We start from the raw sequence: 135,735 nt of genomic DNA on the forward strand, positions 1-135,735 counted from the left end.
ATGTTTTGCAGAGGGGTCAAATACTTATTTCCCTCATTAAAATGCTAATCATTTTATAACATTTCTGACATGCGTTTTTCTGGATTTTTTTGTTGTTATTCTGTCTCTCACTGTTCAAATAAACCTACTATTAAAATGATAGACTGATCATTTCTTTGTAAGTGGGCAAACGCACAAAATCAGCAGGGGATCAAATACTTTTTTCCCCCACTGTATGTAAACGGTGTCAATTGTTTTAGTAGTGACCATTTTTGGATGGTTTAAAAAAAAATATTTGGGATTTAGCTAGCATGGCTGGCTATCTTTCATTTTGACAGATGTACATCCCAATAAACCTATACGTTAGTCCCAAAACCATACTTGACATATTTCTTTATATTAGATGTTTGATAGGGACACGTCTTAAAAATGATTTAGATTTACAAATTTACTCACTCATTTAAAAAATATGCATTTTAAGGTCTTTTAAATTGTGTGCTTCGGGAGAGACATAAAAAGTGGGGACAGCATTTTTCAGAGAAAGATGTTTGAAAATAAGCATAACTATATATATTATATAAATTGCTTTATTTTCAAAAATTAAGTTTAGGAGTCAGGGTTCTCAGAAGAAATAAGCATAAAAACAATGACTGTACTATATTAATGTAACAATATGTTTGTTATTGCCTTGGATTGAATTAGAACATATTATGACGTAAATAAATGTCCTAACTTTGGAGACATAACTCTTTTTTTTTTTTTTTTTGGGGGGGGTGGGACAGCAATTTATACCACTTCTGCAGAATCCCCCATATAAGGCAGAAGTGCACAACATTTGGCGCACATGCCAAATGCCAGAGTGTCTCATGTCAGAGTGTCTCTGCAAGACCAATGGCAGTGGGTGTCTCTTGAGAGTCTGGGTCACTTTGACTCATAACACACATCACTCAGACTCAAGTTGCCTATAATTGTAGAAGAGCAGGACTTTATGCCTTCGATCAAGAACAGAGGCTAGACTGACCTCTTCATAACCACCTTGGCTCCACTGAATAAGTTTGGAATTCACAATGTGAATACTAACGATACGTTCTCCATCTCAACTCCTTGTATGTGGTGGCGTCACTGGCTGGAGCACCCTTGTGTAATGTATGTATTTAAAAAAATGGTCTAATAAATTCAATTCTTCAAGCCTTAAAGAGCCACCACTGTAGCAGGGGCTCGGGACATCGTGCTACGAATACTTCCATCAAGACGACTTGCCACGTTTATTAGAATGACGTAAAAGGTAGGATCTCCTTAGTTCAGTCAGTGGTTGGTTCCTACATTTTTAATGCTATGACTCGCCCCAAACCTTTGCTGTGGCCAACCCGATACACAAGGATTCCAAGAATGTGGAATCTAACCGTAACCCAGGAACAATGAGCCAGAGGCTATCCACAACCCACTAGTAGGCCCCAAACCACTACATGGGAGAAACAGTCCTAGTTGGATTGAGACATGTTTTCTGTCTGCATGGTGCCTGTCTGCATTACCCACCTTCACTGTTCAATGTTTTTTCCTAGTTTCCCCCTAGTATTTTCCTATGGTTTTCCTCATGTATTCACCTGAAATGGCTATCATTTCTTTTAAAGAAAATCATTCCTATTTGAACACCACAAGCAGCTTTTATGATATTACCTTTGTTCTAACCATTAACTTTTTTAATGTACTATTGTGGATTATGAAATATATTTTCTTTGTTCTCTCTCCCTTTCCCATCTTTCCTTGCAGTGTTGTGCAGTAAAGAGAAAATAGAGACAAACTGCTACAAATTCAAAACAAAACCTGTCTCTTGTCACTCTTCAAAGGAATTTCTTTAGTTTTATAAATCCCTGGACCAAAGAAGTAGAATACATAGTGTCGACCTATACAGTCATATTTTAAGTCTCCATCTTTTGCTCCTCTTAAGGAACGTCACTGATCTTACTGTACCAGAATCTGACTGTTGCTGTAGTTTTCGTGACAGTATGTGTGTAATTCAACCTTTTCTCCAAACTTTACCCCCAAACTCTTTTCTCGTGTGTCCAGATTCTCTCACATCTCTTGCAGTGACCACAGTCAAACAGGCAGATCTGTTGACAAATCAGACCGGCCAAGTCATTCTAGCCAAATAGACCTTACCTGTTGCTAATGAATGTTTCTCCTTCTTGATGGCGTCAAGAAGTCTCTTTTCATCATCCCTGGGACAATGATTTTTAGTACCATGATCTACGCTGGAAGCATCGGGACCCAGATCCCTAATGAGCTGCTGGACTACAACAGGTGGGGCGACGGCTTGGTTTAGCCTATCAGTGTTGACAGACGTGGCTGATTAACAAGGGGGATGTAGAGAGACGAATATAGCCTGTATGGATATTGATGCCATTGGATGCCCATCAACTTGTGGAGTGGATGTGTATAAGGAATAGCAGCCTGTGAAGGAATAGCCATAGAACTGGGTCATAGTTCATTGGGGTGCATTGGGGTGCAACGTTCCGATTTAAATATTTTATTTAGAACCGGCATGCTTCTCTGTAATGTAGGTAATCGTTTCAACTCATGTCAGTGCATGGTACCCTAGTGTCAATCCTGGTGAAGCTTTTCACTCACTGCAATAAGCTGTCAAAAGCCCCCTCAAAAACACTCATGAGAAGTTGCAGGTGTGAATTTTGATCAAATCAAATCCATTTGTATTTGTCACATGCGCCGAATATAACAGGTGAACACCTTACAGTGAAATGTTTACTTACAAGCCCTTAACCAACAATACTTTAAGAAGTTAAGAACAAAAAAGTGTTAAGTAAAAAATAATTAAAACAGCAGCAGATAACAAGCGAGGCTTGTACAGGGGGGTACCAGAACAGAGTCAGTGTGCGGGGGTGCAGGTTATTCGAGGTAATTGAGGTAATATGTACATGTAGGTAGAGTTTAAACAGAGAGTAGCAGCAGCGTAAAAGATAGGTCTGGGTAGCCCTTTGATTAGGTGTTCAGGAGTCTTACGGCCTGGGGGTAGAAGCTGTTAAGAAGTCTTTGGACCTCGATTTGGCGCTCCGGTACCGCTTGCCGTGCGGTAGCAGAGACAACAGTCTATGACTAGGGTGGCTGGAGTCTATGACCATTTTTAGGGCCTTCCTCTGACAAGGCCCGATATAGAGGTCCTGGATGGCAGGAAGCTTGGCCCCAATGATGTACTGGGCCCTACGCAGTACCCTCTGTAGTGCCTTGCGGTCGGAGGCTGAGCAGTTGCCATACCAGGCAGTGATGCAACCAGTCAGAATGCTCTCGATGGTGCAGCTGTAGAACCTTTCGAGGATCTGAGGACCCATGCCAAATCTTTTCAGTCTCCTGAGGGGGAATAAGCTTTGTGGTGCCCTCTTCACGACTGATGGGGGTGGGGCCCACAAAAAATCTGAACTCATCATGAGGGGCCGCAGTGGCTCGCGGGTCCCCACATCCTTACCCACACCCACAGATGCAGCCACTGAACATTTGTTGGGGGGCCCCACCACCCTGGGAGCAAAACATTTTAGCTTGACAGTGGAGAGAAAAATGTCAGTTTTATAGATAATTTCCTGCAATTCTACACAAGCCATGTAGTGTAGAGAAAATGTTGCAGTTTTAAAGCAAGTTTGCTGCAATTTTACACATTTTGCCATGGGCCAGACAGAGTAGTTGGCAATTGTATAACTAATTTCATGTAATTCTACTCATTTTATCATAGGGTGGAGAGAAATATTGGCACTTTTTGATATGATATCTGAGTGAGAGTGACTAACAACATCATTGGAAGCCCCCGGGTCTGTAATTTGACCATGATTACTACAAGTTTAGATATCTGGTTAGACTAACTTACCATTCTAACAAAATGTAGCTGACATGGGCTAATTGAGTGACTGTCAGTAACTAACATAATAAGTGTGATGCACACCTACATTTCAAAATTGCACCTTACTATTCTAACTCTCAATGGTAAGTTGAAACGCCAACTGAGTTCAGATATGTATTTATTTTGGGAAATTGATCCACAGGCCTACAAAAGGGGTATGCCAGTTTTCCGTCCCTGAAGTAGTTTCCGTTTGGCATTGTAGCCACTGTAACAATTCAAAGCAGTAACAAACCTCAGAAATGCCTGAGGTGTGTGTGATTTTGAGTTTGGTACCCATGACCGTTTGGCCCCTGAAAGGTTGAATTTGACGGCTAGGGGTTTACCCTCGCACGTAATTATGACTATGCAGTCGGCGAGTGTGTTCTCTGCGAGAGGGTTGTATACATATACTGTAAGTGGCACGCGTTCGGGTGTTGGTGCCAGGTTCCTTCTTTTCAGAGCTCTTTGGTGGACATTTTGATGTTCTTGCAGGAAAATCTTGAGCATGGCCTTTCTTTTTCCACACTGAAGGTTTATATGGCAGCTATCTCAGCGTGTCATGTAAGGACTGACGGTTCTACCCCAGCGTCTCATCCTGTGATGGTGCGCTTCCTGAAAGGCCTGTGTCGGCTCAGACCAGTGCAGACCAGTGTCTAAGCCTATGGCATTGACCTGCGACCTGATTTGTTCTTTGACGCTCTGTGTGAGCCTCTGTTTGAACCATTGGACTCTGTGGAACTGAAACTCCTTTCCTACAAGACTGCCCTGCTCATGGCATTGGCGTTGGCCAAGCCTGTTGGGGATCTCCATGCACTATCAGTACACCTTCCTGTTTGGAATTCTCGCCTGGTGACGCCAAAGTGATGTTATGTCCTAATGCAGCTTTTGCTCCCAAGGTTATGCCTATTTCTTACAAGTCCCTGGCTTTCTCACCTCCTCCACTTGCTTCCAGTGAACAACGGAGATTGCATGTCCTGTGTCCGGTGCGTGCTTTACACTCGTATATGGGTAGGACCAAGGATAATCCGTTTTTAGACCAGCCTTTGGTCTTTTTCTAATCCAGCTCAGTGTAGGGTGCTTTCTAAACAGCGTCTTTCTCATTGGTTTGTGGAGGCTCCCTGGCAAATGACAGCAAAGTACAAGGGTTGCCAAGCAGTGTGTGTGCTCACTCCACTTGGGGTGTGACGACTGCCTGTTCAGGCCAACAGGCTTCCTAGTTTTGTACCCTCTGAGCCTGCTTTGGGTGTGATTTTATGTAACAGTATGTTATACTGAGTGACCGACTGAAAGGGAACGTACAGTTATGAAGAAAACAACTGTTCCCTGAAGGACGGAACGAGGTATAACATATTTTGGCCCTTGCGCTGTCTGGGGATTTGGGCTCGCTGAAGAACGGTACTGAATTGAGGAAATGTATGCGAGCCTCTATTATAGCCAGGTAGTTGGGGCTTTCGAAAGCGGACTCAGCATCCATTTCCCCGATAGGCATTATTTCAGCTTTCTTCAGGTGAATATGATTAGTTGTTGACTCCCCAAAGTATTTTATACCTTGTTTCTTCCTTCAGGGAACAGTAGTTATATTCATAACTGGACATTCTGAAGAACACTGTTTCTTTCACTACACTTTTGCTTGAATACTGATGGGCTTATACTAGAGGGAGGAATCGATCCCACAAGGACCCCCACTGCCTGTGTGTGTCTGAAGTGCCATGTGACATTGTTGCACGGACAAAAAAACTGCCTCTGTTTATTTGATACCTCAATCAATCAATCAAATGTATTTATAAAGCCCTTTTTACATCAGCAGATGTCAAAAAGTGCTTATACGGAAACCCAGCCTAAAACCCCAAATTGCAAGCAATGCAGATGTAGAAGCACAGTGGCTAGGAAACACTCCCTAGAAAGGCAGGAACCTATGAAGAAACCTAGAGAGGAACCAGGCTCTGAGGGGTGGAGATTATAAGAGAACATGGCCGTTAAGGCCAGATTGTTCTTCAAGCTGTTCAAATGTTCATAGATGACCAGCAGGGTCAAATAATAATCACAGTGGTTGTAGAAGGTGCAACAGGTCAGTACCTCAGGAGTAAATGTCAGTTGGCTTTTCATAGCCGAGCATTCAGAGGTCGAGACAGCAGGTGCGGTAGAGAGAGAGCGAGAGCGAGAGAAAGAGAGAGAGAGAGTCAAAAACAGCAGGTCCGGGACAAGGTAGCATGTCCGGTGAACAAGTCATAGGCTCAGATATATTTATAAAGCCCTTTTTACATCATCCAATGTCACAAAGTACTATACAGAAACCCAACCTAAAACCCCAAACAGCAAGCAATGCAGGTGTAGATCACGTCAGTGACTAAATCCACCAGTGACGCACCCCTTCTAGGGATGACATGGAAGAGCACTAGTAAGCCAGTGACTCAGCCCCCGTAATACGGTAAGAGGCTGGGCTGGGTCGTCGCTCCAGTGCCTTGCCATTCACTTTCGCACCCCTGGGCCAGACTACACTCAATCATAGGACCTACTGAAGAGATGAGTCTTCAGTAAAGACTGAAAGGTCAAGACCGAGTCTGCATCTTTCACACAGATCGGCAAAGCCCTGCCCATATACGTATGTTTGCTTAGAAATTCTAGGGACAATAAGGAGGCTTGCGTCTTGAGACTGTAGCGTACGTGTAGGTATGTACGGCAGGACCAAATTGTAGAGATAGGTAGGAGCAAGTCCATGTAGTGCTTTGTAAGTTAGCAGTAAAACATTGAAATCAGTCCTAGCCTTAACAGGAAGCCAGTGTATAGAGGCTAGCACTGGAGTAATAAGATCACATTTTTTGGTTCTAGTCAAAATTCCAGCAGACATGTTTAGCACTAACTGATATTTATTTAGTGCTTTATCCGGGTAGCCAGAAAGTAGGGCATTGCAGTAGTCTAATCTAGAAGTGACAAAAGCATGGATTAATTTTTCTGCATAATTTTTTTGCCAAAAGTTTCTGATTTTTGCAATCAGAAGAGATCAGGGTCCAGAGTAACAAGAGGGTTCTTCACAGTTTTATTTGACACGAATGTACAACCATCAAGATTAATTGTCAAATCCAACAGCAGATTTCTTTGTTTCTTGGGACCTAGAACTAGCATCTCCGAGTTTAAAAGGAAAGAATTTGTCGCCATCCACTTCCTGAGACGTATATTACGTAAACTCACAAACCGTAAATCTCACCTCACTTCTCAACACATTGAATAGAAGGGCATTTTCCCTAACGACTGTTTATTGAATCATGGGATCAATCGGAGATGTCACACGATGTTGCCACTTGCACATCAAATCCAGCCAATCACGAGCATGATCAGAGATTATGGCACAGACAGTAGAGCCTTATTCAACACAGCTCATTCTCAACAAGCAAACAAACCGTGAGGTGTGAAAACATGTGCCATAAATACAGGTTGGTCCTAAGAAAGACAAAAGAGAACTGTTTTAGATTTAAAGATTCGTTTTTACTAAATTAATTGTACTGTTTTTGTGAATGCCCTGAATTGAGACTGTTAAAGTGTGAGTTTGTACAGTAGGCCTAAAGCCCACCTTATTGTTGTTGTGTGGTGGCATTGAGTGGAAGTGAAATACTCTTCTGTGCTTCGGTTCGAGTCAACCTCCATTGCTCCTGTCCCAGTTTAAAATATCAAATCTTATCCATGGTAGATTTTTAGATTTCATATTTTTATCCTTTCCTTTTCTGTCCTGCTCAGCTATCACATTGCATGCAGCTTTTGTATGCTTTTAGTTGTTTGTTTTTCAACTTTTTGGGGGGTAATGATCGGACTAAGGTGTTTTTTTGCCTTTAAGACAGACAGGTGTGTGTAAGTGTGTGAATAAGTAGCCTAACCATTAACCATAAAGTGTTATCTGTGAATTGATAAGACCACTGGTAGTCTAGCCACACATAAAAATGTATTTGGGATCGGTATCCCTTCCACGAGACGGGTGAGCTAACATATGCTAATCGAATTAGCCTGAGGTTGTAAGTAACAAGAACATTTCCCAGGACATAGACATATCTGATATTGGCAGAAAGCTTAAATTATTGTTCATCTAACTGCACTGTCCAATTTACAGTAGCGATTACAGTGAAAGAATACCATGCTATTGTTTGAGGAGAGTGCATCATTTTGAACATGGAAAGTTATTAATAAACATATTGGGCACATTTTGGCAGTCTTGATATAACATTTTAACAGAAATGCAGTGGTTCATTGAATCAGTCTAAAACTGTGCACATGCACTGCTGCCATCTAGTGGACACAATCTAAATTGCACCTGGGCTGGAATAATACATTATTGCCTTTCTCTTGCATTTCAAATATGATGGTACAAAAAAAATACAAAATAACGTTTTTTTTTTCTTTTACCAGATCTATTCTGTTATATTCTCCTATACTCCTTACACATTTCCACAAAGTGTGTCCTTTCAAATCGTACCATGAATATGCATATCCTTGCTTCAGGGCTTGAGCTACAGGCAGTTAGATTTGGGTATGTCATTTTAGGCAAAAATTGAGGGGAAAAGGGGCGTGTCCTTAAGAGGAATTAAGCAAGGCCATTTACAATAGCTGTGGGCTCTGAGAAGCGCTATTTGATAGGAAGGGAGGCTAGTCAGTAACACATTCACAGTGACACATTCATCTACAGCTTCACATTCACCCTTGTCTGTTTTTATATATATATATATATATATATATATCTGTTTTGTTTGTTTTATTGGTGGGCTTATTATGAGGCACTTAAATGTTCATGGCATTATTGCTGCTTCAACAGTTCTGGTTTGTAGCAGAGAAGACATCTCTCCAAGCTGTCTTGTGAAAAAGGTTTTTAATAAACATTAATTTCCTTTTACTACAGTTGTGTTTTGGTACACATGCACACGTGCACACTATATATGAAATCAATGTTGTTGTTGTTTCCTGTCTGTACAAATGTACTCTTTCAATCCATAGACTTACTTCGTCAACTTGCCTGTAAGGCTAAAAACTAGGTCACTCATCACTACAGCTGCTTTTTGGGTAATTACTTTTATCTCAACCTCACTCCTTCCCACTCCTCCTTTTTGCCTCTCTACTAGAGGGATTACATTTCCCTAATTTCTCAAATGTGATGATAGGGCACTGGTAAGTGTGATTAAGTGTGCCCAGGGTAAGCTGGGATAGTCCCGTATTCATAAAGCACCTCATGACGAATAAAATGACATAGACGGGAGGGACCTGATCCTAGATCAGCGCTACTACTCTAAGATGCTTTGTGAATACAGGCCCAGGTGTATATATAAAGTCGGCACTGTAGAGGATCCATTCTGTTGAGGATGGGACAAGCTGCCTCTCTACCCTGCAGGAGAGGAACCACCTATGTCACAGAGCTCTATGAGTGGTTAAGGTAAGACTTGTATCTCATTTGATCTACATTCAAAATATCAATTTGTGTTTTAAAGATCTTAATTGATTGTTATTGTAAAGACTTCTGAAGTTAAATATTGATTTTGTCTGGTTCATGAATGATGGCAATCAACTATAGACGGGTTGGTTGTTTAGCAAAAAAACTGACGCGTGCTCAACTACAGGGCAACACAGACACGGTTGGTTTAGATTGTTGACAACATGTAAACTATATTTTGTCTCCAATGTTTATTGAAAACATAAATAAATGTGCACAATGAGCACTTGTTGTCTCTCAAATACATTGTACAGTTGTTTATTTTAGCTAGCCAGCAAATGTTTTGCCATGTTAGCATAGACTTAATCAGTCAAAACAGCTAAAAACAAGACATGGTATCAAGAACAACATAAAACGAGCTACCTACGATTCTCCACATGGCAGCTTCTTGTCATTGTTGCTAGCTATCGGGCCATCCAGAATTACAACATCACACAGACTTCTGCCCCATTGAAGTGTTCGCATCGTTAATAGATAACCACTTAGAAAAGTGACCATAAAAACCAAAGCCCATTCAACTAAAGGCAAGAAAAGTAATCTACTGTATTACACATTGAACCTCATGTAGATTTAGAAATCCATTGAACAGTTTTAGGACAAAAGTATTTAAAATGATAAGTCTTCAGAAAATGACAGTGAAAATGCAAATTGTACACTTCTGTTAAAAGTCTCAAATAGCTACAATTGTTTGCAATTTTCCATCAATTTTTTGCTGGAAGGCTTAAATAGAAGTGTCCTGAAATGGCTTCCCACTGGGCACACACTGGTTGAATCAACGTTGTTTCTACGTCATTACAATGACATGAGTTTGAACCAACGTGAAATAGACGCTGAATTTATGTCTGTGCCCAGTGGGTTATCAGTGATAGTTTAGCCTAATTACCCTAACACTCACCTGCCAGGATGTAAAGAAGCTTTCAGCCATATTAAACCACTCCAGGTTATTAAAGAGCCACTGTTGAAGCTGTTTTTTTTGACTCAGCTGTCTAAGGCACTGCATCTCAGTGCAAGAGGCGTCACTATAGTACCTGGTTTGAATCCAGGCTGCATCACATCCGGCCGTGATTGGGAGTCCCATAGGGCGGCGCACAATTGTCCCAGCGTCGTCCGGGTTTGGCCGGGGTAGGCCATCATTATAAATAATAATTTGGGAACTGACTTGCCTAGTTAAATAAATAAATAATAATAAATGTAAATCCATTATTAACAATACAGCTGAATCTATATCATTTTACACTGTTGATTGATGAGATATACTTTTATAATTAAGAGGAGTAAATCTTTTCGTTTTAAAACACTTCTGTCTGTGTTGTTTCTTTGGTTGTGTTTATTTGTGATAGAACATTTATGAATGAGTGCCCTAGTGGACTGATCACTCTGCATGAGTTCCGGAGACACTTCTGTAAGGGTACTGTGGGCAATGAGTCAGCTGAGTATGCGGAGCAGATATTCCGCACCTTGGATAATAATGGGGTAGGCACCAAAAACAAACTTTTCTCATCTTTAAGTCTTTACATTTACATTTCTGATCTTTTAGTCCTTTCCGTCTTAAATCTGAAAAGCGTTAGCCATCCTTAAAACAGACTGCACATCAGCTCTGTATAGGTGTACTGTTATTGACATATTTCTTTCCAAAATCCTGGAAATAATTTACATTGTGTACCTGTGTAGTATCACGCTAACTATTCTATACCAACATTGTATTAATATGTTGCTAGTAAGTTAGAAATGTACTGCAAATCATTTCCTGGCAATTGCATAGTAGTGGAATTAAACATTATTTGGTTATTACACAAGTGGAATACATTTTACATTTTAGTCAGGATAGGGAACAGGCGTTACCACTCAGGCATAAGAGAAACTTAATGTAAAGTGTTACTGGAATGCTTAACACTGTGTGTGAAACTGAGGTTCTGTGGTTATCCACAGGATGGGGTTGTTGACTTCCGGGAGTATGTGAAAGCCATCAGTATGCTGATTGAAGGTACCCCAGTGGAGAAACTACGCTGGTCCTTTAAGCTCTACGATAAAGACAAAGATGGAGCCATATCACGCAGGGAGATGCTGGAGATCATGCAGGTAGGTCCTAACCATAGATATACGAAAAAATACATTATATTTCATTATGTGGTTCCAACTGGAAGGTGCAATGCTAGGACACAGTGAGAGGATGCAAATTGAACAATGTTACTGTTCTTTACCTTTACTCAAATAATCTTTGCTCAAGTTCAGATCACCTCTCAGGATAATTCATTACTGGAATTTGTGTGGCTGCTGTGGGAGCCTACTGGCACTGCATTGCACTGGCAGTGGCACTTGCCCTAGCTGCATTCATAGCAGACATAACTGTGCTTGTTGTTATTCACTAGATGGCGCTAGATGTCGAATTTCACAACAATGTGTATGGTCTCTGTTTACAGGCTGTGTACAAGATGAGCGTGGCAGCCTCACTCACCAAGCCTAACCCGCTTACAGCTGAGGAGTGCACCAACAGGATATTTGCAAGATTGGATAAAGACAACAATGGTGAGGACAGCACAGAAACCATTCCAAAACATACATAATCCTAATTTAAGGTTATAAAACCTATAGCATCCTCAGCTGGTTACCTATTGCTGCAGTTATTCTGCTTCTACTGTAATCATCCAGCCCTGCTTTGAACTCTATGTTCTGGGACTTGTGATTGTATCTTAGTCTTGTGAGTGTGCCGCCAATACAAGGCTGTAAACAACATTTTTATTATTCTATTCTGTTCAGCCATCATCAGCCTGAAGGAGTTCATCGATGGGGCCCTGGGTGATGAGTGGATAAGGGAGATGCTGGAGTGTGACCCCAACACTGTGAAGGTTGAGAGGCCCCCCAAGGGCCACATCTTGCTTGAGTAAGGACAGACAGAGAGGTGCTGTGGATCCAGAGTTTAATTTCGTTCTACCTTGGATGTCAGCTGATGAACTGAACTGGGCTGAGACAATATATGTAATCTAGCTATATTTGTAATGCTTCAACTGTTTCCAAAAGCCAAAACTGCATCAGTGTTTACATGGTGTTACAGGTCTTGAGCGCATTTCTATAGCCTACTCCCATTTCTGAACAAAATGCCATTCTATTAATTAGGTCTAAGATGTTTTTTTCTTACTTTGTGTAAGCGATACATATTTATTAGATTTTGTTTGCCGTTTTATTCTGTCCTCACACTATTTAAAAAAGCTGATGAGTGTTTTCTAGCTGACATTTCTTTCACATTATATAGTTTTACTCTGTCCTCTTGTATAACAACACTTATTTTAGCAGTGTCTGAGTCTGAGACATAATACTAGCCAAATAAAATGTGTGGGAAATGGCATCTTAGTTATCCCTTATATTTATGAGCAGAAAGAAGGACGATAAAACACTGAAACTTGTAAAGTAATGATGAAATACATTTACAGACAATTTCACTTAGGCTACTTCTGTGCCCTCTTCAGACGACATGGGAACATCTTGCTTTTCCAAAGTTGATTGGCAGGCACCTCCCAAACACGGAAAAGATCCCAGAGAAATGACTCTTCCCAAACCAATCCAATCCGGAGCGGGGCGGGATGTACATGCAATGACGTTTCCACTTTCCAACTTTCCACTCCGCTCCCATTTTCGACATGGCGTAGGGAAGAGGCAACGCAGCGGGCAGGCATTGGAGCGGGAAAACCGTGATCAGTTGATAAAGTAGAGGAATTTCTATGTTTTTATTTCAGTAGGTTGATATACATTTGCAAGTTGTAACAAAGAGTCAAGCAAAGTTTAGGTAAGTGCGATATTTATGCAGTTTTGTATCCATCTAACTCTGTCTTATTGCGTAGCGTCTGCTGTGATTCAACGCAGAAGTTGGCAACAACGTTGATAGACCTTGTAATGTTACTTTTATCCAGCTCATTCTAATCTTTGCCATTTTAATCATGACATTGTTGCAATATTATCTTTGCACGTTGATTTATTTGCCAGGGAACCTGTCTAAATCATTTTCGAGTAATTGCTTCTACAGTTATTTGCCTTCAGACAGCATTTATTTTGATCCAGTGAATGCATTTAGCCTACGTCAAAGGAGTTTGTTCCAGTGAAAAGTTATAATAATTAAAACCTAAGATACAATGTAGTCAGCAACGTGGCTTGTCCCTACATTGTATTTGTTAGGTTTGAAGTATTATAACATTTCACTACAAACAGCTTTGAGATGCTGTCTAACACTTGCTGCCATTCATCAATAGCATGTTAACGATTTCGCAACACAGACAGCAGTGTTTTTACAGATTGCCACGAATCACCCAGATTCAGCTTGATAAATAGTTTTCTCTAACCTTACAGGGAGAGTTTACAGACCTAGACACTGAATCTCAGCTGTAACGAATGCTTTTCGTGGTTTGTTTTGGTTGATTGCTCCAATCCAGACAGTAGTCAAGTCAACTGTGATATTGACATTTTCTATTCTATTCTGTTATATTTTTTTTAACATCTGTTAGTTAATATTTCTGCATTGGCTTTTCAGGGAGAGAATGCATCTCTAAAGGAGGCTACTGCAGCTAATAGCCAACTAGTCAAAGACAACACATTTTGTTGTTGTCACTCACAGATGTTGGGCAAATTGAGGTAATGATTAGTTTGCCCCTTGTTCAGAGCACTGGTCTCCTCCTGTCTTTTTCCACAGATGTTTAACCCTGGTTCAAAAGTCAGGGAACCCCTTGAGCCCTTCTTGTCAGAGCTTGTTCTCCTCTACACTGCACAATAGCAAATAGAAGTCGATGGTAAAATCAATCAGTTCAATGGCGTCATTGGTATGTTCTCTTCTTATCAGGAATAGGTTACTTGGCTTTTGAGTTTGACCTGTTCTAGAGAGGGCCAAATTGGAATGCTATTTTTATTCCAAACTTGAACAACTGCTGAGTAATATTAAAATAATGTCATTCATGCTACCTAAAAGAGTAGCTATAAGTCCTCCAACCAACTGAACAAGGCATGCATGTGGCGAAACATAGACACTTCAGAACTCTGTTAAAAAAACGTATTCAGATGCTTGTCATCACATTCAAACTATTTATTTTAGCTCACAGCTGCCTCTGATTTTCTCTGAAACTTCATATTTTTTTGTTGTAGCTCTTGTCCTGCACCATGTGCACATAAAAAATGCCATAGAAATGCAGTATTTTTACAGTAAACTAAGCTATATATAGACATAGGGGAAGGCCCCTTTGGTCTTTAGCTTTTAACCATTCATATAGTTGTGTGGGGTATAAAATGTGATATATTTTGCCCCCTCACCCAGACCAGGTTTGAAATAGCTGGGAGTTTATTTCAGATCAGCCAGCGTCCTAGAGGCTGCCTGCCCTGGATGTCTCAAATGCATCTGCTGCCTGTGGAGAATAGGAATGCCATGATCACATGCAGGTGGGAATAACTCTGGACAGCTCTGAACTTGAGGACATCACATCACAGGTGTAAATAGCAACTTGTTGCCATACTGGCACGTACATTGACATATATAAATGGGGCATTTACAATAGAGAAATATACTAAAGAAAATCACATGTTGATTGATTGGGGAACCAAGTGTACAGTAAAGACACAGCTAGACCACAGCTAATACTGCATACTAAAATAAGGTGCTGAATAGCAAGAGCATGGCATGAAGTGAAAAAAACAACTTTTCTGATAGTCAAGATCCAGGTAACCTTTAGTGCGCTGTCAAGTAATATCGTGATTAACTTCTCTGTCATTCATCCTCAGTACAGCAGTCTGTCTTTGCTATTTCCTGTGCTGGGGAGTATGTTCCTTTGAGCTAAGAGGAGAAGATCATAGGGTAAGAAAGCTAGGCTCAGCGTGGGCCAAGCAGACTCAGTTCTCTGTTGTAAATGGGGCATAACCCATGAGGTTGAAAAGGGGTTTAGTCAAGGCATATGACTCAAGAAATGAAATCCTATGAGGAAAAGTCAAGCGTGTCTATGAGGAACGTCTTTGGTGGATCAGATGTTTATGATTGAGTATCGTTAGATTTTCTATTATTTTACCATTGACAGGATAAACAGTACTCTCCCTCCCTCCCTCCCTGGCTGTCTGGCAGAATACTGCGCTGCACGCATGGGGATCGGTGCCAAGATCGTAAATTCCTCTCTCCCATGCGGAGCTCTTTATTGCCAGAGAAACAACACATAGCAATGCATTTCAGCTTAGTCTCTTGGGATTCAGAGCCAGCTCCCAGAGTTGCATGGCTGCCATTAATGCTTATTTTCTTCCCAGACGAGTGGCCCTCAGGCTGGTGTTTTTCTGAAGCATGTGCCAAGAGAGGGTTTTCTCTCTGTTAGTCAGGCAGGCAGAGTTCAGCATAGGACGGGTTTGTATGCTGTGCTCATCAGGGGAAAACGTTTTAAAACGCTTCGCAACTGAAATGAAAATGAGCGTTTCTTATTGTCCAGGTTGTCCCTTCTTGTTTTAGTCCATTTTCTTCCTTTTGGTGCCGAATGAATATGACCCAGGATGAGCTTGGTGCTCTGTGGTGTGCAGAGGATGGGTTGTGATGCTTTCTCAGCCTAAAGGGCCCAAAGCTGCTGGATCTGAAAAGCCATTAGTGAGAGGATTACATGCCTGAAGTTGCTTCTTGAGTACAATAGTGTTTGTGAGTGACTGTTGAGCAATGTTTTTACTCAGTACAGTAGGTCTGAAAAGCATATTCAATCAGACAACTGCCATTACTGTGCAGTGTTGTGGCTTGGTATTGTCATTGTGATTTCTTTGCCTCCCTACAGTCTTTCTGTGTTTGACAGTTCAAACCCCCTTCAGCATCAACAACAGCTGATCGTGTGTCTTGCACTTAGTAGTTATGGAACACACTAGGTGTTTCTCAATATGCATGCTACCGTGCACCACACTCTCATGCTCCTAGTGCATTCTCCGAGGATGTTCTCTTGAGTACGTTCATGTGGAGAACGCATAAAACATTACATTTGAGAAGCACTCGCACTCCTCCTACTGTATTACCTCACTCTGCTCCTCCCCATTCACTGGGTCGCTAGATAGCAATTCTTTGTAGCTAGCCAGCCAGCCCTATTGACTTGCTATGGACTTACCCATTCACTGAACATTCTTCCAGCCAGGACAATGGCAACAATAGTCAAAATAAGGTATACACAAAGCAAATGTTTTACTTCACAACTATCAGCTAGCTATATGTGAATCGTAATAAAGTAGCTAACCAGATAGTTTAACAGGAAAAAATGACCTAAAACTAATGTTATGCAAGGTAGATGTCAATTCTTTGTGGGTAGTTAGCCACAAATAATTGTTAGTTAGCTATCTGGCCAGCTAATAGTAGTAGCTAGCCAGTTAGCCCTATTGACTTACTATGGGCTTGCGATCTACGCACACTACGGTGGGTATTGTAGGCAGGTAAAGATGTCAAAATTTGTCTGTCTCGCTTAAGCTCAAATAATGTCTGCCATTGATTTCAAGAAATGTTGCGTAAATCTTTGTGGTTGGGTCATATTTCTGGGCATACTTTCAGTTGAAGCTTGCATTGATGCGTGCTTCAAAATATGTACACACTGAGTACGCATTCGAGAAGTGCCCGCCGTGTGCCGTTTCGCATACTTTCATTTGGACCCTCCCGTGCTCCACTTTGCGTGTTTGGAGAATGGTAGTATGCATTTTGAGAAACACCTGCTGATTCTTGATATGGTTGGCTACTGAACTCATCTTTTCAGACATCCTTTTGAACGTTCCGGTTTGATATAAAGATGCGTTACCTCAATACCTTACAGAGGCCTAGACGACTTTAAAAGGATTTCAAATAGTATTTGAACCCATGTCTTGTAAAGGCCGGCTGCAGACAGTTGTTAATGAGCGATGAGTGGAACATAGCTGCAGAGTAAGCATTACCGCCATTTAAGCACGCTTTGTTAGGAAGTCTTGTCGAATTTGTAGAGCTGTTGCGTACACAGCACTAACACATTGAATGCATAGAGGCCTTGGAGGATGATTTAATGTCAGAACCGCTCAGATGAAAGTGTTCAGACATGATTCCTGAACTTGTGAACTTAAAGTGGATGACAAGTGGGCAGCAGGCTTCAGAGCAGTGAGCACATCTGGTGTGGAGATGCCTGTCTGTTTGAAGTGTTTGGCAGGTGTCAGCTAGGCAGGCCACTTTGTCTTCAGGGATGTGCTGAAATAGGGGTTTTGAGTTGGGCTACATCACAGATGGTCTTTGACTTTGATTGAATAGCATCATGAGACATTGTAAACAAATTGCTCCCGCAGAAAGGATGCAGGACATGTGCAGTCTTAACTGTGGATTGTTACGGATGTTGGTTCTGTTATGTTGTGGCTAATTAGTTCTTAGCCTTACTGTTAATTGTCCTGATTCTAGTTTTTCCATGGTTCCTCCAATGCACAGTGAGAGCACTGCTATCACTAATAGCATATTTGCCTCAACCTTTCATGGTCTTTCTGGATTGTGCTGAGTCGAGTGCAGTCTACCATCTAATTTTGTTTGTCTGACATGTGAAGAGACAAAATAAAAGCAGACTTGTGGACAAATTCCACCTTGAGACAAGTCAAGTTAATTCTCCACTTGCTCTCTGTGATCTCTGAAGCTTTGAATGTCTGCAGCTTAGGCTACATCAGTGAAGATGCAACTTCTTACAAATAAACAGGACTGACTTTTGTTTTATGCTTTATGGACAGTTTGTGTCTCTGATGTTGTCTTTGGCTCTGTGATATGATTTAGTCCTATTTTTGGCCACCTGAGTTTTGGATTATTGTTTTTGAAATTACTTCAACCATGGGCCTAATACAAATCCAAACTATTTAGAAATGCGTATGCTTCTGAAAGTTAATCATTTTAGAGTTGCCAGAAACTCTGGAATTACATTTCAGGGGGAGATTAAAGGGTTTTAGGCTCTAGGAAGTATTTAAAGTCATTCAAAGGATTTCTGTCAAACTTGCTGATTAGCCCCAAATTACAGTGGCTTCAGAATTATTCACACCCCTTGACATTTATCACATTTTGTAAGAGCCTGAATTTAAAATTGATTAAATTGAGATTTTCTGTCACTGACCTACACACAATACCCCATCCATATCAAAGTGGAATTATGTTTAGATTTTTTAAAATTTTATTAAAAACTGAACTCTTGCATCAATAAGTATTCAACCACTTTATGGCAAGCCTACAGTGCATTCGGAAAGTATTCACCTTTGGCAGTGATTACAGCCGCAAGTCTTTTTGGGTATGGTGCTACAAACTTGGCACACCTTGTCCCGAAGCCACTCATGCGTTGTCTTGGCTGTGTGCTTAGGGTCGTTGTCCTATTGGAAGGTGAGCCTTCGCCGCCAGTCTGAGAACCTGCTCCAGAACACTCAGGACTTCATCAAGGATCTCTCTTTACTTTCCCTCGATCCTGACTAGTCTCCCAGTCACTGCCGCTGAAACATCCCCACAGCATGATGCTGCCACCACCATGCTGCACCGAAGGGATGACGGCAGTTTTCCTCCAGACGTAATGCTTGGCATTCAGGCTAAAGAGTTCAATCTGGGTTTCATAAGGCCAGAGAATCTTGTTTCTCATGGTCTGAGAGTCCTTTAGGTGCCTTGTGGCAAACTCCAAGCGGGCTGTCATGTGCCTTTTACTGAGGAGTGGCTTCAGTCTGGCCACTCAACCATTAAGGCCTGATTGGTGGAGTCCTGCGGAGATGGTTGTCCTTCTGGAAGGTTCTGTCATCTCCACAGAGGAACTCTGGAGATCTGTCAGAGTGAACATCGGGTTTTTGGTCACCTCCCCGACCAAGGCTGTTCTCCCCCGAATGGTCAGTTTGGCCAGGAGGCCAGCTCTAGGAAGAGTCTAGGTGGTTCCAAACTACTTCAATTTAAGAATGAAGGAGGGCACTGTTCTTGGGGACCTTTGATGCTGCAGACATTGTTTGGTACCCTTCCCTAGATCTGTGCCTTGACACAATCTAGTCTCGGAGGTCTACGGACAATTCTTTCGATTTCATGGCTTGGTTTTTGCTCTGACATGCACGGTCAGCTGTGGGACCTTGTTGTTGTTGTTATTATTATTATTATTCTACTACTATGTAGAAAATAGTAAAAAATAATAATAAACCTTGAAATGAATAGGTGTGTCCAAACTTTTGACTGGTACTGTGTATATTTGACTACTAGCCTGAAACTATTGGATTGGTTGCCTTCAACTAATGGCAGGTTTGTATCTGCAACTGCATGTGTAAGATCACCCACAATACCCTATACTATTCCAGTCTATCAGTCATATTGGATCTACACAATACATTTCCATTCTCCTGAATGTCCATTGCCCCAGGTGTACAAAATCAAGTCAAATCAATTAACACGTTTTATTTTGTACATACAGTTGAAGTCGAAAGTTTACATACACTTAGGTTGGAGTCATTAACTTGTTTTTCAACCACTCCACAAATTTCTTGTTAACAAACTGTGGTTTTGGCAAGTCGGTTAGGACATCTACTTTGTGCATGACACAAGTAATTTTTCCAACAATTGTTTACAGACAGACTATTTCACTTATAATTCACTGTATCACAATTCCAGTGGGTCAGAGGTTTACATGCACTAAGTTGACTGTCTTTAAACAGCTTGGAAAATGTCATGGCTTTAGAAGCTTCTGATAGGCTAATTGACATCATTTGAGTCAATTGGAGGTGTACCTGTGGATGTATTTCAAAGCCTACCTTCAAACTCAGTGCCTCTGCTTGACATCATGGGAAAATCAAAAGAAATCAGCCAAGACCTCAGAAAAAAAATTGTAGACCTCCACAAGTCTGGTTCATTCTTGGGAGCAATTTCCAAACGCCTGAAGGTACCACGTTCATCTGTACAAACAATACTACGCAAGTGTAAACACCATTGGACCATGCAGCCGCCATACCACTCAGGAAGGAGACGCGTTCTGTCTCCTAGAGATGAACGTACTTTGGTGCGAAAAGTGCAAATCAATCCCAGAACGACAGCAAAGGACCTTGTGAAGATGCTGGAGGAAACAGCTGCAAAAGTATCTATATCCACAGTAAAACGAGTCCTATATCGACATAACCTGAAAGGCCGCTCAGCAAGGAAGAAGCCACTGCTCCAAAACTGGCATATAAAAGCCAGACTACGTTTTGCAACTGCACATGGCAACAAAGATCGTACTTTTTGGAGAAATGTTCTCTGGTCTGATGACACAAAAATAGAACTGTTTGGCCATAATGACCATTTATGTTTGGAGGAAAAAGGGGGAGGCTTGCAAGCCAAAGAACACCATCACAACAGTTAAGCATGGGGGTGGCAGCATCATGTTGTGGGGGTGCTTTGCTGCAGGAGGGACTGGTGCACTTCACAAAATAGATGGCATCATGAGGAAAGAAAATGATGTGGATATATTGAAGCAACATCTCAAGACATCAGCTTGGAAGTTAAAGCTTGGTCGCAAATGGGTCTTCTAAATGGACAATGACCCCCAAGCGTACTTCCAAAGTTGTTGCAAAATGGCCTGACAACAAAGTCAAAGTATTGGAGTGGCCATCACAAGGCCCTGACCTCAATTCTATAGAAGATTTGTGGGCAGAACTGAAAAAGTGTGTGTGAGCAAGGAGGCCTACAAACCTGACTCAGTTACACCAGCTCTGTCAGGAGGAATGGGCCAAAATTCACCCAACTTATTGTGGGAAGCTTGTGGAAGGCTACCCGGAACATTTGACCCAAGTTAAACAATAATTCTCTCTAATAATATTCTTACATTTCACATTCTTAAAATAAAGTTGTGATCCTAACTGACCTACAACAGGGAATTTTTACTAGGATTAATTGTCAGGAATTGTGAAACTGAGTTTAAATGTATTTGGCTACGGTGTATGTACACTTCCGACTCCAACTGTAATTATAAATAAGTTGACGCTCAACTACTGCATGACTCTTTCAACATGCCACTGAAAAGGTTGAAAGTTGCAATTAATTTTATTACACCTGACAATACTGCAGAGTCATTTAAAGCCATTTGCAAATAATAAGTTGGATGCTTTACAAAAACAACTTTGGATATCCGTCTGAGGGTAAGTGTTCTTGTTTCAAAGACATACTGTACCATCTTTGAAGGGATAGTTTATTAATAATACAAACTAACATGATATTCCACCAACCTCGGCTGTAATTGATTCAAGAAGGCAGTTTTGTGATATTTAGTTTCTTTTCGACACTTAGACATTTTTTTTTGTTACTGTTAGCATTCTCAGTAAAACTTAACATTAATCTGTTCTTGTGCATGTTACAATACTTTGCTAATTGTATTTTAATACCATAGTAATGAGCTGAGAGTTGTTACTACTGTACATGAGTAATAGTGACTTTTTTATACCACTTATGTAATAACTCCATTATACAATTATAAAGCAATTTCCGACATCTTATGTAACAACAATGTTGAAATTGTAATAATCACCAAGTTACAACACCTGTAAGAACTAGATGTCAAGTGTTACTGTATTTCCTGATGTCTCACTCATGAAAATATATTAGTTAGTAATTTGGAAGCTGCCTAAGTGGTCTACTCTAATGTTGAGGTGATTCCATGTCCCTCATGTATTTAATTCTAGGCTATTGGCTATATTAAGATTTATATCTAAGGGCCCTCCAAACCATGTGCTTATGATCATATATTTAGACTAATTTAATTGACTTGTTTTTGGTTTTCCATCAAATATTTGGCGGCCGTCAAATACATATTTGTTCGATTTCAAATAACTTGCATATATTCAAATACCTTCAAATATTATTTATTTTTCGAGACTTGTATTTGAATATTAAAGAAAAAAAGTTGCCTTTTAGTTGAAACTCTATATAAACTATATTTGACTACCTCAAGTGTTTGAAAAGTTTGTATTTTTCAAATAAACTACAACTTTTTTCTGCCCAGGTCTGGTGCCAAGTAGTCGGACGAGTATCGTAACGGATATGAGCAATTGTCCTGATACGATTATGATCAGAGTATTTCTTTTATTATCCTTGATCAGGAACGCCTCTGGGTGACGGCAAACTTGTCTGCCCACTGCAAATTGAGGACACCGACACACACACCCCTCTGCGCGCTGTTAGTAATCTGCAGCTTGTTTAAATCTATAAACATGCAGGGAGAATATTTTGCCAACCTCCTATTTAGGCATATTAAAACACTTCAGTGTTTTACGATCACGAGTATCATCCGATCCAACTATCAACTGTCATTACGGATACAATTACGAATATGAGTATGGCCAGGTCGACACACCCCTAGTAAGGCAACAGCCGGCAAAGGAAAGCTCTCGGGAGTGTGTGACTCAGGAGTGGAATTTCACAGGCTCTGGAGAACACTGCACTGTGTGAGTGGGTCAGTGGGATGATTGAAGTGGACACTGCGCTGTGTGAGTGGGTCAGTGGGTTGATTGAAGTGGACACTGCACAGTGTGTGTGGGTCAGTGAGATGATTGAAGTGGGCACTGCACTGTGTCAGTGGGATGACTGAAGTGGGCAGGACCACATCGACTCAAATCGTAAAACAGTGTCCTAACATGCTGGACAGTTGAACTGATGGACTGATTCATTTTGAATGTAATTTTGACATAGGAAAGGCCTGTATTGTTACTTGCCTTGTTGATTGTCAGTGCTGATATCGTGTGTGTGTGTGTGTGGCCTTTTGATCGGGAAGCTAGACTGAAAGAATGGCCCTGCTGTGCTTTTTTGGCATTTGTCCAATCTACGGCCCAGAAGATGTTTCCTCACTGGTCTCCAAAACAAAGTGTCCAGTGTCCATAGCGGCAGCTCACTCAGTGTCAATAAGTAGGGTAAATGTCTTAGTTCTTATTCTAAATGTATCCAATGACCCACACCTGACAGGGTTAACCAGTGAACACAGGAAGGGCTGAACTTTGGCCAACATTTCACCCCAAGCACAACAAGGAAATCATATTTCTCATTTGGATGTGAATATGAACCCTACCTACTGCCTGTATTAAAACAACTGTGTCAGTGTTTGAATAGAAGCAACCACTATAAGAGTGGGGAGAAAAGAAAAGGGGCTACTTGTGATGCTGCCTCACATTTACAATTTTTGTTAAATCCTCCTTATGTGAGGGTCTTGCTCCAGCCAAAACGGTGTGTGAGTTTTCGTTTTCTTTTTTATTAATAATGAGTCTTAAACATGTGCACCTGTGGGGAAAAAAAACCCTCCCTATTACTGATTGTTGTGCAGTCTAATTCAACCTGGAGTACTTCTCACAACACTACATGTCTTCTCTTCCTTGCCAAACCCTCTAACAGCTAAATGTATAATAAAATAGGTGGAAAATGTGTTATTTGAGGGTGTTTTCTCCTTTCATCCACTGAAGAATTTCCATCCCATTGCCTCTGTGCAGGCTGGGCGTAATTCCTGGGTGGATAGCTTATGAAATGACAGGCTTGTCAACAGAGCTGCTCATTGAGGTGTACAGTAGGGAGCTGCTGCGTTGCCGCTGAGGCTTTGGGTTAAGACTGCTCTGGATTTGCTACATTGCTGCTGAAAAGTTGTTTAAAAGTTTGCTACTGAATCAAAATATTTCAGGCTATTTGTTTTTACCAACAGAGGAACATTGCCGATGCACATCTTCAAAACCTCACCATGATTCTGGTCCAGTAAAGCGTACACTTACAGCGCCTTCAAAGTATTCAGACCTCTTGACTTTTTCCACATTTTGTTAGGTTACAGCCTTATTCTTGAATTGATTAAATAGTTTTTTTCCCCCATTAATGTACAGACAATACCCCATAATGACAAAGCAAAAACAGGTTTTTAAATGTTTTTTGCTCATTTATAAAAAAAAATTAACTGAAATATGACATTTACATAAGTATTCAGACCCTTTACTCAGTACATTATTGAAGCACCTTTGGCAGCGATTACAGACTTGAGTCTTCTTTGGTATGACCCTACAAGCTTGGCACACCTGTATTTGGGGGGTTTCTCCCATTCTGCAGATCCTCTCAAGCTATGTCAGGTTGGATGGGGAGCGTTGCTGCACAGCTATTTCCAGGTCTCTCCAGAAATGTTCAATCAGGTTCAAGTCCGAGCTCTGGCTGGACCACTCAAGGACATTCAGAGACTTGTCCCGAAGCCACTTCTGCGTTGTCTTGGCTGTGTGCTTAGGGTCGTTGTCCTGTTGGAAGGTGAACCTTTGCCCCAGTCTGAGGTCCTGAGTACTCTGGAGCATGTTTACATCAAGGATCTCGCTGTACTTTGTTCCATTCATTTTTGCCTCAATCCTGACTAGTCTCCCTGCAGCTGAAAAATATCCCCATAACATGATGCTGCCATCACCATGCTTCACCATAGGGATGGTGCCAGGTTTCCTCCAGACGTGACGCTTGGCATTCAGGCCAAAGAGTTCAATCTTGGTTTCATCAGACCAGAGAATCTTGTTTTTAATGGTCCGAGTCTTTAGGTGCCTTTTGGCAAAATCCAAGCGGACTATCATGTTTCTTTTACTGAGGAGTGGCTTCCTTCTTGTCACCACCATAAAGGCCTGGTTTGGTGGAGTGCTGCAGAAATGGTTGCCCTTCTGGAAGGTTATTCCATCTCCACAGAGGAACTTTGGAGATCTGTCAGTGACCATCAGGTTCTTGGTCACCTCATTGACCAAGACCCTTCTCTGATTGCTCAGTTTGGCCGGGCGGCCAGCTCTAGGAACAGTCTTGGTGGTTCCAAACTTCTTACATTTAAGAACGATGGAGGCCACTGTGTTCTTGGGGACCTTCAATGCTGCAGAAAGGTTTTGATACCCTTCCCCAGATCTGTGCCTTGACACAATCCTGTCTCGGCGCTCTACGGACAATTCATTCGACCTCATTGCTTGGTTTTTGTTCTAACAATTTCTAATTCACTGCAATCATGAATGTATCAATTGTAGTGCTGAGCGATTGGTGCTTTTTGAAGTCGGTTCGGTTTCGATTAGATTTTTACAAAATAATCAATTTTTCTGTCCCTGTCAATCATGCATTCTTCTCTCTCCGTGTCTGCCCCATACAGACTAGACAAGTAGGCATGCAATGGATTATGGTTATTGTACTTAATTACCATGTTTTCTGCGCTAAACAATGTAGAATATTGGCTGGTTGGAAACTACAACCCCCTTCACATTGCACATTTCGGGCTTGATCTGATTTATCTCTAGAGAAACTGCATATTGAGATCACAGAAAAAAACAGAAGGAAATGTAATTCAAATAATTGAACCGACGTTGGTCAGTTTTAAAAAATGACCACAATTTTGGTTAATCGCTCAGCGCTAATCAATTGTCATTTCCTTCTTTTGTCCATTTTACTTGACGTTGTTTTTCTGCCCTTGTATACGCTCAGCGCCACTGTATTACTCTTGGGACACTGTAATGTCCATGGAGAATGAGAGCACCACCTCCCAGCTGCCCACTGCACTGAGGCTAGGAAACACTGTCACTACCGATAAATCCACAGTAATTGAGAATTTCTATAAGCATTTTTCTACGGCAGGCCATGCTTTCCACCTGGCTACCCCTACCCCGGTCAACAGCCCTGCACCCCCCACAGCAACTTGCCCAAACCTCCCCCACTTCTCTTTCACCTAAATCCAGATAGCTGATGGTCTGAAAGAGCTGCAAAATCTGGACCCCTACAAATCAGCCGGGCTAGACAATCTGGACCCTCTCTTTATAAAATTATCTGCTGAAATTGTTGCAACCCCTATTACTAGCCTGTTCAACCTCTTTCGTATCGTCTGAGATTCCCATAGATTAGAAAGCTGCTGCGGTCATCCCCCTCTTCAAAGGGGAGACACTCTAGACCCAAACTGCTACAGACCTATATCTATTCTACCCTGCCTTTCTAAGGTCTTTGAAAGCCAAGTTAATAAACAGATTACCGACCATTTCGAATCTCACCGTACCTTCTCCGCTATGCAATCTGGTTTCCAAGCTGGTCATGGGTGCACCTCAGCCACGCTCAAGGTTCTAAATGATATCATAACCGCCATCGATAAGAGACGTTACTGTGCAGCTGTATTCATTGACCTGGCTAAAGCTTTCGACTCTGTCAAACACAACATTCTTATTGGCAGACTCAACAGTCTTGGTTTCTCAAATGATTGCCTCGCTTGGTTCACCAACAACTTCTCCGATAGAGTTCAGTATGTCAAATCGGAGGGCCTGTTGTCCGGACCTCTGGCAGTCTCTATGGGGGTGCCACAGGGTTCAATTCTCGGGCCGACTCTTCTCTGTATACATCAGTGATGTCGCTTTCGCTGCTGGTGATTCTTTGATCCACCTCTATGCAGACGACACCATTCTGTATACCTCTGGCCCTTCTTCGGACACTGTGTGAACTAACCTCCAGATGAGCTTCAATGCCAAACAACTCTCCGTCCGTGCCCTCCAACTGCTCTGAAATGCAAGTAAAACTAAATGCAAGCTCTTCAACCGTTCGCTGCCTGCACCTGCCCACCCATCCAGCATCACTACTCTGGACGGCTCTGACTTAGAATATGTGGACAACTACAAATACCTAGGTGTCTGGTTAGACTGTAAACTTCCCTTCCAGACTCACTTTAAACATCTCCAATCCAAAATGAAATCTAGAATCGGCTTCCTATTTCGCAACAAAGCATCTTTCACTCATGCTGCCAAACATAGCCTCGTATAACTGACCATCCTACCGGTCCTCGACTTTGGCGATGTCATTTACAAAATAGCCTCCAACACTCTACTCAGCAAATTGCCATCCGTTTTGTCACCAAAGCCCCATATACTACCCACCACTGCGACCTGTATGCTCTAGTTGGCTGGCCCTCGCTTCATATTCGTCGCCAAACCCACTGGCTCCAGGTCATCTACAAGTCTCTGCTAGGTAAAGCCCCGCCTTATCGCAGCTCACTGGTCACCATAGCAGCACCCACCCGTAGCACGCGCTCCTGCAGGTATATCTCACTGGTCACCCCCAAAGCCAATTCCTCCTTTGGCCGCCTTTCTTTCCAGTTCTCTGCTGCCAATGACTGGAACGAACTGCAAAGCACCAGCTGTCAGAGCAGCTCACAGATCACTGCACCTGTACATAGCTCATCTGTAAATAGCCCATCCGATCTACCTCATCCCCATACTGTATTTTTTTTTTATCTTGCTCCTTTGCACCCCAGTATCTCTACTTGCACATTCATCTTCTGCACACCCTACCATTCCAGTGTTTAATTGCTATATTGTAATTACTTCGCCACCATGGCCTATTTATTGCCTTTCCTCTCTTATCCTACCTCATTTGCACATGCTGTATATAGATTTTTCTACTGTATTATTGATTGTATGTCTGTTTATTCCGTGTCTACCTCTGTGTTGTATGTGTCGAACTGCTTTGCTTTATCTTGGCCAGGTCGCAGTTGCAAATGAGAACTTATTCTCAACTAGCCTACCTGGTTAAATAAAGGTAAACATTTAAAAAAAATAATGTCCAGCTAGATTTCTTGGCTAGGTTTTGGCTGTGTCCTTGCATATTCTGGCTCTTGGCGATCTCATATAATGGCTTTTGTGTCAGCAAGCCAGTAATGAGATTTTCCTGTGAAACACTGAGCCGACTGTTGATAAGAAAGCGTCACATTTTTATGCGGGGGTTTCCTCCACTCACTTCCTACCCTTTTAGACTCTAGCTTAGCCTCCCCCGGGTTTGTTTTCATTTCATGATTTTATCTTTTGCTTTAAAATACTTATCTCTTTAAATGCTCTAGTGATGTAGTGATTTCATTTTTAAAGTAAGTAGGTGTAAGTAGGCCTACGAGCCTATACTTATGACCAGCAGTTTTTTTCAGGCCACAGCTCAGTTGATGAGAGCATGACAGAGCAATGCCCCGGTCATGGGTTCCATTCCCACAGGGATCACACAAATACAAAACATTTATGCACTCACTGCAACGTAAGTAAATAGTGGCTTGTATTACATAACCCTAGTGGGAAAACTCCTATCCCTAATTTATATGCATTTTAAAGGCATCCGCATGTTTCCCATCCAAAACATTTTTTGCATATATGACATTTTGTGACATTTTGGTCTTTGGCAAGGTTTTTTCTCGAGGCAAGCCGAAGTTCGGAGACGACGGCTACACCCCTTCGTTGGCCATTGGTCAACAGATTCTTCAATTAAGTGTTTGTCATTCAAAAATAGACGATTCATTTTCATGCACATTCTTTCTTGAGAAATACTGCACCAAACATACTGTTGGTCATGTAGTGTATGTGGACACCTGCTCGTCACACATCTCATTCCAAAATCACAGGCATTAATATGGAGTTGGTTCCCCCTTTGATGCTATACCAGCCTCCACTCTTCTGGTAAGGCTTTCCACTAGATGTTGAAACATTGCTGTGGGGACTTGCGTCCATTCAGCCATGAGCATTATTGAGGTCGGGCATTGATGTTTGGCAATGAGGCCTGGCATGCAGTCGGCGTACCAATTCATCCCAAAGGTATTAGATGGGGTCAAGTTCTTCCACACCGATCTCAACAAACCATTTCTATATGGACCTCATTCTGTGCACAGGGGCATTGACATGCTGAAACAGGAAAGGGCCTTCCCAAAACTGTTGCCACTAAGTTGGAAGCACAGAATCGTCTAGAATGTCATTGTATGCTGTAGCTTTAAGAGTTCCCTTCACTGGAACTAAGGGGCCCAAACCATGAAAAACAGCCTCAGACCGTTATTCCTTCTCGACTAAACTTTACAAGTGGCACTATGCATTGGGGCAGGTAGCGTTTTCCTGGCATCCGCCAAACCCTAATTCGTCCGTCAGACTGCCAGATGGTGAAGCATGATTCATCACTCCAGAGAAGGTGTTTCCACTGCTCCAGAATCCAATGGCGGCGAGATTTACACCACTCCAGCCGACGCTTGGCATTGCGCATGGTGATCTTGGTGTGCGGCTGCTCGGCCATGGAAACCCATTTCACGAAGCTCCCGACGAACACTTCTTGTGCTGACATTGCTTCTAGAGGCAGTTTGGAACTCTGTAGTGAGTGGTGCATCCGAGGACAGAAGATTTTTACGCGGCATGCGCTTCAGCAATCAGCGGTCCCGTTCTGTGAGCTTGTGTGGCCTACCACTTTGCGGCTGAGCTGTTGTAGCTCCTAGACTTTTCCACTTCACAATAACAGCACTTCAAGTTGACCGGGGAAGAAAATTGACGAACTGACTTGTTGGAAAGGTGGTATCCTTTGACGGTGCCACGTTGAAAGTCACTAAGCCCTTCAGTAAGGCCATTCTACTGCCAATGTTTGTGTATAGAGATTGCATAGCTGTGTGCTTGATTTTATACACCTATCAGCAACGGGTGTGGCTGAAAAAGCCAAATCAACTAATTTGAAGTGGGGTCCACATACTTTTGTATACAGTATGAGTCAAGTTTGGACACACCTACTCATTCAAGGGTTTTTCTTTATTTTCCTATTTTCTACATTCTAGAATAATAGTGAAGACATCCAAACTATGAAATAACACATATGGAATCATGTAGTGACCAAAAGGTCTTACCCTTTGTCCTTTGTCTTGATGACAGCTTTGCACACTCTTGGCATTCTCTCAACCAGCTTCACCTGGAAGGCTTTTCCAACAGTCTTGAAGGATTTCCCATGTATGCTGAGGACTTGTTGGCACTTTTTCTTCACTGCGGTCCAACTCATCCCAAACCATATCAATTTGGTTGAGGTCGGGGGATTGTGGAGGCCAGGTCATCTGATGCAGCATTCATCACTCTCCTTCTTGGTCAGATAGCCCTTACACAGCCTGGAGGTGTGTTGGGTCATTGTCCTGTTGAAAAACAAATGATAGTCCCACTAAGCGCAAACCAGATGGGATGGCATATCGCTGCAGAATGCTGTGGTAGCCATGCTGGTTAAGTGTGCCTTGAATTAAAAAATTAATCTGACAGTATCACCAGCAAAGCACACCATCACACCTCCTCCATGCCGCATGTGTGGTTCCCACTGTGAAGGGATCCGTTCACCTACTCTGTGTCTCACAAAGAAACGCCGGTTGGAATCAAAAATCTAACATTTGGAGTCATCAGACTAAACGACAGATTTCCACCGGTCTAATGTCCATTGCTCGTGTTTCTTGGCCTAAGCAAGTCTCCTCTTCTTATTGTTGATCACTTGTTGATGTGCGTGTTACGTGAACTCTGAAGCATTTATTTTTAGCTGCAATTTCTGAGGCTGGTAACTCTAAGGAACTTATCCTCTGCAGCAGAGTTAACTTTGGATCTTCCTTTCCTGTGGCGGTCCTCATGAGAGCCAGTTTTATCATAGTGTTTGATGGTTTTTGAGACTGCACCTGAAGAAACTTTCAAAGTTCTTGAAATGTTCCTTGATTGACTGACCTTCATGTCTTAAAGTAATGGACTGTCATTTATTTGTTTATTTGAGCTGTTCTTGCCATAATATGGACTTGATCTTTTACCAAATGGGAATATCTTTTGTATACCACCCCTAACTTGTCACACGCATTAAGAAGGAAAGAAATTCTACAAATTAACTTTTTGCATGGCAGACCTGTTAATTGAAATGCATTCCAGGTAACCACCTCATGAAGCTGGTTGATTGAATGCCAACAGTGTGCGAAGCTGTAATCAAGGCAAAGGATAGGTCATTTCAAATATAAAATATATTTTGATTTGTTTAACAATTTTTGGTTTACTACATGATTCCATATTATCTCATAGTTTCGATGTCTTCACTATTATTCTACAATGTAGAAAATAGTAAAAATAAAGAAAAACCCTTGAATGAGTAGGTGTGTCCAAACTTTTGACTGGTACTGTGTAGTCAGATGTAAAATTGTGTGACTAAGATCTCCTTGTCAAAATATTAATTTCTTAGACGATTTCTGACTATTTTGAGGAGGTGCATACTGGCTACAGCATCTTAAGATGGACAAACAGTACTATAGTTCCTTTCTCAGAATGTTCATTGAAGGTCTTGTAAGGGGGTATGCGATCACACTTGTTCGTGAAGCCGAACCTAACCCGAAGCATATGGAACACTTAATGGTTCATTGTCCCTTTCTCTTTCTCTCCCAGGGTGCCCACTAAGTGTTGAAGATGATGTCTGATGCCAGTGACATGTTGGCAGCAGCTTTGGAGCAGATGGATGGGATAATAGCAGGTAAGGGTCTCTTTTTTGCATTGACATGAGGAAGAACATGGAGTGATCTCGCAGCGTCACATTCACTGGCTCCACATTATCAGTCAGTAAGACTTGGGACTGTATTCACAGAGTGAGTAATTTTTTACTTCTAGGTCATAATAAGCTCATGGGCAGGGGGGTACCTGATCCTCTCTAGATCAGCACTCCTTCGCTGAGACGCTTGATTAATACGGTAATTAATTTACAGTAAAATATGCGTCTTAATGCTCATTGATGGCTTGTTGGTCCTATCTGGCCAAATCAGAATAGCTCTACAACACATATTTCAACATGAGGACGAACATTTTTAGACTGAAAAATTAACCTTTTCACGCATGAGTTCCAAATATCTCTAACGGCCAGCTTGAGTTTTTTTAAAGCACGTGATGTCACAATAGACTCACTGTTCCAAAATGTGACCGTTACGCCACAGGACAGTTAACCCGCACTGCCCTCAAGCCAAGGCACGTTGCCTGCTAATTATCTATAGGCTATGTTTCAACTTCTCAATTTCAACTTATTTTCTAACAATTTAAAGTTTTTAACAACAGTTTGAATTAAGATGTTTTCCGCCTCATTCATTTACATAGAAGTAGCCCGTTTCACTGTTGTGGACAATTTCTGTTTGAGGCTTTTCTGACCCATACAAACTTCTCTCTTCAACGAGAGCCCAAGCACATCCCCAATGTTTTCCCCGATCAAGTATGCAGACATTTGCGCATCTACAGGTTCTGTTCGGACAGAACCTGCGCAAACTTTTTCTCCCTGGCACATTTTCCTGCTGGCACCCGCATGCCTTTGTTTTCCTTACTACTAATAACTTTGGACATGTGTGTGTTCCTATCAAAGTAAGTGCCTTATTATGTTGTCATTATAGTTTCTGTATATCGTGTCGTCGTTTCTACTCTAGCACACTGTATGTACAGTGTATTCAGTACAGTGTATTCAGAAAGTATTCAGACCACTTGACTTTTTCCACATTGTTACGTTACAGCCTTATTCTAAAATGAAGTAGATAAATACAAAATCCTCAATCTACACACAATACCCCATAATGACAAAGCGAGAACAGGTTTGTAGACATGTATTAAAGATACCTTATTTACATAAATATGCAGACCCTTTGCTATGAGATTTGAAATTAAGCTCAGGGGCATCCTGTTTCCATTGATCATCCTTGTGATGTTTCTACAACTTGATTGGAGTCCACCTGTGGTAAATTCAATTGATTGGACATGATTTCCAAAGGTACACACCTGTGTATATACAGTCGTGGCCAAAAGTTTTGAGAATGACACACATTAATTTTCCCAAAGTCTGCTGCCTCAGTGTCTTTAGATATTTTTGTCAGATATTACTATGGAATACTGAAGTATAATTACAAGCATTTCATAAGTGTCAAAGGCTTTTATTGACAATTACATGAAGTTGTTGCAAAGAGTCAATATTTGCAGTGTTGACCCTTTTTTTTCAAGACCTCTGCAATCTGCCCTGGCATGCTGTCAATTAACTTCTGGGCCACATCCTGACTGATGGCAGCCCATTCTTGCATAATCAATGCTTGGAGTTTGTCAGAATTTGTGGGTTTTTGTTTTTCCACCCACCCGCCTCTTGAGGATTGACCACAAGTTCTCAATGGGATTAAGGTCTGGGGAGTTTCCTGGCCATGGACCCAAAATATCGATGTTTTGTTCCCTGAGCCACTTAGTTAACACTTTTGCCTTATGGCAAGGTGCTCCATCATGCTGGAAAAGGCATTGTTCGTCACCAAACTGTTCCTGGATGGTTGGGAGAAGTTGCTCTCGGAGGATGTGTTGGTACCATTCTTTATTCATGGCTGTGTTCTTAGGCAAAATTGTGAGTGAGCCCACTCTGTTGGCTGAGAAGCAACCCCGCACATGAATGATCTCAGGATGCTTTACTTTTGGCATGACACAGGACTGATGGTAGCACTCACCTTGTCTTCTCTGGACAAGCTTTTTTTCCGGATGCCCCAAACAATCGGAAAGGGGATTCATCAGAGAAAAATGACTTTACCCCAGTCCTCAGCAGTCCAATCCCTGTACCTTTTGCAGAATATCAGTCTGTCCCTGATGTTTTTCCTGGAGAGAAGTGGCTTCTTTGCTGCCCTTCTTGATACCAGGCCATCCTCCAAAAGTCTTCGCCTCACTGTGCGTGCAGATGCACTCTCACCTGCCTGCTGCCGTTCCTGAGCAAGCTCTGTACTGGTGGTGCCCCGATCCCGCAGCTGAATCAACTTTAGGAGACGGTCCTGGCGCTTGCTGGACTTTCTTGGGCGTCCTGAAGCCTTCTTCACAACAATTGAACCGCTCTCCTTGAAGTTCTTGATGATCCGATAAATGGTTGATTTAGGTGCAATCTTACTGGCAGCAATATCCTTGCCCGTGAAGCCCTTATTGTGCAAAGCAATGATGACGGCATGTGTTTCCTTGCAGGTAACCATATTTGACAGAGGAAGAACAATGATTCCAAGCACCACCCTCCTTTTGAAGCTTCCAGTCTGTTATTTTAACTCAATCAGCATGACAGAGTGATCTCCAGCCTTGTCCTTGTCAACACTCACACCTGTGTTAACGAGAGAATCACTGACATGATGTCAGCTGGTCCTTTTGTGGCAGGGCTGAAATGCAGTGGAAATGTTTTTGGGGGATTCAGTTCATTTGCATGGCAAAGAGGGACTTTGCAATTAATTGCAATTCATCTGATCACTCTTCATAACATTCTGGAGTATATTAAAATTGCCATCATACAAACTGAGGCAGCAGACTTTGTGAAAATTAATATTTGTGTCATTCTCAAAACTTTTGGCCACGACTGTATAAGGTCCCACAGTTGACAGTGCATGTCAGAGCAAAAACCAAGCCATGAGTTTTGAAGGAATTGTGTCGAGGCACAGATTTGGGGAAGGGTACCCAAAAATGTCTGCAGCATTGAAGTTCCCCAAGAACACAGTGGCCATCATTGTTAAATGGAAGACGTTTGGCACCACCCAGACTGTTCCTAGAGCTGGCTGCCCGGCCAAACTGAGCAATTGGGGAAGAAGGACCTTGGTCAGGGAGGTGATTGGTCATTCTGACAGAGCTCCAGAGTTCCTCTGTGGAGATGGGAGAACCTTCCAAAACGAAAACCTTCTCTGCATCACTCCACCAATCAGGCTTTTATGGTAGAGTGACCAGACGGAAGCCACTCCTCAGTAAAAGCCACATGACAGGACTCTCAGACCATGAGAAAGATTCTCTTGTCTGATGAAACCAGGATTGAACTCTTTGTCCTGAATGAAAAGCGTCATGTCTGGAGGAAACCTAGCACTATCCCTACGGTGAAGCATGTTGGTGGCAGCAACATGCTGTGGGCATGTTTTTCAGAGGCAGGGACTGGAGACAAGTCACGATTGAGGTAAAGATGAACGGAGCAAAGAACAGAGGTACGACTCCCTTCACAGAACAGCGCAAACTGGCTCTAACCAGAATAGACAGAGGAGTGGGAGGCCCGGTGAACAACTGAGCAAGAGGACAAGTACAATAGTGTCTCGTTTGAGAAACGGATGCCTCCCAAGTCCTCAACTGGCAGCTTCATTAAATAGTACCTGCAAAACACCAGTCTCAAAGTCAACTAGGAAGAGGAGACTCTGGGATGCTGGCCTTCTAGCCAAAGTTCCTCTGTCCAGTGTCTGTTCTTTTGCCTATCTTTATCATTTCTTTTTATTGGCCAGTCTGAGATATGGGTTTTTCTTTGCAACTCTGCCTAGAAGGCCAGGTAGCCCTGTCACGGCCGAATCGATCACAAAATTGTACTGAACAACGCTGCCTCGTGTCGAAATAGGACTTATATTGCTAGCTAGATAGCAACTACAAAACAACTTAGTTGTTTGTCATTTGCACTCCTGGTCCAGTTGGTCTTAGAAGGGTGCTGGAGATGTTTACAACCTCTATTTGTCGAAACAGATGGTCTTCCACGCACATGATCCATGGGGTCTGCATTGACCGTCTCCAGTAAGAACTGTCTGTGGTTTGAATTTGTTGCATTACAGACATTCCTCGTCGGTCTACATGGCTGGACGGCCCACCAGTCGGTTTCTAACCATGGCTCCCCCAGGAGCGGTGGCGGCTGCAGCAGCCGCTGCTTGCTGGTCTCGCAATAATTTTTCTCGCTGTCTCAACTTCTCAATATATTCCGGATCAATTAAATAAGGCTGTGTGTTCCTATGTAAAAGAACATAGAAAGAGGAAGCAGCCATTGTAATTATTTAGCAATCTCGGATAGACAGTGCACAGTAACATAGCTCCCATGAACCTGTATAAACTAGTATTTCCCCCATTTTGAAAAGCCCGCCTTCGAGGGTGGGAACACAATTGAACAAGGAAAAGGGCTCCCGTCAGGCTGTAGTATTTACAAAGCCAGGGAAAATGAGTCATCCTAGATATCCTGCAATATCCTGGCAGATAGGAACATCATTGAGACAAGTCCAATGGCTCTATTGAACAAGGACAGCCATATCTACTCCATTCATGTTTAGATCAGACAGCAGGCTCAATCAACCGATGACATCATTGGTTGAACTCCCGCTGTGCGACCCAAAAAAGTTGACTGGAGAAACACCCCAAATAGTGTGTAGCTGTGAAGTTTCCCTTTAACTCTTTTTGATGATTATCATGTTTTCAGGCCAGAACTGTTGTCGGGCTAATTCCATAAAGGTTTTTCTTCAGGAAGTGGACATTTCTTCGGTTTCATACATTTAGTAGCTGATAAGAGTGAATCTATTTAAAGCCCATTTCAGTACTGCTGTATGATTGTTTTAGTCTAATGTTAATGCCCAGAGTCAGCGTGGACCTATTTTTCTGCATTGGGTTAATTATAGGTCTGACATTTTGTTAACTTTCCGATCACATGATGTCCAGGTCCACGTTTCCCATGTAACTCTTTCTACTGTCCTCATTCAAGTTTTCTCTCTTTCTCACTATCTCTTTCTCTCTTTCGATCTCTCGGTCTCCTGTAGCTGTTTTCCTATAGTCTCTCGTGTAAAGCGATTTGGCATTAAGTAGCTAGATTTCCTCACTTGTCATGTTGGCTAATTCTTGTAACAGTGAGCATGATTTAATGGTCTATCCAAGAGTTACTTTCCTGGTGTTTGGCCTGTGCTTCGTGCATTGATTAGAAATGCATGGCTGGCGTGCACCCATTATATGTACCATACACTGCAGAATGATTGCACAGAATTTCCTCTTTCTTTGGCTAAAATAAACTCCCCATTGTTATGTGGGTATAACATCGATATTGGACACAAATAATCAATTGATTAACTTATACCATTAATCTACAGTAGACCTTATGAAAGACTGAACCATTGTCCCTCTTTCATGGGTAGGCTAGTTGTAAATGGAGAAAGATGCTCAGTCTTTAAACTATGGAAACTATCTAATTGAGTGCCCCCCCCCACCCCAGGCTCCAAGTCCATGGACTACTCCAACGGCATGTTTGACTGCCAGTCACCAACCTCTCCCTTCTTGGGAAGCCTGCGGGCGCTACACCTGCTGGAGGACCTCCGGGGCGTGCTGGAGCTAATGGACACCGAGGAGAGGGAGGGCCTGCGCTGCCAGATCCCTGACGCCACCGCAGACAGCCTGGTGGACTGGCTGCAGCAGGGACACCTGATGGTAAGACCAGTCAAAAGTAGTGCACTATATAATCCATAATGGGTCTGCGGTCAAACGACCACCCCTCATCACTGTCAAACGCTCCCTAAAACACTTCAGCGAGCAGGCCTTTCTAATCGACCTGGCCCGGGTATCCTGGAAGGATATTGACCTCATTCCATCAGTAGAGGATGCCTGGTTATTCTTTAAAAGTGTTTTCCTCACAATCTTAAATAAGCATGCTCCATTAAAAAAAGAATTGAACCAGGAACAGATATAGCCCTTTGTTCACTCCAGACCTGACTGCCCTTGACCAGCACAAAAACATTCTGTGGCGTTCTGCATTAGCATCGAATAGCCCCCGCGATATGCAACTTTTCAGGGAAGTTAGGAACCAATATACACAGGCAGTTAGGAAAGCGAAGGCTAGCTTTTTCAAACAGAAATTTGCATCCTGTAGCACAAACTCCAAACAGTTCTGGAACACGGTAAAGTCCATGGAGAATAAGAGCACCTCCTCCCAGCTGCCCACTGCACTGAGGCTAGGAAACACTGTTACCACTGATAAATCCATGATAATTGACAATTTCAATAAGCATTTTTCTACAGCTGGCCATGCTTTCCACCTGGTTACCCCTACCCTGGTCAACAGCCCTGCACCCTTCACAGCAACTTGCCCAAGCCTCCACCATTTCTCCTTCACTCAAATCCAGATAACTGATGTTCTGAAAGAGCTGCAATATCTGGACCCCTACAAATCAGCCAGGCTAGACAATCTGGATCCTCTCTTTCTAAAATTATCTGCCGAAATTGTTGCAACCCTTATTACTAGCTTGTTCAACCTCTCTTTCCTATCGTCTGAGATCCCCAAAGATTGGAAAGCTGCCACTGTCATCCCCTCTTCAAAGTGGGAGACACTCTAGACCAAAACTGATACAGACTTATATCTATCCTACCCTGCCTTTCTAAGGTCTTCGAAAGCCAAGTTAACAAACAGATCACCAACCATTTCGAATCCCACCGTACCTTCTCCGCTATGCAATCTGGATTCCGAGCTGGTCATGGGTGCACCTCAGCCATGCTCAAGGTCCTAAACGATATCATAACCGCCATCGATAAGAGACAATACTGTGCAGCTGTATTCATCGATCTGGCCAAGGCTTTCGACTCTGTCAATCACCACATTCTTATCGGCAGACTCAACAGCCTTGGTTTCTCAAATGACTGCCTCGCCTGGTTCACCAACTACTTCTCAGACAGAGTTCAGTGTGTCAAATCGGAGGGCCTGTTGTCCGGACCTTTGGCACTCTATGGGGGTACCACAGGTTTCAATTCTCGGGCCGACTCTTTTCTCTGTATACATCAATGATGTTGCTCTTGCTGCTGGTGACTCTCTGATCCACCTCTTCGCAGATGACACCATTCTGTATACTTCTGGCCCTTCTTTGGACACTGTGTTAACTAACCTCCAGACAAGCTTCAATGCCATACAACCCTCCCTCCGTGGCCTCCAACTGCTCTTAAATACAAGTTAAACTAAATGCATGCCCTTCAACCGATCGCTGCCCACACCTGCCTGCCGGTCCAGCATCACTACTCTGGACGGTTCTGACTTAGAATATGTGGACAACTACAAATACCAAGGTGTTTGGTTAGACTGTAAACTCTCCTTCCAGACTCACATTAACTCTCCAGACTCACGCATCTCCAATCCAAAATTAAATCTAGAATCGCCTTCCTATTTCGCAACAAAGCATCCTTCACTCATGCTGCCAAACATACCCTCGTAAAACTGACTATCCTACCGATCCTTGACTTCGGCGATGTCATTTGCAAAATAGCCTCCAGCACTTTACTCAGCAAATTGGATGCAGTCTATCACAGTGCCATCCGTTTTGTCACCAAAGCCCCATATACTACCCACCACTGCGACCTGTATGCTCTCCTTGGCTGGCCCTTGCTTCATATTCGTCACCAAACCCACTGGCTCCAGGTCATCTAAGTCTTTGCTAGGTAATGCCCTGCCTTATCTCAGCTCACTGGTCACCATAGCAGCATCCACCCGTAGCACCCGCTCCAGCAGGTATATTTCACTGGTCACCCCCAAAGCCAATTCCTCGTTTGCCCGCCTTTCCTTCCAGTTCTCTGCTGCCAATGACTGGAACGAACTGCATAAATAACTGATTCTGGAGACTCATATCTCCCTCACTAACTTTAATCACCAGCTGTCAGAGCAGCTCACAGATCACTGCACCTGTACATAGCCCATCCAACTACCTCATCCCCATACTGTTATTTATTTTGCTCCTTTGCACCCCAGTATCTCTACTTGCACACTCATCTTCTGCACGTCTATCACGCCAGTTTAATTGCTATATTGTAATTATTTCGCCACTATGGCCTATTTATTGCCTTACCTCCCTTATCCTACCTCATTTGCACACACTGTATATAGACTTTTCTATTTTATTATTGACTGTATGTTTGTTAATTCCATGTGTAACTCTGTGTTGTTTGTGTTGCACTGCTTTACTTTGTTTTAAATGAGAACTTGTTCTCAACTAGCCTACCTGGTTAAAAAAATATAGGGAATATGTTGCTGTTTCAAGTACATCCACATGATCATAATGATAATCTAAGTGGGTCAATGAGGTTTAATTTATCGCATTGTGAGGACTGCAAAGTCTATCTGGTTTCATTGGTCAACTAACATTTACTTTGATATATTTAGCACCTACTATAAGCCATGTGTATTAACTTTAAATCCCTTGTCATACCTGATGTGAGACAGACACACACACACACACACACACACACACACACACACACACACACAAACGAGGACTAGGAGAATGTCATAAAGACAGATGTACTGTACACAGACATGGGAGACGAATGTTACTATCCGTTAAAGTTGATGTTCAGCTCTGATTTCATCCCTCTTGTCACATCAGTCTCCACAGCGGTGTCTCGTTACGGCTGGTGTTTGTCCAGATATGTCATAGCGTGTATAAATATAGGCATGCTGTTGCTGTGTCCTGATTTAGGTTGAGAAAAGGTTAGAACCACACGGGACATCTTTTTGTTGTGGCGTCTGAGTTATTCCCTCCGGTGTCACTACAGACAACCTGTCAGACTGTGTCGTGGGGAATCTGGGATGGTATGTTGATGAGTTCTGCTGCTATTTAAAGGATACGTATGGTATGAGGTGCTGCATTATCACCGACATTTGCTGGTCAGTTTTAGCAGCAGAGTAGTAATGTAGAAACCCTCTACCTATTGGTTAGAGGCAATGTTGGTTGGGGTTGAAGGGGCGGCAGGTACCCTAGTGGTTAGAGCGTTGAGCCAGTAACAAAGACCTTTCTTCTGGAACTTGTCAGTCTATTCTTGTTCTGAGAAGTGAAGGCTATTCCATGTGTGAAATTGCTTGGGGGTTGAAGCTGTTGAGAAGCCTTTTTGTCCTAGACTTGGCTCTCCGGTACCAGTTGCCATGCGGTAGCAGAGAGAACAGTCTATGACTGGGATGGCTGGGGTCTTTTAGGGCCTTCCTCTGACACTGCCTGGTGTAGAGGTTCTGGATGGCAGGCAGCTTAGCCCCAGTGATGTACTGGGCCATACACGCTACCCTCTGTAGTGCCTTGCGGTCGGAGGCCGAGCAGTTGCCGTACCAGGCAGTGATGCAGCCAGTCAGGATGCTCACGATGTTGCAGCTGTTAAACCTTTTGAGGATCTGAGGACCCATGCCAAATATTTTGTCTCCTGAGGGGGAATAGGTTTTGTCGTGCCCTCTTCACGACTGTCTTGGTGTGTTTGGACCATTCTAGTTTGTTGATGGGGACACCAAGGATCTTCGGCTCTCAACCTGCTCCACTACAGCCCCGTCAATGAGAATGGGGGCGTGCTCGGTCCTCCTTTTCCTGTAGTCCACAATCATCTCCTTTGTCTTGATCATGTTGAGGGATAGGTTGTTATTCTGGCACCACCCGGCCAGGTCTCTGACCCTCCTCCCTATAGGCTGTCTCATCGTTGTCGGTGATCAGGCCTACCACTGTTGTCGTCTGCATACTAAATGATGGTGTTGGAGTTGTGCCTGGCCATGCAGTCGTGGGTGAACAGGGAGTACAGGAGGGGACTGAGCACGTACCGCTGAGGGGCTCCAGTGTTTAGGATCAGCGTGGCAGATGTGTTGCTACCTACCCTCACCATCTGGGGGCGGCATTTCAGAAAGTCCAGGATCCAGTTGCAAAGGGAGCTGTTTAGTCCCAGGATCCTTAGCTTAGTGATAAGCTTTGAGGGCGCTATGGTGTAAACGCTGAACTGTAGTCAATGAATAGCATTCTCATGTCAGTGTTCCTTTTGTCCAGGTGGGAAAGGGCAGTGTGGAGTGCAATAGAGATTGCATTATCTGTGGATCTGTTTGAGCAGTATGAAAATTGGAGTGGGTCTAAGGTTTCTGGGATGATGGTGTTGATGTGAGCCATTACCAGCCTTTCAAAGCACTTCATGGCTACGAACGTGAGTGCTACGGGTCTGTATTCATTTAGGCAGGTTACCTTAGTGCTCGTGGGCACAGAGACTATGGTGGTCTGCTTGAAGCATGTTGGTATTACAGCCTCAATCAGGGACATGTTGAAAATGTCAGTGAAGACATCTGCCAGTTGGTCAGCACATGCCCGGAGCACACGTCCTGGTAATCCGTCTGGCCCAGCGGCCTTGTGAATGTTGACCTGTTTAAAGGTCTTACTCACATCGACTACGGAGAGCGTGATCACACAGTCGTCCGGACTAGCTGATGCTCTCATGCATATCTGTGTTGCTTCCCTCGAAGCGAGCATAGAAGTGATTTAGCTCGTCTGGTATGCTCGTGTCACTGGGGAGCTCGCGGCTGTGCTTCCCTTTGTAGTCTGTAATAGTTTGCAGGCCCTGCCACATCCGACGAGCGTCAGAGCCGGTGTAGAACGATTCAATCTTAGTCCTGTATTGGCGCTTTGCCTGTTTTGATGGTTCGTCTGAGGGCATAGCGGGATTTCTTTATAAACTTTTGGGTTAGAGTCCCGCACCTTGAAAGCGGCAGCTCTAACCTTTAGCGCAGTGTGAATGTTGCCTTAATCCATGGATTCTGGTTGGGGTACAGTCAATGTGGGGATGACGTCCTTGATGCACTTATTGATAAAGCCAGTGACTGATATGCGGTACTCCTCAATGCCATCGGAAGAATCCCGTAACATATTCCAGTCTGTGCTACCAAAACAGGCCTGTAGTTTAGCATCTGCTTCATCTTGCCACTTTTTTTTATAGACATTCACTGGTGCTTCCTGCTTACATTTTTGCTTGTCATCAAGAATCAGGAGGATAGAATTATGGTCAGATTTGCCAAATGGAAGGCGAAGGAGAGCTTTGTACGTGTCTCTGTGTGTGGAGTAAAGGTGATCTAGAATTTTCTTTTCCCTCTGGATGCGCTTTTAACATGCTGATAGAAATGAGGTAAAACTGATTTCAGTTTCCCTGCATTAAAGTCCCCGGCCACTAGGAGCGCCGTGAGTGGTTCCTCTTTTGCTTATTTCCTTATACAGCTAACTCAGTGCCAGCGTCTGTCTGGTGGTAAATTAACAGCCACAAAATGTTTTATGAAAGCTCTCTTGGCAAATATTGTGGTCTACAGCTTATGAGATACTCTACTTCAGGCGAGCAAAATCTAGAGAATTCCTTAGATTTCGTGCATCAGCTGTTGTTTACAAATATACACAGACCACCCCCCTCGTCTTACCGGAGTGTGCTGTTCTGTCTAGCCGGTGCAGTGTATATCCTGCTAGCTGACTGTTTTCCATGTCGCCATCCTGCCACAATTCGGTGTAACATAAGATGTTTGTTTTTTATGTCCCGTTGGTAGGATATTCGTGTTCGTACCTCGTGTAATTTATTCTCCAATGATTGTACATTAGCAAGTAATATTGATGGTGAGGGCAGATTTCCCATGCTAAGGGAAGATTTTAGTCTTGGTTCAAACAAACTAGTTGAAGCCCATCTTTGTACATCCTCAGCCTGCTCGCAGTTCTTCAGCCTGTCCTCACTTTGAATGTTTCAAAAACACCTCTATCAGGCTCCATTGTCCAAGAACCGTATCTCTGAATGTACAAAGCAAATATCTCCCTGAACTCTTACAGTATGCTATAGTTAGTATTCCCCTGGAAATGTGAGATACAACCCAGGTCTTGTCACAGACTGCTGTGAGAAACAACCCACTGATGTGTTGGGATTGAGAACCAACAGCATGCTGTGGAGAGAGCACTGAGATTTAGGCTCTGGGCCAGGGAAATGCCAGTGCTCTGTGTAATGCTGTAACTCTCTGTGTGTACACTAGTCTCTGGAAATTGTTCTCTCTTTGACCATTTAAGGTGTTGCTGGCAAAGCAAAGGGCAAATGCAACATCAATCATGCTAGCTGTCACTCGAAGACTCATGTGTGATTGTTGTCTGATAGTTGTCCGTGTTCAAGGTACTTAAAATATGCCCTGTTCACCCTTAAAATACTCCAGTGCCACAACACAATTCTTTAGGTTTATCTGACTTTATCTTGATACATTAGTGACAATATGTTACTTTTTGGGCGACCTGACCAAATTCATATAAGAATGTGAGTTATTGATCTATCATTCTACTTGAAAGCAAGTCTAACGATAGATGTGCTATACTCTATTCCTATGCTTCCCGTTTTTATGTTTTTACTTTCGGCTTTGTACGCCAGCTGGAACAGTATTTTTCGTTATGGAATATATATTTCACAGCGGTTTAGATGGTACAATGATTCTCTACATTTTACCTTTTTTTGTCACATAAACTGAAATTAGTCGAACTTTTAGGCGAGAGTTTTAGCAACCAGGAAATTTCCAACCAGAGCGATTTCTGCATAGTGCAACTTTAAGATCTGAGCATGTCACCAGCCTTACCAGTGTAGTAGAGGCTTAATCTTAGAACCCATAACCAATATTGCATCCACCATGGCTAGCTACTCATAACTTGATTAACATTTGTTAAGTCTGTCACTAGGGACAATTGGAGTCTCTATGTTAACACTCAGACCAATCCCATGTGTCAGTCTCTGACTCCATGTTGTCTTCTCTATGCCTGCCTGCAGTCCAATGGCCACCACATCTCCATGGGTGGTGACCTCTACCAGGAGAGACTGTCTCGGCTGGAGGGTGACAAGGAATCCCTGGTGCTTCAGGTACTGTACAATACACAACAACATGCCGTAGCTAGTAGCTATCTTACCCAGGCAACTTTAATGGCTCATTTAAAGGTTACAATAGTATTGATTTAGTCTAGGCTGCCACGGTCAGTTGATCTAGGAGGTTCTGAACGTCTCCAGCACCCCTCTATCCGTGCATTGATGGTCTGTCATACAAGATCCATGGGGTCTGCAGTGACCCTCTTCAGTAACAACTGTCCGCAATCAAATGCTAAGTGGCCTTTTTAGTGCAATGAAGTGTAATGAATGTAGCCTGGTCCCAGATCTGTTTTGTGTTATATAGCCAACTCACAACATTGTTTGGGAATGACAACCACCATAGGAGTTGGCTATAAGGCACAAATAGATCTGGGACGGGGCTATATAATAAACTTGGTGTAATAACAAAACAAAAACTCAATCAACTCCATTACTTTGCAAATACAAAGCACTATGCACCATAATTATGTTAATGTTACATTTGTAATGACAGAGTAACTACACAGGTATGAGTTACTTAGTGTTACCCTTGTGTACCTGTGCAGGTGAGTGTGTTGACAGACCAGGTGGAGGCGCAGGGGGAGAAGATAAGGGACTTGGACATGTGTCTGGATGAACACCGGGAGAAACTGAACGCCACTGAGGAGATGCTACAACAGGTCAGTTTGGACGAGACGGCCCCTGAAAATGGGTCTTTGTTGAAGTTATATTGTCAAAGCTGCTGAACAACAAAACCCAGCAAGCATGCTGTGTGTGTGTGTGTGTGTGTGTGTGTGTGTGTGTGTGTGTGTGTGTGTGTGTGTGTGTGTGTGTGTGTGTGTGTGTGTGTGTGTGTGTGTGTTTATATTTAGCGTGTTTTGTTATTTCGCAGGAGCTCCTGTGCAGAACAACTCTAGAGACTCAGAAACTGGACCTAATGGCTGAGGTGTCCAACTTGAAACTGAAGCTAAACTCATTTGAGAAGGACATACTGCACTTTGACTTCAGGGACAGTGAGGTATGGGATGGGAGGCCTCTGTTTAACCTCTCTGGGGTATGTGGGACGGTAGCGTCCCACTCGCCAACAGCCAGTGAAATAGCACAGCGCCAAATTCAAAACAACAAAAATCTCATAATTCAAATTTCTCATACATACAAGTATTATACACCATTTTAAAGATAAACTTCTCGTTAATCCAACCATAGTGTCTGATTTCAAAAAGGCATTACGGTGAAAGCATAGCATTAGATTATGTTAGGACAGCACCTAGACAAGAAAAACCACACAGCCATTTTGCAAGGAGAGGCGTCACAAAAAACAGAAATAGAGCTAAAATGAATCACTAACCTTTGATGATCTACATCAGATGGCACTCATAGGACTTCATGTTACACAATACATGTATGTTTTGCTCGATGAAGTTCATATTTATATCCAAAAAACCCATTTTACATTCGCGTGCAATGTTGAGAAATGTTTTGCCTCCAAAACTTCCGGTGAATGAGCACATCAATTTACAGAAATACTCATCATAAACGTTGATAAAATATACAACTGTTATGCATAGAATTAAAGATACACTTCTCCTTAATGCAACCGCTGTGTCAGATTTCAAAAAAGCTTTACGGTGAAAGCACACTTTGCAATAATCTGAGTACAGCGCTCAGTCACCAAAACAAGCCATACAGATACCCGCCATGTTGTAGAGTCAACAAAAGTCAGAAATAGCATTATAAATATTCACTTACCTTTGATCTTCATCGGAATGCACTCCCAGGACTCCCAGTTCCACAGTAAATGTTCATTTTGTTCGATAAAGTTAATCTCTATGTCCAAATACCTCCATTTTGTTTGCGCGTTAGGTTCACTATTCCAAATGCAGAAGGCGCGCGCACTTAAGTCCAGACGAAAAGTCAAAAAGTTCTATTACAGTTTGTAAAAACATGTCAAACGATGTGTAGAATCAATCTTTAGGATGTTTTTATCATAAATCTTCAAAAATATTCCAACCGGACAATTGCTTTGTCTTCATAAAGGAAAGAGAACTGAGCTCGTGAGCGTAACTAAAATAATGGCCGACTGCCAGACACCTGACTGAAACAGCTCTTATTCGCTCCCCAAAGCCTGAAACAACGTTCTAAAGACTGTTGACATCTAGTTGAAGCCTTAGGAAGTGCAATATGACCCCATAGACACTGTATATTAGATAGGCAATCACTTGAAAAACTACAGACCTCAGATTTCCACACTTCCTGCTTGGCTTTTTCTCAGGTTTCTGCCTGCCATATGAGTTCTGTTATACTCACAGACATCATTCAAACAGTTTTAGAAACTTCAGAGTGTTGTCTATCCAGATCTACTAATTATATGCATATTCTAGCTTTTGGGCCTGAGTAGCAGGCAGTTTACTCTGGGCACGCTTTTCATCCGGATGTAAAAATACTGCCCCCTTACCCCGATGAAGTTAAGGACTGATTCTTCTTAGTCTTTCTCTTTCTGACACGCTGACACTTACCCTTTCATGCTGCCTGACACCTGTTTGGGGGAGGGAAGGCTTGCATCATCATGTGCTCAAAACCGTAGTGTGTTGGGGCAATAGAGACCATTCACTTCCAAGGGAATGTCAGCCTTGCCATGGCCAGAGGCACTGTAATTGTGTTATGTTTGAAGGTATGAATGAGTTGCTCTTACATGAATGTGAAGCTTCAGTGTTTTGATAATAGGAAATAGGGAGATGTATTTTTCCTCTGGTTGTATGGTTGCAAACAATGAACAAAAGGTGATGTTCATATCTTGTTTATGTGGAAGTTTGGAGAAAAGGAGAACAGAGGGGGTGTGTATTTGGACTCCAATTAACTGTGGTGGATTCTTGGACAGCTCTCAAACACGTCATGTTGTTGTGGCACAGCCGTCTCTTCCAGTCCACTGGAACAGTGGGCTGCTGTCCAGTATGTTCCGCTTCACAGCCTATCTGGGAGAGCAGAGCACAGAGGCACTCCCCACCGGAGGCACTTTCCTGTCACATCTCTTAACCTGCTCTGGGATTTCTACTGTCTCTGCAAAGCAGTCCCTCCAGAACAGATATGGTCTCCATGGGGATCAGTTGTAGGCCTTGGACTATGTAGGAGAAAACTATAATATGATTCCCCTGTATAGGCTTCTTTCGATTAAAAAAAAAATGAATGAAGTTATCATTTGGCTCCGATGCAATACGTTTAATCAACCGTTTAATAAACCGTTTTGACACCTTAGCTGCCTTCATCAGGGTCCAAAATACTTTTTTAAATAAAAATGAAAACCAAGGCCAAGTTTTGGAACTGATATGCTCCAATCAACCTACAACATTGTTTTACATGTCGATGTTCGGTAACCTTGTTGAACGTGATGTTATGAAATGCTTTTAGAACATATTAGATGTTTTTTGAGCGCCTAGTACAAGTTTAGAGAGATGTTGCCGCAGCCATATTGAAACAACGTCATGGTAATGGTAGAGCGTCCGCACACCTACTTTACTCATGGCTTTTTAATTAAGATTGATCAAGAAGTTAATAAACTTAAAGCTAAAATGACCAATTTGAGATGGAAAAACAATAAAATACAAACAATAATGTTAACAAGCCTGTATAGTCAGGTCAAAAATCCACTTGCATACGCGTTTGAGCTCATTCAGCTGTAGGTTACATTACAGTGATTTTCACATGGGCAGGGGCATCAGATCGAACGTTAACTGTTACCCGAAATTAACATTAGCAAGCTAGCTGAATTCATGACGTCCAGAATAACAAAGCATGTAGCTAGCGTCATCAATCCTGTATAGTCCAGTCAAAGCCCACTTGCATATGTTTTTGTGTTCATTTAGCGAGCAAGGTCTAGCTGTTAAACATTACAGTAGTTTTGACCTGGGCATCGGATCGTGCTTTGTTAGCCAGCAAGCTAGCTAGCTAACAAGGTTACTAAGTTAGCTAACTGCATGGTAATGCCAACAATAATAGTCACTTTTGTAGGCAGATATTGTGTACACTACATAAAACGGTATTCAATATGGTTTGCGGTGAGGGACTTCAAATGTGCCAAATTAGGAAAGGCTATCTAGCTTGCTGGGCTAGAAACAGCTGCTAAAAAAACGAGTTTTCAGTCAATGCAAGCTAGCTAGCTAAGTGTTATGAAAGAGTTAGCTACAGACCGGTAGGGATGTTAAGTGTCCCCTCTTATTAAATCAATTGCAGCTAGTTGTGAGACATCAAATGATGCTGCCAATGTCCATAGTGAAATTCATAATCCATTGTAAAATCCTGCACTGTAGCAAGCTGTTCTGCTAACGTCACTACAGTAGCTAGCAAAATATTCATCAATGATAGCAGTTTGCTGTGTTTTTGAACTAGTTGGCTAGATATGATAGCTGACCTTGCATAGCACAGTATAAGTGTTTTTGTCAATTTAGCGTTCATGTCATGTTACATGTTACTCTAACAGGATAGCCTTTTACAAAATAACTTATTTTCATATTTGTTGTTGTCAAAATAAAGACATTCCCAGTAAGGCTGCTAACATGCCTTGTAATCTGGGATGCCTTTCAGATTAACCATTCAAGTGATGTCATTGATGACATGTTATCAAGGTTACTCCTGAGGTGCTGACCTGTTACACCCTCTACAACTACTGTGATTATTATTTGACACTGCTGGTCATCTATGAACGTTTGAACATCTTGGCCATGTACTGTCATAATCTCAACCTGGCACAGCCAGAAGAGGACTGGCCACCCCTCAGAGCCTGGTTCCTCTCTAGGTTTCTTCCTAGGTTCCTGCCTTTCTAGGGAGTTTTTCCTAGCCAATGTGCTTTTACATCTGCATTGCTTGCTGTTTGGGGTTTTAGGCTGGGTTTCTGTATAGCACTTTGACATTGGCTGATATAAAAAGGGCTTTATAAGTAAATGTAATTGATTGATCAAGATGACGGCATGCAGTAGTCGGATGAGGCTATTTTCTAAAGTTTTTACATGAGTTTTTCAGTAAGGCTAGGAACATACTACTTTATCACATTTGGTTATCTAAATCACCTTAACTTACATTAAAGACGAACTGAAACACTTTAGTATGTTACATTGCTTGTTCCTCTGGGATCATGTGCTATCTTACTGATTTATCAAGCCATCAGGGTGACTGTTGCTCTTTGACTCCTTTTACTTCTGAGAAATTCTCTGATTTAACAAGCATGTATATAGCTTCCCTCCTTCCCCAGTGTAAGGCAGTCTTTCTCTCCCCTCTCAGGACATGGGTATGGAGATTAATGAGTTGAGGTACAAAGTGACTGAGATGGAGAGTGAAAGACTACAGTATGAGAAGAAACTGAAATCCACTAAGGTTAGTTATCATGAGTTAGGGTTGGCTACCTACACTGCAGTACGTAAGCATAATTCTGCAGATAATTATCTACATCCAAAAGGAAAACTTTTCACTAGCCATTTATTCTTTACATGTATATCCTTTTCTTTTGACTATTTGTCAACTCTTGGGTATCCCCTCCTCCTTTTTGGCATCTCTTCTCTTATGACATCTCTCTTTTTCTCTTTTTCCTTGGCTTACCTCCCTCTCCACTGCTACTAGTCGCTAATGGCCAAGCTTTCTAGCCTGAAAATCAAAGTGGGCCAGATGCAGTATGAGAAACAGAGGAACGAGCACAAACTGCAGGCACTGAAGGTTGGCTTCTCCCAGGGTTTCTGCTTGTTGCCATCTGTCTTTCTACTTTTTACTTTGGTTTGGTTTTTGAGCAAGATTGTTTCAACTGCTGTTTTTTGTGTTTTTGTTTTTACATATTTCTAGGTTAAATTAAAGGGGTGTGTTATCAGAAAAATAATCTAAAACACACTGATCCAAATTATTTAAATTCATTATTTTTTTGGTGCCAGTGAAAGCCTAAAATACACCTTCCTTTAGGCGACACCCACAAGGCACCAGTTTAAGCATATACTGTAGCACGTGTAAACCACTTTACATGTGCTTTTTGGCTTTCTTTGCCCTCATTTGTTTCTTTCTTTCCTCCCTCCCTTCTTCTCATGGATGAAATGCCATCTGAAAGATTGATTAATTTCTGTTTGCCTTTTAGTTTGTTTTGAAAGAATCCATGTTTGATGTTCTATCCCATGACCTTTTGACACTAGCCTTGTCCCAGATCTGTTTGTGCTGTTTTGCCAACACCTGTTGTCATTGTCACGTCAATTGAGTTGGCAAGACAGCACAAACAGGATTGGGACCAGGCCAACCACCCCAGACTCCTGCACTGACCCCTACATCCCCACCTCCCCCTCTTAAACACATACATCCAGAGCAGGTGTGACCATTGTCTCTGCCTGCCAAGTCAGCATCTGAATGGTTGTTGTGGTTTGTTTGTGGTGATGGGTGTTGGGTATGAAAGGGGGTAAAATAGGGAGGGGGGTGGGGGGTGATAAGTCAGTGGCCACATTCCCGGCTGACTACGTTGCAGACGCCTGCCAGATCTCACAACGCCTGCATAGGTGGCTAACATATCAGTTAACCGCACCATACGATATAGTAATCTGATGCTCTACTGCACAGTCGATGACGTGGCACACAGCCATTGGCAATGCAACGTCTGCAATTTAGTCGGTCTGGAATGCAGCCAGTGTTTTTGAGAGGATGTCCCTGACTAACTGTTGTGTGTTGACAGGAGGAGCTGGCGACGCTGAGGAGGCAGCTGGAGGGAAGGGACAGAGAGGTGAGGAGGTTACACGGCGAGACTGGGTTCAGAGCCATCACCCCGGGTGGCATGGACAGTGGAGACAGAGGTAAGATCATGGACCATATTCACTGTTTCTCTGTGTCTTTACTCTATGGGGTGGTTTTCCGGACACAGATTAAGCCTAGTCCTAGACTAAAAGCATGAAGTGCGGCAGGTAGTCTAGCGGATAAGAGCGTTCGGCCAGTAACCAAAAGGTTGCTGGTTCAAATCCCGAACCGACTAGGTGAAAAATATGTCTGTGCTCTTGAACAAGGCACTTAACCATAATTGCCCCAGGGTCGCTCGCCGTCGACAATGGTTGATCCCAGGCAGTGACCCCACTCTCCGAGGGTGTTTTATGTAGTGGGATATGCAAAAAAATTTAATATTTTCCAATAGGACAAATGTAAGCACCCACCTAATTATTATAATACTGTATTATTATTATGTCTTTCAAATGTGGTTCTTTGTCCAAGACTAGCCCAAATATGTGTCTGGGAAACCAACCCTATAAGACAAGCATGTTCCATTAAGCCCAGATGATAACATTTTGGTTAAGCTTTACTTAAAGCCGACAGTTATAATGCATTATAACGTGTTCTAAGCATGTATGAGCATTTATGTCTTATTATGCTTAAAAAATATTATCTCAAATGTCTGTCGTATTTTGTGACCAATCAACATGATTTAAAAGAATCCAGTCTTGACAGAAGTCATGATGGACAGTCTTCAGAATCTGGAGCCAGTTTTTGTTTCATACAGTAATTTTGTGTCCTGTTTAGTCTCTCACCCAGATGAAACTCTTAAAAAGAGGCTGAAAGAGAAACGTAAGGTTATGGGTTTTATCAATGCTTGTATTTATTATTATTTGCTCTTGCACAACTGTCACTGTTGCATGAATGACCCATCTGAACCTTGCTCCTCCATAACCCATTGGAAAGCTATTTAATACAATGTATTCTCTGAGAAATTGTATTTTAGAACTCAAAGAAGTGAATGAAAAGATGATATCAGTGGTTTATATTGCAGAAAGATTGGCCTTTATGTACTTTAAGAATGGTAAAGTAAGTTGACTTAATGGAAAGATCTTAAAGATGAAATCTGTTAGTTTTTTGTTCTCCCTGGCAGCCAGATGAAGTTCAAATGCAAATAGTGTGAAACGCAACCTGCACACAACAACAAGAAATATATGCTGTTCAAATGAACTCACCTGCGCCTCTTTGGTATTGTGGTTTCTACAGCCTCAAAAACGTTCTACACAACATATTGATTACAATGGGAATCAAACTTACGGATTGTGCTTTAAGACTGCCCTAGGGAATAAGAAAGACACTCCCCTACGTATTATTTGGAAATAAAACTTTACATTTTTCTCTATACGCCATCATTTGGGATTTTAGATCAAATGTTTTGAGGCGACAGTACAGAATTTCACCTTTTATTTGAGCCTATTTTCATACATACAGTGCATTCGGAAAGTATTCAGACCCCTTTTCCACATTTTGTTACTAAAATGTATTAAGTAATTTTTTTCCCTCATCAGTCTACACACAATACCCCATAATGACAAAGTGAAAACCGGTTTTTAGAAAGTTTTCCAAATGTATTACAATTTAAAAAAGGGTACCTTATTTACATATAAGTATTCAGACCCTTTGCAATGAGACTCGAAATTGACCTCTGGTGCATCCTCTCCATTGATTGGAGTCCACCTGTGGTAAATTCAATTAATTGGACATGATTTGGAAAGGCACACACCTGTCTGTGTAAGGTCACACACTTGACACCGCATGTCAGAGAAAAAACCAAGCAATGAGGTTGAAGGAATTGGCCGTAGAGACAGGATTGTGTCGAGGCACAGATCTGGGGAAGGGTACCAAAAAATGTCTGCAGCATTGAAGGTCCCCAAGAACACAGTGGCCTCCATCATTCTTAAATGGAGGAAGTTTGGAACCACCAAGACTCTTCCAAGAGCTGGCCGCCCGGCCAAACTCAACAATCAAGGGAGAAGGGCCTTGGTCACGGAGGTGACCAAGAACACGATGGTCACTCTGACAGAGCACCAGAGTTCCTCTGTGGAGATGGAATAACCTTCCGGAAGGACAACCATCTCTGCAGCACTCCACCAATTAAGCCGTTACGGTGGAGTGGCCAGATGGAAGCCACTGCTCAGTAAAAGGCACATGACAGCCCGCTTGGAGTTTGCCAAAAGGCACCTAAAGGACTCTCAGACCATGAGAAACAAGATTGTCTGGTTTGATGAAACCCAGATTGAACTCTTTTGCCTGAATGCCAAGCGTCACGTCTGGAGGAAACCTGGCACCATCCCTCGGGTGAAGCATGGTGGTGGCACATCTCTGGAGAGACCTGAAAATAGCTGTGCAGCGACGCTCCCCATCCAACCCGACAGTGCTTGAGACGATCTGCAGAGAAGAATGGGAGAAACTCCCCAAATGCAGGTGTGCCAAGCTTGTAGCGTCATACCCAAGAAGACTTGAGGCTGTAATAGCTGCCAAAGGTGCTTCAACAACGTACTTAGTAAAGGGTCTGAATACTTGTGTGATCTTTCAGTTTGTTTTTTTGTTGCAAAAAAACAAACAAAAACAATTGCTTTGTCATTATGGGTTATTGTTTGTAAAACAATGTCATCAATTTTAGAATAAGGCTGCAATGTAGCAAAATGTGTAAAAAGTCAAAGGGTCTGAATACTTTCCGAATGCACTGTATCTATTTTACCGTTCAGAAATGAAAGCACAATGCATGTGGAGCGGCAGGTAGCCTAGTGGTTAGAGCATTGAGCCAGTAACATAAAGGTTGCTGGTTTGAATAACTGAGCTGACAAGGTGAAAAATCTGTCTGTCCCCTTGAGCAAAGCACTTAACTCTAATTTGCTCAAGGGGCACAGTACTAATATGTCTGATTCACTTGGTAGTGTATAAATTCATGGTAAATAAGGTATTGTGTCATTTTGGAGTCACTTTTTTATTTGAAATAACAATAGAATATGTACTTGAACACTTCTACATTCATGTGGATGCTACCATGATTACGGATAATCATGAATCAATCGTAAATACCGATTTAGTGAGAAAGTTAGTGGCATAAATATCACAAACAACTGCAAATTCATCAAACAAGTTTGTAGATTCACAAGCTTAATCTAGTCATTGTGTGCTAGAAATACAATACCAGTCAAAGGTTTGGACACACCTACTCATTCAAGGGTTTTTCTTTATTTTACTGTTTTATATTGTAGAATAATAGTGAATACATCAGAACTATGAAATAACACATGGAATCATGTAGTAAGCAAAAAAGTTTGAAACAAATTAAAATATATTTTATGAGATTCTTCAAAGTAGCCAACCTTTGCCTTGATGACAGCTTTGCACACTCTTGGCATTCTCTCAACCAGCTTCACCTGGAATGCTTTTCCAACATTCTTGAAGGAGTTGTGCTTAGCACTTGTTGGCTCATTTACCTTCACTCTGTGGGACTATCATTTGTTTTTCAACAGGACAATGACCCAACACACCTCCAGGCTGTGTAAGGACTATTTGACCAAGAAGGAGAGTGATGGAGTGCTGCATCAGATGACCTGGCCTCCACAATCACCCGACCTCAACCCAATTAAGATGAGTTGGACCACAGAGTGAAGGAAAAGGAGCCAACAAGTGCTAAGCACAACTCCTTCAAGACTGTTGAAAAAGCCTTCCAGGTGAAGCTGGTTGAGAGAATGCCAAGCGTGTGCAAAGCTGTCATCAAGGCAAAGGGTGGCTACTTTTAAGAATCTAAAATATATTTTGATTTGTTTAACACTTTTTTGGTTACTACATGATTCCATATGTGGTATTTCATAGTTTTGATGTCTTCACTATTATTCTACAATGTAGAAAATAGTAAAAATAAAGAAAAACCCTTGAATGAGTAGGTGTGTCCAAACTGTTGACTTGTACTGTGTGTATATATAGGACCAAATGCTAAACTTTTGACAAAATGTATTAAATTATTAATGAATTTGTCCAAATACTTAATACACCTTCAAATGGGGTGACTAGATACATACAGTGCGTTCATTTCTAAACGGTAAAACAGATATGTATAAAAATACCCTTTATTGAAAGGTGACACTACTTGTCTCATATACAACATTTGATCTCAAATCTAAAATGCTGGAGCATAGAGCCAAATGAAACGTTTTAGCTTCACTGTCCAAATAAATACGTAGGGGAGTGTGTATAAGATTATAGCCTGTCTACATGTAAAAAAAAAAAAAAAAACTTTTCTGCCACCTGTCATGTCATGGATGCGAGCTCACTGTTCAGTCTGTGCTTCTATCCTGCTTTCGCCTACAAACAACAATAATCACCTTTTAACACAGGCCTCTCCTCATCCTTTCCTTACCCCCGTCTTCTCTCACCACTTGCTCCCACCATCAACACCCAGTGTGCTGTCTGCTAACCTTCATCATAATCATTCTTGTCCTCCTCACAATGTCTCCTCTCATTATGTCTTTATTGTGACAGAACAGCACATTGACATGGCTGTACCCACCAAGTCCAAATCATCCACCTCAAGGTTCCATCAACTGTGTTAGATGGTGTGCTTATCTTACTGTGAGACTAGGAAGTGGTTAGACTAGATGGACAGGGAGCACTAATGTCCCTCAGGAGCATTCCCTGTCCGTTTAGTACTGTTGTATAATGATGTATATTGACAACGGACAGAGACACCACTCTGAATAGATATATACTGTTGTACCATGGATCACAATGGATGAGTCAGTCAGAGGACCCCAGACATACCTTTGCCCAGAATTGACCATGGTTGACTGCTGTATATTCACTTGCTGAAATCCAGTTCTTTACCCTCCAGATGTGGAAGTGCAGAGAATGAAAAAAGCGGTGGAGTCACTGATGGCAGCCAATGAGGAGAAGGTACAGTGAACTACAGTTGACCCTCGCAACCCATATCATTACTCTCGGATAGTTTGTCTTGTCAAGTTTAATGTGACACGCCAAAGAAGAGGTTACAACCTCTGAACCCCTGTTCAAAAAAATTATCTCTCTGTATCTTGTCACCTGGCTTGTACTTTGACCTTTCTGTGACCCCTCTGCACCTGTAGGATCGTAAGATTGAGGAGTTGAGGCAGTCGCTGCAGCGCTACAAGAAGGTCCAGGACATGATGTCAGTGCAAGAGAAGAAAGGTTTGAGAAGCCATGTTCTATTTCTAAAACCATGTCCTATCACCTTGACATGTATCAAATGTTATTAGTCACATGCGCCGAATACAACAGGTGTAGTCCTTACAGTGAAATGCTTACTTACGAGCCCCTAACCAACAATGCAGTTTAAAAAAATACAGATAAGAATAAGAGATAAGTAACAAGTATTTAAAGAGTAGCAGTGAAATAACAATGGCGAGACTGTATACAGGGGGTACCGATACAGAGTCAATGTGCGGAGGCACTGGTTATTTGAGGTAGTATGTACATGTAGGTAGAGTTATTAAAGTGACTATGCATACAGTTGAAGTTGGAAGTTTACATACACTTAGGTTGGAGTCATTAAAACTCGTTTTTTAACCACTCCACAAATTTCTTGTTAACTATACTTTTGGCAAGTTGGTTATGACATCTACTTTGTGCATGACAAGAAATTTTTCCAACAATTGTTTACTGACAGATTATTTCACTTATAATTCACTGTATCACAATTCTAGTGGGTCAGAAGTTTACATACACTAAGTTGACTGTGCTTTTAAACAGCTTGGAAATTTCCAGAAAATGTCATGGCTTTAGAAGCTTCTAATAGGCTAATTGACATCGTTTGAGTCAATTGGAGGTGTACCTGTGGATGTATTTCAAGGCCTACCTTCAAACTCAGTGCCGCTTTGCTTGACATCATGGGAAAATCAAAAGAAATCAGCCAAGACCTCAGGAAAAAAAATTGTAGACCTCCACAAGTCTGGTTCATCCTTGGGAGCATTTTCCAAACGCCTGAAGGTACCACATTCATCTGTACAAACAATAGTACCAAGTATAAACACCATGGGACCACGCAGCCCTCATACCGCTCAGGAAGGAGATGCGTTCTGTCTCCTAGAGATGAACGTACTTTGGTGCAAAAAGTGCAAATCAATCCCAGAACAACAGCAAAGGACCTAATGAAGATGCTGGAGGAAACAGGTGAAAATAGTCTGGGTAACCATTTGACTTGATGTTCAGCAGTCTTATGGCTGGGGGGTGGAAACTGTTTAGAAGCCTCTTGGACCTAGACTTGGCGCTCCAGTACCGCTTGCTGTGCGGTAGCAGAGAGAACAGTCTATGACTAGGGTGGCTGGAGTCTTTGACAATTTGTAGGGCCTTCCTCTGACACCGCCTAGTATAGAGGTCTTGGATGGCAGGAGGCTTGGCACCAGTGATGTACTGGGCCGTTCGCACTTGCCATACCAGTCAGTGATGCAACCAGTCAGGATGCTCTCAATGGTGCAGCTGTAGAACCTTTTGAGGATCTGAGGACCCATGCCAAATCTTTTGTCTCCTGGGGGGGAATAGGTTGTGTCGTGCCCTCTTCACGACATATCTTGGTGTGCTTAGTTCGTTGGTAATGTGGACGCCAAGGAACTTGAAGCTCTCGACCTGCTCCATTACAGCCCCATCAATGAGAATTGGGGCATGCTCGGTCCTCCTTTTCCTATAGTCCACAATAATTTCCGTTGTCTTGATCACATTGAGGGAGAGGTTGTTGTCCAGGCACCACACGGCCAGGTCTCTGACCTCCTCCCTATAGGCTGTCTCATCGTTGTCGGTGATCAGACCTACCACTGTTGTGTCATCGGCAAATTTAATGATGGTGTTGGAGTCGTGCCTAGCCGTGCAGTCATCAGTGAACAGGGAGTACAGGAGGGGACTGAGCATGCACCCCTGAGGGGCCCCTGTGTTGAGGATCAGTGTGGCGGATGTGTTGTTACCTACCCTTGCCACCTGGGAGCGACCCATCAGGAAGTCCAGGATCCATTTGCAGAGGGAGGTGTTTAGTCCCAGGGTCCTTAGCTTATTGATGAGCTTTGAGGACATTATGCTGTTGAACGCTGAGCTCTAGTCAATGAATAGCATTCTCACATAGGTGTTCCTTTTGTCCAGGTGGGAAAGGGTGTTGTGGAGTGCAATGGATATTGCATCATCTGTGGATCTGTTGGGGCGGTATGCAAAGTGGGTCTAGGGTTTCTGGGATGATGGTGTTGATGTGAGCCATGACCAACCTTTCAAGGCACTTCATGGCTACATACTTGAGTGCTATGGGTCGGTATTTGTTTAGGCAGGTTACCTTAGTGTTCTTGGGCACAGGGACTATGGTGGTCTGCTTAAAACATGTTGGTATTACAGACTCGGACAGGGAGAGGTTGAAAATGTCAGTGAAGACACTTGCCAGTTGGTTAGCGCATGCTTGCAGTACACGTCCTGGTGATCCGTCTGGCCCTGTGGCCCTGTGAATGTTGACTTGTTTTAAGGTCTTACTCACATCGGCTGTGGAGAGCGTGATCACACAGTCGTCCGGAACAGCTGGTGCTCTCATGCATGTTTCAGTGTTGTTTGCTTCAAAGTGAGCATAGAAGTTGTTTAGCTTGTCTGGTAGGCTGGTGTCACTGGGCAGCTCTCGGCTGTGCTTCCCCTTGTAGTCTGTAATGGTTTGCAAGCCCTGCCACATCCGACGAGTGTCAGAGCCGGTGTAGTACGATTCAGACCTTGTGAATGACCTCAGATGCAGTTTAAGTAGTGATATAGAAGTGATTTGTAAGAGCAGATTGACTTCAAGAACATTTCTATCTTTAAACTTCAAAGCTTCACATTTCTGGCATTGGGCTCCAATAGAATGGCCAACTCTGAACTCTCTCTCTCTCTCTCTCTAGGCTACATACAAATCTGACTGCTAAAAATAATTCATCTTCCATTCCAGACAAAACCAAAGATGGTGAGAGTGACGAGAGTAACAGCGACAACTCCCTCTCTGTGATGTCAACGACAACCACCCCGGTTGCCCTGGAGTCGGAGAGGCACGCGCTAGCTGGAGTCGAGGAAGTAGCAGGGAAGAGCCCAGACGAGGTACAGGATTACGTGATGATTTATAGATTGACTAAACAGGCTAAGGCCCTCGGATCAAAGAACAGAATATATTTCTATGAATTAATGTGTCACCCTCATCAGACCTTCTCAAAAAGCCTTGAGATGTCCTCCAACCAATGAAACAGTCAATAAGGACACATGCTGTCCTTAGATTTCACACTTCTGAACGAGGTGTTGAGTCGCTGTCACTTTGCCAAATTAGTCTGATAACATTCAATGTAACTTTGCAGTGACACTTGTCTTTTTGAATTATGACAACACCATTAACTGCTCGTTACCCATAGTCTACTAAATCGTGAAAACACCTTGACACGACAGAGAAAAGTAACATCTGACTTTGATGGCGGTTGTATTTTACAAAATGTTTTTTCCCGTTTTGGTCCTCTGCCTCAATGCATAGCTGGGGACGCACTATGGAGCTACTGAAGTGCCTTCGCCAACAACCAGCCCTACAGTCCAGTCAGCCTGCGCTCTACAGAGCGTGCCAGAGCTTGGCCAAGCTGAACCTGAGAGGTGAGCTGAACTAGATGCTTATCTATAATCTTTGTAACGGGCTTCAGCTAAACCTGTGGGACAATTTCCACATTTCTTCCAGAACAACATCTGCATTTCTTCAAGAACAACGTTAGTGTTTGGCTTTGGGTGTCTGTCCAGTGCTGTTCTTTTTAATGGGAACCAAACGGGACAAAGCGGGAACGGACCTACCTGAATTTCCCCAATAGACACACTTGTTTACATTGTAAAACATTTTGTTACTGTGTGCACTCCTGTTGATGAACAAAGTACCTTAGTTTGAACCTTAGATGAACAAAGTACCTATGTACCTTAGTTTGCCCATGAGCAGAGTGAGCTGACTAGGAAAGAGAGATGTCTTGAATGGTGTGTAGACCTAGTTCCTCAAATGAGACCCGGCTATGGAAAAGGTCAACACCTAGGCAAGATCTCATGCCTCATCTTGCCTTAGCGTGGTAAATGGGGCATAATTCATGATATTTGGACACCACGAGGTCCAAGGTGTCCCATCCGCTTGACTGACAAATGAGTCTTCCTACGACAAATATCGATAGCCTCCACACCCAGGTTTGACAGTGTACAGTATAGCGTGCAGCAGGCAGCTCACAGCTTGTTTGTGTTAGCGTCCCAACACTGCAGTGAGGCAGGGTATCAGGAAGGGTCACAGGAGGCCGCCCTATCATGTGATACTCCACAGTGAGTATGCCCATGGTGTGAAGCCACATGTCATCCTTTTGCTTAAAGCTTCCGCTGTCTGTCAGATTGCCTTCCTGCCAAAGGCCAGTGGTTCAGTACCGCACTTTGACCGCACCACTTTCACTTTGGCACATTGACTAGATCAAAGTCTTGTAGTGTTCACTGTGATGAGCTTTGTCATTTCAGGACCCTGCATGTCCTGAAGTCAGCGAGTCAGGAAAACGTGTATGTCAGCAACAGTGAAAAGGTAAAGATATTTCTGAGTTCCCTTGAAGGGCAGGTCATCATCTCTCAGTTCTAAAGTCATCATTATCATGATTTGATTTCATCATTGAATTTCATCATTAACACTCCATCCCATGTCATCATATCATATCACCTGTGACAGATTACATTGGCGATTGACGAAAAGCCAACAGAGGTGAGTCTGTTCTCAACAGTCTTCTTTCCATATTTCGGGGTCAGACACTTTATTTTTTGCTTATCCTCTCTTTATCATTCTTTAAATAGTTTTCCTCTTTGGCCTCATCCGTCTTGTTAAAAGGCTGATAACCTATTCCTTATGAGGTTAGCATCCTCAGTAAAGTGAGTGAGTGTCACCTTGGTTTCATAGCATGCGTTTGATTGCCTTTTATCATATTCAATTGAAATTGCTCAATCCTTTACACTTAAAGCCAACTCTACACTGTCAGTCATTTTCAAATTCAACTTCTTAAAGATGGTTTTATTTATTACTACATGTGTGCGAAATGACATGCTTTGGCATTGTGTGAACTGATTTTGCAGATAGCGGCGATTTTGAAGGAGGTTTTTACTTGCAATGACTGTGATATGTTTATTTTTACCTACCGTGCCTTAGTTGAATGCGCTGATTGTAAGTCACTCTGGATAAGAGCGTCCGCTAAATGACTAAAATGTAAAATTGACGTGTCAATTCTGTATTTTGTTACTGTTCAGAATAAGGCGGTGGAGGAAATCCGTAAGATCAGCGAGCGCCCGCCCAAGTCTCCCTCTTCATCTCGCCCAGAGGACGACAGCTTCGGTACCAAGAAGGCTCGCTCCTCCTTTGGCCGAGGCTTCTTCAAGATCAAGGGGGGCAAGAGGACAGCCAGCGCCCCTAACCTGGGTAAGACAGGGTGGATGGATGGCCTAGTGTGCGTGAATGGGCTGTGGGTCTCAGGTGGAAGCTTTGTGGGGACAGGTCCCATATTCACAAAGCAACTTTGAGTAGGAGTGCTGATCTAGGATCAGGTCCTCCCTGTCCATACAACTTTGTTCATTATGAACTTAAAGGCAAAACTGATCCTAGAGCAGCAGTCTTACTCTGAGATGCTTTTTTAAATAAGGGCCCAGATATAACCCTGCTACTCAATGGTTTTTGACAGTTATTTTGCTTCTTTTGTGCTCTTTTGACTTGAACTGTTAATGACATGATTAGTAAGATTGTAGTCTGTTATTCTTTGCTTTTAATTATATGTGCAGTGTATATACAACAAAATGTCTTTCTCTGAGCAATTGTATTAGTATAAAATATCCAAATTTTTTGGAGCATAGTATTTTTAATTATTTATTTTATACAGCCATTCCTCATCTTTATCAAGGGTGTCAATAAATTCATACCCCACGTGTTTGACACTTAATTCAGACAGTAAGGAAATTAGAGGGTTAGAGGAGAACCAATGGAAAGGGTTTACACAGGGAGTCATATCTGACATGCAGGGGAGTGGTACCACACCGGCTCTGCACAGTCTTTGTTTTATTCTGAAGACTGAGCGGTTCTTTCCAAAGAGCTTAGTTTTTCGATGTAGCTTTCTTAACATTTTTGTTCCCTAAACCACACCCATAGTTTCAATACATACAAACAGCATAATTATTAGTCCCACAAACTGTTCTCCCTGTCTGATTATGAAAATGTAGCCTAGTGTGTGTGCTTTGTATATATGTATTATCTGCCTCCTGCCCCTACCATCATACTATGAATATCCCTTGTTGTTTTTTCCCTTCAGTAACCTTTGGCCTCTTTGTGCTTTGTGTAACGCATTGAGAAGACCGCAGCTGGATTGCAAGTGCCCCTATGCTAGGTACAGAATAATGGAACCATTATGTCTTCAGGGCAAGGCGGGCTGCAGTAAGGCCTCTCTGGAGGAATGACCAGTACTGGATATGACCCCTGACCTCATTCCCCCCACCCCCTTCCTTCCCAAACCCACTCAGCCAACTGTTGCCTTTCTACTTTCTCCTAACTCACAAACTTGTGTAAGCCGAAGTGTCCTTTTGTAATTGAATTTCTCCCAACACTTAGAAATGCATTCTAGGTTTTGAACTCTCTTGGGTGCCCACTTTATATGGAATATGAGTTGAGGGTGACTTCTATATTCCAAGACGTATTGGTAGACATGTTGGTAGAAAGTAAGGGTAGGAATTTCTATTCTTTGTAATTCAATTTCAGAACTCATGATTCACCCAAGTCTTAAAAATCTTGGTGGTGACCTTTTTATTCCAAGACTTAATAAAACATGCTCATGTTGATATAACTTGGGAGTTCATGGATAGAGAAGAAAGGGTTTGAATTTCCACTCTAGACATTTGAATAGAGGTTACTCTCAGGCTACCATGAACCCATGGCAAGGCCTTGTTGTGGCTCCTATTGTTGGCGTCCATTTAGTATATAATTCTACAGTAGCTACACTAGACTTCCTTTTATACAACCACACCCATGTTACCAGCGGTTGTTCCTCGCCAAACTGCTTTTTATGAGCACCAGTGCTGGATAGCATCAAAGCTGAGGGACAGCGTTTTGTATGTTAGTTCTGTACATCTCCAAACTCTGCATGTATATGTGCTCTTTTCTATTTCTGTTCAAACTCCCCTCGCACCAAACCATATCTGGGTCTTATTACCAGATGATGTCATCTGCAATGATGCCACCCGATAGGAATTGAACTGCCAATATTCATATAGCCTTTTCCTTAAACGCACTAACCACGGTCAGATCCTGAATGTTGTTCTTTCTAAAGTTAGACCACCTCACTCTCCCATGTACACGCTCAGTGAGGTGAGTCTCATTTAGGAATGTGTGTTTGCACGAATTATCCTCTGTTTAAGTCTAATAATGAAATGGGAATTGTATGCATTTCCGTCCTGTTTTGTCTTTACACCAGTGCATAACTAGTCTTTGAATTATGTAAGGCCTACAACTAAAGTTCTCTTTAGTGCTTTTATAGTCTCCACTCCATTGCATGCATTAAGGAGGGGTTCTACTAACCTAACATATGGAATTGTTTTAAGCTGGTTATACCGTAGATCATTTAGCAACTTGATTTAGAATTTTAGATTGAATTTGGCCTTTACTGCTGTAGCCCAAAGAAACACATTGAATAACATTTATAAATGGCACAAAATAAATCATAAGGAATAAGGTTTTAGAGTGTCTGTCCTATATCTAGGAGATATAAGAATGCTAGATGGGGTGGGGACACGACTTCCATACTTCCATTTAGTGATGCACCAATATGACATTTTTGGTCGATACTGATATTTTCCTTGCCAAAGAAAAAAACGCATTTTAGCGGCCTTTTAAGCATTCACGTACAGTTAAATAGTTTACTCACACACATGGACGCAGCGGTCTAAGGTACTGCATCTCAGTGCAAGAGGCGTCACTACAGTCCCTGGTTCGAATCCAGGCTGTATCACATCCGGCCGTGATTGGGAGGCCCATAGGGCGATGCACAATTGGCCCAGCGTCGTCCTGTTTTGGCCAGGGTAGGCCATCATTGTGAATAAGAATTTGTTCTTAACTGACTTGCCTAGTTAAAGGTTACACACACACACACACACACACACACACACACACACACACACACACACACACACACACACACACACACACAAACTGACCAAAAAGTTATTTACCAGTAAAACATAATCAAAACCTATATCTTTCATTTACTTGCTGTGCTGTTTCGTTGTTCAGTCGTTTCATTCTCAACCAGGATTTCTCATACTATGGAACCCCGTTTGGGTCTTCGCGTGTCAAAAAAGATGCCTGTCAAATAAAAATGTTTGACCTGTCAAATAACGCTGTTTTACTTGTCTCTGTCCCAGCTATTTGACCAATCAGGACCTTAATATGACTGCACGTGACATAATTTAACAAGTTCAATTCATTTTTTACGTAGTTATTACACATTGATTACACGATCACTCGTATCTCATATGTCACAATGATTCATCGATACGTATGCTATGATGCTAGTAAAGTTATCTCGCGCACCAACCATGCTGGTCATTAAAAAAAAATCTTGCTAGCTCATGGACGCAAACAATGTTCTTCCCCAAAAACATAGCAAAACGATAATCTGTTTCAGTAGCTATACTTAGCTAACTGTATAGATAGGTGTCATCTAAAATAACCCTAATTTATAAGAGTTCTTATTTGATTAATGGTAGTCGGAACCATCTATGTGAATAGTGGACTTTGCGGTTTGCCTTCAAAATAAAAGTATGTCTTTATCAGTGATGCAAATTAATACAAATAGTGGAATGCCATAATGGAATAGATCATGCTAAACGAGTTTGGAATGTTATGATAAAAATGACAAAAGATTTGTTAATTTGACAAAAATCTGTTGAAATCACACTGGATGTATTATACTTTAGAATTGCATTGGGGGCATACTTATTTCACTGTACAGCCTTACCTATGGATTGTGGATCAATGACATGGGGTATCAGTCTACTCGGTGACACCCAGAGAACATTAGCATCGTAGCTCTTATTGCGGGACTCTGAAACAGCTGTGAATTGAGCCACATTTATTGTCAACCTATGTGTATTGAACACAATTCCAGAGGAAAAACAATACTGCGTGGATGTTTTGGAGTCTGATAACTCTGAGGAGGACGTTGGGAAAAATTATATTGGGTATTGAGTAGACTGATACCCCATTTCATTGATCCTCAATTCTTAGGTAAAGCTGTACAGTGCAATATGAATGTCAATACACACAATAGGCTGACTGTGGAGGTGTTTTCACACAGTCCCACCATAAGAGTTAGTGCTAATATTTGCGTAAACTCTTCACAGTTGTGTTCTGTGGGTGTCACTGAGTAGACTGATACCCCATTTCATTGCTTCACATTCCAACCTTGTTTAACATTATCTAGTCTAAATATGGCACAATTGCACCAATTATAACCTTCTGCATCACTTTCAAAGAGGTACTTTTATTTTAAAGGCAAACCGCAAATTACGCTATTGTGCCTAATCCTTATTGTGGCTAGCTTCACAACACAACCCGGTCCAGTCGAGCGTTACTAGCCAGATGAAGCTCGCTGGCTGCTTATAACGTTAGCTTCTGGCAACAGGGTTAAGTAGCTGGCTAGATATTTATTTTCATGAACTAAAGTTCAATTTCAATAAGCAAACAACACGTGGCTACCAAGCTAATACTTACTCACAAGGACTCCTAAATCATTGCTAAGAATAATGAAAATGACTGCAGTTTCTACTGGTCATTGTTTTCAGGCTGGTTATATTGTTGCTAGCTAGGTACCAAGCTAAAGCTAGCTACCCCAGAAGTTGTGGTCAAACAAATAATGCTTTATTACCAACCAACAGCAGGGGAGAAGATGGAAGTTTTAAGTTCCTCGGCGTACACATCACAGACAAACTGAAATGGTCCACTCACACAGACAATCTGGTCAAGAAGGCGCAATAGCGCCTCTTCAACCTCAGGAGGCTGAAGAAATTTGGCTTGTCACCCAAAACCCTGACAAACTATTACAGATGCACAATCGAGAGCATCCTGTCGGGCTGTATCACAGCTTGGTACGGCAACTGCACCGCCCTCAACCGCAAGGCTCTCCCAGAGGGTGGTGCGGTCTGCACAACGCATCACCAGGGGCAAACTACCTGCCCTCCATGACACCTACAGCACCCAATGTCACAGGAAGGCCAAAAAGATCATCAAGGACATCAACCACCCAAGCCCACTGCCTGTTCACACCGCTACCATCCAGAAGGCGAGGTCAGTACAGGTGCATCAAAGCTGGGACCGAGATACTGAAAAACAGCTTCTATCTCAAGGCCATCAGACTGCTAAACAGCAATCACTAACTCAGAGAGGCTGCTGCCTACATTGAGACCCAATCACTGGCCACTTTAATAAATTGATCACTAGTTATTTTATACAATGCACTCTAAATAATGCCACTTTAATTAATAATGTTTACGAATCTTACATTACTCATATCACATGTATATACTGTATTTTATACCATCTATTGCACTTTGCCTATGAAGCTCGGCCATCGCTCATCCATATACTTACATGTACAAATTCTCATTCACCCCTTTAGATTTGTGTGTATTAGGTAGTTGTTGGGGAATTGTTAGGTTACTTGTTAGATATTAATACACTGTCGGAACTAGAAGCACAAGCATTTCGCCACTCTCGCATTAACATCTGCCAACCATGTAACAAATACATTTTGATTTGTAAACACATCGTTGGTGCCGGTGTTTGCTTGTTTGAAGACTTTTGTACAGCTTTGACAGTGCTACTGATAGTAGTGGTGGCGCTTGGCTACCACGTGCAAATTCAGCACTCACAACATTCTATAACAGAACTGTGTTATTTGACATGTCAAATTCAAGCTTATTTGACGTGTATCTTTTTTGACACCCAAAGACCCAAACAGCATTGCATTGTATGCTGTGAAGCTATTACTGTGTAACACCGGTAGGGCAACATCTGAAAAATAGCGCACTTCACTTGGTAGTGTGTAACGGTGCTCGACCAGTCGGCGAAAGCCAACATCACCCACGACAGAGAACGGTTTTGCACATTGGCGTTAAACTAGACATCGGGCCGTTACCGATGTTGGCATATTTAGCTAATATCGTCCGATTCCGATATGTTCACTGATTTATCGTGCATCCCTACTTCCATTAATTGTTTTTAACCAGTAGCGGGTTACCTTCAGTCGAGTCCCGTGGGGCTTGTGGGGGTCGTAGAACAAAACGGAGAACACCGTCGTGTTCGTGAGAGCCTCATCTTCCCACAGTGCAGACCAAACTGTTCAGAATTTTAGAAAATATTTATTAACTTTATTTTTAAAGAAGTATATCCAATATACCCAATAGCAGTAGTGTAAATGAATGACTATTATAAACAATAGTTTTTAATCCTTGACTCCATCTTCTCCCTTCTTCAACATGCTCCCTTTGATGCTGTAACGTTTGCGTGATCTGTATCTGTAGCCTAGTATGCATACTTCTCTGGCTATACATTTTATCCGGTTTACAAAGATACAAAAATGATGCTAAAAGCCATCATCTCTGCTGAAATTAAGTACCAAATGTCATTCTTGGTGAGCTGCACTTCTGCAACTGCTTGATAGTGATTGGGAGTTGACTCCATAATAATCGATTCCTTGCCCGTCGACTCGCATTTCTCCGCTAGGAATCGACTCCTAAGATTCAGTATTTTTGCAACAGAGGAAACTATTTGCCCTAGTCTACTTCGAGAACACAAACTCTCGCATCTTTCACAGCAAAGAAAGAGCGAGGGAGAGAGCGATGTGAGAGGCACAGCCAGGTATAGGTAGGCATGTCGGCCACCAGGTAGACAGACATGGGAGTCAACGGGCAAGGAGTCGAGGAATCGATTATTTTGGAGAATAGAGGAGGAAACCAGAGTGCCTTAATTTTGCTATTTGAACGGTTATACCAGTGACCGTCGACGTTTGCCTGACAAGTAACTGTTACTGGAAATTACGTAACTGTCACTGCCCTATCAGACGCTACAGATGTTTTTGTGAGATGTCTCCTGGTCTTGCAAACAGCGCTGTAGCTCTGCCACTTTCCACCGCAGATGCGGAAGGCCGACATCGGGTAGCCCATGCAAAGAATAGATCTCTAGCTTAAACAGACAGATTTTTATGGGGATTTAAAACATTTTTAATTAGCGGGTTATAACAGACCAGACTGTCAGGGTATTAGTGTTGATGCCATCCCCATGATCTCGCTGTCTGGGAGTTGCCTCTGACCCTGGGAAGCAGATATCTGTGCATGGTTTTGTCTGAAATGGCACCCTATTCCCTATACGGTGTACTACTAACCAGAGCCCTGGACAAATGTAATGCACTACATAGGAAATAGGGTGCAATTTTGGACACACCCCATGGCTGTCACCTCAGTCAGCATGGTAGCACGGCGGTGCTAATGCCTTGTTTGTACAGCTGAGACCGTGCGAGAGGGGGGCACTGACCATCTGGACCTGGCAGGGCTACCCCAGAGGTCAGCCATCAGCGACAGCACCAACACACTGACCAGTGTGACCTCCACTACCTCTCCCGAGGGCAAGAAGAAGTCCAGGGGAATCAAGGCACTCTTTGGAAAGTGAGTGTTAAAGATCATTGGTACAGAACTCTTGATGACACTGGCCTAAACATCAAGATTGAGTTTGGAATGCGTGGGTCATATTTAAGAGGCACCAAACGGAAGGAAACTAACTGAAAGGGAGTGATTACTTGAATTTGTCCAATGCAAAATGCTTGTTTTCATTTTCTGTTCCAAAACAATTTGCTACGGTGTGCGCTAATGAATACAACCCTGGTTAATCTTAATCTGATTTCGCTTGCAATATACAGTTGAAGTCAGAAGTTTACATACACTTTAGCCAAATACTTTTAAACTCAGTTTTTCACAATTCCTGACATTTAATCCTAGTAAAAATTCCCTGTTTTAGGTCAGTTAGGATCACCACTTTATTTTAAGAATGTGAAATGTCAGAATAATAGTAGAGAGAAATTATTTATTTTAGCTTTTATTTCTTTCATCACATTCCCAGTGGGTCAGCAGTTTACATACACTCAATTAGTATTTGGTAGCATTGCCTTTTAAATTGTTTAACTTGGGTCAAACGTTTTGGGTAGCCATCCACAAGCTTCCCACAATAAGTTGGTTGAATTTTGGCCCATTCCTCCTGACAGAGCTGGTGTAACTGAGTCAGGTTTGTAGGCCTCCTTGCTCGCACACGCTTTTTCAGTTCTGCCCACACATTTTCTACAGGATTGAGGTCAGAGCTTTGTGATGGCCACTCCAATACCTTGACTTTGTTGTCCTTAAGCCATTTTGCTACAACTTTGGAAGTATGCTTGGAGTCATTGTCCATTTGGAAGACCCATTTGCGACCAAGCTTTAACTTCTTGACTGATGTCTTGAGATGTTGCTTTAATATATCCACATAATTTTCCATCCTCATTTTGTGGAGTGCGCCAGTCCCTCCTGCAGCAAAGCATCCCCACAACATGATGCTGCCACCCCTGTGCTTCACGGTTGGGATGGTGTTCTTCTGCTTGCAAGCAGCCTCCTTTTTCCTCCAAACATAACAATGGTCATTATGGCCAAACAGTTCTATTTTTGGTTCATCAGACCAGAGGACATTTCTCCAAAAAGTACGATCTTTGTCCCCATGTGCAGTTGCAAACCGTAGTCTGGCTTTTTTATGGCGGTTTTGGAGCAGTGGCTTCTTCCTTGCTGAGCGGCCTTTCAGGTTATGTCGATATAGGACTCGTTTTACTGTGGATATAGATACTTTTGCAGCTGTTTCCTCCAGCATCTTCACAAGGTCTTTTGCTGTTGTTCTGGGATTCATTTGCACCAAAGTACGTTCATCTCTAGGCGACAGAACGCGTCTCCTTCCTGAGCGGTATGACGGCTGCGTTGTCCCATGGTGTTTATACTTGCATACTATTGTTTGTACAGATGAACGTGGTACCTTCAGGCATTTGGAAATTGCTCCCAAGGATGAACCAGACCTGTGGTCTACAATTTTTTTTCTGAGGTCTTGGCTGATTTCTTTTGATTTTCCCATGTTGTCAAGCAAAGAGGCACTGAGTTTGAAGGTAGGCCTTGAAATACATTCACATGTACACCTCCAATTGACTCAAATGATGTCAGTTAGCCTATCAGAAGCTTCTAAAGCTGTGACATAATTTTCTGAAAATGTCCAAGCTGTTTAGACACACACTAAGTTGACTGTGTAAACTTCTGACCCACTGGAATTGTGATACAGTGAATTATATGTAAAAATGTAAATAATCTGTCTAAACAATTGTTGGAAAAATTAGTTGTGTCATGCACAAAGTAGATGTTCTAACCGACTTGCCAAATCTATAGTTTGTTAACAAGAAATTTGTGGAGTGGTTGAAAAACGAGTTTGAATGACTCCAACCTAAGTGTATGTAAACTTCCCACTTCAACTGTAAGTAACAGAAACATGTTTTGGAGATATTATTTTATAAAAAATTGCTTTCTGCAGTGGTTACTCAACCATGACCAGACTTCATTTATATATATTTATTTATTTATTTTAAGGCTGAGGAGAAGTCAGTCGACCACGTTCAACCTGGATGACAACCTATCAGAGCCGGTCGAGTTCAAGAGAGGCGGAGTCCGGGCCACAGCAGGACCCAGACTGGGATGGTCCCGGGACCTACAGCAATCACACAACACGTTAGTGTGCATGTGCACTCACCTTGAGTTAATTTGAAACAACAAGTTAGTGTGCACAGTACACTCCCCTTGAATAATGAAGGAAGTTACATCTAAACTAGTTGGATGTAGAGCACTACAATGGTCAAGTCATTCAGAAATATAAGCCAGTGTGTCCTACTGTAATTCTCTCGCTTGTAGTGACTTGGACACCCCGTTTGCCCGCTGGTCCAAGGAGCAGGTGTGTGACTGGCTGCAGGAGCAGGGACTGGGGCTCTACCTGAACATGGCCCACGTGTGGATCTCTTCTGGACAGACACTGCTGCAGGCCTCACAGCAGGATCTAGAGAGGGTGAGTACTGAGCAGGAGAGATTGTATCTCAATGAGACTGACCTGTATGAATAAAGGTTAAATGGAACGAAAAAACACCTGTACACCGCAGTACAGCCATATGTTATTTGTTATTATAAACTGGGTGGTTCGAGCCGTGAATGCTGATTGGCTGACAGCCGTGATATGTCAGACCGTATAATCTAGAGGCGAAAGAAACGCACACCTATTTAAGTGAGGCTGGCTACATAAGGTGCTGGCTACATAAGCCTACAAACAGTTACAATAGCAAAAATCACAATAATTGCTTCAGATCAGTGTTCGTTGAGACCGAAGGGAGCAAGGGTCTTTAAATTAAAGATCCAGGCAGCCTCTTGTTTTAACAATAAATTGTTGAGGTTACCCCCTCTCCTAGGGAGAGTGACATGTTCGATGCCAATATAACGTAGAGACGAAATCGAGTGGTTTTCTTCCAGAAAGTGGGCCGCAACTGGGTAAGTCAGGTTTTTGCACCTAATGGTCCTACGATGCTCTGAGATACGTACTTTTAATTCACGCTTTGTTTTACCCACAGAATTTTTACCACAAGGACAAGTTCTAAGATAAATAACTGCCTTAGTAGAGCACGTGATAACACCTTTGATTGGGATCGATTTCCCTGTTGCCATGGCTGTGCCATTGCATTGAGCACAGCCATTACACTTGTAGTTTCCATCCAGTAGGGGCGCAAATACACGTTGTGCAGGGATATCTTGGGCTGGTAAATTAGTTTTCCAATTGATCTCTGTTTCTGCCCCGTGAGAATACGACCAAGGGAAGGTCTGAAAACACATTACCGAGACTATCATCGGATTTGAACGATTCCCTTAATTTGTTCAGAGCACTTTGAATAGCGGGTAGTTAGAACACAAGAATGCTTATTTTTGCGAGACTGACCTTGAAAAAGGTCATGTTTTGTTTAGAATTTTCTCAATGGCATTATTAATCTGACCATTTTTGGTACCCCCTCTCCTTGAATTTTCTTTGCGTCTCAGCCATATTTCTGTCGAAATCTGATTGCATTTTACAAATTCTTTTGATTTGACAGAATTGGCTGTCGGGCAAACTGTTTCTCAAGGGAAGTGGGTGACAACTATCAGTGTATAGAACATTATCTTCACACAAGATCAGAAGATCAAGAAAACTGATTTGACATGTATCAGATGGCATAGTAAATCTCAGATGCTCAGAACAGGAGTTAAGAAAAGCATGGAACGCCTGGAGCTGTTTTGCGTCACCCCGCCATAGAACAAAAATATCATTATACTGTTTCCAAATAATGATCTTAGGCAAGAAAACATTTTTGAGAGGATTGAAAAAAGACTGTTTCTCCATGTAACCCACATCTATATTAGCATAGTTAGGAGCCGTGGGGGATCCCATAGCAGTACCCTTCGTCTGAATAAAGAAATCATTTAGAAACATGAAGTAGTTGTTTGTAAGTACTATTTCAGTCAATGTTCTAATGCATACACTGGAAGGCAGTTCATTGGGGTCACGTTGCGGAAGAAAATGTTCCACAGCTTCAATACTGCCCTCGTGTGGAGTATTGGTGTATAACGACTCAACATCAAAAGTATCTGACAAGGTATTGTCAGGGAGAGGATCAAGAGATTCAATAATAGAGATCATACTGCTGGTGTCCTTTACAAAGGAGGTGAGCTGTTCTGAGATCATACTGCTGGTGTCCTTTACAAAGGAGGTGAGCTGTTCTGAGATCATACTGCTGGTGTCCTTTACAAAGGAGGGGAGCTGTTCTGAGATCATACTGCTGGTGTCCTTTACAAAGGAGGGGAGCTGTTCTGAGATCATACTGCTGGTGTCCTTTACAAAGGAGGGGAGCTGTTCTGCGATCATACTGCTGGTGTCCTTTACAAAGGAGGGGAGCTGTTCTGCGAGTGGTCTAATAAAAAAGTAAACAAAAGTTGATCGAGGGGCCGTTACTGCATCAATGCCCGCTACAATAGGGGCCGTTACTGCATCAATGCCTCTACAATAGGGGCCGTTACTGCGTCAATGCCCGCTACAATAGGGGCCGTTACTGCATCAATGCCCGCTACAATAGGGGCTGTTACTGCATCAATGCCTCTACAATAGGGGCCGTTACTGCATCAATGCCTCTACAATAGGGGCCGTTACTGCGTCAATGCCCGCTACAATAGGGGCCGTTACTGCATCAATGCCTCTACAATAGGGGCCGTTACTGCGTCAATGCCCTCTACAATAGGGGCCGTTACTGCATCAATGCCCTCTACAATAGGGGCCGTTACTGCATCAATGCCCTCTACAATAGGGGCCGTTACTGCATCAATGCCTCTACAATAGGGGCCGTTACTGCATCAATGCCTCTACAATAGGGGCCGTTACTGCGTCAATGCCCGCTACAATAGGGGCCGTTACTGCATCAATGCCTCTACAATAGGGGCCGTTACTGCATCAATGCCTCTACAATAGGGGCCGTTACTGCGTCAATGCCCTCTACAATAGGGGCCGTTACTGCATCAATGCCCTCTACAATAGGGGCCGTTACTGCATCAATGCCCTCTACAATAGGGGCCGTTACTGCATCAATGCCCTCTACAATAGGGGCCGTTACTGCATCAATGCCCGCTACAATAGGGGCCGTTACTGCGTCAATGCCTCTACAATAGGGGCCGTTACTGCATCAATGCCCGCTACAATAGGGGCCGTTACTGCATCAATGCCTCTACAATAGGGGCCGTTACTGCATCAATGCCCTCTACAATAGGGGCCGTTACTGCATCAATGCCTCTACAATAGGGGCCGTTACTGCATCAATGCCTCTACAATAGGGGCCGTTACTGCATCAATGCCTCTACAATAGGGGCCGTTACTGCATCAATGCCTCTACAATAGGGGCCGTTACTGCATCAATGCCCGCTACAATAGGGGCCGTTACTGCATCAATGCCTCTACAATAGGGGCCGTTACTGCATCAATGCCTCTACAATAGGGGCCGTTACTGCATCAATGCCTCTACAATAGGGGCCGTTACTGCATCAATGCCTCTACAATAGGGGCCGTTACTGCATCAATGCCCTCTACAATAGGGGCTGTTACTGCATCAATGCCTCTACAATAGGGGCCGTTACTGCGTCAATGCCCTCTACAATAGGGGCCGTTACTGCGTCAATGCCCGCTACAATAGGGCACCCTGGAGGATTTGTAACATTCTTGTGTAATTTCGGGAAGTATAAAAAGTGTCAATTTTAAGGTGTTGAATAGCCAAAAAGTCATGTTCTTTTTTGGTTATCTGACCAGAACGTAAATAACCATCTAGGACAGTAAAGATCATGTTCTGAAATTAGGCAGTGGGGTCACTTCTGAGTTTCTTGTAAAAGGTGTTCTCTATGACACTCATTTACATAAGCTGTCCTAGCCATGAGTACAACCGACCCACCCTTATCAGCAGGACGAATAAGGACTGACGTATCAGATTGTAAATCAAGCAAAGCTTGTTTTTCATCCTTAGGTAAATGATGGAAAGATATGTACTCCTGTTTGTTCTTAAGGAGATGAACAACATCTTTTTCAACAAGTCTGCAATATGTCTCCATAGATTGATTGCGATTGGCTGGAGGTACAAAATAACTCTTACTTCTAAAAGGAGTTGGAGTATGTACAGGTGAGCAACCTACATGTTCAGTAGAAATACCACGATTAGGGGAGCTAAAGTATTCCCTTAAAACTGATGTTTCTAAAAAAAACTTAAACATGTCTACCTTAACATCAAAATTGTTGCACTGAGTTGTAGGCACAAAAGATCACCCTTTATTAAGCAAGGAGACATGGGCAGGGCTCAAAATCTTGCTTGATAAATTAAAAAACACTCAGTCCCGTGGGTTCTGGGAACGTGTGAACGGTCCCCTCTGCCTCTGGTAGTCGTTTCTTCTTACCCTGCCGGGTGCGGCATCTCGTCGGTGCGCGTGCCCGCGGCCACCTCCGCCCTTCCGTCGGCCCAGTCTCTCATTGGATAAAAAACTGCCACTGGAAGCAGATGAGGCGCTGGTTGTAGAGCGTTGGTGAGACGGGGGTGGATAGAAGTAAGCGGCAACCCTCCTGTGTCTGTCTTGGAGAGGAGGAGCAGGACCTCTTTTGTCAGGGTTTCTCCAGAAGTAGACTTTATCCTCGGCCTTGTCTTTTTTGTCTTGGTTGAATTTCTTGATTTTAAGTTCCTTTATTTCTGTAGACAACTTGTTCTGGAGCGCTTGGTTAGTTTTCATCAGTTCATTGAATATGACATCATCATTAACAGCTCCTTGCAGCGCTGTGCGTTTCTCTTCAATCGTGTTATCCATTTCAATAAAATCCTTTTTCACCTGATCACCAATTAATGTCATTAAATCAATCAAGCATTTGTTCAGGATGGCACACCAGCGCTCACAGAAAGCATCTGTGCGCTGTCCCCGTGGAATAATGTCTTGATGCACATAATCACTAAGAGTGACTATATGTAGATGCGTTCTCGTCTGGCGCTTAGATAAATATAACAGTTCTTTCGAGAGGTCAGAATTACCCCCCGGCATGTCAAAAAGAGACTCATACAATTATCTTATCACGTTCCCTTTGGCTGTATTCAAAGTAATCTTGTTTGGGTCTTTGACCAGTGTCTGGAAAATAATTATAATTCGGCATCGTTTTAGAGATTTTTGTCGGTAGGGTGCTGTTTACTGGGCAACAGAATCATCTATAGGCGAAAGAACGCACACCATATACCACGGGTATGACAAAACTTTTATTTTTACTGCTATAATTACATTGGTAACCAGTTTATAATAGCAATAAGACACCTTGGGGGTTTGTGATATATGGCCAATATACCACGGCTAAGGGTTGTCGTGCTTAAGAACCACGGCTAAGGGTTGTCGTGCTTAAGCCGTGGTATATTGGCCATATACCACATCTCCTCTGGCCTTATTGCTTAATTGATCCCCTATGAGGCATTTTCACCCCATTAGGCTCAGGGTTGAAGCAACCTATTGATGAAGTCAAAGCCAGAGGCTATGTATTATTGTACCGTACTTAAGGACCTTAAAAATCAGACAAGTGATCCTGTAAGGCTGCGATTCTCAACTGGTGGGTAAGAACCCAAATTTGGGCCGCGGTACGTTTTGAATGGGTCGTGGGTGTTTGAGTAACAAGTATGAGTATTAAAAGAATATTCCAGTCTGAATTTAGAGTAAACAACTTAAACCAGTTAAAAAGAGATTACATTATTTAATCTATCAACAATTTTTCTTCAATCACAGTATTTTCAATTTACGCTGAGTGTATAAAACATTAGGAACTCCTTCCTAATATTGAGTTGCACCCCCTTTTGCTCAAGGTGTCAAGTGTTCCACGGGGACTCTGGCCCATGTTTTCTCCGATGCTTCCCACAGTTGTGTCAAGTTGGCTCGATGTCCTTTGGGTGGTGGACCAATCTTGATACACACAGGAAACTGTTCAGCGTGAAAAACCTAGGAGCGTTGCAGTTCTTGATACAAACCAGTGCGCCTGGCACCTACTACCATACCCGATTCAAAGGCACTTGAATCTTCAGTCTTGCCCATTCACCCTCTGAATGGCACACACACACAATCCATGTCTCAAGGCTTAAAAATAATTTTTTCCTTTCTACACTGATTGAAGTGGATTTAACAAGTGACATCCAATAAGGGATCATAGCTGTCATATGGTCAGTCTGTCATGGAAAGAGCAGATGTTTTTAATGTTTTGTATACTCGGTGTAATTCATTTATTCATATAAAAGTATTCTATATTATGGCAGAATTGTTGAAGCCCGGTGCATCTCAGCATCAGATTTCAGATGTTCAGATCCCATATATTCCATCAAATATTCACAGCACTTTATTTTGAACCTGCCTCTTTTTGTACTCTGTAGCCACTCTGGCCAAACATACTGTACTTTGTAAGCAGTTCATCAAATGGATGGAAGTAATCCTTGTTGTCAGGCTAACTGTGTCTCTGTTCTGCCCTGGGGGTGTGGCATATAATACACTGACTTTGGGTGGTTATCTCTGTGTGCGCATTTTCACGTGTGTGTTTAGGAGCTGGGCGTCAAACACCCGCTGCACAGGAAGAAGCTCCAACTGGCCCTGCAGGCTCTGGGCTCTGAGGAGGAGGACAATAAGGGCAAACTGGACTACAACTGGGTGACCAGTGAGTAGATGAACTGCCAGTATGAGGGTCAAGGTTTTATACTGGGGTTTTACTATGCCTTACGTCATCTCATGTTGTCTAAATGATATGGTGGGCGTTTTGAATGAATTGTAATCCAATTAACTAGTTATACATTTGATTCAAGTGCTCTCAAAATGCAAGTTTGATTGTTTGATTTCTGATGGCGAAATTGACTGGCAGGTTGGCAAATCTCTCTTTCTCCCCCTCTCTTGCCTTTTCTCCCCTCTCTCGCCTTCTCTCCCCCTCTCTCGTCTCCTTCCTCAGGGTGGCTGGATGACATTGGCCTGCCTCAGTATAAGACCCAGTTCGATGAGGGGAGGGTGGACGGCCGGATGCTGCACTATATGACAGTAGTGAGTCAGACAGACTGATGCTCGCACACGCACACACTCTGATCAGACATGCATGGGTCTGATCAGAGCCACAGATAGAGATGTATACCGTATGTCTCTGGGCATAATGATCACACTGCTAGATCACATTAAGCTGAACAGACTGAACAGCGTGGATTAGTAACACTGGAGAAGGCATAGTCTTACCCTCTGTGGACACAATCACTACACAATGGCTTGATATAAGACCGCTCACAAAAACACTTGCCATGCACCACACTACTATTAGTTTTTTTCCATTGCTTTCGTGCAATTTTCACAAGTACAGTGCCTTCGGGAAGTATTCAGACCCCTTGACTTTTTCCACATTTTGTTACGTTACAGCCTTATCCTAAAAGTGATTAAATACATTTTTAAAATCCTCAGCAATCTATACCCAATACCCCATAATGACAAAGAGAAAACAGGTTTCAATGAGACTGAAAATTGAGCTCAGGAGCATCCTGTTTCCATTGATCATCCTTGAGATGCTTCTACAACTTGATTGGAGTCCACCTGTGGTAAATTCGATTGATTGGACATGATTTGGAAAGGCACACACCTGTCTATATAAAGTCCCACAGTTGACAGTGCATGTCAGAGCAAAAACCAAGCCATGAGGTTGAAGGAATTGTCTATAGAGCTCCGAGACAGGATTGTGTTGAGGCACAGATCTGGCGAAGGGTACCAAAACCTTTCTGCAGCATTGAAGGTCCCCAAGAACACAGTGGCCTCCATCATTCTTAAATGGAAGAAGTTTGTGTATTACTTTGTTAGTTACAGCGTGCAAGGTCATCCAGCACCGTCGATAATAGTTAACGAGTTTTAATGTTATTCCACCATTGCCACACATATGCCACAGGTCTCATAAGAGTGTCGTAAACCATCACTCAGAACCCCATCAATACATTTTCCTTTATTTTCCCATATATGTATGTGTGTGTGTGTGTGTGTTTTCTTTTTTTATACAAACATATACATTTCATCAACAAGCAATGTCAATGAACAAATATCAATTCATCTCCGTTTAGAAATAGTCAATCATGAACATATCAAAACAAACCCCAATAACTCAATGAGTCAGTCTTTGGTCCATTAAACATCACCTCTGAATATTCAGTCTTTCTGGATGCCTGCTGGCCCTCTCAGACCTGCACGCAGGGTCTGAGGCACTGTGTCCGAAGCTTCTGGCCCACTCCTAGTACCTTCTGTCACATCCCCACTTGTTCTCCTTTCTTTTTTCTGTGTCCAGTGGCACTATGCCGGTGTCCTGAGTGTCCTCAAACGTCTCCTGTGTTCTCGAAAGGTTTTGTCTGTTGCGCCGATACACAGCCCCATCTTCTGTCCTGACTGTATATGATCAAGGCGCAACCTCCTCCAATACAGTAGCCTTTCTATCCCATGAATTCGGACCACATCCTGAGCTGCCAACAGTAGCAACACTCTAGCAGTTTTGTCATAGTAGAATTTGTCTTGCCTTCAGCTGTGAATTACAGGGCCCTACAGCTGATGGGCAGTCATTCAGGCAGAAACTAGGCAACCTGCCTCCCATTTTAAGATTTCTGCAGGTGACCAGCCATATTCCAAGGTCGCTGTTCTGTAAGACAATAAAGCCAAGTATTGATCAGGCCCACTGTGCTGCCTTTTTTAAGAGTCTCTTCACGATTTGCACACCTTTTTTCAGCCTTCCTGTTATTTTTAGGATATAGCGGGCTAGAGGTCATATGTCTGAACTCCTAATGCTCTGTAAACATCTAAAACTCACTGCAAGCAAACTGAGGTGCATTATTAGAAACCACCACTAGGGGGAATCCCATGCCTACCAAAACATTATTTCAAGTGCAAAATGACAGTCTTTGCTGTTGTGCTGGACAAGAGTGCAATTTCAGGGTAATTTGACAAGTGCTCGATAGTCAACAAATAGTCCTTACCATTGCAGTGAAACAAGTCGACTCCAACCTTCTCCCAGGCTGTGGTGGGTACCTCTCCCATAACCGTGGGCTCCTTCGGCTGTCTATAATGAAATTTGAGATCTGTCACAATTTCCAACCATTTGCTCAATGTCAGAATTTATATTTGGTCAATAAAGGGACTCTCTGGCCCTTCGCTTACATTTCTTAGCTCACAGATGTCCTTCATGTACTCTCTTTAGCATCTCCTGACGGATTAAAGGAGGTATCACCATTCTGTTATTCTTCAACAGCACACAATTGACCACTGACAACTCTGCGCTGCGAAGTACTGTTTACAAGAGCCTTTTTGCCAGCCATTTTCCAGATTATGGATCACCTTGCAAAGAATGGGATCTGTTGTGGTCTCTAAAGCTATCCTCTGCTGTTGCTGCTCAGAAACAGGAAGTGACTCCGTGACCATATCCACATGAAAGGCAACCTCCTCCTCCATAGACTCCTGACTGAGGCTGATTTGGGCCACCACTGATGGAGCCCCTGAGAGGGCATCTGCTACCACTAAAGTTGACCCAGGCACATTGTTTAGAACAGAATCATAGCGTTGCAAGCCCATCATCATCCTTTGAAGACGAGGAGGCATGTCATTCAGATTGTTTTGAGAGATTGGAATAAGGGGTTTATGCTCTGTTTCTAGAATCACCTTTAAGCCGTAAATGTAACAGTGAAACTTCTCACAACCAACGACCAACCCTTGGCGCTCCTTTTCTATTTGAGCGTAACGCTTCTCATCATCAGTCAAAGAACGGGCCGCATAAGCCACAGGCTTCCACATACCTTGATGCTCCTGAAGCAGCACTGCTCCAATGCCATCTTTGGAGGCGTCCGTGGACACCTTAGTAAGCCTTGTCAGGTTCGAAAAAAGTTAGCACTTGCTCTTCATCCATAATGTTCTTTACATTGTTCCACTCTATTTCATGTTCTCTGTTCCACGAGATCTCTGTCTTGTCCTGATGGAGTGTCCTTAAGTTCACTGTTTTAGCTGACAGATTTGGTACAAACTTCCCCAAATAATTGACCATACCCAAAACACGCTGAATGCATTTCCTATCTGTGGGATTAGCCATCTCCCTCACCGCTTTGACCTTGGTATGATCAGGCTGCACACCCTCTGATGATAGCCTATCCCCAAGAAATGTGATTTCCTTCACACAAAACTGACATTTAGCCCGATTTAGCTTCAAACCATGCTTCTGAACCCTCTGCCGATTATTTTCCAACCGCTCATTGTGTTCCTGAATAGTGGACCCCAGACCAGAAAATCATCCACATACACACAGACTCCCTCTAACCCCTAAATGACCCTTTCCATGGCCTTGTGAAAGAGTTCAGGGGCAGAACTTCTGCCAAAAGGTAACGTCTTAAAGGAATATCTTCCAAAGGGTGTATTGACTGTACAAAACTTGGTTCTGGCTGCATCCAACCTCACCTGCCAGAATCCATTTGAAGCATCCAACTTGGAGAAATAATGTGCACCAGCCATTTCGCACACCATCTCATCCCTCTTAAGAATCTTAAAATGCTCCTTTTGATACATTTATTAAGGTCTTTGGGGTCCATACACACTCAGATCACCATTCCTTTTCCGAACAAACACCATGAAATTGACCCAGTCGGGTTGGCTCCTCTGTTTTCACTAGCAGATCGAGTTTCACCATTCTTCCCAACTCCTCCTTTAGATCCTTCCGTAGTGGCACCGGAACTCAGCGTGGTACATAAATCACTGGCTTGGCTATTCTCTGTGAAGGTAATCGAGTAAATGAGAGGTAATGCTCCAAACCCTGTGAACACATCTGAATATCTTTGAGCAATCTCCTCACCATTTTGATTACTTGTCACCCGTTGAACACTGTGCAGCCAGTGAAAGTCATTAATGGTGTACACTCGCTTAACCAGTCTCAACGACTCACATGCTGTATTCCCCAAAAGAGAATCATGCCCCTCTGGTATAATCACAAGTGTGTGGCTTCTTGTTTTCCCCTTTACAGTTAGCCGACACAAACCTTTAGTCTCAATTGCTTGGCCATTGTACGCTTTGAGAGCCACAGCCTTTTGCATGATGACTGGTTTGTGCTTTAACTCATGAAAATCCCTCATATTAATTAGTTTACCTCATATTAATTAGGTTGGCTTTAGCTCCTGTATCCAGCTTTAAGATCAAAATTGTACCATTGACCACTAGTGGTACAACCCAATGGTCACTAGCTACAGTATGGACCTGTGATGTTTCTTGCCCGTCCTCCATGCAATCCACAGTGCCCACAAACAAGTCACTTTCTTCATTCTCCTCGATTTCAATGGTGTGAAAATTTTGTCTCCCATACTTGTTCTTTGCAAAACCCATTTTTCCCAAAAATATTTTTTTCCCTTGCACTTGTAGCAAAATGTCCCAAAGGCAGGACACTTCCTGGTCTGGTGCCTGGTGCCACACCTGTTAGATTCATATTGCTTGTGAATCCTTTGATCAAAGTCATATTGCTTATGGCTCCTTTGCTCATTGCGCCCCCTTGTGTCCTTATCTACAACATCCACTGCTGCGCTTTCCACCTCCATAGCAGTGCTTGCTGGTGTGGAGCTAAAGGTTTTAATATGCAGTTGTGCCAGCTCATTCGCCTGACATATATTTTTACTGCAGTGTCCAAATGTAACTCACTTTCCCACAGCAATCTTTCTCGAACTCTGGACTCATTTATACCAAACACAATCTTAACTCGAAACATAGATGAGGTTAGGTCTACAAAATTACACGTCTGTGCTTTTAATTTCAAATCCGCAAGAAAGACGTCAGACTTTTCACCTTGCTGTTGTATACGACAGCGAAACACAACGTTCATATGTCTCGTTCTTCTTAGGTGAACAATATGCATCGAACTGATCCAGTACCTCCGTGAACGTGTCTTTATCCTCATTTGCAAACGTGAAGGTATTGAATGTATCAATTGCCTGTGTACCCGCTATAGTAAGAAAAATAGCAACTTTACGTTCATCCGGCTCCTTCGTAACTCCAATGGCAGACATATACAGCAAAAACCGCTGCCGAAATGTTTTCCAATTCGCGTCCACATTCCCATCCAGGCTCAAAGCCTCTGGTGGCTTGATTACATCCATTACACTTCCATAAACTCCAACATTCACAGAAAAAAAACATGATTTCCACTCCTGGTACCATGTATTACTTTGTTAGTTACAGTGAGCAAGGACAACCAGCACCATCGATCATAGTTAACTAGTTTTAATGTTATTCCGGCATTGCCACACATATACCACAGGTGTCATAAGAGTGTCGTAAACCATCACTCAGAACCCCATCAATACAGTTTGGAACCACCAAGACTCTTCCTAGAGCAATCGGGAGAGAAGGGCCTTGGTCAGGGAGGTAACCAAGAACTTGGTGTTCACCACAGCTCAAGGGTTCCTCTGTGGAGATGAGAGAACCTTCCAGAAGGACAACCATCTCTGCAGGACTCCACCAATCAGGCCTTTATGGTAGAGTGGCCAGACGGAAGCAACTCCTCAGTAAAAGGCACATGACAGCCTGCTTGGTATTTGCCAAAAGGCACCTAAAGAAACAAGATTCTCTAGTCTGATGAAACCAAGATTGAACTCTTTGGCCTGAATGCCAAGCGTCACGTCTGGAGAAAACCTGGCACCATCCCTACGGTGAATCTTGGTCACCACCAGCAACATTCTGTGGTGTTTTTCAGTGGCAGGGACTTGGAGACTAGTTTGGATCGAGGCAAAGATGAACGGAGCAAAGTACAGAGATCCTTGATGAAAACCTGCTCCAGAGCGCTCAGGCTGGGGTCAAGGTTCACCTTCCAACAGGACAACGACCCTAAGCACACAGTCAAGACAACGCAGGAGTAAAATATGCCATTTACTTAAGATGCTTTTGTATGGGAAAGTACAATACTGTAAAATACAATGCATGATTACAATACAGGTAGAAGGTGTATGATTGTGTATGATTGCCATCCCTATTAGCGTGTGACTCTCCTCCAGGCCATGGGTGAGGCATGCGATGACATCAATCCAGACCAATGTCAGGCTTGGATTCGCCATGCCAACAGGTTTTTCACCAGGCGAATGAACAATGAGGACATTGACTGCAATGTCGATGAGAACCTATGGCCGAGAGTAGAGTTAGAGTGCTTGATGCAAACTAGTGCCTGCTAAACGTTAAGTTGCTTTCATTCCTTTCATTTGTTTAATTTGTTGCTGGGTTTTTCACACTCAACAGTTTCCCATGTATCAAGAATGGCACCGAAGGAGACGGCCGCCGTTTTACGATCCGTAATCAATTGTGCTGTTGTGTATGTTTTTTCGCGTTATTTGTAACTTATTTTGTACATAATGTTTCTGCCACCGTGTCTTATGACCAAAAACAGCTTCTTGATATCAGGGCAGCGATTACTTACCCCATACTGGATTACTTTTTCTTCAACGAGTCTGATGGGAGGGATTTACTCCAGACACCCGACAATGCCCTCATCCCCGTCATTCGCAGGAGGAAAAGACGGAGGTACCGTGGATGACTGTCCGGGTGCCTTGTAAGGATCTGTCGCTGAGAGGGTAATTGACCTTTACCATCAGTTCTATTAGCCTACTTACAATCAATCAATAATAAAATGGATGAACTACGAGCACGTAAATCCTACCAACGGGACATTAAAAACTGTAATATATTTCACTGAGTCGTGGCTGAACGACAACATGGTTAACATACAGCTGGCGGGTTTTAAGCTTTTTCGGCAGGATAGAGCAGCAGGCCTCTACATGATAAGCTGTAGACCACAATATCGACCAAGAGTGCATCTATATTTTTCGTAGTTGTCTATATACCACCACACACCGATACTGGCCCTAATACCACACTCAATGAGCTGTATACGGCCATAAGCAAACAGGAAAACACTCATCCAGAGGCAGTGCTTCTAGTGGCCGGGGACTTTAATGCAGGGTAACTTAAATCAGTTTTACCTAATCTATTAGCGTGTTAAATGTGCAACCAGAGGAAAAAATTCTAGACCACCTTTACTCCACACACAGAGACACGTACAAAGCTCTCTGACCATAATTCTATCCTCCTGATTCCTGCTTACAAGCAAAAACTAAAGCAGGAAGCACCAGTGACTCACTCAATACGGAAGGGGTCAGATGAAGTAGATGCTAAGCTACAGGACTGTTTTGCTAACACAGACTGTAATATGTTAGGGGATTCTTATGATGGCATTGAGGAGTACACCACATCAGTCACTGGCTTTATCAATAAGTGCATCGATGACGTTGTCCCCACAGTGACCAAAAGCCATGGATTACAGGCAACATCTGCACTGAGCTAAAGGGTAGAGCTGCCTCTTTCAAGGAGCGGGACTCTAACCCGGAAGCCTGTAAGAAATCCCTCTATGCCCTCCGACGAACCATCAAACAGGAAAAGCATCAATAAAGGACTAAGATTGAATCTTACTACACCGGCTCCAACGCTCTTCGGATGTGGCAGGGCTTGCTAACTATTACAGACTACAAAGGGAAGCACAACCACGAGCTACCCAGTGACATGAACCTACCAGACAAGCTAAATTACTTCTATGCTCACTTCGAGGCAAGTAACACTGAAACATGCATTAGAGCACCAGCTGTTCCGGACGACTATGTTATCACCCTCTCCGTAGCCGATGTAAGACCTTTAAATAGGTCAACATTCATACGGATTACCAGGACATGTACTCCGAGCATGTGCTAAACCAACTGACAAGTGTATTCACTGACATTTTAAACCTGTCCCTGACTGAGTCTGTAATACCAACATGTTTCAAGCAGACCACCGTAGTCCCTGTGCCCAAGAACACTAAGGTAACCTGCCTAAATGACTACTGACCCATAGCACTCACGTCTGTAGCCATGAAGTGCTTTGAAAGGCAGGTCATGGCTCACATCAACACCATTATCCCAGAAACCCTAGACCCACTCCGTTTGCATACCGTCCCAACAGATCCACAGATGATGCAATCTCTATTGCACTCCACAGTGCCCTTTCCCACCTGGACAAAAGGAACACCTTCAGTTGAAGTCGGAAGTTTACATACACTTAGGTTGGAGTCATTAAAACTTGTTTTTCAACCACTCCACAAATTTCTTGTTAACAAACTACAGTTTTGGCAAGTCGGTTGTGTCATCCACAAAGTAATGTCCTAAGTCAATTTTCTTACAATTGTTTACAGACAGATTATTTCACTTATAATTCACTCTATCACAATTCCAGTGGGTCAGAAGTTTACATACACTAAGTTGACTGTGCCTTTAAACAGCTTGGAAAATTCCAGAAAATGATGTCATGGCTTTAGAAGCTTCTGATAGGCTAATTGACATCATTTGAGTCAATTGTAGGTTTACCTGTGGATGTATTTCAAGGCCTACCTTCAAACTCAGTGCCTATTTGCTTGACATCATGGGAAAATCAAAAGAAATCAGCCAAGACCTCAGAAAACAATTGTAGACCCCCACATGTCTGGTTCATCCTTGGGAGCAATTTCCAAGTACCTGAAGGCACTACATCTGTACAAACAATAGTGCGCAAGTATAAACACCATGGGACCACGCAGCCCTCATACCGCTCAGGAAGGAGACACGTTCTGTCTCCTAGAGATGAACGTACTTTGGTGCGAAAAGTGCAAATCAATCCCAGAAAAGCAAAGGACCTTGTGAAGATGCTGGAGGAAACGGGTACAAAAGTATGTATATCCACAGTAAAACGAGTCTTGTATCGACATAACCTGAATGGCCGCTCAGCAAGGAAGAAGCCACTGCTCCAAAACTGCCATAAGAAAGCCTGACTACGGTTTTCAACTGCACATGGGGACAAAGATCATTATTTTTGGAAAAATGTCTTCTGGTCTGATGAAACAAAAATAGAACTGTTTGGCCATAATGACCATTTATGTTTGGAGGAAAAAGGGGGATACTTACAAGCCGAAGAACACCATCCCAACCGTGTTGTGGGGGTGCTTTGCTGCAGGAGGGACTGCTGCACTTGACAAAATATATGGCATTAAAATTATGTAAAAATTATGTATATTTTGAAGCAACATCTCAAGACATTAGTCAGGAAGTTTAAAGCTTGGTCACAAATGGGTCTTCCAAATGGACCATGACCCCAAGCATACTTCCAAAGTTGTGGCAAAATGGCTTAAGGACAACAAAGTCAAGGTATTGGAGTGGCCATCACAAAGCCCTGACCTCAATCCCATAGAAAATGTGTGGGCAGAACTGAAAAAGTGTGTGCGAGCACGGAGGCCTAGAAACCTGACTCCGTTACACTAGCTTTGTCAGGAGGAATGGGACAAAATTCACCCAACTTATTGTGCGAAGCTTGTGGAAGGCTACACGAAACGTTTGACCCAAGTTAAACAATTTAAAGGCAATGCTACCAAATACTAATTGAGTGTATGTAAACTTCTGACCCACTGGGAATGTGATAAAAGAAATAAAAGCTGAATTAAATCATTCTCTCTACTGTTATTCTGACATTTCACATTCTTAAAATAAAGTGGTGATCCTAACTGACCTAAAACAGGGAAGCTTTACTAGGATTAAATGTCAGGAATTGTGAAAAACTGAGTTGAAATGTATTTGGCTAAGGTCTATGTAAACTTCTGACTTCAACTGTATGTGAGAATGCTACTCATTGACTACAGCTCAGCGTTCAACACTGTAGTGCCCTCTTAGCTCATCACTAAGCTAAGGACCCTGGGTCTAAACACCTCCCTCTGCAACTGGATCTTGGACTTCCTGACGGGCCACCCCCAGGTGGTAAGAGTAGGGAACAACACATCCGCCATGCTGATCCTCAACACGGGGCCCCTCAGGGGTGCGTGCTCAGTCGTCTCCTGTACTCCCTGTTCACTCATGACTGCATGGCCAGGCACGACTCCAACACCATCAAGTTTGCCGATGACACAACAGTGGTAGGCCTGATCAACGATGAGACAGCCTATAAGGAGGAGGCCAGAGACCTGGTCTTGTGGTGCCAGGACAACCTCTCCCTCAATGTGATCAAGACAAAGGAGATGATTGTTGACTATAGGAAAATGAGGATCGAGCATGCCCCCATTTCTCATCGAAGGGCTGTAGTGGAACAGGTTGAGAGCTTCAAGTTTCTTGGTGTCCACATCACCAACAAATGATCATGGTCCAAACACACCAAGACAGTCGTGAAGACAAAGCCTATTTCCCTCTCAGGAGACCGAAACGATTTGGCATGGGTCCTCAGATCCTCAAAAGGACCTCTGTAAGGTTGTATTCGGCGCATGTGACATACAATTTGATTTGAATGGTCCACCACTCAAAGGACATCTCAATATAAGGAAGGTGTTCTTAATGTTTTGTTCACTGTGTATCTGAACAATACATACATTTTTTTGCATCAATGATTGTGAAAGATGTCTTTAATGACCACACCTTTGATTACACATGGGATAGAAATTATGGAAATTATATTTTCAGTCAATTTTGATGGGTGTATTGCGTACTGTGAAACAGTGTGATGTACTATCATTTACAGTACTGTAGCATATACTTTTTTTTGCTATTGGATTAACTGGTTGTCAAAACAAGTAAATTGAGAAGATATTGTTGTTTCAGTGATTTAAATCAAACTGTTCTCATGGTATTTCACATACCTATATTTTGAATATAAGACTTACTGTGTTACAAGGGTTACCAGTTTGGCATTTTGTACTAGAGTTTTGAAAATTCACTGCATACTTGTGAAAATGGCACCAAAGCGATTGAAGGAAAAAAAACGGTATTATCTTGATATTACTTCGGTCAAGACAACCAAATAGAATCTCATCAGATTATATGACTTTACCTGCTGGGTAGTAGTTTTTTCTTTGCGCAATGAGAAACTCATCACTAACTCAACCTATGAGTGCTCCTGACAGCTTTTTCTGTCTGACCTGACATATTACTCTTAACATTCTTGTTCCTGTGTGTCCTCTGTTAGGATGACCTGTTGTCTCTGAAGGTGGGCAGTGTGCTCCACCACCTCAGCATCAAGAGAGCCATCCAGGTGCTACGCCTCAACAACTACGAGCCCAACTGCCTGCGCCGACGGCCCTCCGATGAGGTAGGGCCACTGGACCACTGGTCGTTTTCATTAGGCAACAAACAAAAGAGAACTGACTGAAACAGGGCTTCTTGTTGCTTTCCGTTGCTTTAAACTGTTTTCTGGTGTGGGCCCTAATGAACACAACCCTGGTTCCAGGCATACATGAACACTTGTCAATGCTACTGTTACTGTTGTGAAGGCTCATGTCCTCACCCATAACCTCTGGCCACGTTCTTCCATTGCCACTCACCTCACCTGTCTTCACTTTGCTCGTTAGCACCCTTGACTATTTAAGCAGCAGTTTCTCCCTCTAGTCTTTCTTATTCCTGTTGGTGAATGCATGGGGTGGCCAACTTATATTTTCCTTTCAATGTTGTGCTTGATGGACAATAAACATGTTGAACTCCTGTTGGAGAAACTCCCTGCTGAGCAGTTTAGCGAATTCAAGCATTTCATCTGTACAGTCGTGGCCAAAAGTTTTGAATGACAGAAATATACATTTTCAGTCTGCTGCCTCAGTTTGTATGATGGCAATTTGCATATACTCCAGAATGTTATGAATAGTGATCAGATGAATTGCAATTAATTGCAAAGTCCCTCTTTGCCATGCAAATGAACTGAATCCCCAAAAAACATTTCCACTGCATTTCAGCTCTGCCACAAAAGGACCAGCTGACATCATGTCAGTGATTCTCTCGTTAACACAGGTGTGAGTGTTGACAAGGACAAGGCTGGAGATCACTCTGTCATGCTGACTGAGTTCGAATAACAGACTGGAAGCTTCAAAAGTAGGGTGGTGCTTGGAATCATTGTTCTTCCTCTGTCAAATATGGTTACCTGCAAGGAAACACGTGCCGTCATCATTGCTTTGCACAAAAAGGGCTTCACAGGCAAGGATATTGCTGCCAGTAAGATTGCACCTAAATCAACCATTTATCGGATCATCAAGAACTTCAAGGAGAGCGGTTCAATTGTTGTGAAGAAGGCTTCAGGGCGCCTAAGAAAGTCCAGCAAGCGCCAGGACCGTCTCCTAAAGTTGATTCAGATGGCTTGGTGTCAAGAAGGGCAGCAACGAAGCCACTTCTCTCCAGGGAAAACATCAGGGACAGACTGATATTCTGCAAAAGGTACAGGGATTGGACTGCTGAGGACTGGGGTAAAGTCATTTTCTCTGATGAACCCCCTTTACGATTGTTTGGGGCATCTGGAAAAAAGCTTGTCCGGAGAAGACAAGGTGAGCGCTACCATCAGGCCTGTGTCATGCCAACAGTAAAGCATCCTGAGACCATTCATTTGCGGGGTTGCTTCTCAGTCAACGGAGTGGGCTCACTCACAATTTTGCCAAAGAACACAGCCATGAATAAAGAATGGTACCAACACATCCTCCGAGAGCAACTTCTCCCAACCATCCAGGAACAGTTTGGTGACGGACAATGCCTTTTCCAGCATGATGGAGCACCTTGCCATAAGGCAGAAGCGATAACTAAGTGACTCTGGGAACAAAACATCGGTATTTTGCGTCCATGGCCAGGAAACTCCCCAGACCTTAATCCCATTGAGAACTTGTGGTCAATCCTCAAGAGGCGGGTGGAAAAACAAAAACCCACAAACTCCAACCATTGATTATGCAAGAATGGGCTGCCATCAGTCAGGATGTGGTCCAGAAGTCAATTGACAGTATGCCAGGGCGGATTGCAGAGGTCTTGAAAAAGAAGGGTCAACACTGCAAATATTGACTCTTTGCATCAACTTCATCTAATTGTCAATAAAAGCCTTAGACACTTATGAAATGCTTGTAATTATACTTCAGTATTCCATAGTAACATCTGACAAAAATATCTAAAGACACTGAGGCAGCAGACTTTGTGAAAATTAATATTTGGGTCATTCTCAACTTTTGGCCACGACTGTAGATCTAGCACAGGTGCTGTATCCTACAACCTACCAGACTTTGCCACCTGGCTCCAGGCAGAGGTGCCTGCCTAGACAGAGAACAGCATCAGGTCAGCAGCGTCACTCCCCTCGCCGGCCCATCCAAGGCACTGCATCTTCCATACCAGACTGGTCAGGTTGAGTCGTCAACCATCATCACCCCGTATACCCACATGTGCAACCTGCTATTCAGCTGATCACCACATTAGTAGATGTGCACACTTCAGCCAGATTACCAATGACCAGAAGGTAAACTGGATCCAGAACCTCAAGAGATGCTGGCGCTGTGCCCGAAACCACCAAGCTTAAAAATGCGACCAATCCACAACATTGTCCTGCGTCCTTTCCCAATGTGCTCCTGTGTTTGTGTGAAATAAAATCCCACTATTTGGATTCCTGCTTCATCTCGTTTCATTTGCATTCCTATCGATGCGCCGTGGTGGCACTTTGAACTCTGAACCAGTCAAACCTCCTTATAAAGTCCACATTTTCTATAGTTACTGTACCATCCCCTTTTTGTTGTGTACTCGTTCTCCACTTCTTCAAGCTACACAAGTGTTATCAAATCCTTTGTGTTGATAAACACATTATTTTCTCCATATTTGTCAGAACAACATCACACCAGCAGAGATCTCCCAGTGGACCAATCACAGAGTAATGGAGTGGCTGAGATCAGTAGACCTGGCGGAGTACGCCCCCAACCTGAGGGGCAGCGGGGTGCACGGGGGACTCATGGTGAGAAACAATGATCAGATTTAATGTGGCCCAAAATTGTCTTGATAATTGTGGGCACGAGTTTAAACTCGGATATCTAAAACCAGATAGATACTGGGTAGAAATTATAATGGGTTATTTCGTCTATGAAACTTTGGTTATTTTGAATTTTATCTTACAATGAGAATGGGATGTGTCTCAACCTATCCCACATCTCATAATGTTCCCTCTTCCCCAGGTGCTGGAGCCTCGGTTCAACGTGGAGACCATGGCCCTGCTGCTGAACATTCCCCCCAACAAGACCCTGCTGCGGAGGCACCTGGCCACCCACTTCAACCTGCTGGTGGGCTCTGAGGCCCAGGGGCTCAAACAGGATTGTCTGGAGAACCCCGACTACACCCTGCTTACAGCCACTGCCAAGGTCAAGGTAGGGGTCAAAAGTAGTGCACAATATAAGAAATATGGTGCCATTTTGGATGCAGCCATGGTTTTACTGTAGGTAGGGGTGAGGAGTGATGGAGAAGGTGAAGACGTGGGTTTGGCTGTGGTAAGATATGGTTCTCGTGTTTGACACTGGTTTTGGTTATTAACTTTAGTCTCAATTTATAATTATTTGAGAATGAATCTGTTCCCACCAGCTGAGGAAGATAACGTTTGGGAGCTTTGGCAGCCTGAGAAAGAAGAGGCAGGATGAGAGTGAGGAGTATGTCTGCCCCATGGACGTGGAGATGCCAAAGGGACGTAGCTTCCAGAAAGGCTATGAGCTCTACGAGGACGATCTGGACCAGCTAGAACAGGTCAACTTCTGGTCTGGTCCCAGATCTGTTTGTGCTGTCTTACCAACTCCTATGCTGATTGTTGCCCACGCATTTTGGCCAGACATTTCTCTGTAGTGGCGGCATTGTGCTTAGTACACACAAGTTCTCCAAATAATAAATAAGTCATCACATCAATACTTACATTCAACCTCCACCTTTAGATTGTTCTCTGAATGTTTAGAGTTTTGTCATCAGTACCGTGACAGGAGATGGTAGCACTGTGCCTGTGCCTAGTTAGTGTTCAGCTGCTCTGAAAGAACACACAAACAGGCCTACTAACAGGTGTTCTTAGTAGTGGTGTTGAGTGTCAAACCTCATCTGTTATTGTAGATGGAGGACTCAGAGGGAACAGTGAGGCAGATTGGAGCCTTCTCTGAGGGCATCCAAAACTTGACGGTATGAAGGAAACTATCTTCTTTTTATTCCTGTTTTAACTGTGCTTAAGTATTATGTTGATATGGTTTGTGGATAACAATATGTCACTATATTTGGATAGGCCCATATATAGATGATAAACAGATAGTTTGTTGATCGCATGACCATCTGTTGATAAGCAACTTCTTGCTAAGGTTACGGTTAGGTTTAGAATAAAGGTTAGGGTAAGGGTTAAAGTTGAGGGTTAGTGGATAGTTAGTTCAAATGTTGTTGACAGAGTATTGAACATCTACAAAGGACTATCCAAATAGTTGTACCTAACAATATTTTAGGGTATAAGTGGCCTTTCTGACATAAATATAAATATGGGAATATTTCAGTGGGGTTTTTACAGTTCTTCTCTAGTATTAATCCCTATTTTCCTGTATTTCCTGTCGGTTTCCAGAGCATGCTGAAAGATGATGAATTCTTCAAAGAGACCTCGAACTCTCCCAACCCCAGCGTAACAGATGACGATTCCAACGTTTGAGGCCAGCGCTATGGGACTAGCAGACCAGGATTGAAATACTATTTGGAATCATTTAAAATACTTTAGCTGTGCTTGATTGAGCTTGCCTTTTGGGATGGAATGCAATAGGAATAGAAAAGTCCCAAAAGTGGCACTCCAGGCAGGCTAAAGCAAACACTCAAAGTATTTGAACCCAGGTGTGCCACTAGCACACACTGACTCCACCGTACCCTCCAACTCTCCGTACCCCCCAACAAGCACCAGATCTCTTTTTAGTATTTTAGGCATAACTTTTTTTTAAAGAAATTAAAAAGTCCATGTCTGTTGTCATGTGGATTGATGCACTGTTGTTTTTTTAAGGTGCTGTCAAAGCTAAAATACCACCTCTGCATGATTAACAATTCAACTCGCCCCTGCCTACCCAATAGCAGGTCAGTTATCAATTCCCATTAATCCCTACAGATCTGATAGCTCCTGCTCTGCCTTACCTCTGAGCTAGTCTACAGCGAGGGACTGTTCCTCAAGCTCAACAGTAAGGGCCTTACAGTAAAGTGGGCTATCCCCGAAGTAGAGTGCCTACGCTCCCTAACCCTGAACCTTATAAACCCAGTGTCTTCTCAGGATTGTCCGGGCCAGAGTGTCAACCTCAGCACACTGAATGGGTCGCCCTCCTCTGGGTTGGCTTTTAGCAGAGAGACACCCCTTCCTATGACTCCTACCAATGCACTCAGTACCTAGAGTTCGGGTCCCAGGTTCCTTTATACCAGCTACTTGGGTTCCCTATGGAATGATTAACCAAGAAAATTAGCTAGAGATCCTCAATTAATCAAGCATATTTCAGAAAGCTAGTGTAAAACGACATGCAGTTGTAGGACTCTTTGATGACACGGGGTTTTAGAACAACAAAGTGAGTTTATTCAAAATTCCAGAAACAGGCATAAAAAATCCCCAATCAATCACAAATCAATTATAAGCAAACATTTACTGTAAATTAAATTGATAGACAACCTTCAGCACCCTTAACTAAATCCCTGTTGAGGTGTTCCAATAAAATGTTTTGTCACAATTTTATGAGAAGCACAGTATTTAATAACAAGAAAAACCTTATACAACTCTCAACAGTATTTTTGGCTCCCCCCCACAGGATGATCAGACCCTCAGAAGGCACCTAGAAACTCTAACAGCAACTTTACCACACCTCTATCATTGAGGTAACCTTAAGGATTCCTCCTAGAATTTTACTTTAACTGGGTATGCCTAAAATGTAAATGTAATAAGTAAACAAACAAAAAAATCTAAATATATTGTAGGCTATAAAGCTACAGCAAAAATCTTCTTCCAGCAGTCAACAGGCTATTCTGGCAAGCTTAGAGAGCCCTTCCCTCCAAAAATCATAGCTCTTTTATACCATCCCTTTTTCTTTCTGCTAACTCATTGTGGTTAACACCTACCACAATGACACATCCAGTGGTTAACACCTAACCCAATGACAAATCCAGTGGTTAACCTCTACCCCAATGACAAATCCAGTGGTTAACACCTACCCCAATGACGCATCCAGTGGTTAACACCTACCCCAATGACGCATCCAGTGGTTAACACCTACCCCAATGACGCATCCAGTGGTTAACACCTACCCCAATGACGCATCCAGTGGTTAACACCTACCCCAATGACGCATCCAGTGGTTAACACCTACCCCAATGACGCATCCAGTGGTTAACACCTACCCCAATGACGCATCCAGTGGTTAACACCTACCCCAATGACGCATCCAGTGGTTAACACCTACCCCAATGACGAATCCAGTGGTTAACACCTACCCCAATGACGCATCCAGTGGTTAACACCTACCCCAATGACGCATCCAGTGGTTAACCTCTACCCCAATGACGCATCCAGTGGTTAACCTCTACCCCAATGACGCATCCAGTGGTTAACCTCTACCCCAATGACGCATCCAGTGGTTAACACCTACCCCAATGACGCATCCAGTGGTTAACACCTACCCCAATGACGCATCCAGTGGTTAACACCTACCCCAATGACGCATCCAGTGGTTAACACCTACCCCAATGACGCATCCAGTGGTTAACACCTACCCCAATGACGCATCCAGTGGTTAACACCTACCCCAATGACGCATCCAGTGGTTAACACCTACCCCAATGACGCATCCAGTGGTTAACACCTACCCCAATGACGCATCCAGTGGTTAACACCTACCCCAATGACGCATCCAGTGGTTAACACCTACCCCAATGACGCATCCAGTGGTTAACACCTACCCCAATGACGCATCCAGGGGTTAACACCTACCCCAATGACGCATCCAGTGGTTAACCTCTACCCCAATGACGCATCCAGGGGTTAACACCTACCCCAATGACGCATCCAGTGGTTAACACCTACCCCAATGACGAATCCAGTGGTTAACACCTACCCCAATGACGCATCCAGTGGTTAACACTTAATGTGGCCATCGTTCAAAAAGGTGCTTTTTCAGCCCCCTTAACTCCCACTTTTTTCTCACCTAAGTTGGATCTCAATCCGCTTCACCCCTAAACGTTCTAACCTGGAGATTTCCAGATCAAGTTAACATCCTTAAACTAATTTTTAAACTCAATTTTTTTTCACATTACCATTCCCCACTTGGCACCATATTAATCCCTCTCCAATTTAACTAATTACTCCCATTACCTCTTAAATATCCAACAAATGAAACATTTAATCATTACATTTCAACATTATAGCCTTCCATTATCAATCTCCAACAGGCCCTAAGGCCTTGTTCCTCTAAACTTAACAAACATAGTCTATATGCATCATAACTTAAAGCAAACATCACATTAACTATTTTACTGGATTACTTAAATCACACATTGTTAACCCTCTTACTAAATTATTCTAATCACCCTTTAATCACCTCTGCCACTATACATTTCTCCATGCTTTCAAACTTTAACATTTAACATATTTAACCTTTAATCATCAATTAATTTATTTTACTTATTTTTCTTATTTTCCTTAGTCAATGTCAATTCTCTCTCAATATTCATTCTTCTCTGTGTGTGTGTGTGTGTGTGTGTGTGTGTGTGTGTGTGTGTGTGTGTGTGTGTGTGTGTGTGTGTGTGTGTAAGCGAAACTTCTTGAGTGTGGTCATATGCAAATGTTTCTCTAAAATGTCAGAGAACTGGGCCTTAGCCAACTACTATTGACAGTACAAGTCCATTTTAACTGTCCTATTTGGAGAGGAATTATTTCAGAGCAATATGCCACCATAATTTGCCTACCAGCTGGATACTGGAGACATTTGTACTCATTGTTTTTATACTAGCCATCTTTCTGTGGAATTTAAATATTAAAGTGAGCCATATCAATATCTGATAAACCATTTTTTTACATTAAGGTGTAATGTAGGGCTTTTGCAAAGTCTAATATGTCATTTTAAGAATATGTTTGGCTTTTTAACAGTCACTGTCAGAGGAAGAAAAAAAAAAGTTATTTTCTGTGCAGTATTGCCCAAGTTAAATAAATGCCCCAAGACAACTGCTATGGTTTACACAGAAAACCAGACTATTTCAGCTGCAACATTTTTATTCTTTCAACACATCTCGCCATATCCTAGACACTCCCAGTAATGGTGTTTATTTGAATGCATTTCCACGTATAATATACAGTTCAAAGCATATAATTCCTTTTTAAAGTGTCATTGCATGTTATTGAAGCCTTTCTTGTTGCCAAAATGTTGTACACCTGCTAATGGAATATGGATTTCTTGTTTACTATAATTTGTACTGAGATAAATATTGCCAGATAGCATAGTTATTTTGAGAATACCGTAGCTAGCCTGGGTTCCAGTCTGTTTCTGCTCTCTTGCCAACTCCTTATGGAATTGGATTGGCAAGAGAAAAGAAAGTGACTGGCGTTCAGGCTGTTGTAGCATGTTCAAAGAGTTGAGCGATAAAGCAATGCAAGAATGTCACAAAAGCAATGACACTGTTATGCAACACCCTAACCACATGAGGATAAAGTTTGTACTGTTTACTGGTTGAGTTTTTACCCATTTCTAGGGTCAATAAATTCATTTAAACTGTCTAATTTCTCAAGTAGGATTGGAAATGTAGAACATAAAGCATATAGGTTTGTTTTGCAATGCAGATTCATTACCATTTAAAAGCCTTTACCTCTCCATGTTTGTACAGACTCTTATTTTTGTTAACACCAAGCAAATAAAGGGATTCTTGACAGTCACAGACCATTTGTACAGTAGTTGCCCAGCTTGAACAACGTTGTTTGCTGTTTCCTACTCTTTGTGCACTTTAAGATGAAGGTTTGACAAGCCACTATTTGCAGAATGATGAACAGATAAAACACATTTCCACAGATATTAAAAGCAAAATAGAGGGTCAGGACAAGAGCATTGCAGCTTCTTTGGTTCTGTTCAGGCAGAAGTAGAGTAGGCTGCTGTGTGTGACATGTTCTTCATGTAAAACTACAACTGAGCCACCTCATTCACAGCTTGCTGCTGTTGATGAAGTCTGGACAATGTATTTTGCATGGCAATCACCTTGATCTTCCATCATGATATAGTGGTCCTGAGCTAAACTAGGGATATAACAGCAACTCCATAATGAAGAACAATGACTTGAGAGGTTTCATTGAAGGAGGAAAATAACACTGAACTCATCTCAGGGTCTTGTAAATTTGGGGGATTTAGTATTTTCCATTGTCTCTAATGGGGAAAGTCTTTCAATAGCGCTACACTAAAAAGTTTGCTCTAGGTTCAAATTGAGATTTCAGTCGAATAGGTCGAAGATTTCTGCCAACATGGGCCTGGGAAGCTCTCAGGAGCTGACTGAGGAGATGCAGAGGGGCGTCCAGTCTGAGGTCTTCTCCCGTGCATCTCTCCATACAGCCTGCCAGCTGAGGACCTTGCTGGGCTTCCAGGACCAGCTGCAGCCCAGCCTGGACACCCTCAACGACGTCTTCCTGGTCCAGTTCATCTCCTGCATTGTGAGGGGTCTCCACAACCGCATTGTCACCAGCAAGATGACCGAACAGTAGAGCCTGTTGCTGGGGTGGACTGGCTCTGGACCTTCCTGGGGCCCGACGGGTGGATCCTAGTACAGTTCCCAGTGCAGACCTGATGGATATCAGACCAGGCCAAGCCCAGGCCTCCAGAGGCTTGGTTGGAGGCTGAGTGGTGGGAAGCAGCGCAAGGGCTCTCCCGATGCCGATGCGCTGTTCTGGAACAAGAGTGTCTTGGAGGAGTTTTGTGGCCTGGTGGATACGGACTGTTTGGGCATGGTGCTGGTGTTCGGCCTCCCGGGGAGTCCCATGGATGTTGGGGGTGATGCTGACGACATGGGGACCTCAAAGACTGGCTCTGGATGGAGAAAGGTTGCTCAGGGGCTTCTATTGTAAACACAACCTCTTCCCTGTCTGTCAGAGAGATGATCGAATGCTGCATGAAAACGAGATGTGGGGAATATTTGTATATTTGATTTATGCAGGGGCTGTATGATCGTGCCTCATTTGAACCATGCTAACATGTACAGTAAGTAACTATAGGTATACAGTGGTTCCTCCTTTAAAAGTTGTGAGCTTACACCGCGGGACTTAGAGGTACCCAGCATCACGGCTTCATTGTGCCATTACAGTGCCATCTGTTTTGTCACCAGAGCCCTATATATTACCCACCACTGCGACCTGTATGCTCTCGTTGGCTGGTCCTCGCTACATATTCGTCACCAAACCCACTGGCTCCAGGTCATCTACAAGTTTTTGCTAGTTAAAGCTCCGCCTTGTCTTAGCTCACTGGTCACCATAGAAACACCCACCCGTAGCACGCGCTCCAGCAGGTATATTTCACTGGTCATCCCCAAAGCCAACACCTACTTTGGCCACCTTTCCTTCCAGTTCTCTGCTGCCAATGACTGAAACGAATTGCAAAAATCACTGAAGTTGGAGACATATCTCCCTCACTAGCTTTAAGCAGTGAGGGAGATGTGATAAGGTGCAAGCAGCACCTTATCACTTGTTACCATGGACACGTGACTCATGAGCCACTGGTGTTTTTGTAATGAACACACACATACACATTTTTTTGTGCACAAATAGAAGTTCATCAAATTGTTTTAGTTAGTTTACCAGAGCAGCTTACCGATCGCTGCAGCTATACACAGCCCATCTGTAAATAGCCCAACCAACTACCTACCTCATCCCCATATTTGTTTTTGTTTTTCTGCTCTTTTGCACACCAGTATTTCTACTTGCACATCATCATTTGCACATATCACTCCAGTGTAAACTGTAATTACTTCACCACTATGGCGTATTTATTGCCTTACCTCCTTAATTCATTTGCACACACTGTATACAGATATTTCTTTTGTGTTATTGACTATGTTTGTTTATGTGTAACTCTGTGTTGTTGTTTTTGTCGCACTGCTTTGCTTTATTTTGGCCAGGTCGCAGTTGTAAATAAGAACCTGTTCTCAACTGGCCTACCTGGTTAAATAAAGGTGAAATAAAAATCAATTAACCCTTGTGTTGTCTTAAGGGTCAAATATGACCCGCCACTATGTTTATCAGCAGAGATATTGATAAATGATATTTTTTCAACTTGAAATTTGATTACTTTTCCTAGAGTGACCCCAACATTAGAAAAAGTTAAACATCACCTTTGTTCATATTTCTATGAAAGCTGTACACCGCCAGGGTACAAAGATTGTCTTAGCGGCAGTTATAAAATAATTTACGCACCACAAAGACACACACACACACACACACACAATGAGAAATTGAGATTGTGTGCTACTGATTGAACTCAGCCAGCAGCTTCTGTAGAGGAAGATCACCATGGTTGGCACAGTTAGAAAGAACAAGCCTGAGCTTGCACTCCTCACAACAAGGGGGAGCTCTTCACAACAAACTTCTCATCAAAGTTTACAAGAATGTGGTCCTCCTGAGCACACTGCACAAAACGGCTGAGATCAGTGATCGTGAGGACGGGAAGCCAGCCATCATCCTGGACAACAACCACAACAAATTAGGTGTGGACAACCTGGACAAGGTGATTGGAACTTACAGCTGTAGGACGATGACTGCCCGCTGGCCCCTGGTCATCTTCCATAACATCATTGATGTGTCCTCATACAATGCCTTCATGATATGGAACAAGATCAAATCAAATTTATTTATATAGCCCTTCGTACATCAGCTGAAATCTCAAAGTGCTGTACAGAAACCCAGCCTAAAACCCCAAACAGCAAGCAATGCATGTGAAAGAAGCACGGTGGCTGGGAAAAACTCCCTAGGAAAAACTCCTGAGAAAGGCCAAAAACCTAGGAAGAAACCTAGAAAGGAACCAGGCTATGAGGGGTGGCCAGTCCTCTTCTGGCTGTGCCGGGTGGATATTATAACAGAACATGGTCAAGATGTTAAAATGTTCGTAAATGACCAGCATGGTCAAATAATAATAATCATAGTAATTGTCGAGGGTGCAACAAGCACGTCCGGTGAACAGGTCAGGGTTCCGTAGCCGCAGGCAGAACAGTTGAAACTGGAGCAGCAGCATGGCCAGGTGGACTGGGGACAGCAAGGAGTCATCATGCCAGGTAGTCCTGAGGCATGGTCCTAGGGCTCAGGTCCTCCGAGAGAAAGAAAGAAAGAAAGAGAGAAAGAGAGAATTAGAGAGAGCATATTTACATTCACACAGGACACCGGATAAGACAAGAGAATACTCCAGATGTAACAGACTGACCCTAGCCCCCCGACACATAAACTACTGCAGCATAAATACTGGAGGCTGAGACAGGAGGGATCAGAAGACACTGGATGCCTGATAAGCGGAACAAGAGGAGGGTATTCCTGGAACAGCTGGGAAAGGCACTTGTAACCCTACACATTCAAAGGGAGCGCCTCCCCCGCACAGCAGCATCTGCAGCGCTTGTGAAAGCTGTTCAGGGGGCTGAATCTTGTCCTGATCCACCTGATGCTGCAGCTGGGGCAGGCAAGAGGAGGAGATGCCAATTCTCTCCCCCAAAGAAGGCCAGTAAAACAAATACTATATGCTGCACATGTGAGAAATACATCTGCAAAGTCCATGCACACACACTTGAATACTGTCCTACATGTGCTAAATAAAGTTGATTGATTTATGTTCTTCATGTTTTTGTTTTGTATCTATTATCTTATTTTATCCTTATTTATTGTTGTTGTTTATACACCTTGTGGGTGGGAGCAATGGTTCAACAAATGGGAGAAGACTAGTATTTTGTAGTTGAATTCCTCATTGTACAGTATATAAGATTTTTTTATTTTTTTTTATTTTTTATTTCACCTTTATTTAACCAGGTAGGCAAGTTGAGAACAAGTTCTCATTTACAATTGCGACCTGGCCAAGATAAAGCAAAGCAGTTCGACACATACAACAACACAGAGTTACACATGGAGTAAAACAAACATACAGCCAATAATACAGTAGAAAAATAAGTCTATATACAATGTGAGCAAATGAGGTGAGATAAGGGAGGTAAAGGCAAAAGGCCATGGTGGCAAAGTAAATACAATATAGCAAGTAAAACACTGGAATGGTAGATTTGTAGTGGAAGAAAGTGCAAAGTAGAAATAGAAATAATGGGGTGCAAAGGAGCTAAATAAATAAATACAGTAGGGGAAGAGGTAGTTGTTTGGGCTAAATTATAGATGGGCTATGTTTCAGGTGCAGTGATCTGTGAGCTGCTCTGAATATATCACTATGTTGCCAAAAAAGTTATTGTTTTCCTTCAATAAAATGCATTCAAAACTACTTTCTGCACATTTATGCTACTTTCTTAGGCTATACAAGTGCTATCTATTGCTAACAAATGTATGTTTACGCCTATGCAGTACCTTTAGCAATAATAATAATAATATACCTCTACTTTAGTAAAGAAAACAATTATGACAGGTGTGTTGTAATAAAAACGAGTGGTGTCCACTGATTAAATGCAGTCTTTCTGCATTGTGTAGAGGGAAAACCCAGATATTCACAAAGTTTGTGATGAATGACAGGTTGTTCCTTCATGCAAAATAGATTTAGGGTTTAAAATTCAATTAAGCTGCTTTATTTTAGGGGTTTAGTGAAGGCAGGTTATGTTTTACCCTTAGGACAAGGGGAGTATACATTTACATTACATTTTAGTCATTTAGCAGACACTCTTATCCAGAGCAACTTACAGTATTGAATACATACATTTCATTTCATGCATTTTTTTTTTCTTTTTTGTCCTGGCCCCCCGTGGGAATCAAACCCACAACCCTGGCGTTGCACACACCATGCTGGCGTTGCAAACACCATGCTCTACCAACTGAGCCACAGAATGTTAAGACTACACAAGGGTTAAAGAAATTTGCTCCAGACCACAACAAGGGGGAGTTAGAGCACTCATTATGCATTTGGGTCCTAAGGTTTTTATATGACCAATCATATTGAGTGGTTCCAATGACAAATTTGACACAAGCCTGGTGACTTTCTTCAGCGAAGATGGCTGACAAAACATTACGGGGAAGCAAATGTAAGTAATTATAACGTCATAACGAGTCAAGAAAATTTTTTACAATTGCGAGGAATATGTTAGGTAATGTAGAGACAAACGATGGTGCATATTTTTTTGTCATTAAGTTAATTTCAGAAAATCGCTATTTAGCAAGTTAGCTGACTAGCTAACATTAGTTAGCTGGTGTAATGACATGAGTATGACATTGTAATTTGTGTTTGTTTTAGGGACTCTCGAGAAAACCAACAAACCAGGCTGTCTTGGGAAACAGTGGATGTAAAGAATCTAGCTTGCTAAAGCATTTACTGCAAATTGAATGTACAATTGTGTAAGCTTGCCTTGCCGTGCAATGCAGCTGAAGTAGCAGCTAACTATTTAACGTACGCTAACCCCATTCCGTACAAATGTGCGCTACCGCAACATTCAAACGATGCTGCAAAGAAAACTAATGGGACTATAGGGACTGTGTTGACATCAAACTCTGGGGTGTGAACTACGTTTCTATTGAAGCGTTGATTAACATGTTAATAACTCTATAGTATTGGTACGTTACATCGTGACGTGTTTTGGCGTAACGTACAGCACGCATAAAGCAACTAATCCTGTCTTACAGCCTCTCTCCACCAGGTGTAGCACTTCTCTCACTGTTTAAAAACAAGAAAGGGACAGGGTAATACCTTGTCATTTTTTGCGTCATCACTGGAAGCTATCATGACTCTCAAAAGCTGCTGTTTACTTCTGAAGATCACTTTAGCACCGCCCTAAAAACCTGACTCAAATTCGACACAAACCTTCAAATAGGTATGTAATGACACATTATATAAACTCTTTATAGTGTTTTATTTACATTTTAGAGGCAATAAGGTGATAAGTTGGACAGATCGAGTGAAAAAAGCCGTTTCCCCACACGACATCTCTCCTTCTCACTATCACGCAATAGGTTTAGCTTCCCCACCCGCCAATTTTAAAGAGACCAGACGGAGCTCATTGCCTTCTCGAATCATGCCGATATGGGCATCATGAAGGTCTCGTCATTGATTTTGTTGGAAAGGGGAGAAATTGTGCTTTACATTGGTATTGATATTACAGTTGATCTGGAAGTATTACGTTTTTTGGGCGCTAAAATAAGGTCAATTGTACCGACCAACGCGATGTACAAAAGTGCGTGAGTTTACGTTACTTGCTTATTGTGTAGTGGAAAAACCCTGAAACGTTAGGTTCTGAACTAATATTCATACCAATCTATGAACCTCAGCTATTATAGTTGTTGTATCAACTTCAAGTCTGAATGGCATTAATGACGTCTATGGATTGAGTAGAATATAGTAACTTTATTGTGCCAAGGATGCAAGTCCTATATACATGTACTGTAGTTATTACCACACAAGATCCCCACATTGTAGCCTGTACATTGAATATATTCACTGATCATGTACTCTTCCTTGGCAAATAAAGTTGTGGTTCGGGTATGAATCTCTGTGAGATTCTTTTTCAGTCATATCCAAAACCAGGTGTATCAAACTCCATTCTTTGAATGATGCTGTGCCTGCATGTATGTATTACAATTATGCACTTCAACAGTGTTTACCACTCCTGCTCCTGGGACATTAATGATTACACATTGTAACTACGCAATAGACTAGAAACATGATTTAAGTAAAGGCTGATTTGTAATTCATATATACAGAAAGAAACCTATGCATATCGAACTCCCTTATATGCATTAATCTAAGGACACAGTATAGTATTTCAATGAGATACTTAATTTCAACCAGTGGAGAATGTGAAACGCTTTATTGAAATAAGTTCATTATCCAGGTGTTATGAATACATAATACATGCATTATGATAATTGTAATATTATAAATACAAGTTCAATCTGTACTTCAATGCACATATGGTGTGCATTATAAAACGAGGAAGAAAGACGAGGTGAGGAGAGAGGTGTAGAAGACAAGGGAAAGCGGTAAGAACAGAGGCAGACAGCATATGATTAATGAATTACAGTGCTACCCTAATATTCTCTCAGTTCATCACAATTACAGTGTCTCTAGCGGTGTCTCCTAACCAGCCTTGGGACCCCAGTTGGCCCGAAGGTTATCTTAAGAGCAGGTGAGGTGGCGATGACGGGACTGGCTTCCTCTCTCACATCAAAACATACCTGCAGATGAGTGACAGATGGATAGAGAGAGAGCATGATTAAGCCTTGTTTTTTTTATTCTAACACGGTCAGTCATCATAATCATCAGGAGGTGAAATGCAAAACTGACCTTGGATCGTTAACTCTGGGACATCTACATCTGTATTTCAATGTAAAGCATCTCTTTAATAATACTTCCTGTTGACCCGACCAAGTGACCTCTCACCTACAGTGAGGGACAAAAGTATTTGATCCCCTGCTGATTTTGTACGTTTGCCCACTGACAAAGAAATGATCAGTCTATAATTTTAATGGTAGGTTTATTTGAACAGTGAGAGACAGAATAACAACAACAAAAATCCAGAAAAACGCATGTCAAAAATGTTATAAATTGATTTGCATTTTAATGAGGGAAATAAGTATTTGATCCCCTCTCAATCAGAAAGATTTCTGGCTCCCAGGTGTCTTTTATACAGGTAATGACCTGAGATTAGGAGCACACTCTTAAAGGGAGTGCTCCTAATCTCAGATTGTTACCTGTATAAAAGACATCTGTCCACAGAAGCAATCATGCTCTACCAACTGATGCTCTACCATGCTCTACCAACTGAGCCACAGGGGAGCATGGTGTTCCTGAGATCCAATCTTCGGGGATCTTAGACGATACGAAAGAGAGGTTGAACAGGCTAGTAATAGGGGTTGCAACAATTTCGGTGGATAATTTTATTAAGAGAGGGTCCAGATTGTCTAGCCCAGCTTATTTGTAGGGGTCCAAATTTTGCAGCTCTTTCAGAACATCAGCTGTCTAGATTTGGGTGAATGAGAAGTGTGTGGGGGGGAGGGGGGCTAGGGCAAGTTACTGCAGGGGGTGCAGAGCTGTTGGCCGGGGTAGGGGTAGCCAGATGGAAAGCATGCCAAGCCGTAGAAAAATGCTTATTGAAAATATTGATTATCGTAGATTTATCGGTGGTGACAGTGTTTTCTAGCCTCAGTGCAGTGGGCAGCTGGGAGAAGGGGATCTTATTCTCCATGGACTTTACAGTGTCCTAAAACCTTTTGGAATTAGTGCTACAGGATGCAAATTTCTGTTTGAAAAAGCTAGCCTTAGCTTTCCTAACTGACTGTGTATATTGGTTCATGGCTTCCCTGAAAGCTGCATATCGCGGGGGCTGTTCGATGCTAATGCAGAACGCCACAGGATGTTTTTGTGCTGGTCAAGGGCAGTCAAGTCTGGGGTAAACCAAGGGCTATATCTGTTCTTAGTTCGACATTTTTTGAATCGGCTATGCTTATTTAAGATGGTGAGGAGAGCAATTTTAAAGAGCAACCAGGCATCCTCTACTGACAAGATGCGGTCAAAATCCTTCCAGGATACCTGGCCCAGGTCGATTAGAAAGGCCTACTTGCTGAAGTGGTTTAGGGAGCGTTTGACAGTGATGAGGGGTGGTCATTTGACCGCGGACCCATTACGGACACAAGCAATGAGGCAGTGATCGCTGAGATCCTGGTTGAAGGATCAGAGGTGTATTTAGAGGGCAGTTGGTCAGGATGATATCTAAGAGGGTGCCCATGGTTACGGATTTGGGATTGTACCTGGTAGGTTCCTTGATAATTTGTGTGAGATTGAGGGCATCCGGCTTAGATTGTAGGACGGCGTGTTAAGCATATCCCCGTTTAGGTCACCTAACAGTACGAACTCTGAAGATAGATGGGGGGCAATAAATTGTGTCCAGGGCACAGCTGGGGACCGAGGGGGGTCTATAACAAGCGGCAACGGTGAGAGACTTGTTTTATGGAAAGGTGGATTTTTAAAAGTAGAAGCTTGAATTTTGGGCACAGACCTGGAAAGTATGACAGAACTCTGCAGGCTATCTCTGCAGTAGATTGCAACTCCACCCCCTTTGGCAGTTCTGTCTTGTCGGAAAATGTTGTAGTTGGGGATGGAAATGTCAGGACTTTTGGTGGCCTTCCTAAGCCAGGATTCAGACAAGGCTAGGACATCAGGGTTGGCGGAGTGTGCTAAAGCAGTGAATAAAACAAACTTAGGGAGGAGGCTTCTAATGTTAACATGCAAACCAAGGCTTTTACGGTTACAGAAGTCAACAAATGAGAGCACCTGGGGAATGGGAGTGGTGCTGGGGGCTGCAGGGCCTGGGTTAACCTCTACATCACCAGAGGAACAGATGATGAGTAGGATAAGGGTACAGCTATAAGAACTGGTCATCTCGTGCGTTCGGAGCAGAGAGTAAAAGTAGCAGATTTCTGGGCATGGAAGAATAAATTCAAGGCATAATGTACAGACAAGGGTATGGTAGGATGTGAGTACAGTGGAGGTAAACCTAGGCATTGAGTGACGATGAGAGAGGTTTTGTCTCCAGAGGCACCATTTAAGCCAGGTGCGGTCACCGCATGTGTGGGGGTGGAACATAAGGGCTAGCTAAGGCATATTGAGCAGGGCTGGAGGCTCTACAGTGAAATAAGACAATAATCACTAACCAAAACAGCAGTAGTCAAGGCATATTGACATTAGGGAGAGGCATGTGTAGCCCAGTGATCATAGGGTCCAATGAGTATCAATAGGTGAGTCAGGGAGCCGATTCAGTAGTCACCCCTATGCTAGGCGAGCTGGAGACATGGCGATTCAGACAGCTAGCGGGCCGGGAATAGCAGAAGGGCCTTCGGTGACGTCGCAATGGAAGAGCCTGTTGTAACCACCTCGGACGGTTACGTCGGCAGATCAGTCGTGATGGATCAACAGAGCTCCGTGTCGGCAGTAAATGGTCCCGGCCAATTTGCAAAAGAGGTATTGTAGCCCAAGAATTAGCTGGTGGACCTCTTTGGCTAGCCGGGAGATGGGCCTAGCTCGAGGCTAGCTCAAGGCTAACTGGTGCTTGCTTCGGGACAGAGACGTTAGCCAGGAGTAGCCCCTCAGATTGCAGCTAGCTAGCTGCGATGATCCGGTGAAAAGGTTCAGAGCTTGCGGTAGGAATCCGGAGATGTGGTAGAGAAAAAGCAGTGCGATATGCTCTGAGTTGATATCGCGCTATGCAGACTGGCCGGTATTGACCGAGCTGAGGCTGGCTGGTGTCCGGGTTAACGGTGAAGACCGCTAGCAGTGGCTAACTGACTACTAGCTAGTAGCTTGTTAGCTGGTTAGCTTCTGATGGGGGTTCTGGTTCTAAAGTATAAAAATAACAGACCCGTACCACATTGGGTGAGGCGGGTTGCAGGAGAGTATATTCAGTCTGTAGATGGAAAGTGAGATTAAAATATACTGCTCAAAAAAATAAAGGGAACACTTAAACAACACAATGTAACTCCAAGTCAATCACACTTCTGTGAAATCAAACTGTCCACTTAGGAAGCAACACTGATTGACAATACATTTCACATGCTGTTGTGCAAATGGAATAGACAACAGGTGGAAATTATAGGCAATAAGCAAGACACCCCCAATAAAGGAGTGGTTCTGCAGGTGGAGACCACAGACCACTTCTCAGTTCCTATGCTTCCTGGCTGATGTTTTGGTCACTTTTGAATGCTGGCGGTGCTTTCACTCTAGTGGTAGCATGAGACGGAGTCTACAACCCACACAAGTGGCTCAGGTAGTGCAGCTCATCCAGGATGGCACATCAATGCGAGCTGTGGCAAGAAGGTTTGCTGTGTCTGTCAGCGTAGTGTCCAGAGCATGGAGGCGCTACCAGGAGACAGGCCAGTACATCAGGAGACGTGGAAGAGGCCGTAGGAGGGCAACAACCCAGCAGCAGGACCGCTACCTCCGCCTTTGTGCAAGGAGGAGCAGGAGGAGCACTGCCAGAGCCCTGCAAAATGACCTCCAGCAGGCCACAAATGTGCATGTGTCTGCTCAAACGGTCAGAAACAGACTCCACGAGGGTGGTATGAGGGCCCAACGTCCACAGGTGGGGGTTGGGCTTACAGCCCACCGTGCAGGACGTTTGGCATTTGCCAGAGAACACCAAGATTGGCAAATTCGCCACTGGCGCCCTGTGCTCTTCACAGATGAAAGCAGGTTCACACGGAGCACGTGACAGACATGACAGAGTCTGGAGACGCCGTGGAGAACGTTCTGCTGCCTGCAACATCCTCCAGCATGACCGGTTTGGCGGTGGGTCAGTCATGGTGTGGGGTGGCATTTCTTTGGGGGGCCGCACAGCCCTCCATGTGCTCGCCAGAGGTAGCCTGACTGCCATTAGGTACCGAGATGAGATCCTCAGACCCCTTGTGCGACCATATGCTGTTGTGGTTGGCCCTGGGTTCCTCCTAATGCAAGACAATGCTAGACCTCATGTGGCTGGAGTGTGTCAGCAGTTCCTGCAAGAGGAAGGCATTGATGCTATGGACTGGCCCACCCGTTCCCCAGACCTGAATCCAATTGAGCACATCTGGGACATCATGTCTCGCTCCATCCACCAACGCCACGTTGCACCACAGACTGTCCAGGAGTTGGCGGATGCTTTAGTCCAGGTCTGGGAGGAGATCCCTCAGGAGACCATCCGCTACCTCATCAGAAGCAAGCCCAGGCGTTGTAGGGAGGTCATACAGGCACGTGGAGGCCACACACACTACTGAGCCTCATTTTGACTTGTTTTAATGACATTCCATCAAAGTTGGATCAGCCTGTAGTGTGGTTTTCCACTTTAATTTTGAGTGTGACTCCAAATCCAGACCTCCATTTTCTTGTCAGCACATTCAACTATGCAAAGAAAAAAGTATTTAATAAAATTATTTATTTCATTCAGATCTAGGATGTGTTGTTTAAGTGTTCCCTTTATTTTTTTGAGCAGTGTATATACAAAAAATAACGAGAAAAATGATATTTACCCGGGACAAGACAAAACAAACGTCCGACTGCTACAACATCTTGGATTGGAAAGATCACTGACATCATCATGATTCAACCTTTTTTTCTCAGAGTTCCCAGTTGTCTTGAAAGTACCATAAATCCAGAGAATGCCAGACTTTGATGACAAAATTTGATGACAAGATTTGCCCACGAAGGACCGCCGCGCCACCTTCCTGTTCAAGTGAGCACAGCACAACAAGGTGAGTCCAAAAATGTATTGTATGCTGCTGCATAAATGATGGAACATGCCAGGGAGATATGTATACTGTAGCTAAGAAAGTAATACTAAGTGTATGTTGTGTAGGAAGCTGTTAGTACCTCATGTTCATCATAATAATTTGGTATATTTTCACTTCTTTATTTTGCCTACTGTTCTGACATGTAGTCTATAACCTGTTTTTGAGAAATGTAATCAACGAATATTGTAAGAGCTTTCATTGTCTGCTTATATGCCCCCTTTATTTATCTTACCGTTCTGACTTGGTGTACAGGGAGAACACTGTCAGAACGGCCCATGTTCTGAATTCTGTCGCTGTATATTTTCAAAAGAGCTGAACAAATAGTTATATTGACTACGTCCATTTTAGCTCGCTCATTAATGTCTTAATCGAAATTACAGATTGCCTCTAATCCGCTTGGGGTCCCCTTATGCCATAGTTGTACATCTCAATTGTCAGTAGAAACCACATTTGTTTAAGCAAGTCAGCCATATCAGCTATGTTATTTTTAAAGCCAGTAAATAAGGCTGAATTAACTGTTTGGCTGCCAGACAAGGTTCCGCTGATAGCTAGGTGTAGCAATGGTAAGGTGTTGGGACTCTGCTATTGGGACAGCTTTATGTAGGCCCTAACAGTTTGTTGGCACCGTTTGTCACCGTTATAGTGCAATTAATGTATTGTTTAGTGATGTGTTGTATAGTGGCTTTGCTGGCATGCAACCCACTTTCTTTCTTTTTTTTGACCCACCAAGATTTACATGCTAAAATTGCCACTGCATATCAAAGTAGTGTAGTGGAGGTATACGCTGTATCAATTAAAAAGGCTGATGGAACAGATCAGAATGTTCAGCTTAAACTTTTGATAAACAACCATTTCTTCACATTTTAGGCGCAGCAATGTGCACACGGCGGTAGTCCTACATGAGAATGTCCCAAATTGCAATTTGCGCAAACACCGTTCTAAAATGTGCACTGCAAATGCCAGTAGTTTCATAGACAGCGATGGAAATATAAATTAGAAATGTAGAACGCATATGAGGGAAAAATAATAGCCTCCATGTTTCTATGGAGGGATTTTGGCTATAGGATACTTTGAAACAAGGTAAGACATAGCTCAAAATAGGAAGTAAAACATCCAGGTTTCAAACGTCAATTCGACGTCTATTCCACGTTGGTTCAATGTAATTTCATTGAAATGACATGGAAACAACGTTGAGTCAACCAGTGTGTGCCTGGTGGGCTATGCCTACCTGGCAGAATGATATCATAATTATTTGCATCAATTCAGTGGCCATTTGTTTTGCCAACTCCATCTCATGTGCTACAGAAACACTGCTAACCAAACAACAGTGCTAGGTGCCTGTGCACTTGAATTAAAGGGTAACTACACTCAAATCAACATTTCTTAGATTTTTCCAAGACCTCAGAAGTGGTCTCCTAATTTAGGTTTAAGCATTGTTATGGACATAGAACATACAATGTTGTTGTTGTTTTTTTTTTACATAAAAAGTGACTTTGAGAGCGAAAACCTGAAAAAAATGGGAGAAATCAGAAACCTGTTCATTTCTGGCTCAGTTGACACTAATTTATCTGTTTCAATAGCAGGCCTACTATTAGCCTACTTGCACACAGTGGTGAGGTGCTCTCTTTTTTTTAGGTGAGGGAGTGCAAAAAAATTGTAAATAACAGAATGATTCCCTCAATCCAAGTTTGTACCAACAGATGTAGCCAATTGAATAGCCTATCATATAATATGCATACGCGCACCTTCCAATTGCAACGTCTGCCTATACCCACACATATTGTCGCAAGAAAAAAGTCATAATAATACCCAAACACCAAGTTAGGCATAAGCTACCCAATTTCAAAATAGGCCGTCATCCCAGTCAATTGTGAATGATAATTATTCACGTTTTACCGGTGAAATGTCCAAACTGCATCTCCATGCAACTCATTTGATTGATCTCAATCAGTTTCATGTGAATATGCATTTAGATCTTTTGAATGACTGTTTCCTGAGCAAATTAGAGCAGATGCTGTTAACGAACTAACGAACTATCGTTTCTTGTATTCTTGTATTTTGTGTCAATCAAAGAATATACCCTGCCTAGTGGTGTGCTCTGAGTTTTGGCGCATGAGAAAAACAATTTGACTATTCAGCTTCAGCTAACTATCCTAAAATCTCATTAGAAATGAGGTGTTTTTGGTGTAATAGTAAGCTATAGGCCTACTATGCTATGGTATTATATTCGGTTTTGTTATGTAAAATGCAAATGAATCGTTATGTGATCTTGCATGACATTGATATAGCTTTGATCTAACTTTACTAAAGGAGCACCATAGTGAGAAGTAATAATCTTATGATATTTGATGCGTATGACTATTAGGCGTAGGCAACAGGCCTAGATGAGATGTAATTTTAAGTGATTGGGGCGCCCTTGGGGGTGCTGAAAGGACAGCGCCAGGATCGCCCAATGATGATAAAGAAGTTGAACCAACTCGTGGTGCTGAAGGATAGCTGGTGGGCAGCTCTGCCATTCGGCCAGTTCAGTAACAAACAACAATCATTTTCAGTAGGCATATAGCCTAATAGGCCTACGACGAAGTGGTATAGGTATTTGTAGGCTATAGCCTAACGTACTGTAAATACAATTACATATAGCTTAATATTGTAACGCTTGCAAGGAGCTCTTTATTGCCAGTATGTATTTTATTGTATTGTGTAGCTTACACATTGTATCATAAATACACTTTGATTTGATTAGCTTTGAACACGTGGCTACAATATAGCCTATTTCAGAATAACTATCAAGTCATAGAATTTATTTGCATAGATTAAACATTAATCAATTGACCAAGTAGGGAACATAAATTATTACTACATAGAATTGCACGAAAAACAGCCATAAAATCATGCCTTTGATGTGGTGTATTCATGCATCTCAATAAACTCTAACCTAAATGCATTATTACCTCCAACTTGGCCCAATTCACATTTCCAATTACCCACCCTGACATAACAAGCTAGGGCCCTGCATCTCAACCAATAGCCAATGTAGGCTAAATATCCCGAGGAAGGGCTACAGCAACTTCCAGAGAGGGTCAGGCTTCTTGGGTTTTGCGGTGGCCACTGGTTTGGGTGTCCTCTGCAGAACTGTGTCGTCGTAACCAAGTGGTCACATATCATTCTGGGTTCCACTGCGCAAGAGTGGTCCGTGGAGTTTTATGAACATCAAGGCAGACACATGGTGCATTTAGATTCTGAATTTCCAAAGTGGTCAAGCCTCCTACCGGCTTCCGCAGTTTGTAATTGTATAGTTTTTCATGGAATTTTTGTGGTAATTAAATATATTTGTAATTGTTCAGAATACAGTTTCCAGAAATAGCTTCACCAGGTCAAATTAGTAAATAGTTTCAACCAGCTCAAATGTAAATACATTTAGTGAGCACTGTTCCTCCGCGCTCCTGAAGCGCTACACCGCTGCATGCACAGTACAGCTTGGCCTGACTGTGAAAGATAAATATGGGATTTTTCATTTTAGTTCATTCCGAGTGTATGTAACTGTTTATTATAGAATTTTCCACATAGGGCGCCTTTCCTGCCGTTTGGGACATTTTGGGCAATATTAGAGTATACCCACTTCTCCAGCCTCCACACCACTGGGTTTGGTATTTCATATATTTTCTATGTAGCTAGCCTGTATGTTTGTTCAGTGGTTTTAGCTTGTTGTGACACAGCAACAATCACTTTATGTATCTTCATTCTAAATCACACTCAAAGTGACGTAAAGATTATTCCAAAATAAACACCATCTTGAGGAGTTGTAGTTTTTGAGTCAGAGGAATTAACTCATCTAATGCATATATGGTACATACAGATCTGTGTGACCAGGTTAGTAGTATTGGGAAGGATTGGGAATCACTGGGTTTACTGATAGCCTACCTGGAGTTTGACTCTGGAGCCTGGTTACAAATTATATCCCGCAGAGATTGCAGCCTCAAGCTGCAGTTGGATTGAAAATGTTTCTGTTATACTTAATGTATACGAAGACTCCTGGACATCAACCATGCAAAATGACTGTCACACCAAGAACAACAGATATACGGCCACCACCGTCACATCTGCACTAGCCATCAGATTCATACCCAATATCTGCACCTTCAACTGTAATATCCTAGGAGGCCAGCAGATGACAGTGCATTCTAACAGCCAAGCCTCTGTCATAAGTGAACCATCAAGTTCAGTTTTCACAGTTCCACACAGTTTACATACCAGTCCAATGAGCAGTATCCAGTAAGTAGCCTATGACAGGTAGCTGCTAGTAGTCCTGATTGTTGAGTGGTGGAGTTATTCATTTTGTCAAATTTTTGAAGATTTTCCAGAGTGGACCATATTGAAAATTGAGATGAGCATAAACAGGTGACTAATGACCATCGTGCTTAATCTTACACTTTGAACCTCCATTTATTCTACCGTCCATTCTCATTTGGTTTGAGTGTTACCTACAATCATTACTTGTTTGTTAAAAACAATAGCTTTACTTTTGTGAGGATTTATCAAATACCAACAAGCCAGTTACTGCTCTTTCTGTCCTATAGCTACAGAGAGCAAGAAAATCCATGCCTTTTATTCATTCTGCTGGCAGTACTTCATTAGAAAAGTAACTGGACAAGAGTCAGAGGTGGTAGTCATTTGTGTTGACTTAGAAAGCACACTACTAGGCAACGCGGCCTGTTGCCTCTTCAGAAGTGTTCAAGTCGTCTCCATGGTGACTGACCTGCCTGTCAATTCCGATCCTTGCCATAGAGGGGCAGCATTGATTGACAGGTTGGCCGGGGGGAGAAGTGAAGTTTGGCAGCAACCAGAGGGTTAATGATTTTAAGTAAAACTTTTTACTGCCTGTCTTTTGGCCTCTGATTGTGTCTTTTGGTTTATTAGCGTGCAGAGTATTTGTTAAAACGCACCAGGATTCTGCGATGCTCTCTCTCTCTCTCAACAACTTCTCACGGTGTCTCTTTAGTAAAACATCATGTTCAGCTACAGCTTTGATATTGCATAATTAGTGTTGCACTTTTTTTCTCCACACAAGGCAAACTTTTCTTGTGAAGTAGCGGGTATAGGCTATTGTGGGATTCTGGCTGGTTCTAAATGAGATGTTATTTTTTGTTGGTGGGGGGGTGAGCAGAGCGCTGAGGCACCGCCCAGTTTTGGGGGACAGCTCTAATTAGATTACTGTAACCACCATACGAGGGGCCACCTCACCCCTGGTGGTCCCTGCACCCCACCCCGTCACTGAGGCAAGACCAGGGCACTGGGGAGCGGATTGGGACTGGGGGGACTGAGCTTTAGGCTGGGGAGAGGTGGGAGAGCTGCCCCAACTCAAAGGCCATGTCGAGGGCTCACAAATCCTCTCTAAACCTTTTGTCATTTATACAGGGATTTATTAGTCATTAAAGAACAATCATGGGATCAGAGCAGCATCAAGTAGCATAATTACATATAAGAGTTTTATTATGGAAAAAATCACATCCTCCCTGGCCATTCAATGTAGCCTAACCCATTTAGCTAGAGATAGTATCAAGGCATTCATATATTTTACAAACAGTTTTTTCCCCAAAACATTTTTTCTATGTTTGGGTCTATATTCAGAGGTGTTATGGATGGTTATGTCCCATGAATATGGTGAATTGGAATTCACCTGCTGCACTTGTGCTGCCAGTCAGGCCCAGGCTAAACAAATTATAATCAATTTGTCAACACAAACAGCTGACCGATTATTCCCACTCTCTCTCTCATCGCTTGGGTCAACTTTGTGTATTTCCCCCAGTGTCTAGTTACCGCTTCTTTCGGGCTGCTCATTCCATTACTGACAGGCGGTTGCTAGCCTCCTCACCATGGTTTCCTCCAACCCCGGCGACCATGTTGGTTTTTCCCCTCCCCTTTGGAGTTAAGCCCCCATGTTCAGGCTAGTTAAGTCTCTCTTTAGCACAAGACAACTTTCTCCCCCCTCACTCACAATAGAGCGGACCTCTGGAGCATGTATCAGCTGGACATTACCATTCAACCTCCCACTGTAGCTGTTGTTTTCTGATCTAGTTTAGCCTTTATTAGACTAACCTGTGCTAAAGTTGGTGAAATTGACCACAATTATATTTACGTTCATTTTCGTTTTAGTTTGATAATATTTATCTGAGATTCATACTTACCTAGGCCTTAACTAGGCCTCAAGGCCCTTAATATTCATACTTAACCTATCCTTAACTAGGCCTTTCTTAGCTATTGAATGGATAGGCTACCCATTCTTCAAAGTTAAGAAAGACCTAGTTAAGGATTTTCATGTATTAAGCTCATACGATCACATTATCTCTACAAATTCTCCAACCAATTTTCATGAAGTCTAAACTAAGTCCCCATTTATCCTGGTCCTCCTCTGGAGCAGTGTCATGTGGTTTAATAAGATCAGCCATCAGGTATGTTGACATGAATGTGTTGAGGTGAGTTATGGTTGTAATTAACCCACTTTTCTGTTCACAAGGCGGGCTATATGTGTGGGAGAAGACCAATGAAGCATTCAGCCTACTGCTTAATTTATTGTCCCCAATCATTCCACCCTAATGAAACCTGCCCTCCCCCTTCATCATGGCTCTCTGGAATGCCCCTTTGCACAAAAAAGGGCAAACAACATCAGCACACACACTCTCGTTGCTGTTTCTTGCTTCTGCTGTTCCTTTACTTGAAGATGACTGTAATACCATGGCTTATGCCAGGGGACTGGGTGCTGGGACTGATTCTACTAGCCTGTAACCCTGCACCATCTGTGTGGGACCTTAATAACCAGTGCAGTGATTTATTGGTCCTACACAGCGGTGCATTTCTGGAGGGGACCACAGACAAAGCCAGTGACCCGCCCTCCCCCCTCACGACCCCCTGTGGTTTTTAATAGTACTGCAGGAACATACATTAAAGCAGTGGTGATGTGGAGGCTTCAGCCTTTCAGGACAAGATGCCACTGGTCTGGTGGTTAAAAAGATTAAACACCCTGAAAATGAGCTTGGGGTGTTTTCTTGGCCAACATTTTTTTTCCCTAATAGTCAACTTGCTGTAATTGTCCTTCCAAGTAGGCCTATTTCTTCTTCAAGATCACCAGCCGTAAATTGGCTACAAGATTTTCTACCATGTTAATGCTACCCTCTATAGATGCACTTGCAGCAGAGCTTTCATCTCCCCCTTCCCTCAGTCAGTAGCCTAAATGTTTTTATGGCCTTGTTGTGTATTGCAGCATTGTCATGTGAACTGCTTTCATTAAGCCCCCCCATGTCACCTCCTGAGGCCGATAAGGAGCCCTAGTGAAAAGCGGGGTCTTATCTCCTCCTCATGCTCTGACGCTGGCCCTGCTTTATGGGTATTAGCTCTTTTGTCTCCTCTCTCTCTCCCCCGATCACTCTCACTCATTGCCCATCGAAGTTTGAAGGCCCAGAAAAGCTTTGCAAAAGACACCCACCCTCCTTCCCTCCCTCCAATCCGCTGTCTTCCTCCTTCTTCTTTGAATCCTGCCTCTGTATCATTTATCTCCGCACCCCCCCTCCTTTGCACCTCCATTTGAGGGGGCTTTTGAAGGGGCATCCTCCTTTCTCTTCCAGCTGAGTTTGTTGACACACAGTCAATCTAGGGTTCTCTTTCACCCCTGTCCACCACCCCTCTTTTTACCCTCGCCTTCACCCCCCTACCCCTCCTCTCCCTCTGAACAGTAAAGCTGCCACAGCTGTGGACTGTATTAGCATAGCTGCTGAAGAGGAGGGGGGGGGGATGCTAAATATATCATAGCCATTACCTTTTGTTTGAGCAGTGACAGTTTTAAAACATTTCAGCTTTTCACAGGGCCAAGGGAGCGAGCACAAAGGAGCGCCACTATGATTTTATTGTAACTGCTTTTTAAATACGGGTCGGAAAGCTAGCGAGAGAGCAGGAGGGGGTTCAGAGTGTTAGAGCCAAAAACAAGCGAGTAGGTCATTTGTTAAAGAAAATGGATTTAATGGATTAAGAACAAATTCGCATAAAAAAATAAGTGACTGAACAACAAACAAGTCTGGTTGCCTTTACCCCCCCACCCCCCAAATCTTCGGAGAAAAAAAACCAAATGATATATTTATATATATATATATATATATATATATATATACAGTTGAAGTCGGAAGTTTACATACACTTAGGTTGGAATCATTAACTTGTTTTTCAACCACACCACACAATTCTTGATAACAAACTATAGTTTTGGCAAGTCGGTTAGGACATCTATTTTGTGCATGACACAAGTAATTTTTCCAACAATTGTTTACAAACAGATTATTTCACTTCATCACAATTCCAGTGGGTCAGAAGTTTACATACACTAAGTTGACTGTGCCTTTAAACAGCTTGAAAAATTCCAGAAAATTATGTTATGGCTTTAGAAGCTTCTGGCTAATTGACAACATTTGAGTCAGTTGGAGGTGTACCTGTGGATGTATTTCAAGGCCTACCTTCAAACTCAGTGCCTCTTTGCTTGACATCATGGGAAAATAAAAATAAATCAGCCAAGACCTCAGAAAAAAATGGTAGACCTCCACAAGTCTGGTTCATCCTTGGGAGCAATTTCCAAATGCCTGAAGGTACCATGTTCATCTGTACAAACAATAGTACGCAAGTATAAACACCATGGGACAACGCAGCCGTCATACCGCTCAGGAAGGAGACGCGTTCTGTCGCCTAGAGATGAACGTACTTTGGTGCGAAAAGTGCAAATCAATCCCAGAACAACAGCAAAGGCCCTTGTGAAGATGCTGGAGGAAACAGGTACAAATGTATCTATATCCACAGTAAAACGAGTCCTATATCGACATAACTTGAAAGGCCGCTCAGCAAGGAAGAAGCTACTGCTCAAAAACCGCCATAAAAAAGCCAGACTACGGTTTGCAACTGCACATGGGGAGAAAGATTGTACTTTTTGGAGAAATGTCCTCTGGTCTGATGAAACAAAAATAGAACTGTTTGGCCATAATGACCATCGTTATCTTTGGAGAAAAAAGGGGGAGGCTTGCAAGCCGAAGAACACCATCCCAACCATGAAGCACGGGGCTGGTAGCATCATGTTGTGGGGGTGCTTTGCTGCAGGAGGGACTGGTGCACTTGACAAAATAGATGGCATCATGAGGAGGAAAATGATGTGGATATATTGAAGCAATGTCTCAAGACATCAGTCAGGAAGTTAAAGCTTGGTCGCAAATGGCTCTTCCAAATGGACATTGACACCAAGCGTATTTACAAAATTGTTGCAAAATGGCTTAAGGAGAACAAAGTCAAGGTATTGGAGTGGCCATCACAAAGCCCTGACCTCATTCCTACAGAAAATTTGTGAAAAGAACTGAAAAAGCGTGTGCGAGCAAGGAGGCCTACATACCTGACTCAGTTACACCAGCTCTGTCAGGAGGAATGGGCCAAAATTCACCCAATTTATTGTGGGAAGCTTATGGAAGGCTACCCGAAACGTTTGACCCAAGTTAAACAATTTAAAGGCAATGCTACCAAATACTAATTGAGCGTATGTAAACTTCTGACCCACTGGGAATGTGATGAAAGAAATAAAAGCTGAAATAAATCACTCTACTATTATTCTGACATTTCAGATTCTTAAAATCAAGTGGTGATCCTAACTGACTTAAGATAGGGAATTTTTACTCAGATGAAATGTCAGGAATTGTGAAAAACTGAGTTTAAATGTGTATGTAAACTTCTGACTTCAACTGTGTGTGTATATATATATATATATATTTTTTTTAATCATTTTTTTTTCGGGGGGGGGGGATATAAGACTATAAAAACACCAGGAAATCAGTTCCAAGTGATTGTTTGGTTATCTGTTCCCAACAGTGGAGGCTCAGAGGAGGAAGGGAAGGACAGTGAATGTCATTTAAAAAAATCTAAAAATAAATACTTTTTTTAGATAAAACTATACTAAATATATTCACATCACCAAATAATTGATTAAAACACTGTTTTGCAATGAAGGTCTACAGTAGCACTCAAAAGCACTCTGGCTTCACCACTCTACAGAGCGGTTGCAGAAATGTAATTTATATGGGATACTAAACACAAATTGCTCCACACAGTGCCTTCGGAAAGTATTCAGACTCCTAGATTTGTTCCACCTTTTATTACCTTACAGCCTTATTCTAAAATATATATTTTTTAAGACAGCAATCTACACACAATACCCCATAATGACAAAGTGAAAACAGGTTTTTAGAAACTTTTGCAAATGTATTAAAAATAAAAAACAGTTACCTTATTTACCTAAGTATTCAGACCCTTTGCAATGAGACTCAAAATTGAGCTCAGGTGCATCCTGTTTCCATTGATCATCCTGCAGATGTTTCTACAACTTCCACCTGTGGTAAATTAAATTGATTGGACATGGTTTGGAAAGGCACACACCTGTCTATAGTTGACAGTGCATGTCAGAGAAAAAAACCAAGCCATGAGGTCGAAGGAGTTGCCTATAGAGCTCCGAGCTCCTTCTGCAGCATTGAAGGTTCCCAAGAACACAGTGCCCTCCGTCATTCTTAAATGGAAGAAGTTTGGAACCAACAAGACTCTTCCTAGAGCTGGCCGCCCGGCCAAACTGAGCAATCAGGGAATAAGGACCTTGGTCAGGGAGGTGACCAAGAACCCAGTGGTCACTCTGACAGAGCTCTAGAGTTCCTCTGTGGAGATGGGAGAACTTTCCAGAAGGACAACCATCTCTGCAGCACTCCACCAATCATGCCTTTATGGTAGTGGCCAGACGGAAGCCACTCCTCAGTAAAAGGCACATGACAGCCCACTTGGAGTTTGCCACAACGCACCTAAATACTCTCAGACCCTGAGAAACTAGATCTCTGGTCTGATGAAACCAAGATTGAACTCTTTGGCCTGCATGCCAAGCATCACGTCTGGAGGATTCCTGGCACCATCCCTACGGTGAAGCATGGTGGTGGCAGGATCATGCTGTGGGGATGTTTTTCAGCGGTAGGGACTGGGAGACTAGTCAGGATCGAGGGAAAGATGAATGGAGCAAAGTGTAGAGATCCTTGATGAAAACCTGCTCATAGGACCTCAGACTGGGGTAAAGGTTCACCTTTCAACAGGACAATGACCCTAAGCACACAGTTAATACAACGCTGGAGTGGCTTGAGTAAAGGGTCTGAAAACTTGTGTAAATGTGATATTTTCGATTTTTTGTTTATTTTGAATAAATTAGCAAACATTTCTATACTGTTTTTGCTTTGTCATTATGGGTTATTGTGAGGGGGGAAAACTATTTGATACATTTTAGAACTAAGCTGTAACGTAAAAAAATTTGGAAAAAGTCAAAGGGTCTGAATACTTTCTGAATGCACTGCACTTGAGTTCAGGGGTAAGTAAACTTTTAAAAACAATTGCTGATCTTAACCAGGTCAAAAATAAGTAACAACTAAAAAAGTGAACATTATTTTTAAAAGGTCAAAACAACAACCTTCTTTGATGTATCCGACTCACCATGTCTCACATCACATGGTTCCTGCCAGATTGAGCCCTTTGCCATCCTGGTGAACACAGTGAGGTCGACGGTCCAGGACACGATGTGTCAACAGTTTCATCCAGCCCAAGTAAGTAACTAAGACTGAGCATGTCCCCTGGGTCTGAGAAATACACTTTTATTGGTACTGCAAAAATGATCAGTGTCTGCTTGTGTTTAGCTGGTTTTACAATCTAATGTTTGTGTGCATGGTGTACAGTATGTATGTTTCATATCAATGCAAATTTTCCCCCCATGCAAACAGTCACATTTTCAGAAATTAGAGGTCGGCATTTCTTTCCTCGTTGTCTGAAATGGTCGGCAAAAGTGAGTGAGGGGGGTGTAGAAGGGTATTCAGGGTTTGGGAGGGGGCAGGAACTTGGGCTTGGGCCCAGCTCAGAGGACAGTGGTAAATTACCATGGAAGGCGTGAACCCAGAGTGTGCAGTGCTCCACTGTGTTTTCACAGGCACCGCTGCCACTGAGTGGGGGGCTCCATCCAAAACTCTCATAAATGTCTTTGCCCCTCAACAAAGGAGCCAATATCCGTTCATGTGTGCATGTGTGTGATCGTGTTGTGTTTGTATGGAAGAGGAGAAACGTGCAGAGTTTGCTCAGAGACAGGTTCCATGCTCTGTCAATGTTGGCCAAATGCAAGTATTCCATTTTGCAGACTCAATACACACGATTGTCCACAGGTCATTTGTACACCCGTCTGCGCAGTACTACTCTGGGGTTCAACACTTCACATTGTACATTTAAAGGCCGATGAGCAGTTGTATTTATGACAATGTTATCAGATGACCTAATGATCATTTAGAAATATGTGTTAGGTTTTGACTTGCATGAATGGTCCAGGAGAGCAGTTTTCCTTTTTCATCATCCTCTTTTGAAAGGTTCAGAAGTTTACAATTTCAATGCAGTTATAGGTTGTTGTTTTTTCAACTACAGTAGAAGGGTTGTGCTTTAACCCCCTAAGGTTGATGTCCACGCCCCTGGGGAATCTAATTAGCACAACACAAAAATCCCCATACAAATATGTCAGTCTAAGCTAGAGATATGGTATCTGTGTTTTTGCATTGGATGCCTCGCAATCCATCGCATTCGCCTATGTCGCACCAAACAGGAAACAGTAGTGTAGAGAATTGATCGGACTTGGCGAAGGGGGGATGGGGGAGGGTCTTATATGCTTTCTTTTGGGTTGAGTAACAGTGGCCTAGGACTTTATCACCCCTAGTGGAGAAGGAGATGTGTTGATACATTTTGCATCACGTGTCTTAGTGATGTGGAATTAAAATTGCTAGCAACAAGAAAAGCAGCCTCTAGGTGCATGGTTTCCAGCTTGTTTTTAGTCTCATACAGTTCATTAAGTGCCAGCTTGTTGTTGTCCTGAGGTGGAATGTATACAGCAGTCACGATAACAAAGGAAAACTCTCTGGGGAGGTAGAAGGGTCGGCATTTGACCATCAGGTATTCCAAGACGGGTGAACAATAGGTCGAGAGTCTGCATCAAGGGGTGGAACCAGTTCAGGGAACAGAACCGAAAACCAGAAAATAACGAAATTATTTGAGGAATAGAACCCAAACCAGAAACGAAAATGATCTATACATTTCCGGAACAGAACCGTAATTTTAAAAGCATGGGAACCGGTTAATAACTTTCTTTTTACATTCCGGGCATTTTATTCAGTCCCCAAAAAAACGCAACAAAGCGCCTATGCAAAGCCCTCTGTCACTCAAACATATTCCGGAGTCTTCCTGCCAGCTGAAAATCTTTGCCAGAGGGTATGGTATGCAGGCTACCTGCCCTTCCCCTCTGAAGCATAGGTTGCTGTAGGCTACTGACAGAGTTACAAGCATGATTCAGAAATCTGGGAGAGATGTTTAAATTAATGGATTCACTTTTTCAATGCTAGGTAAGGATACTATAGTTATCACGTTTCACATTGGATTGATTAACTACAAAAATACGTGTTTTTAATTCTAGTGCTGCTCTGCACACACAAGTTGTTAGCTAGCTAGCTAATGTTTTCTCTGGTCCAACGTTAAACCAACTCGGGAGTTTAAAGACATTATCAATTCCTTCATAGAAGCTGCTCCTCCATATAATTCTGTGGGCCTAATTCAGATAATGCATGTCATAACAAGATGCCCAGCGCTTCCACTATCCTCTCTCGCGCTCTCCTCACCCGCAAAATTTCAGTTGCATCTCACACCCAACACTGTGACTGGCAGCAGTGTGTGTGTTTGTCTTTCATTATGATTAAACTACCTGCCCCCTAGGACACCTTCAGCACCCTATGTTACAGGAATGCCAAAAAGATCATCAAGGACAACAACCACCCGAGACACGGCCTGGTTACCCCGCTACCATCCAGAAGGCGAGGTCAGTACAGGTGCATCAAAGCTGGGACCGAGAGACAGAAGCTATTTTTCAATCTCAAGGTCAACAGACTGTTAAACAGCCATCAATAACACAGAGAGGCTGCTGCCTACATACAGACTTGAAATCATTGGCCACATTAACAAATGGATCACTAGTCACTTTATTAATGTCACTTTAATAATGATGTTTACCTATCTTGCATTACTCATCCCATATGTAAACTTAGCAAAAAAAGAAACATCCCTTTTTTCAGGACCCTGTCTTTCAAAGATAATTCGTAAAATCCAAATAACTTCTCAATCTTCATTGTAAAGGGTTTAAACACTGTTTCACATGCTTGTTCGATGAACCATAAACAATTAATGAACATGCACCTGTGAAACGGTCGTTAAGATGCTTACAGACGGTAGGCAGCTAAGGTCACATTTATGAAAACTTAGCACACTAAAGAGGCCTTTCCGCTGACTCTGAAAAACATCAAATGAAAGATGCCCAGGGTCCCCGCTCACTTGCGTGAACGTGCCTTAGGCATGCTGCAAGGAGGCATGAGGACTGCAGATGTGGCCAGGGCAATAAATTGCAATGTCCGTACTGTGAGACGCCTAAGACCGAGCTACAGGATGGACAGCTGATCGTCCTTGCAGTGGCAGACCACGTGTAACAACACCTGCACAGGATCGGTACATCCGAACATCACACCTGCGGGACAGGTACAGGATGGGAACAACAACTGCCCGAGTTACACCAGGAATGCACAATCCCTCCATCAGTGCTCAGACTGTCTGCAATAGGCTGAGAGAGGCTGGACTGAGGGCTTGTAGGCCTGTTGTAAGGCAGGTCCTCACCAGACATCACCGGCAACAATGTCGCCTATGGGCACAAACCCACCGTCACTGGACCAGACAGGACTGGCAAAAATTGCTCTTCACTGACGAGTCGCGGTTTTGTCTCACCAGGGGTGATGGTCGGAATCTCGTTTACCGTCGAAGGAATGAGTGTTAACACCGAGGCCTGTACTCTGTGGTGGAGGTGGAGGGTCCATCATGGTCTGGCGCGGTGTGTCACAGCATCATCGAACTGAGCTTGTTGTCATTGAAGGCAATCTCAACGCTATGCGTTACAGGGAAAACATCCTCCTCCCTCATGTGGTACCCTTCATGCAGGCTCAGCCTGACATGACCCTCCAGCATGACCATGCCACCAGCCATACTGTTCGTTCTGTGCATGATTTCCTGCAAGACAGGAATGTCAGTGTTCTGCCATGGCCAGCGAAGAGCCCAGATCTCAATCCCATTGAGCACGTCTGGGACCTGTTGGATCGGAGGGTGAGGGCCATTCCCCCCAGAAATGTCCGGGAACTTGCAGGTGCCTTGGTGGAAGAGTGGGGTAACATCTCACAGCAAGAATGGGCAAATCTGGTGCAGTCCATGAGATGTAGTGCAGTACTTAAAACAGCTATTGGCCACACCAGATACTGACTGTTACTTTTGATTTTGACCCCCCCTTTGTTCAGGGACATATTATTACATTTGTTAGTCACATGACTGTGGAACTTGTTCAGTTTATGTCTGTTGGTGAATCTTATGTTTCTACAAATATTTACACATGTTAAGTTTGCAGAAAATAAACGCAGTTGACAGTGAGAGGATGTTTCTTTTTTTTCTGAGTTTATATACTGTATTTTATACCATCTATTGCATCTTGCCTGTGCCGTTCGGTCATTGCTAATCCATACATTTATATGTACATATTCTTATTTTATCCCTTTACTTAGATTTGTGTGTATTAGGTAGTTGTTGTGGAATTGTTAGATTACTTGTTGATATTTCGCTACTTGCAATAACATCTGCTAACCATGTGACCAATAAAATTTGATTAAACCGTGCCATTTGCAGAAAGGTGACAGAGCTAGTGTTTTTCAGACTGAGACATCCCGAAAAATCGGTCTTCTCACAAAATTGTCTGTAGTGTACAAACGGTTTGGCCTTCAAACGATTCCCCTCTATGGATAGATGAGACTCTCACGAACACGATCCGTTTTGCCCACATGCCTCACAAGACTCGCCTGTAGGTCCCCGGTATCAGTTGCAAAAATGTATGGAATTATATATGGAGACTGTTTAGTGTCAAAAATAAGGGGTTAAATACAAATGTTTATTTTTCTTTGTAATACTGTATCTCTCAAATAGGACAGACACTTCAGAACAACCTTCCTTTTGGTGGCTGTTATTCAATGCGTTTGTATAGGCAAATACGATATTTTATCAAATCAAAATATAATACCTCAAGGGGTCAAAAATCAAATAGCAAAATTATCTTTGGTATGACCTTCTTAAAACAATTCCATATTGTTTAGTATTTTAATGCAGAGAAACCGTGACGAAACCCTGAAGCTCATTGTTGTGCCATTTATCTGCCACCATCACCAGATGTTTCAGCATAATGCACTGCCCCATGTTGCAAGGATCTGTACACAATTCCTCGACGCTGAAAATGTCCCAGTTCTTCCATGGCCTGCATACTCACCAGACAAGTTAGCCATTGAGCATGTTTGGGATGCTCTGGATCGACGTGTATGACAGCATGTTCAGCCATTGAAATGGAGTGGGACAACATTCCACAGGCCACAATCAACAGCCTGATCCACTCTATGCGAAGGAGATGTCGCACTGCATGAGGCAAATGGTGGTCACACCAGATACTGACTGGTTTTCTGATCCACTCCCCTACTTTTCTTTTTTAAGGTATCTGACCAACAGATGCATATCTGTATTCCCAGTCATGTGAAATCCATAGATTAGGGCCTAATTAATTTATTTACAGATTACCTTGTATGAACTGTAACTCAGTAAAATCTTTGAAATTGTTGCATGTTGTGTTTATATTTTTGTTCAGTATACATATATATTTTTTAATTCTTTGTGTACAGTGTGGTTACATTTTCTGCCAAAACAAATGTACAAAAAGAACACGCACATGAAAACAACACACCCCTTGAATGTACATTTTTCCTTCCAAACTGGAACTCAAGTGCTCAACATTGTCAGTCGCCTCTACACAAAAAAAAAACAGAGTATGTAGTTAAAATTGTATTATTTTACAAGTTACTTCTGTTGTTCTAGCTAGGGTGTGAGCAGGTAGTGTTCATTTACCAAGGAAAACTACTAGGCCTAGATTCAATCAGATAAAGCGTTAATTAACCGGTGATAGCTGACACCTGCATAGCTGATGTTTTGGAGGTGTCCAAGGTGTAACTGCATTGGAGCTGTCAAATGGGTGAGCAGCTGCTCTTGATCATTGTCAGGAAGCCACTCCCATCCCACCCGTGTTAGAAGTTCAGAACAAGAAAGTGTAGGCTACATAGAAATAATGATGTTCAAATTGAAAATCATTCAACAAAGCTAGGATTTCTATCAGCCTAATCAAGCTGTAGATTACATTTCACATTCTAGTGTCTGAACTTGTAAACAAGGCTGCATGGGATTTATCTTAATTAGACTCAGCAGCCAATGGCAATTCCCCCACTTTAGGTAATGCCAAGAGCAGCTTGTGGATTTGACAGCTCTTTTAAAGTGTCACCTCCGACACCGCCAAAACAACCGCTCTGCGGATGTCGGCTAAAGCGGGTCTGATTGAATAGAGAACCTAGTTTTTCACAGCAAATAAAAAATATATTGTAGCTACTTGTGTCCTGACCTTGCCCACATTCAACACACAAGGTTGCCAGTTCGATTCCCAATGCGTTTTTTTTGTTTTCCAACCTACCCAACATACTCTTCTAATCTCCTGACTTGTGGTGTTCCTGCCTGACTACATTGCAAACACCTTCCAGATATCACAACACTTGGATACGTGTTTAATATATCAGCTAACCACATATCTTATGATACAGCAATCTGGTGCCCAACTGCATAGTCGATGAGGTGGCGCACAACCATTGGTCGATGCAATACATGTAGTCAAGCAGGAACACCACAATTCTAAATGACTGACTGAACAGCTTCGTGAAGAAAACAAGAGTGGTGCCCTCCCCCTTGCTAGTGCAATGGACTAGGCACTGGGATCAGAAGGTCACAGGTTTTAATCTTGCCGATGCCATATCTCAAAAAATTAACCCTGGTTACACTTAACATTTGGTTGTCGTGATCTAATCACTATCTGTTCAAGGTTAAATCAGAACACAAGATACATGTTAGCACCAGGTACTGTATAAACAGAGCTAAAGGAATACTCTCCTTCACACATGCCATGAGTGCCAGAAAGAATATTAAGGGACACACTAGAGACAGTGCTGCTGTGCACTAACCAAAGAACCATACCTCAACTATGCCATTTTCTTCAAATAGAGTGATGGTCAACAATATTATAAACTCAACAACCTGTACAGAAGGCCTATGCATCTATTCAATATGCAGCAATGTACAATATTCAAGGAAATGTAACTCAGAATCTATATATCAGTAGATTACACATATATAAAATCCATTGCGTCTTCAAAATATTTTTTTATATCGTTTTAATGCCATGCGGAATCGGCTAATGAAAGTTACATTTAGAAAACAGTCATTTTAATAAACATTTCTGAATGTCAAGTGTCCCCAATGGGTAAGGCAGAAACCATCCAAGTACTTATCGCCCACCAGAGGAATATACAGTGCCTTCAGAAACTATTCATACCCCTTTACTTTTTCCACATTTTGTTGTGTTACAGCCTGAATTGAAAATGGATTACATTGAGATTGTGTCATTGGCCTACTACACACAATACCCCATATTGTCAGTGGAATTATGTTTTTAGACATTTTTAGAAATGTAATTAAAAATAATGCTGAAATGTCTTGACTCAATAAGTATTCAACACATATGTTACGGCAAGCCTAAGTAAGTTCAGGAGTAAAAGTGTGCTTAACAAGTCACATAAGTTGCATGGACGCATTCTGTGTGCAATAGTGTTTAATATGATTTTTGAATAACTACCTCATCTCTGTACCCCACACATACAATTATCTGTGAGGACCCCAGTCGAGCAGTGAATTTCAAACACATATTCCACCACAAAGACCAGGGAGATTTTCCAGTGGCTCGCAATGAAGGGCACCTTTTGGTAGATGGGTAAAAAAAGCAGAAAAAAAGCAGATATTGAATATCCCTTTGAGCATGGTGAAGTTATTAAATACACTTTGGAGACGTTCTTCCTAACTCTGTCGCTGGAGAGGAAGGTAACCGCTCAGGGATTTCACCATGAGGCCAATGGTGACTTTAAAACAGTTACAGATTAATGGCTGTGATGGGAGAAAACTGAGGACGGATCAACAACATTGTAGTGACCTAATTGACAGAGTGAAAAGGAAGTCTGAAGAGGATAAAAATATTCCAAAACATGCATCCTGTTTGCAACAAGGCACGAAAGTAATACTGCAAAAAATGTGGCTAAGCAATTCACTTCTTGCCCAGAATATAAAGTGTTGTTTGGGGCAAATCCTGCTACATCATGTTATGGGTATGGTTGTAATCGTTAAGGACTGGGGAGTTTTAGAGGATTAAAAAAAGATGGAATGGAGCTAAGCACAAGCAAAAGCCTAATATAAAACCTGGTTAAGTCTGCTTCCCATAAGACAGATGAATTCACCTTTCAGCGGGGCAATAACCTAAATCACAAAGGCCAAATATACTCTGGAGTTGCTTACCAAGACGACATTGAATGTTCCTGAGTGGCCTAATTAGTTGAGACATAAATCGGCTTGGAAATGTATGTCTAGCAATTATCAACAACCAACTTGACAGAGCTTGAAGAATAGTGTGCAAATATTATACAATCCAGGTGTGTAAAGCTCTTAGAGACTTACCCAGAAAGACTCACAGCTGTAATTGCTGCCAAAAGTGATTGTAACATGCATTGACTCAGGGGTGTGAATACTTATGTAAATAAGGTATTTCTGTTTTTTAATCTTTACATTTGTAAAAAATTCTAAAAACCTGTTTTCCCTTTTTCATTACGGGGTATTGTGTGTAGATTGATGAGATTTTTTTTTATTTAATCCATTTTAGAATAAAGCTGTAATGTAACAAAATGTGGAAAAGTGAAGGGGCTGAACTCTTTCCAAATGCACTGTATACAGAGAGTATTCCTACCCCTTCACTTATTCCACATTTTGTGGTGGAATTCAAAATGTATACAATTGTCACCTATCTACGCACAATACCCCTTAATACCCCAAAGTGAAAACATGTTAAGACATTGTGGCAAATTTATTGAAAATTAAATATAGATATCTAATTTACATAAGTATTCAGACCCTTTGCTATGAGACTCGAAATTGAGCTCAGGTGCATCCTGTTTCCATTGATGTTTCTACAACTTGGAGTCCACCTGTAATAAATTTAATTGATTGGACATGATAGTCACACACCGGTGTATATAAGGTCCCACAGTGGACAGTGCATGTCAGAGCAAAAACCAAGAGATGAGGTCAAAGGAATTGTCCGTAGACCTCCGAGACAGGATTGTGTCGAGGGGAAGGGTACCAAAAAAATGTCTGCAGCATTGAAGATCCAAGGACACAGTGGTCTCCATCATTCCTAAATGGAAGAAGTTTGGAACCACCAAGACCCTTCCTAGAGCTGGCTTCCCGGCCAAACTGAGCAATCGGGGGAGAAGGGCCTTGGTCAGTGAGGTGACCAAGAACCCGATGGTCACTCTGACAGAGTTTCAGAGTTCCTCTGTGGAGATGGGAAAACCTTCCAGAAGGACAACAATTTTTGCAGCACTCCACCAATCTGGCCTTTATGGTAGAGTGGCCACAAAGAAGCCACTTTTCAGTAAGAGGCATGACAGCCCGCTTGGAGTTTGCCAAAAGGCACCTCAGACCATGAAAAACAAGATTCTCTGGTCTGATGAAACCAAGATTGAACACTTTGGCCTGAATACCAACAGGTGTCACATCTGGTGGAAACCTGGCACCATCCCTACGGTGAAGCATGGTGGTGGCAGCATCATGCTGTGGGCATGTTTTTCAGCGGTAGGGATTGGGAGACTAGTCAGGATCAAGGAAAAAATGACTGGAGCAAAGTAGAGAGAACCTTGATGAAAACCTGCTCCAGAGCGCTCAAACTCAGACTGGAGCGAAGGTTCACCTTCCCAGAGGACAACGACCCTAAGCACACACCCAAGACAACGCACGAGTGGCTTTGGGACAAGTCTCTGAATGTCCTTGAGTGGCCGGACTTGAACCCGTTCGAACATCTTTGGAGAAACCTGAAAATAGCTATGTAGCAACGCTCCCCATCCAACCTGAAAGAGCTTGAGAGGATCTGCAGAGAACAATGGCAGAAACTCTCCAAATACAGGTGTACCAAGCTTGTAGCGTCATACCCAAGAAGACTCAAGGTTGTAATCGCTGCCAAAGGTGCTGAGTGAAGGGCCTGAATACTTACGTAAATGTGATATTTCCGTTCTCTTTATACATTTGCAAACATTTCTAAAAACCTGTTTTTGCTCTGTCATTATGGGGTATTGTGTGTAGATTGAAAAATCTATTCTAGAATAAGGCTGTAATGTAACAAAATGTGAAAAGTCAAGAGGTCTGAATATTTTCCATATGTATGCATGTACACACGTGTGTGTGTGTGTGTAGATAAACTCAGCAAAAAAAGAAACGTTCCTTTTCCAGGACCCTGTCTTTCAAAGATAATTCGTAAAAATTCGAATAACTTCACAGATCTTCATTGTAAAGGGTTTAAACACTGTTTCGCATGCTTGTTCAATGAACCATAAACAATTAATGAACATGCACCTGCGGAATGGTCATTAAGACACTAACAGCTTACAGACGGTAGGGTATTAAGGTCACAGTTATGAAAACTTAGGACACTAAAGAGACCTTTCTACTGACTCGGTAAAACACCAAAAGAAAGATGCCCAGGGTCCCTGCTCATCCGCGTGAACGTGCCTTAGGCATGCTGCAAGGAGGCATGAAGATGTGGCCAGGGCAATAAATTGCAAAGTCCGTACTGTGAGATGCCTAAGAGAGCGCTACAGGGAGACAGCTGATCGTCCTCACAGTGGCAGACCACGTGTAACAACACCTGCACAGGATCGGTACATCCGAACATCACATCTGCGGGACAGGTACAGGATGGCAACAACAACTGCCCGAGTTATACCAGGAATGCAGTGCTCAGACTGTCCACAATAGGCTGAGAGAGGCTGGACTGAGGGCTTGTTGGCCTGTTGTAAGGCAGGTCCTCACCAGACATCACCGGCAACAATGCCTATGGGCACAAACCCACCGTCGCTGGACCAGACAGGACTGGCAAAAATTGCTCTTCACTGACGAGTCGCGGTTTTGTCTCACCAGGGGTGATGGTCGGATTCGCGTTTACCGTTGAAGGAATGAGTGTTAACACCGGGGCCTGTACTCTGGAGCGGGATCGATTTGGAGGTGGAGGGTCCGTCATGGTCTGGCGCGGTGTGTCACATCATCGGACTGAGCTTCTTGTCATTGCAGGCAATCTCAACGCTGTGCATTACAGGGAAAACATCCTCCTCCCTCATGTGGTACCCTTCCTGCAGGCTCATCCTGACATGACCCTCCAGCATGACAATGCCACCAGCCATACTGCTCGTTCTGTGTGTGATTTCCTGCAAGACAAGAATGTCAGTGTTCTGCCATGGCCAGCGAAGAACCCGGATCTTAATCCCATTGAGCACGTCTGGGACCTGTTGGATCGGAGGGTTAGGGCCATTCCCCCCCAGAAATGTCCGGGAACTTGCAGGTGCCTTGGTGGAAGAGTGGGGTAACATCTCACAGCAAGAACTGGCAAATATGGTGCAGTCCACGAGGAGGAGATGCAGTGCAGTACTTAATGCAGCTGGTGGCCACACCAGATACTGACTGTTACTTTTGATTTTGACCCCCCCCCCCCCCCCCTTTGTTCAGGGACACATTATTCCATTTCTGTTAGTCACATGTCTGTGGAACTTGTTCAGTTTGTCTCAGGTTGTTGAATCTTATGTTCATACAAATATTTACACATGTTAAGTTTGCTGAAAATAAATGCAGTTGACAGTGAGAGGACATTTCTTTTTTTGCTGAGATATATAGATCTATCTATCTATATATCTATCTATCTATCTCTATATCTATCTATCTATATATCTATATCTATATATCTATCTATATCTATATAGATCGATGTATATATATATATATATATATATATATATATATATATATATATATATATATATATATATATATATATATATATATATATATACATACATACATACACACACACACACACACACACACACACACACACACACACACACACGTATGTATGTATGTATGCATACATATACACACACACTACCATTCAAAAGTTTGGGGTCACTTAGAAATGTCCTTGTTTTTGAAAGAAAAACACATTTTTTGTCCATTCATTATAACATCAAATTGATAAATATATGGTAGACATTGTTAATGTTGTAAATGACTATTGTAGCTGGAAACGGCACATTCTTTTATGGAATACCTACATGGGCGTACAGAGGCCCATTGTCAGCAACCATCACTCCTGTATTCTAATGGTACGTTGTGTTAGCTAATCCAAGTTTATCATTTTAAAAGCGTAATTGATCATTAGAAAACCCTTTTGCAATTATGTTAGCACAGCTGAAAACTGTTGTCCTGATTAAAGTAGCAAAAAAAACTGGCCTTCTTTAGGCTAGTTGAGTATCTGGAGCATCAGCATTTGTGGCTTCGATTACAGGCAAAAATAATCCAGAAACCTTCTCCTGAAACTCGTCAGTCTATTCTTGTTCTGAGAAATGAAGGCTATTCCATGAGAGAAATTGCCAAGAAACTGAAGATCTTGTACAATGCTGTGTACTACTCCCTTCACAGAACAGCACAAACTGGCTCTAACAAGAATAGAAAGAGGAGTGGGAGGCTCCGGTGCACAACTGAGCAAGAGAACAAGTACATTAGATTGTCTAGTTTGAGAAACAGATGCCTCGCAAGTCCTTAACTAGCAGCTTCATTAAATAGTAGCCGCAAAACACCAGTCTCAACGTGATAAAGCTAATACAACGTGCCATTGGAACACAGGAGTGATGGTTGCTGATAATGGGCCTATGTACACCTATGCAGATATTCCATTAAAAACTCAGCCGTTTCCAGCTACAAGAGTCATCTACAACATTAACAATGTCTACACTGTATTTCTGATCAATTTGATGTTATTTTAAATGGACAAGAATGTGCTTTTCCTTCAAAAACAAGGCATTTCTAAGTGGCCCCAAACCTTTGAACTGTAGTGTATGTATACACATACATACACAAAGCCACTACCAGTCAAACGTTTGGACACACCTACTCATTCAAGGGTTTTTCCATACTTTTCCTATTTTCTACATTGTAGAACAATAGTGAAGACCTCAAAACTATGAAATAACACATATGGAATCATGTCGTAATCACTCGACCTCAACCCAACTGAGATGGTTTGGGATGAGTTGGAACGCAGAGTGAAGGAAAAGCAGCCAACAAGTGCTAAGCATATGTGGGAACTCCTTCAAGACTGTTGGAAAAGCATTCCAGGTGAAGCTGGTTGAGTAGAATTCCAAGAGTTTGCAAAGCCTTAGTCAAAGCAAAGGTTGGCTATTTTGAAGAATCTCAAATATATTTGGATTTGTTGAACACTTTTGGTTACTACATGATTCCATATGTGTTATTTCATAGTTATGATGTCTTCACTATTATTAAACAATCTACAGTAAAAACAGTAAAAATAAAGTAAAACCCTTGAATGAGTAGGTGTGTCCAAACTTTTTGACTGGTACTGTATATACACACGCACGCACGCATGCGTTCTTTTACAACTTATTCTGTGAGCACTCATCCTAATAAATAGTCACACGTTCAACATATAAAGAACAAAATCAACATATTTATATATCTAAGGAATGATTTCCTATCCAAATTCAATTTGGCCAAACCCCACCCTGCCATCCATGCTTTTAGTGATTCACATCTATACAGCAATTTCATTAAGAGCCATCTTTCATTCTATCAAATTTGAGAGGCATGAGCAGAGAAATGGTTCATTAAAAAAATTCAAACTAAACATTAAAGTAGTAACAATGCTGTGGTCGGGAGGATGTGCTCGACCCAACCCTGTCCTTTCCTGTGTCGTATCAAGTCAGGCTTAAAAATCAGCTTTTTTGTTGTATCAAGTCAGGCTCAAGTCAGCTTTAGAGAACAGAATAGCCTATGGAGAATGGGTGAGGCCCCTTCAGTCTCTGACAGAGGAAGACAAACAGCAAGTGAGGGAGGGAACCTCTGCCCTGGACACAGCCTACTGTAGGTGCAGTGCCTTCAGAAAGTATTCACACCACTTTTTCTTTGTTAGAGCCTGAATTTAAAATGGATTACATTTAGATTTTTTTGGTCAAAGGCATACATACACACAATACTCCATAATGCCAGTGGAATTATGTTTTCCTAAATTCTTACAAATGAAATAAAAATGAAAAGCTGAAATGTCTTGAGTCATTAATTATTCAACCCCTTTGTTATGGCAAGCCTTAACCAGTTCAGAAGTAAAAATGTGCTTAACAAGGCACTAAAGTATAACTGCAAAAAA

General features: G+C 42.6%; 2 protein-coding genes across 8 annotated transcripts; both read left to right on the forward strand.

The window, feature by feature from the left end:
• The first annotated feature begins 9,201 nt into the window (after window positions 1–9,201).
• On the forward strand, window positions 9,202–12,672 carry si:ch211-245j22.3 (EF-hand domain-containing protein). The gene is made up of 5 exons (XM_029695252.1): window positions 9,202–9,272; window positions 10,670–10,802; window positions 11,259–11,408; window positions 11,750–11,855; window positions 12,087–12,672. The coding sequence occupies exons 1-5, from the start codon at window positions 9,202–9,204 to the stop codon at window positions 12,212–12,214; spliced, it is 588 nt and encodes a 195-aa protein (XP_029551112.1). The 3' UTR covers window positions 12,215–12,672.
• A 285-nt stretch (window positions 12,673–12,957) lies between these two features.
• Window positions 12,958–97,616, forward strand: LOC115152179 (liprin-beta-1). Of its 7 annotated transcripts, XM_029696755.1 has the most exons (28): window positions 12,958–13,110; window positions 31,452–31,536; window positions 37,021–37,232; window positions 44,346–44,435; window positions 44,984–45,097; window positions 45,310–45,435; window positions 49,689–49,781; window positions 50,025–50,117; window positions 51,106–51,223; window positions 51,939–51,983; window positions 56,032–56,093; window positions 56,282–56,363; window positions 59,116–59,261; window positions 59,683–59,795; window positions 60,678–60,738; window positions 60,880–60,912; window positions 61,449–61,617; window positions 68,738–68,897; window positions 70,878–71,015; window positions 71,196–71,346; window positions 77,436–77,547; window positions 77,833–77,921; window positions 88,911–89,033; window positions 91,557–91,682; window positions 91,900–92,088; window positions 92,300–92,458; window positions 92,810–92,875; window positions 93,300–97,616. In XM_029696755.1, exons 2-28 carry the CDS (start codon window positions 31,473–31,475, stop codon window positions 93,381–93,383), a joined length of 3,018 nt encoding a protein of 1,005 aa, XP_029552615.1. In that variant the 5' UTR covers window positions 12,958–13,110; window positions 31,452–31,472; the 3' UTR covers window positions 93,384–97,616. The 7 variants fall into 7 exon arrangements, with proteins under 7 accessions (XP_029552615.1, XP_029552616.1, XP_029552617.1 ...); XM_029696756.1 differs by lacking the exon at window positions 60,880–60,912; XM_029696757.1 differs by lacking the exon at window positions 51,939–51,983.
• Window positions 97,617–135,735: the final 38,119 nt, after the last annotated feature.

The sequence above is a fragment of the Salmo trutta genome, chromosome 17 (genome assembly GCF_901001165.1).
Source record: "Salmo trutta chromosome 17, fSalTru1.1, whole genome shotgun sequence".
NCBI lineage: Eukaryota > Metazoa > Chordata > Actinopteri > Salmoniformes > Salmonidae > Salmo > Salmo trutta.

Coding starts and splice junctions, on each gene's coding strand:
- si:ch211-245j22.3 (XM_029695252.1), top strand. CDS start 9,202: ATGGGACAAGCTGCCTCTCTACCCTGCAGGAGAGGAACCACCTATGTC. Junction 9,273..10,669: donor GAGCTCTATGAGTGGTTAAG/GTAAGACTTGTA, acceptor TATTTGTGATAG/AACATTTATGAATGAGTGCC. Junction 11,856..12,086: donor ATTGGATAAAGACAACAATG/GTGAGGACAGCA, acceptor TATTCTGTTCAG/CCATCATCAGCCTGAAGGAG.
- LOC115152179 (XM_029696755.1), top strand. CDS start 31,473: ATGATGTCTGATGCCAGTGACATGTTGGCAGCAGCTTTGGAGCAGATG. Junction 51,224..51,938: donor CATGGACAGTGGAGACAGAG/GTAAGATCATGG, acceptor TGTCCTGTTTAG/TCTCTCACCCAGATGAAACT. Junction 59,796..60,677: donor GGCCAAGCTGAACCTGAGAG/GTGAGCTGAACT, acceptor TTGTCATTTCAG/GACCCTGCATGTCCTGAAGT.